General features: G+C 41.8%; 1 protein-coding gene and 2 non-coding genes across 10 annotated transcripts; all 3 read left to right on the top strand.

The window, feature by feature from the left end:
* Positions 1-28759: 28759 nt before the first annotated feature.
* TRNAS-AGA (transfer RNA serine (anticodon AGA)) lies at positions 28760-28836 on the top strand. The gene has a single exon. It is a non-coding gene; the product is annotated as a tRNA-Ser (tRNA).
* A 15098-nt stretch (positions 28837-43934) lies between these two features.
* TRNAA-CGC (transfer RNA alanine (anticodon CGC)) lies at positions 43935-44007 on the top strand. Its single transcript has one exon. It is a non-coding gene; the product is annotated as a tRNA-Ala (tRNA).
* Positions 44008-62039: 18032 nt separating this feature from the next.
* KIT (KIT proto-oncogene, receptor tyrosine kinase) lies at positions 62040-139425 on the top strand. 8 transcript variants are annotated; one of them, XM_031434462.2, is made up of 21 exons: positions 62040-62190; positions 94195-94464; positions 97588-97869; positions 99117-99253; positions 103320-103488; positions 107671-107860; positions 109860-109975; positions 121784-121898; positions 123919-124100; positions 125285-125391; positions 125486-125612; positions 125893-125997; positions 126082-126192; positions 127419-127569; positions 129443-129534; positions 130041-130168; positions 131234-131356; positions 135304-135415; positions 135526-135625; positions 135967-136072; positions 137168-139425. In XM_031434462.2, the coding sequence occupies exons 1-21, from the start codon at positions 62124-62126 to the stop codon at positions 137294-137296; spliced, it is 2919 nt and encodes a 972-aa protein (XP_031290322.2). In that variant the 5' UTR covers positions 62040-62123; the 3' UTR covers positions 137297-139425. The 8 variants fall into 8 exon arrangements, with proteins under 8 accessions (XP_031290322.2, XP_031290323.2, XP_064342594.1 ...); XM_031434463.2 differs by having other exon boundaries at positions 62069-62190; positions 129446-129534; XM_064486524.1 differs by having other exon boundaries at positions 62069-62190; positions 123919-124112; positions 129446-129534.
* The last annotated feature ends 4754 nt before the right edge of the window (positions 139426-144179 follow it).

Below are 144179 nucleotides of genomic sequence, written 5' to 3'. Positions count from 1 at the left end.
TTCAAGATGCTATAACTGGTTCTAGATTACTCAGAATTTAAATGGACCAAAACTGTCCTCTGTTTGCTATTAGTATTTAAAAAGCAAATCATGATAAAGAGCATACGAAGAATTTAGTTTTAATTAACTCATCATGAACAGAGTGAATTTTACAACAGGGTAGATTATAGCTCAATAAACTTGACTTAAAAAAATAAAATAAATTTTAAAACCTCCAACAAAAAATTTCTGTCCCTTAGGTTTCCGTTTAAGTACACAGTAACAGCCTCAGTTTCGCTGTCTCTCAGTTCTGCCATCCTTAGAACGTTTGGCTCAGCCTCTGGAGCTGAGGACAGACCTGTACTCCCCAAAGCAAGGGAAATGGAACAAACCAAGGCTCTGCTAGCTACGGTGAAGGGAGCAGGGAGGAATGGCTTTTACATAGTCATGCGAGGGTGTCTACCACAGTCAATCTTGAGTTTATTGTGCATTCATTCCAAGAAGTCTTCTCTGTTTACATCTCCAGGAACATTGAATATAATTATATCAGGACTATCATTGCCATCAGGCAAAAATCTCAAAACACATATTAGAAATTCAGGAAGTAAGGCACTTAAAAATGTAATGGTTTAAAATCATAGACTCTCAGAAAATCACATCGACTTGTTACATATCAAAGAGGTAACACGTATCAATCTTAGCGTCACCTAAAATCCTGTGGTCTTTTTAAATGAAAGTTACTATTAATTTCATGACTCCTTTCAAATCTTTGTTTAACCATTTCAAAGGTCCAACCTTCTTTTGATGAGATTGATTAGTAAATCAATTAATTAGCATTTGTAACCCCCTAAAATACCCAGAGCATAGGCAAAATCTTATTTATTTAACTAACACGACTTTGAAAATCAACTACACTTCAATAAAAAATCTTATTTATTTAGATTAGTTATATAAATTAAGATTAAACCTGCAAAAAACATGGTCAAATCTGAAAAATGTGATGCTGAATGAAAGAAGTCTGACAAAAGAGAGTAGATTCTATATGAATCCAATCTTTGAAGTTCAAGAACAGACAAAATTAATTTATGAGGATAGTAATCAGAACAGTAGAGGGGCAGGGGAGACTGACTGCAGAGGGACAAAGGAGCTTTCTGTGAAGATGCAAATATTCTGTGTTTTATCTTAGGTAGTGGTTAATGGGTATAAATGATCATCAGAAGTCTTCCAAACTGAACACTGAAGATCTCTGCATTTTAATTGATGTTAATTATATTTCAATTAAAAATTAAAAATAAATGTACATACTCAGGAACTACCTAAATAGCCATCAAGAGGTGACACAAATTATAGCACATACAGACACTGAAATAATATACAGCTTTACTACTATATATAAAATAGGTAAATAACAAGTTTTTCTTCTCTAGCACAGGCAACTATACTGAATATCTTGTAGTAACCTATAATGAGAAAGAATATAAAAATGAGTATCTGTGTGTATACATAGGACTGAAATATTACACTGTACACCAAAAATTGACACAACTTTGTAAACTGACTATACTACAATTTAAAAAAGGATGCAAGAAAAAAATAATATGCAGCTTTAAAAAGAATGAGGTAGAGGGGGAGGGTATAGCTTAGTGGTAGAGTGCATGCCTAGCATGTAAGATGTCCTGGGTTCAATCTCCAGTACCTCCACTAAATAAATAAATAAATTGAATTACCTCCCCGACCAAACAAAAACAAAAACAGAAAACAAACAAACAAAAAGAGTGAAGTAAATCTAGTGAAATATGATGATCTCCAAGATAAATCTTCAAGTGAGCGAAAGATCTGGACTCGTATGTAGACTCTGTCATTTGTGTATGTTTGTACATACATAGAACTAACTCTGGAGGGACACATAAGGCACCAGTAACAGTGGTTGTCTCTAGGGAGAGAAGCAGTCTGGTGAAAGCGGGTACGTGCAGTGAAAGAGGGCAGGGGGTGGCCAATTTTCACTGTATATATATTTTTGGATGGAGAAATCAACATGAATGTATTATTTGAGGGGTGCAGTTTAGTTATAATTACAGGGGTTTGAATTACTGATACTTACCACTGTTGGATGTCATAATAATCCTTGGGTAGCGGCAGCCAGATGTAAGACAGATATGCTGGAATTGTCTGTTGAGTTGTGCTCCTGTCAGCCCTGCCACCGGATTTGATTACTACCATGTCCAGGGCTGAAGGAAGTTTTTCTTCACTATTTGCCGGGTGGTATAAATATTATTTCAGATAAGTTACTGGCCTCCTGGTAACCCCTCCTGGTTCATTTTCTGGAGTGAACAGCTGACTTTGTTGCTGCTGGATCAGGGTATGTCTTCACAAGGACTCACTTCACTGTATATTTTCAAACTATTAAAATATGTTACCACGTAACTATATATTGCCCACTTAAATAAATCAATTGCGTGAAAAAGACTAAAGATACAGAGCGAGAGTTAAGAAGATGCCAAAGCTACTTACAGTAATTGAGATGATCCAGACACTAGTGTGGAGTGAACCTTATCCACTTGGCCTGCCAATCAGCCTTCCTCAAAACTGACACACCACCTGTCCATCTACATCCCTCAACTGGTACCTACTGTATCATCCTTGAGGTTTTTATTCACTTTCTCTATACATATGGTTTATCTTCATGGTTAGATTGTAAGTAACCTTGAGAGTCAGTACCTTGTCTTACACTTTTAGGGGGGACCTACCCAGTCCTTACAAATGGCTGGCAGCTAAATCAATATTCAATCATTAAAGTAAGTAAGTAATTACTAAGTGTGACGGTTCTGTTTATCTCAATACCTGAAGTCATTGTTAATCATCATGAGACAATGATGACCCCAAAGGGGTTCCAACCAGTTGAGATACTTTTTGATTTTTGCTTTCATATTTCAGTATTACATTGATGTGACTCATTTAAAACAAAATGCACTGTCTCCAAAATTTGTAAGTAAAATATGTGTAAATCAAATTCTACTTTAAATGTTCCAGGAGCTCATTATTTTAAATCATTTACCTTGCTGGAGTTTTTAAAATAGATATAATACTCCCATCAGTAACATTGCAATATTTTTGTGATATGAATAATCACAGTATAATTAACCTGTTTCCTAAATTCAAAAGTCTAGGTCATATATTTCCCAAGGCAACCCTCAGCTGTGCTTGGATTAACACCAAAATGACTTTTTTTTTCTTGAGTCCTATGCTTAAAACCTAACTTACTCTCCCTTTTTACTTTTATTATTGAAGGAGGGTGAATGCAATTATTAAAAGGGAAAGGCGACAGGATAATAAAAGACAAAGGCATAATCCTAGAATATTGGGGAAATGGAGGCCCGGGAGCCTCGGATAACAATGAGGAGAAGAGAAAGACCATCCCTGGGAGCAAAGAGGTCACTTACCAGCAAGCAGTGGAGGCAGGTGGGCTGGGTAGGCTGGGGACGGGAGGCAAGGAAAGATGTGAAACTAAACAAGCTCTTGAATCTAAGGAGGGTTGAAATAAGGGGCAAATAGATGTTTCAGAGTCAGGCTGGCTCAGAGCTGAGCTAATTGTTTACTTCTGAACATTGAAAGGGAATCTTGAACTGGAAGTTTTTCTCAAATAGGACACCTCTTTAGGTAAAACACCACACTGGTCCCATGGAAGTGGAGTGCCCACGTGCACTGTCTCTGCTCAGAACACATATAACACATAGGAGGTGGCTCTTCAGTGACTCTGTTTTTGTTTGTTTCTTGTTTGTTTACTGCTCGTGGACATTGGAGAACTGTTCTGAAGCACCGGGACCCCTGCGACTGCTTCTAAGAAAGTAGCCTCCCCAGGATGGCGCCCGCCTCTACCTCACAAGGCCGGTCCACCTCCATCTTGCTCTCTGGTACTGACGCAGGATCAGGGGAGACGGAGAGGAAGGCTTGACGGCATTTTTTTAGTTTGTTCGTTGTCTTCGCTCGCTGGAACGTCAGCTCCGTGTGGGCAGAACTGCTGCTTTACACACTACTGCATATGTCCCCAGCACCTAACACAGTGCCTGGCACAGAGTGGGCACTCTGAATAGTTGTCAAATAAATGAATGAATTGGCTGCAGGCCTACCTTTTTGCTTTCTGGTAGGAATGGCAGGTTTCAGGGAATGAAAAGAGTATCAATTACCGAGCTGGGTTCTTTACATAAGACCTCTCAGTGTTGGGGGTTGACCTATGCCAATTTGGTCAGTCAACAGTCAGTGGTTATTCTGGTAAGAATTAGTCTCCTCTGGCCTCCGAGGCGGATAAAAGCTGTCAATTCCCTCTCCTCCGATCTCCCCCAACAGACTACTTAGTAAGACAGTATGTTTCAATGAAAGTATATCCTAGACCAGCCTCTTGGTAAAGTATAAACACTGATTGGCCACCAGGCACAAAAACAGCCACACAGCCTATTCTGATGAGTGCAGAGAACCCCACTCCTTGTCCTCAGGCCTTCTGACTGCACCTTGTGTGGGAAGCTCACTTGTAGTCTTTCTGTAGGATTCTGACCGATGGATTAACCAACCTTCCAAATGCATCTCAGGGCAGAGCCCTCTGTGAACAGAGAAAACAAACATTAGACCAAGCAGAGTTCAGGATGGAGATGCAGCTCTGAAAACACCAGGACTCTTCCTCTTCCTTCAGGTAAGGACAGCGGGTCCTGCGAAACTTTCTAGCCAAACCCATATCCTAACACTCGGTAGAGCCAATGGAAGAAAGAAAAGCTGTGGTACAACCTTATACCAGTTTCTGAGCCTTCTGGTGTGTAGATTCTTAATGATACTTGAAATGCTTAACAACCACTTCCGAAGCGTGGGCTCTGGATTAGTTTCTTTAAAACGCTAAATAACCACCCCCCTCCCCATTCCCTCGCTCCCCCCTGTGCACACACATTTACACATACACATGGGTTTATTCCGCGGTACTGTACTACATAAACCATTCAATTCCCAAAACCTTTCTGGAGGGAAAGTAAGAAGAACATGTAGTGCTTATTACATGCTCAGCCATGTTCAAGGAGCCGTACACGTTTAACCTTCACAACAACACCACTACTATTACCCTGATTTTACAGATGAGGAAGCTGAAGCCCAAAGAAGGGATGCGTCCAAGCTCATGCTGCTGATAAGCGGTCAGGGCCAAGTTCAAACTTGCTGCAGAGTTTCAGAGCCCTCACTCTTAACCACTATATTCTGCTGCAATTCCTTCTGACAATAAGAATTATTGGATTACAGGTGTTCCGAGTCACCAACATTTCCTTATCCTTTTTATGCTTTGAAGGCAAATATTCAGGGAGGCAAAGGTGTTAGTTGACAATCACTGTGGAAGTTTCAGGCTGTGAGCTGCAGTTGGAGCAAATTCATGCGTGCAAGGTGCACGGATGCTGAGTCCAGAATTATAAAAATATCCTATAGATCACGTTATCTTTTTCCTCCCCAATGGCAGTTTGATTTTTGAGCCTCCAAGGAAGAGATAATATTCTTACAATTCCTTTACCACATTTTAAAATAAAACATAACCATGAAAACCTCAGATCTGCTAAATTTAGTGGCTAAAATGTTAATATTTGTTATATTTGGAAAGTAACAACTCTAAGGCAGCTTTCTAACTCTTTCAGGCTGAAATTAGCTACCAGAAAACATCACTAAGACTGTTCCAGTGACTCGTGACTGCTGAGGAGATAAGAACGTGGGCTCTGGATTCAGCCAGACTGGCTTGGAAGCCCATCACTAAATGTATGTCTTAGGGCTACTTCACCGCTAAGCCTCAGCGCCTCGTTTATAAAATGGGAGTAATGGGTATATGTGTACCTAGCCCCTAACAGAATGATCATTATTCTGGGGGATTGGGATTTAGTTGAGGCTCCTAAGGACAAACAGCCTCCAAGTCACAAAAGAAAGAAGCATTGTTCTGACTTTCCAAATTGCTCTTCCTGGAAAGCCACTCATCTTGCTTACAGTCTATATATTTTGAGAACTCTGGTTATTGGTATATAATCACTCAACTTGGCTGGGTTGGAGGCCGGTGTATGCCCCCAAGCAAGTCCTGTGTCACCTGTTTTCTGTAATCAAATGAGACAAGCCAACCTTAGGTTGTTCTCTTTGGTTGACCCTTCCATCTCATGTGAAGATGTCATGTTAAATAGCTAAAGGGTTGCTTCGTGGATATACAAGGTAGATTTCCAGTTCCGGAGGCAGAACTAGGACCAAAGGTGGGAATTTTCCAGGTACAGATATGCACTCAATGGAATAGTAAGTAGTGATCTCCCTGTCACTGGAAGCATTCAAGAAAGCTTAGTCATTATAGGCCAAGACTGGCGGAGAGAATATTCTTGCTTTATGTAGAACATGGGACTGGATAATAATGATACAAAGAGTAATAAAAATCATGGCTTTCGTGTATTGAAGTGCTACATGCTTCACATATTTTCGTTTATTTAATCCTCATAGAAATCTTTCCAATTTTATAGTAGTATCCCTTTCGCACATTACAAAACCAAAGCTCAGAGAAGTTAAATTATTTACCAACTCTCATACAGATGGAATAATTAACACTGGGATTTGAATCCAGACATATGCTATTATTTTACAATTTCAGATATGTAATATCTGCTCATTATAAAGTCACCCAATGAGAACAATGAGGCTGTTTAATGACAATAGAAAAATGACATCTGAAGTGGTGAGCGACAGACATCATCTAATACCTGCCTTGGCACTCAGGTTATATTTCTATTTTGTTTTCAGTGTGTATTATTGTAAATGGTGTGGTGTTTTCACTGTCCTTTTTGATATCTCCAGATACTCTTCAGTTGGACTAATTCAGAAGCTGGAAAGAAGATCAGGACGTTTTGTTTGAAGTCTCAATCATTAACAGTATCTAACAACCACACGCCTGCCTTATCATAACACAGAAGTCAGACGAGAAGTACACAAAGCTCACAGAAACTGCTACAACAATCTATGATACGATATAATCACCACATGGCAGTTACTCACTCAACAAATTCCGAGAGGTGGTGGAACACACTCATTAGGAACTTAGGCTTTGACGCGAAGTAGCTCAGCGCCACCAGCACTAACTACAAAACTGACCCCAAGCACAATTCTTAAGCAATTTCAGCCTCAGCTTTACAAACGAGAATCATCAAGAACCAGCCAAGCCAATCTGGTTGTTTACAGTTACCGAGTTCTTTTGAGAAGACAGAGGAAACCTCCAACAGGGAGAAGCAGATTTCTCCCACGGCACCCTGGACATAGAAAGTACGTTACGGCACCAAGTTCTGCAACATACAAGCACTTACCATATAGCCATTTGGTCTTATTTTACGAAAGGTCAGGGAAGTGCTAACTCTCTGTCCTTTCAGACACTTTGAAAGCAGCTTGCCTGCAAGTTTCACTACAGGCAGGTGCAGAAATATCCTGACAGCTTCACTCAGCTAACCGTCTGGTCAGTTGGGTGACGTAAACCTCCACTAAATGCTACACTCAGAGCAAATCAGAATCCTAATATTATTTAAACGGTGTAGGCTATTGGGCTAGCTTGATTCTTTCCTCTTCATTCAAGGGCAGGGGTGTCTATTCATTACTTCTAGTCAGTTCACTCATCCTTGAACACTATTCATTTCTCCAATGAAATGTCATTTCTAACATCCATTATGCTAATTAGAAACCTTCCGGTGTTGATCAGGGATAATGATAGTGGAGCCTCAGTTTTGGAGTAGAGTCTTTAAAATGCTAACTCCCTGGATTGTATATTTACATTTAGGGAACTACAGATGTTAACTAACGCCCCGAGGATAGAGATTAAAGTTAATACGCACTACGTTGAAGAATTTTAAAGCAAATTACAGATAATATAACAGTGGTAAAAATCCCTCCACAGGAATGTTTGTGAGAATTCATAATAGTTAATATATATGGAATGCTTACTCTGTGCCAAGTACTGGGCTCAATAGTTTATGTGCATCTTCTCATTTAATCATCATAGAAACACTGTGAGAAAGACATTAAATGACTTATGAAGAAATAATCAAATAAATAGTCAAATATTTATTTATCTGTTAGTTAAATAGTTATTAGTCAATTGGCTATTAGTTAGCATTATTCCTAGTACAGCATATGCATATAATAAGTGGTAACTATTCTTATGCTGCAGGTCTGATTATTGTGTTAACCTACAGCACACATTATTTCATCAATGGTCTCTAATGTGTTAAATTTGGTGTATCAAATATTTGGAGTTATGTGTAATTTTTTTAAAGTCACAGCTTTTCAGCTTTTTAAATGTTTACTAATATTTTTAAAATGAAGCTTAACTCAAACCTTCATGGCGTCCCTGAAGCATTTCCCTCTCTCAGACCCTGGTTTGATAGCGTTGGTCTAAGTGACGAGCCACCTTCCAGGGTTCAGCCCTCTATTAAGAATCCGTGATTCTATTATCACTAAGGGAAAAAATCTAAGATCTACTGAAGCTCAACTTTCAACCCAGAAACAAACTTCAGCTACTCTTTATTTCAAATTCCAACCCACATAAAGACCATGATGAATAGGTGGAATCCTTATGGTTGTCACTCACATTTTCCTTCTTATTGAATAAACAAGATTATTTGCAGTCTGCTAGTCATCCCTCTCTTTCATTCTGTCTTTCTTTCTATGCTTTGTGGGTTCCAGGCTTTAAACATTAGAGCAATTTCATGAAGTTGCTTGACCTATACTTTTCAGGCAGTCATGTGCTCCTGACTCACAAGGCGAGCCAAAGCAGCAGGATGAGAAGGACACCCCTTGCCACAGGGCTTCTCATTACAGATCAGAAGCTTCCAGACTTGAGGCCAGTGCTCTGAGTAGCCTCCTGATGGTCTGTGTTGTCTTCTCTTCATTCTTTTCCTGGAACAGGAAGTCGTAACTCTTCCCTTCTCGAATCAGAGTGAGCCACTAAAGAAACAGGAATGAGTGAAGCCAGTAGAAGTAACTTCCTTCAGGGGACTGTAGACATCAGTGTAAAAAGGAAAAAAAAAATAATAACTTCAAAAAAGCCCCAGAATGTGCACTTTCCTGAAAGTAGAAACATGTGACACAATTTTTAAAAGGTCTTGGCTTTATGGCTGGGTCTCTGGAGGGAATTAAAAGCTAAAAGGCATGGACATCATGACAAATTGTGACTGGATACAGAAGACACAGAGACAGAAAAACGCTGAAGGCAACTAGCGCATCCAAAAAGAAAAGCTAATTCAAAACCAGAGATATAATTACCTAGATTAAAGAGCAAGCGCCCTTCTTAAATTTTCAGAGGAAGGTTATAAAAATCACTTCCTTTAAAATTAAATGTACCTTCTGATGTGAAAATATACAAGCCCTGAAGCCAAAAAAGTAAGATAATTAATTTTAGATCAGATTTTGAATGAAGGGGAATATGTTTCATCTGCTTGTCAAAGTTGCAAACATTAACAAGAGATTAATGACCCCTAAACCCAATAAAGTCATTACCAAACTAATAAAGACAATAGCCAAGATCCACAGTTAGTCACCCCAAAGATGGAAAAGACTATATTAGCTAAATGAAGTCAGATGATAGATTAAAAAGCAAAAACAAAAAAACAAAAAACCAAAAACCAAAAAAATCACTCTCATTAATGGAGAAGTTAAGAAAACTGCTACCAACATCTGCCATTTTCTGTCACCTCAGGCCATCTCTGATCCCCCTCTTGTCTATTGATTGCCTTACTTCGATTACAAGGCACTGAGGCAGGACATGTCTTGTGTCTCCACTCCGTGTTGAGCATTTCCTTAGCATTAAATGGAGTATAGTCTGTGGTTCATTAGTTCATTCATCTTGCAAATGATTACTAAATGCATATTGAGAGCAAAGCATTGATTTGAGTTTGCTAGTTATACAAAGATTAAAAGCTAGGCCCCCCTGCCCTTGGAAGAGTTAACAGTCCAGGGAGGGACACACACATAACAGTAATTACAATGTAATATACATACATACATAAAAATAATTGCAATGCAGAGGGCCTTTGAAAAGGTGTAATGGGAGTCAAGGGAAGCGGGCTGAAGTCTGCCCAGGGAGGAGGTGGAGCTTCAGCTGAGCGTTAATGGTTGACAAGAGGTTTGCTGTGAGGACAGCGGTGAACTGCCCCAAGTCCATTGGGTTATAGGTAAACTTGCGATTCAATTTGCTGAAAAATTTCTGCTGAAAAATTTGAGGCTTTATTTACTTCCACAGTCTTACTACTACTATGAAAGCAAGCCTTAAAAAAAAATCTGCCAAACACACAACATTTCTAAATAAATACTCCTTAAGGAAGCACAAAGCAGTTCCTGTTGGTCGGGTGAATGAAGTGGCAGCTCTCTATCCTTTTAGGTGCTTTGTGGGCTCTGACCACCACGTGCAAGAGAATTTCAGCTCAGCCAGAATGGCAGAACTACATTCCAAAGGCAGTATGCCATTAGCCGTAGAGTTGGCATCAGACAACCGTAAGTCTTCCTAAACCAATGGCTGGACTTGGGACCATTTAGGAATTCAACTTCAAGTGCCATCCTTGCAAATGCAAGCTATAGGCCTCCTAATTCTTACACCCTGTGCACACTAGAGTGGAAAGTGTCTCAAAAGTATTGTAGCTGCTCCATGTTTCTTTAACATCTTTCATTTCACCCATGAAAGTCCATTTTAAATATTCATCTTGCTGTTTAAGAGGCCATCAGTTTCCCCAAGGGAAAAAAAATGCTGGACATTCATGATGCTAATTTGCACAACCTCAAGTATTGATCAAGATCTCGCTAACAGGAGCACTTGTGGTAAACTCTTGAGGGCTGCGCTATCCAATATGGTAGCCAGGAGCCACGTGTGGCTGTGGAGTGCTTCAGCTAGGCCAAAGTGAGGTGCTCTGTAAGCGTAAGATACACTAGAGCTGAAAGACAGTGCTCCCCACCAAAAGGAACAGACCCCAGTCCTTGTCTTACCCGAAAGACAAGATTACAGATAGGAGATGGAGTGCATTATGTATCAAAAGATTTTGAAGGATTTATTTAGGAAAAGAAAAGTGCACTTCCAGAAACGGGAGGCGGGCTGATCCAAGGAAGGGAAAGCGGTGGTCTTTCTTTGCCCTTTCTCTTATGCCGTACCGGCGCTTGGAGGTGGTCTTTGGATTGATTGACGGCTCTTGCCCCTGGAATGCTTGTTTCCTTTGCGCACGTCCTTACCCATGCTGTACACAGAAAAACCCGTGGGGGGGGGGGGGGCAAAACTGCAATGTTAATTATATTACAACGAGTACTATGTCCTGTCGGGTCAAGTTCTTCTCTCTGCCGAGCAGTTGCTGCTGTTGGTTCTAACCCATTTTTTTGCTGACACTCATTTAGAAGAAGTGAAGTCCCTTTGTGCTGGAGGCGGGCATAACGCCATCTTCTGGACCATCCTCCCTCATCTGCCCAGTCCCCTACTTCTATAATTACCTAATATTAGTACAACCCCCACAAAAAAATTAAATAAAATATCTCATTAATAATTTTATATGTCAAAATAATATCATATATATTGGGTTAAATAAAACATTCCAAAAATTCATTTCAGCTTCTTTCTTAGCATTTAAAAAGTGGCTGTTAGCAAAGTTAATGCTAAGTATGTGGCTTACATTACATTTCTGTCGGACAGAACTGCTGTAGGGTACAGAAGATGGAATTCCAAATGAGAATACTTGCTGGTTTTCCCAGGACTGTGCATTTCTGGTGAAAATGCCAACAGCCTGAGGTACAGTTGTATGTAACTTAACGGAAGGGGCATGTCCCTAAAATCAAACTGTATATGCTAAAGTGTTTTAAAGTAGATCTATTCACTTGCTTATTGATTGCCTAATGAGAAAGATGAAGTCTGTACTGATATGGGGATTCATATTCTCTCTGGAGTAGTCAGAAAGGGAAGAAATAAATAACAAACAAACAAAAACAACAACAAAAACCCCAGAAAACCAGAAGGGCTTGTGGAGAGAGTTAAAATGGTGTGAAGTAAAGAGTGAGTGGACGGCTACTTTAAATTGGATACTCAGAGAAGACCTCTCTGAGGAGATGCCATTTAAAGTCATACCTGAATGGCACAGAGGGTCCAGACCTGCAAAGGTGGGGATAGGCAGAGTTGGGGGAGGGGGTTCAGGCCGAGGAAACAGCTAATTGGCCTCAGTGACACCACGCTTTCTCAGTTTTTTTGTTGAAATTCCCTGATTCTTCTCCCTTTTTGTGGCTGTCTCCTTCTCCACTCAAATGTGGGGTGAGCTTGGCCTGAGGAGACAGCAAATAAAGCATATAGATAGTATTAGGACCATGGCATACAGTGCAATACCCTGGGGAGAGGACACAGGTGGAGGGACCCAGCCTCCAGCCCTGGAGAGCTCCTACATTTAGAGGCTGAGTGAAGAAGCAGACAGCCACAAAAGGGGGGATGAATCAGGGAATTCCAACAAAAAACTGAGAGTGTGGTGTCACTGAGGCCAAGAGCTGAGGCTGTTTCAAGAGGAGCAAGTAGTTGTGCAGAAAGTATATTCCTGAAAGGTCAGGTGACTTCTGAACGCTACCACTTGGAGGCCATCGGGCATTTTACAAAAGCAGCCTCTGCTGGGTCCTGGGGGTGGAATCCATCAAGAATAGGTTGAGGAGAGAATGGAGGCAATAAGTGGAGATGAAAAGTCTAGTCAGCCCTTTTAAGCAGTTTTTCTGTGACGGGAGAGAGCCATGCTGGTCTGAGGAACAGTAGAGATGGCTGGATGCAGGTAGCAGTGGGCGTGCCACTGCTGACAAAAGGAAGGAGCAAAAGTGGATGGACTAGGTCACAAGGCAGAGGGCATCTTCTGCATGATGGAGTGGAGGGAGACTACCGAGGATATTGAGCAGAGGGGCATAGCGATCAGATATGGGTAGAAAGGGGAGAAGGAGGAAACACAGTAGGGGGTTTGGATTATGAGAGGCAGGGGTCTTCCATGTACATTCCCCCCATCATTGGGTTTGACAGATCTCATGGAACATTCTCAAGGAAAGTTGTAAGGAGAGTTAGCGGCTCAAACATCCTTAGTAGATACAAGCCAATTCATCAAAAACCAGTTTACATTGAAGTCAATTCACCAAAATTCCACTGGCCAAATGGAATTCACCTAATTTGCCAAATTTTTCAGTTAATCAAAAAGTGTTCATGGAATCCACAGAAAGCTAATCCACTGACAGTCAAACTGCTAAAATTAGACTACCCAATGGCCAGCTCACCAAATTATCAATTCATCAACAACTCTACGTTATAAAGTTTACAGCATATGTGGAAAAATGGGCAAAGCATGCGGATAGGCAGTTCATAGAAGGAAAAGCCCTACTGACCACAGAGCATGCCAAGAGATGTACAGCCTCACTGATAATCAAAGCAATGCAAATTTTGAAAAACACTGAGATTCTATTTTACATACATCAGGATGACAAATGCTGTACAGGAAGAGAATACCAAATATTAGCAAGTGACACAAGTTGGAATCTTCAATAGCAAACTCCCAGCTTAAGCTTAGCAAGCAAGACATTTACTGGGAAGGACCTGTGGAGGAGGGCGGGGGGGAGACAGGTGACATCAGCTGTGTCGCTGTCACAAAGAAAGACTCAGCCGGCCCCACAGGGAGCACTGAGGCTGGGGTCACCCCTCATTGCTGACCCAGCAGAGGTAAAGGAATGAGTCATTTCTATGCCCTCAACTGGATGACCACTCACGGTGGTTTTTTCCAGCTGAGAACATTCCTGAAGGGGCTGAAGGCCAAGGAATGTCTTCCAGCACTATTCTCAGTAGCTGGAGGACTCCGTTCCTCATCCCTGAGGTGGGATCTGAGAGTTAGGCAAGTGTAGCATTGGTTGTTTTCTTTATTTTTAGATATTAAAATTTGGTTCATCATGGATTTTTTGCATTAACTTAGCTCGTTAAAAATATTGCATCAAAATTTTATGTTAAATAGTGCTGCTGTGAACATTGGGGTGCGGGTATCTTTTCGAATCAGAGTTTTTGTCTTTTCCGGATATATGCCCAGGAGTAGGGTTGCTGGATCATATTTTAGCTCTATTTCTAGTTTTTTAAGGAACCTCCTTACTGTTTCCCATAGTGGCTGCACTAATTTGTATTCCCACCAACAGTGTAGGAGGGTTTCATTTTCGCCACACCTTCTCCAGCATTTATTATTTGTAGACTTTTTGATAATAGCCATTCTGACCAGTGTGAGGTGATATTTCCTTACGGTTTTGACTTGCATTTCTCCATAATTAGTGACGTTGAGTAGCTTTCCATGTGCCTCTTGGCCATCTGTATGTCTTCTTTGGAGAAACTACATTAGCGAAGACATGGAAACAATCCAAATGCCTATACGTAGAGAGAGAGAGAGAGAATATTACTCAGCCATAAAAAAAATTTTCCATTTGTAGCAACATGGATGGACCTAGAGGAGATTATACTTAGTGGAGTAAGTCTGAAAGAGAAGGACAGATATTATATGGTACCACTTACATATGGAATCTAAAAAATAATACAAATGAATCTGTAAACAAAACAACCATATTCACAGACATAGAAAAACAAACTTATGGTTACCAAAGGGGAAAAGGATGAGGAGAGATAAATTAGGAGTTTAGGATTAACATATACAAACTGCTATTCATGAAACAGATAAGCAACAAAGATTTACTGTATAACATAGTAACACAGGGAACTGTATTTAATATCTTGTAATAATCTATAATGGAAAATAACTTGGAAAATATGTATAATTATAATAATTATATATAGTTATAAATATAATAATTGTATATATAATTATATATAATTTTAATTATGTATATATTATATACATATATAACTGAATCACTTTGCTGCACACCTAAAACAAACACAATATTGTAAATTAACTATATTTCAATAAAAAATATTATGTTATTACTAAGTTTGTTGGCATTCCCTTAAATTTTGCCTCCATCTCCCTGCCCTGCCTCCAATGGTTGTTTAAACCGGTTAGTAATTCAGGGAAACAAGCTGGCAGTACTTAGTGACATTACATGTCCATATGCTCTGTGATATAGCGATCAGCCTCCTACATGTGCACTCCACAAAACTCATCTCATTCCTCAGTAAGGAGACGTGTGTAAGGACCTGCATCAGGAAATTTTTTATGGTAGCGGACAGCTGGAGACAACCTATACCTAGAGTATGAGTAGTAAAATGGCCCAGGGAGGAGGGTGTAGCTCAGTGGTAGAACGCAAGCCAAGCATGCACGAGGTCCTGGGTTCAATCCCCAGTACCTCCATTTAAAAATAAATAAATAAATAGACCTAATTACCTCCCCCTCAAAAAAAAAAAAAAACCCAAAAAATAAAATAAAATGGACTGAATGCATCCTATGGAATACAAAGCAGCTGTTGGAGGCAATGAACTGAGTATACAAAGATCAACATGGATAGATCTTTAAAACAGAGTAAGAAATAGAAGGATATTTATAGCACCATTCTATGTGTGTAGACTAAAAGCAAACATACAAAACACTAGTTAGGATCCACGTGTTTAAATAAATTTTGTTTGTTTGTTTGTTTTTTAAATGGAGGTACAGGGGATTGAACCCAGGAACTGGTGATGCTAAGTGTGTGCTCTACCACTGAGCTATTACCCTCCCTTCTCCACACATTTTAAGGACATAGAACAAACACATTACAGCAAGTCCTCATGGAGGCAGGGAATGAGAGTGGAGATTGGAGATGAAGGGGGAATATATAAAACACAATAAAACCTGAGAAGGACCTTGTATGGGTCAATGATGACAATATTCTATGAAGGAGAATGATTAACTCACTCTACTATGCTGTAAGGGCCAAAATTTAAAAATATATGATTAACTTTTAAATTTTACTGGCAAATTATGGTATGTGAAATGGTTTCAAATGCCTTTAAGGATTGTCAGCTTGTAGTTAGAGCTGCAGCGCGGACTTGGTTTTCAGTGTGCCACAGCTTGTTCACCCCAACTGTTTTGCAACAGATTTGTCAATCCAACTCAAAATGAATTTCAATTTTGTGTGTGACTCACATTTCAGACACTAATCCCTTCTCAAGTGCTTGAAATACAGGCAAAATATTTATCTGAACTAGCTGGTTTACAAATCTGTGAATTAAGAGACATACAAAAGGCAATGAACTGAAAGACAAGGTATCGGAATAGAGAAACCTGTTCTACCATTCATGAAACTCTTGTCATCCAAAATACATGAAATCTAATTTGAAATACCAATGAAATTCTCATTCCCCATAGTCATTGACCCAAAATGGAGAAAAATCTGGAATACACTGAACTTTGGTCACAGATGTACAGTGAGACTAAACCAAGTTAAAAAGTAAACCAAGGTAAAACTTCAAATTCATCAACTGATATTTCATGAAAATCTTTTAAACCTGTTAACAATAATTCCATCCAAAAAATTCATGTACACTTCATGAACAAGTAAAAGAAATAGGTACATTGATAAACAAGGCAAATTTATTTGAAAATCTGGCTCATCATGTGGAGATTTGCTCTTCAGTGAACTGACCTGGAATACAAGGGACTAATGAATCATTTCCTCTTCCCTCTTCAAGTCTGCTTTTGACATTCATCAGAACTGTGGGTGCCAGGATTGAAATGCTGGGGGGCGGGATCAGGGGAGGGGCTGTGAGATTGGCCCCAGATCAGTACATCTTCAAGGACGGCCCCAACCACCAAGTGCCAGAATTTCAATACATCCCCATTTCCCCGAACCTGATTGCAGGAAGCCGAGTGGAAAAAATTAACCTTGGGCAGAATCCAGTCCGCCTGCAGCTGCAGCCCAAGTGGCCTTTTTAAAAGCACACATTTAATCATGCCACTCCCCAGCATAAACCATTTCAAGGACTCAGGATCAAGTTCAATGGCATCTCAGGACTTAAAAGTTCCCTCAGGTGGGCCTGACTCCAGCCTCAGCTGAAGCCCCTTCCTCCGCCCCCTTCTCTTCCTTCTGCTCTGGCTGTACTTGGCTCTTAGCATTTCCTGGGCACTCCATGGCTACTAGGCTTTTCTTTAGCTGTGCTGTTCCCTCCGCTGGGTACATTCTCTTCCTACTCCTCCCACCAGAGACCCCTCCTGCCTGCTTACCTAACCTTCCATCCCCAAGTGCCTGCTAGCTAACTTTTATGGCTCCCATTAGACATGACTTCCTTCAGGAAGACTTAAGTTAAGAAAACTGCAACCAATACTACAGTATTGGGATATAATTACATTTAAGTGCATCTTGCAGGGAGAGGCACTCGTCGCCCTTTATTCTAGGCTGCTTGTCAGGAATGTTTGTACAGCACACAGCCTCGGAGGACAGAGACAGTGACTCCCTCCAAAGTGAAGAGCAGGTACACTTATTGCCCATTATAAAACCTTTGTGTCCCCTAAGCTCTGGGCTCCTCTCTCATGAGGCAACCCACAACGTGTGCTTGCAATGAGGTGGGCCTAGCCACATTGCCCCTGTGGGATCTGGAGGCAAGAACTGACACAAACATGTTGCTCATACTGCTTGCTGTGCAATGAGTAACCAATCCTTTGTCTCTGACCCAGCGGTCTTCTGACTTCTGCTAGCATCCGTAAAACTGCGACAGGCTAACTTGCTGACTTGCAAGGAGAGTAAAAACAAATCCCTGCTTAGTTCTTGACAGTAATATATGAGTATTAATATCCTGACTTATGTGGCTGTACTGTCATTTAATAAGATTATGTCATTTTTTATAAGAAATACACACTACAGTATTTAAGGATGCTGGGGCACCATGTGGGAAAGTTACTAATAAGGAACAAAATAAAAGGTTTTTGTACTGTACTTGTGACTTCTGTATGTTTGAGATTGTTTCAGCTTTTTTTAAAATATTGATCAGTGGATTCAGGTGATATTAGCCTGACCCATTCAATAAAAAGCTCCCCATCAACTTTTTTTTTTAACTTGACTTTATTTTTTAGAGAAGTTTTAAGTTCACAGCAAAATTGAGCAGAAGGTACAGATTTCCCATACAGTGCCTGCCCCCACATGAACACAGCCTCTCCCTCTATCAGCATACTGCACCAGAGTGGTACAGTCAACTAGCCTCCATTGACACATCATTTCATCCAAAGCCCATGGTTTACATTAGAGTTCACTCTTGGTGTTCTGTGGATTTGGACAAATTTATAATGACATGTATCCACCATTATAGTGTCATACAGAATAGTTTCACTGCCCTAAAAATCCTCTGTGTTCTGCTTGTTCATCCCTCCCTTCCCCATAACCTTTGGCAACCACTGATCCTTTTATTCTCTCCATAGTTTTGTGTTTTCCAGAATGTCCTGTTGAAATCATACAGTATGTAGCCTTTTCAGATTGGCCTCTTTCACTTAGTAGTGTGCATTTAAGCTTCTTCCATGTCTTTTCATAGCTTGACAGCTCATTTCTTTTTACTTCTAAATAATATTCCATTGTCTGGATGTACCACAGTTTATCTATTCACCTACTAAAGGATATTTTCATTGCCTCAAGTTTTGGCAGTTGTAAGTAAAGCTGCAAGAAACATCTATGTGCAGGCTTTTGTGTAGACATAAATTTTCAATTCACTTGAATAAATACAAAGGAGTGCAATTGTTGGATTATATGGTAAGAGTATATTTAGTTATGGCCACTGTCTTTGAAAGTGATTGTACCATTTTTCATTCCCAGTGGCAATGAATGAGGATTCCTGTTTCTCCACATTCTTGCCAGCAGTTGATTTGGATTTTGGTCATTCTAACAGTACATACTGGTATCTCATTGTTTTAATTTGCAGTTCCCTGATGATATACAATGTTGAGCATCTTTTGTATGCTTGCTTTACATCTGTACATCTTCTTTGATGAGGTATCTGTTCAGGTCTTTCGCCCGTTTTTCAACTGAATTGTTCATTTCCTTATTGTTGAGTTTTAAAAGTTCTTTCTATTTTGGGTAATGGTCCTTTATTAGGCACATCATTTACAAATATTTTCTCCTGGTCTGTGGCATATATTCTTATTTTCTTGACCATTAACTTTTTACTTAATGGTTTTGTCATCCATGGAAGATTCTTTTTAACTAGACTCATTTTTTCCTGAACTGATGATTTTCTAATTCAGTTATTCCTTTTGAATTTATTAGCTGTAATTTTTACATAAGGAAGAACTTTTACTCATAAGGTATTTTGTTGCTCTAAAATGAAATTTATACAGGAAAAGCAGAAAAATGTTTGACTTTGTCTCTTTATTTTCAAAGTTCTGATTTGTTTGTTGCCTTGGGGAATGACCAAAGAAATTTGGTTTTGATTGTTTGTTGGCTTCAGATGAGCTCATTATTTTTATGCATTTAATATTTTCAATCCACTGCAGTCATTTTTCCTTTTGATGTTCAAATTTCCCATTTCAGACCAGTGAAAGCTCCTTCAAGATTGATCAAGTGTCTTTTTGTCATGATTTTATTAGTTTTTGATTGCTTCCTTGCTTTAGGCACAGTAAGATATTACAAGTTCAACTTGGGCATTTCTTGCCCAGATCTGAAATCAGCCATTTCTCTAAGGAGCACTGACACCTCTGAGTAGGGAACTGGTATTTAGAGGTGGCACTCAAAGAGCTACAGGTGTTTGTTGCTGCTAAGTTGTCATTAATTCTTACCTTCTCAATGGGTAGAGCTAAGACATGGGCTCTAAATCATGAGTTCATGCTGATATTTACAAGGTTTATATAACTTCTTTGATTTTATCATTTTTCCTACATACTGAAAACCTTTGTTCCTAACAATCTTAACACAATTGTTTATTTATGTTATACTACACAATACTATATTTATAATATACCACAAGTATGCTATAATGGTTTCAGAATAACAATATTTTGTAAAGCACTGAGTCTACAGAATGCAGGTAAATATTTCTCTGTGGTTCCTGTGTGTCCTTAGAATAGATTTAACTAGGGATGTACTGTCAGAATACTGGATTTTATGATCAGATGTTAGGGGCATCAGTTGTCTTGTTTTGCCTAGTACTGAGGGGTTTCCCCAGACCAGGTGTGCCGGTCACCCTACTCGAAGGAATTCTCCACTGTGTGTCATTAGCCACCACATTGACACAGAATTAAGTTCATTTGCTTCAGATTGTTTTCAATTTCTGAGGAATTATTTTTAAAATACATTTTCTAATATACAACATTTACATTGTTTCAAAGCCAAAAGCACACAATGAAGCACATTCAGAGAAGTGTAGTTTCCATCTTAATCATCTGGATTGTATTCTCTCCCTTTAGAGGTGTCATTTTCATTAGTCTTTTTGTTTATTCTACCATTATTTCTTTTTTGAAAATATAAGCAGGTATGTACACATAGTGATATCTCCCTATCTTACACAAAAGTTAACATTCTAAAAACATTATTTTCATATGCTGATTTTTTAAAGTTTTCCCAGATTGGCATTTAATGCAGAACTGCAAAGCCATATACTTGAAAGATTACACTTGTCATCCTCAGAATGATCTTAAACCTGATTCCAGAACTGGGGAAGAACATCTAACCAGCCAGGAGCTGAATGATATGAACAAGGCAGGTTATGCGGGATAGAAAATTCCAAATGTTCTCTCAGCACCAGACTCCTAGTATTACCTACTTAACCCCAAATAGCTTTGAAAAATTATTGCTGAGCTCAGACCCCGGGTATGTAGGAATGTAATATATAATGATGAGTCTGAGATGGTGAGAGGAACTGCTTTCCGCTCCCAGCTGCTGAGGATGGGAAATGCGTGATGAGAGGGCAGCCGGAAGGGCCCTCTCGTGTGGTCCAGTGTCGTGGTGCCAGTGCACAGAGTGAAAGGCACGTGGGCTGCTCCGCCTCCTGGTGCGACAGGGCATGTGGAAGCAGCCAGGATCTTGTGTGAGCTGCCTGCCTGGCTGTGTGAGGGTCCATGCTGGAGCTCTTTGTATGGTGTATGCAGAGTCTCATCATGAGGGAAAGTTTTTAGGGGCTGAAAGAGGAGTCATTTATGAGATCCAATGATTTCCTGGGGTATAAGAGAACAAGCTCCTTTTTTTGTTTTCTTTTTTTTTTTTTTTTTTTACTTATGAGGAATCATGCTCACCTCTTGGCAAATGGGCCCTGCAGCCTGCAGACTGAACACAAGCCATCTGTGGCTGCAGAGTGTTCCAGACAAGGCTGCCATGATTTACATGCCTAACTGGTGGTGTCTACCTGGTGTGACTCAAGGACAGCCCCAAGCTCCCCGGCCCTCCCATTCGTCCTTCCTACCAGGGCCTGCTACCCTCCCCCTCCTTCCATTTGGAAAGGACATGCTCTTCTGAGCTCTTTCTAACAACCAAAGGAAGATATCATTTCTTGAAGGTCACTCTTGAAATGTATTTTCTCCAGGAAGAAGGAGATAGGGAAGCCCTTGCCAAATCCAGCGGAAAATTCAGATTCATGTGTGGAAAAGGAAAAGTGAAATGGTTAGAGCAAGGTCCCTGGAGACTGACCGCACGGGTTTGAATCCTGGCTCTACTATCCTCTCTAGGAACCTTGGGCATCTTACTCTTTTGTTTTTGTTTTTGTTTTTTCTGTGCCTTGGTTTCTCACTTGCAAAATACAGAAAACGAGGCCTTTTCTTAACTCACAAAGTTTCTAGGCACCATGTCTCCCAAAAGACATGTCCATTTAAACCTCAGAATTTGGCCTTATTTGCAGTAAGGGTCTTTGAAGATGCAATTAAGTTAAGGATCTAGAGATGAGATCATCCTGGATCTAGGGTGGGTCCTAAATACACCGACTAGTGTCCTTATAAGAGAAAGGAGAGGGAGATTAGAAACACAGAGACACAAAGAGAAAGCCCTGTGAAGACAGAGTTAGAGACTGAGGTGATGATCTACAAGCCAAGGAATGCTGAGAATTGCCAGCAACCATCAGAAGCAAAGAGAGAAGCGTGGAACAGAACCTCCCTCTGAGGCTTCAGAAAAAAACAGCCCTGCTGACACCTTGATTATTGGCCTCCAGAACTATGAGACAATACATTTCTATCACTTCAAGCCAAGTCAATGGTAATGCATTACAGAGGCCCCAGGAGCAGCAAAGCCTGGAAAGCCATTCACACAGCAAGAGCTCGATAAACACTAGCAGGGGTTACTTAACTCAATTGAAACAAAGCAAAATTGGCTAAGAGGATATGTCAGTGGGATGATGGCAGTGGGAACAAAGCAAGGACCAGGCGGGGAAGAGAAGCCTGGATCATCCGTCATCAACTATTGCTCAGGTAGGCAAAGGAGAATGAGAGCTGATGCTTGACTTCAAGGAGCTTGTCATCTGATGGGCAAAAAGCACCTCTCACTAAGGTGTGGCTTTCATGGATGTGCTGGTGACTCTCTGATGTTCATCTCGAGGGTAGACTTGCTGATTGATCAACTCCCGAGTTGAGGGATCACGTGAAGCTGGGTTGGATTCTCCCATCCTTTGCAGCTGGAGAACTTGGGTAAATCAGTCAACATCCATGAATCCCAGTCTCCCTGGGTGTAAAATAGGCTGAAGAATATCTGTTTCTCAGGTTTTTAAAAAAGAACACATATTTAAGGCACCCAGCTTCACACTTGACACGAGGAAGAGCTCAGAAGCTTTCGCTCCTATGACTCCCCCTCCCCAGATTCTTAACGGGGGGTGGGGGGGTGGGGGTGCCCAACAAGAGCTTCAAACTTAGTGTGGCCCAAAGTGACCTCCTTCAAGCCCTTCTGCCTTCAAAAACTGCCCCTTCCCTTAATTTCCTGATCGAAGTAATGGCATCATCATCCTACTCAGTCTTCCAAGTCCAAACTTAGAAATTCTCCTCTCCTCTCCTCTCTTTTCTTAGCCCTAGCTTCCGGATAATCACAAGATCCTGCTGATTTACCTTCCAACCAGCTCTCAGATCTATCACTTTCTTGCCAGTTCTGCCACTGCTTTCATGTGAGTATTTCTCAGTATCCTTCCAGGGGGTCTCCCTGCTCTTTCCTAACAACCATGCTCCCAGCTACTAGGCCTTCCTCTGCTTTACCACTGGCACTATAGTCTTCAAATCTGATCTGGTTATTTCTGCTGTTTTCAATCTTCCCATTGTTCCTGTTCACCCAGATGATGCAGAGGTCAGGACCAGCATGCACACTGAGAACATGGGAAACCCGGAAGCATTAAAAGCTGATGTGTTAAATCCCAAACACTCAGATGCTCAATGAGACAGGATAGAAGGGACAAAAGGTAAAACAGGGCAGCCAGACTCAGACAGACTCCCTGTCATACCTGTCTTCTGCCTACGGGGCTGAGTCTTGAATTAACTGTCAGGAACGGTGCTGCAGGAGAGTTCAAGCAAGATTATCCCCTGCTTTCTGAATCCAGGACTGAGAACCACAGAGATGGGCTTAAATAAAATGAGCAGGGGGATTTTCCAAAATTAGAAAGCTGCTATGATTTTCCGGATTTGCTGAAGCCTTAGGTTAGGAGGTGTCAGCTGCAACAGCTGTACGTGCAGTGAGAAGTAAGAAACTACTTTCCTGCCATTCTCCCACCTCCCCTGAGTGGGACACTCCAGCCACAATTCTTTCCAAACATACCACACTGTTTTATGCCTCGGGGCCTTTGCACATGCTATTCTATATTTATTTCTTTATTTGGGATTGTCTTTCCCCATTAGAATGTAAGCTCCAATGAGAGCAGGCCTAGAATAGTGCCTGGCGGATAGCAGGTGCTCAGTAAACAGGGAGTGAAAGAACAATGGCCTACATGGCCTAGGATGAACCTCCCTGATCCTGCCTCCCTCCCCCTCTCCTAACTCACTCCCTATTGTGGACCCTTTGGGTTTCATCAGTGTTCCTCTAGGATGGCTCTTGTCCTGCAATCTACAAGCCTGTCTCCTCTAGGAGACCATGAGCCACAGAAGGTCGGGGTGGGGGGTAAGTCATGCTGACGGAGGGCCCCAGTTCCCAGCCCAGGGACAGCCATTAAGCACCATTCACCATGAATGTTTGGGAAAACATAAAGGGGAGCCCCCAGCTCTGCCTGAAGGGTATGGGGAGGTGAAGTCAGAGAAGAATTGCCAGGAAAGGGAAGGTTGGCAGAAGAGAGATGGGAGGTGAGTCTTCCAGGGGTACAAAGGGACAGTCTACAAAAGAAGATGACATCCCAAGATCTACTCTAGGTCTTTTGAGAAAAGTGCTACCAAGGACCAACAAACTGTCCAACTTGAGTCCAAAAAGAAAGGGGGATTTAGTGGGTGACAGCACTGCCTAAGAAGCAGCATTCTTGTTCGCCCCCTGAGTCAGCAGCCTCTCCAGGATCCCCTGTTCAAAGCCTGGGTCAGAATGTGGAACGAGGACATGCAAATTGCTGTTCCAGCAGCCGTTTTGCCTGCAAGCAATCTTGGAGCCCATACAATAGAAGTTTTCAAATAGATGGCTTCAAGTAGCCACAGTGTAATGAGATCAAAATTCTAGGATTGCCAACATGCAGCACGACAGGAAAAATATCATTTACGGCCCGCTCATGAATCCTATTTGCATAAAACTTATGAACCTGAAACACACATTCCCTACGAAGGGAAAATCAAGATCTCTCCCAGTTTTTATTTTCTCTACATGGTGGCAGCCTATCAGGTGAATAAGCCTTCTTGATGAGAGATTTCTCCAAAGCCAAACAAGGCTACTCATAATGGATTCCTTAGTACACAAGTGCATTCATTCAGACACTTCCTTTATAGCTACATTGTAAGAAATAAAGCCTTTCCCCTTAAACTGCTTTACAACCTTAAATCTCTGCCCACGCCCCACCTCCACATCCTCCCACCCACCTGGGGAACAGAGCACTATACACACCTATACCCAGGGGATCCAGAGTGTGTGCACATTTACAGAGGCTGACCAGGGTGCTGAAAATTTTCTATAAGCCCTCACTCTCCTGAACTGATCTGGGCACAACCCTTCAGTCCTTTTAGAGGAAAAACACCCCTAGAAGACTCAGGTGAACTTTTTTCTAGGTAATTTGAGAGAGTTGAATTATATGATGTTTGAAGTTCTTTCTAACATTTTAGAATTCTCCATTCCCTTCTATCCCCTCCCTCCACATTTCTCAACCTCACAACACAGCAAACAAGTTAGGAAAGAGTATGTGTAGTGCTTACTCTGAAAAGACTTTCCTGTGCCTTGAGTGGGTACCAGCTTTTCAGCTGGAGCCTCAAAACCTTGGATTTTTTTTTTTCTGAAGTGTAGTTGATTTACAATGTTGTGTTAGTTTCTGGTGTACAGCATAGTGATTCAGCTATACATGAAAATATATACATATTCTTTTTTATATTCTTTTCCATTATGGTTTATCACAAGGTATTGAATATAGTTCCCCATGCTACACAATAGGTCCTTGTTTATCTATAAACTGTGGTTTTCTTTGGTGCCAGTTGCTACTGCACTCAAAGAGTTGAACCCTTATAAGATGCATTGAACCCCTATTCTGGACACTTAAGACAATGAGCCCTTTATGAGTGTTTCTAGAGGCAATGTGTCTTCACAGCCCCTTGGTTTGACTGGCTAACAGGGAGTACTAGAGGGGTCCCGTGTCAAGGTAGGGCAACATTTCTGGACTTCAGAGGTGGTCAGGGCCACAGAAAACTGAATGGCTCTGGAGGGTGGATGGACTGGGACTTGCAGAAGGCAACAGGGCCTGCAGAGAGCCGAGGGAGGACCTGGGAGGTGGTGTTAGAGCAGAGAGGAGTGCGAGGACCCAAACATGGGCTCCTCCTGTGTCGGGGTTGCAAATCCTCTTGCCCTCAAAGAGCAGCTTGTTCTAAAAATCCCTAGCCTAGTAAGGACCAGAGCAGAGGTTGTGGATTCAAAAGCCTACCAAGGACAGTGGCATAATTGTGTGAGACCTTGTTCCTCAGTGTGGGGAACGGAGCAGGGAGCAAGGGGGCTGTGTAGGGAGCAGGCACATGGGTCCAGCCAATTGTTGATTTTAATGCACAGGGACTCAGCATGGGAAGGTCTGTTGTTTTATGTGAAATTTGCCCATTTCAAATATTAGCAGGAAGAGGATAATAGATCACTGGTAGAATGCATGCTTAGCATGCACGAGGTCTTGGGTTCAATCCCCAGTAGCTCCATTAAAAAAACCCCCACATATTAGCAACTAAAACAAATTTAGAATATTGTGTGTTCCAAACAAAATGCTTTGGTGGGCCAGATTTGGAACTCCAGTGGGATTTGTGCCCAAGGCCAGAGTAATCAAAGATGTTTCACCAGGGAAAGAACATGAGGACCTGGCCTAGGGAAAGGATGTAGGGACCCTCAGATAATCCATGAAAAGAAAACAGGTCAGCAAGCTCAAAAAAACCCTCAAAGTGAGGAAGACTAAGAATATGGGGAGTAATGGAAGAGCTTAGCTTCTTCAGGAAAATTGTATGGTCAGGGTCCGGGGACACATGACGTACCAGGATAGGAATGCCTGTGGTCAATACTGGTACGCCAGGAGCCACTCAGGGGGAGAACTTTCACTCCTTCAGGAATACATAAAGCTTAAAGGAAATTGCTTCAAGTTTCTACTTCTGAGGGAAGTAAGGTCAGAAAAAGATGAGAATAAATCAAAATCCTCTATTATAGAAAGAGCTACACCCCCCTGTTTCAGGATTGCAGGAAAATGAGCAATGCTTTTGGGAGGCCAGACTGAAAAATACAAACCTCTTTAGCTATGACTTGATTACAGGCAATTCATGTCTTAAGACTCCCCTCTCACTGTAGTTCAAATTTGCATCCTTTAAATGGTGGGCTGGAGATGCTGTATTACCATGTATTCAGAATGGAAATTACAAATGAAGTAGGGTTGGGGAATCAATCTTTTTTTTTTTTTTGAGCATCTACTCTGTGCCAAGCCCTGTGTGGGTGTTTCACATGCGACAACTGCTTTTGCCACTCATATAAGGATCTCCAGCATCCTTATGAGATTGATTATTCTGATCATCCTCATTTTACAAATGGGGAAACTGAGGCACAGAGTGGGAACATGACTTACCTAATGTCAGGGAGCTAATAATAAGTGGAAGAACTGAAATTTAAGCCAATCCACTATAACCATAAAAGCAGCTAACACTTCTCTTCTCGCAGGGATCTTTGTGCCACTTCTGAGCTGTGACCTTCCATTATTAACTCCAGCCTGTCTTCAGAGGGTTGTGAAGAGGAAATGAGATGGCACGTATAAGCGCTTAACACACTGACCTGCCCAATAAATGGTATTAATAGTTGTCATTATTACTAGGAGTAACCAGATCTGGCGTTCAGAAGGCCCTGATGACTCTAAGGGCGAGAGACGGGGGAACAGGGACAGATAACGAGGGACTGAGAAGTGACTAGAGATGAAAAAGAGGAGGCAGCAGGTGTAGATGACTCTACGGAAGGTTTGGTGTTTGAAGTTTGTTTCTGAGAAAGTTGATTTACCACTGCTGCTCTGGACTGGATTGTGTCCCCCTCCAAATTTATTTGTCGAAGCCCTAACCCTCAATGTGAGGATATTTGGAGATGTGGCCTCTGGGAGGTGATTAAGGCACGAGGGTGGAGCCCCCATGATGGGACAAGACCTCGCTCTCTGTTCATGACCAGAGGACACAGCAAGAAGACGGCTGCCTGCAAGGCAGGAATCTGCTGGCACCTTGGCCTTGGACTTCTCAGCTTCCAGATCTGTGACAAATAAACATCTGCTGTTTCACCTACTGAGGCTCTGGTATTTTGTGATAACAGCCCGAGGTGATTCAGACAAGGACTATAAGTAGAAGAGGAGAGGCCGTTGGTAGGAGGGAAAGGGGAGCTGGAGGAACAGCCCCAGGGCCTGGAGGGGAGACCTTCAGGAGCCCAGATGAGGCCAGCCCTGGAAAGGGGCAAGGATGCGTCTTCCCCTGAAATGGGAAAGAAGAGAGTGAGTGGAAGACATTGAAGGAAGAAAATTGAGGTACTAAAGTTTGACCTAATCCAACGACAGTGGAGAAAATGTCATGGCTGACAGTGAGGAGAGAAGGTAATTTCTGGGCATCGAGGAGTTGGGAAAAGGCTGTGTGACTTTGGTGAGGAACTAGAACCATGACAAGCACACAGCCCATGGTTCCCGGCACAGCTCTGATTTCAGAGTCTCCCCCATTCTCATAGGTAAGTACATTCATACGGAAATGCATACTTGTCAGAGCTTATGCCCAATTTGGGATTCAAAAAAATAGTTCTACCAACAAATGGTGAATAAAGGAAAGAATGAGCTGAGATTAGATGGAGCAAAGGTGCCCTGGATTCTACCAGTCGGCTGGGGGACTCTAACTCCACAGAACAATCCAGAGAACCAGAAGTAGAGAAGGCTTCCCAAGGGGGCCATGGTGGAAACCCAAATGGGAGAGTTCCAGGGCAAAACTGAGAAGGCAGGCATTGGGATAGAAGCACCTCTTTTCCTGTCCTGACCCAAAGCAAAGAGAGCTTAACTGATACCCAAGATTTCTCAAAATGTATTCCCTGTGGTCAAATAAATTTAGGAAACACTGTGTATTATATTCCCCACAGTTATATTACAAGTCACCATATTAAAGGCTCTGAGAAGTCCTGCAGTAAAGAAACTTTGGGTCAAATAATGAAAATATGCATTTTAATGTAACTGCTCTCTGGGAAAACACTACAGGGACGTGGAAGGACTATAATATCCTACTAAGGGGGTAGGTTATAGCTCAGTGGTAGAGTACATGCTTAGAATGCACGAGGTCCTGGGTTCAATTCCCAGTACCTCTGTTAAAAATAAATCATAAGTAAGTAAATAAATAGGCCAAATTACTTCCCCCACCCAAAAAAGTCAAATAAAAATAATTTTAAAAAATAATTTACTAAGGATTTGGGGTAGCAATGAGTCAGTAAGTGCCCTGCTTAAGAAAAAACAGAGCTGGGCCAGTTAACTGTAGTTTTCTTTTACTGAATGCAATTTGCAGGTTGGGGGCCAAAACAAAAAAGCTGGATTTGAATGAAGAAAGGATAGAGAAGACTTCCACGTGGGTCAGGAAAAGGAGATCTTGGAAAAGAGGTAACTCTACTGAGAATATTTAAGACAGCCTTTTATGGATATGGGGGACAAACCTTTATTTTTCCCAAGAAAACTTCAGCAAAGGCTGAAAAAAAAAATCACAAAATGGCTGCATGTAATAGAGATTCCTTGTGGAAAATGGTAAAGGAGCTGAATGCCACTGGGCATGGACTTGAGATGCGTCAGCACACGGAGATGGGGGGTGGATGTCCGTCCAACTGGGTTCTATCTGTTCAACACAGTATTTCTTTTCTTCCAACACCTATTAACATCTCAGAACTGGCACTCCGCAGATTCAAATTTGGGAACACTCTGGTCTTATTCATTCCCCTTTCACATCATCTGACTAAAGAACGGAGCTTGAGAAAGTTCTCAATTTGACTTCTGGCAGAAATAACCAAGGGTAATATTTAAAATGTCTAACGCATGAGTTCCGGTGAATGAGTGGATAACTGTCAACCCAGGGCATTCAAGCTGAATATCAGCCCTACAAAATCCCACTCTCTTCTCAGGCTACCTTTAATTCTTGTGCTGGAATTTAGACTCCTCTCTCTTTTCTTAAATTAATTAATTTTTAAATTGAAGTATATAGTCAGTTACAATGTGTCAGTTTCTGGTGTATAGCATGATGTCACAGTCATGCATATATATACAAATATATTCATTTTCATATTCTTTTTCATTAAAAGTTATTACAATATATTGAATATAGTTCCCTGTGCTAGACAGAAATTTGTTTTTTAATATATTTTTATATACAGTAGTTAATATTTGCAAATCTTGATCTCCCAAGTTTATCCCTTCCCACCCCCTTTCCCCCAGTAACTATAAGATTGTTTACTATGGGAGTCTGTTTCAGTTTTGTAGATGAGTTCATTAGTTAGATTCATTGCTTAATAGAACTGGAGAGGCCTTGGACACCTTATTCTTCAACCACCTCCTTGGATGGAAGGGAAGAGAAATGGCTGGTTCGTGGCACAATTGGGGCTAAAACCCCAGCCCACTAATTATGGGGCACACCAGCAGTTACTCCTTGAAATGCAGTGAATAACTCGCTGCTAGATAGCCAAGACAAAAATCACCAAATGCTATCATCTTCCTCCTCACACCCTCCCCACATATTATCTGTTTTGGGTCTACAGTTGTGCGGAAACCCTGTACTTATGAATAAGACCACAGCAGCTGGGCTTTGCCTGGATGTGGAAGAAGGAACTTTTTGGACCTGTATTAGGATAGGATAGGCTGCAGTAATAAATAGACCCATACAAGCTGGAGCTAAGCACAACAGAAGCTTATTTCCTGCTCACAAGATAGTCCAGAATGGTTCCCATTCTGGGGGGTTAGGGGATGGAGGTGGGAACTCTTCAGTTACTCAGGAACCCAGGCTGATGGAAGTTCTGCCACCTTCAGCATACAGCATCTGAGGCGGCTCAGGGCTCTCCATCTCAGTCAGCAGGACGGAGAAGGACACTTGGAAGCTTGTGAACTGGATTGGAAGCAGCACATATCACTTCTGTTCCACTCCCATTGGCTAGACTCCAGTTACATGGCCAGAGAAGACAGGAAATGACGTTCAGCTGTGAACCAAGGAAAGAGCAGAAAGACATTTTGGTGCGTAGATACTTTGACTTTCATTTTCCCATGAACTTATGAAGCATGAGCATTTATGACATCAGCCTCCCCATCTCTAACTGTGTGAATAAAATAAAAAGAAATGACAACTGGGTTCAATTGTGACTTTTTCGTGTTTTTCACTTTCTAATGTTTCTGGTAGCCTGGTTTGTGTTTAGGAACAAAATTGACAATTGTTGGTAGTCAATGTAGAGTTCTGCTCCAAATCCTTATGGGTGCTTGTAGCCCCCCTCCTTTCCCTCCTTTCTATGAATGAAAGAGAAGTGCTGGATACATGAAAGCCTATTAATCCAACAGACAGAAGATTTCGGTTCAAACTCTTCCACTCCCTAGCTGTCTGACCTAGGGCAAGTCAATTAACCTTTTAGAGCCCCAGTGTCCTTTGATTAAAAATTAAAAATGCACATAGCAGCTCCGGCAAGACATCGGGGCTCAGAAAGTATAAGAGTTTCCTCCATCATTTCCCATACACTCTCAGATCCTTCTTGGAGGATTCATTTCAGGAGTGCATTGGCATTGTTCACGTAGGTTCTGTTTTGGGCTGGGGGTGGGGGTGGGGCCAGGAAGGAAGGCTTACCTAAACATGACATCGAAATGTCACACTTAAATCGGGACATTTTAGTGAGCCATCTATTTCTCCTTGAAAGCTAAGAGAAAGACCAATTTTTCCATAAACTTGGTGTTGTTGGTGGGTTTTGGTTTGGGTTTTTTTGCCATTTCCAAGCCAAGAATAAATTTACAGTCATTTCGTGTCTGAGTCAGTCCTTAAATAAAGGTACAATGCAGAATATAGACTTGGTGAACTGCATTATGCACAGAAAAAAATCAGTGAAACTTGTAATGCATCATGAACTTGGAGCATAGTTTTATTTCCCAAGATACATCAAACTTCAGGATTAATTTTTCTTTTTTGCACTTACAGTATCAGTGATGATGATGATGATTTTTGCATTAAGGACATAGCATCAATTTAAAAGGAATACAAGTAAATACTTTAAATATTATTTCTACATCCTCAAACATCCTCGTGAGGATTGAGAGGAAAGAGTATGGTGAAGTTACTATACTACTATAGCTCTTTTCTCCCAAGAAATTCTAAGAACTGTACTAATAATTCCATTTTTCCTGGATGAATTGAAGCAATACACAAAATACCTCAGCTTAATAAATGGAAAAACTGAGGCCAGAAAAGGTACATTCACCGCTTGTCAAATATTATGTACAGAAAAGCCACAATGTAGACTCAGGTTTTCTGACTTCCATCCTGTAATTTCTGATTCATTTATTCATTCACATACTCCTTCATTCACTTACTCTTTCATTCATTCAGCAGATACTAAGGACACAGCAGTAATAAGGGCTGTGAAGGACACCAAAGAGATGGGAGACAATTCTTGGAGTCAAAGATTACAGTCTAGTTGAAGAGACAAAACTAACACGACAAAAGAAAAAAGCAACAAAACAGAGTCCAAATGAGTAAGTGCCTGGTACTCTGGTCAGAGAAGGGCTTAAAGAGCTCAAAGAGCATCCACGAAACTGGCATTGCATGTTGTAAAGATGAACGATAAAACGCCTGCTAGTAAATTTTTAACTTTCTCTTTCTGAGAAAGACATTAAATAGCAAATAAAAAAACACCAGAAGTAGAGAGAGAGACTGCAGAAGAAAGGGAAAAGCTTTTTCTTTTTGTAACTTTAGCAGCATTTTTTCCTTCTTTTTGAACAAAAGGCCCCGCATTTTCATTTTTTGCTGGCCCCCACATATTACAGAGCAGACCCTATCCATCAGTTTGCCTCCCTCTTGTGAGATCTGGAAGCAAAATCACATGGACACCATCTTCTGTCATCCCCATCACTTTCGTCCACATAATTGCCTCTGGCTGAGACCAGCCGTGGCTCGTGGCTTCTGTCACTTTCATCACAAGGTGGAAACAATAGGAATCCTAGAGGAAGGTTTAAATCAGGTAGACTTCCTTACCTATTTCAAAGATAATTCAGGGTTTTAAGTCTAATATTATTTTTTAATTAATTTTAATTTTTATTGAGGTCATGCTTTTGTATAATTTATTTCAAATAGCATGTGATTTTTAAAATTAATTTGCATACCATAAATTTCACCGTTTCAAAGAGTACCATTCCATAGTTTGTAGTATATTCACAAGGTTGTGCAACCACCACCACTAACTGATTCCAGAGTATTTTCATCACCCCAAAAAGAAACCCTGTACCTCTTGGCAGGCACTCATTTCTCCCTTCCTAAATCCCCTGGCAATCACGAATCTACTTTCTGCCTCTGTGGATTTGCCTGTTCCGGATAGTTCATATAAATGGAATCATACAATATGATCTTTGGGGCTTGACTTCTTTCACTGGGCGGAATGTGTTCAAGGCTTATCTTGGTGTCAGCAGGTATCAGTACCCCATTCCTTTTTGTGGATGAACGATATTCCATTACATGGTATGCCACATTTTGATTACCTATTTGATTATCACTGCGGTATAAAGTTTGAATGAAAAGAATAATCCCAGGCTCTTTTCTATCCTTCTCCACACTCTTACTCCCCAAAGGAACCACTTCGTACTCTAGTTATTTCTCCTGGTAGGTACCTCCCTGTTTCCATAAAGCATCTTTATACTGCTATTGATTTATAATTTTGTGATATTGATATAGTCCTACTTTGGAAGATGATCACATGTCACTTTGATACCTCCACACAGACCTAGTCCTCCTTCTTTCTTTCGGGACAATTTTTAGTTAAATCAGTATTTAGTGGTCAGATTACTGTGACCATATAAAATACTGTTTTACCACTGCTGAGGCAAGAATTAGATCGTTATTACTTCCGCTTTTCTGAACCAGGAGAATCAGCTCTCTTCCTGATCTCCCCATGCTGGAGAACCATGGGCCCAGGCCCTGGACCACTTCTTTTCTTTGTTTATGCTCACTCCCTAGCCATCCCCATGGCTTTAAATATTATCCAAATGCTTCTAACTCCCAAATTTATTTTGCCAGTCTCATCTTCATTTGAATTCCAGACTTATGTGGTCCCCTGCTGACTTGACATTTCCACTCAGATGTCCCACAGGCACCATAGACCTAACTGGCTGAAAGCAGATCCCCTCCTCTGGAACCACAACCTTCCTCTCCTCGGGAAATGGCATGTCCGTTCTTCCAGTTGGTTAAGCCCCAAAACTTGGAATTGTCCCTGTCTCTTTTTTTCCCTTTGCATACCCTATATCCAATCCATAGAAAATTCAGTCAACTCTACATCAAGATACATCAAAAATCCAACCCCTTCTCACCACTCCCTGCTCCTACCATCTCAAGTCCAGGACACTATCATCTACCACCTACACTATGACAATAACCTCCTGACTGGGCTCCCTACTGCCATCCTGGCCTCTCCATAGCTACTTGTCCACACACACAGCTAGAATCATCCTTTTAAAACATGAATCTTATCACATCATTTCCTTGTTCAAATCTTTCCACTGGTTTTCTTTCTTTCTTTCTTTTTTAATGGAGGTACCAGGGATGAACCCAGGACCTCACGCATGCTAAGTGTGCCCTCTACCACTGAGCTATTTCCCTCCCCCTTTGCCAATGGTTTTCTCTTACACAGATAAAAGGTGCTATAAGATCTGGCTTTGCTGTGTCTTTGACCGCATCTTTTCCCACTCTCCCTAAACTTACTTTGTTCCATCAGCATTGGCTTCCTTGCCACCACACATAGAACTCTTTAAGTTCATTCCAACCTCAGGGCCTTTGCACGTGCTGTTCCCACTCCCAGAATGCTTTTCTCCCATATAGCAACATGGTTGGCTCCCTTGCTTCTCTAATGTCTTACCTGCTCAAATGCCACTATATTAGGGTGCTATTCCTGATTAGCCTGTATAAATGAACACCCTACTATGCCTCTCTCTATAAGCCTTACCTTGCTTAATTTTTCTCACAGTATTATCCTCACCTGAAACATTATATATTTATCTGTTTATTGTCTGCTCTCTTCCCCTGGAGGGCAGGCATTGTCTGTTGTATGTCCTACCATATTTCCAGTGTCTCAGATGTGCCTGGAATAGAGTGGGTACTCAATATTTGATGACTGAATTAATTAATTTAAAAATGTCAATAAACACATGTATTCAATCAATCCACGGGTTGCATTCGGAAGCAGAATTTCATATTTTGCATTAAAAAGTCTATGTGGCTTCCCCTCATAAATGCCTCCCTAGTTAGTAGGATTCTCTGTTTAAGACTCATTCTCTTCCACTAGCCTGAAGCTCCTCAGATGAATTCACAGTGCCTGGCAGAGAGGAGACCCTCAAAAGTCTGTGGGACTGTAACATCTCAGGGATTTAAGGAACTAATGGGTATGACTGCTCATCAAGGTCACATGTACTCATCCCTCAGATTCATTTAAGGAGTGAATCCAATACGTCAGATTCTACAACATCATTCATCCATTCATTCATATAACATTCAAGCATTCAATCTGATCTGTGTTGAACACCTTCTCTGTGAAAGTCTCTAGTTCCTAAATACTTTCTATTGTATCTAAGTGACCTGCCCTCCCCTTTACTGGTCTAAAGTGTTATTTCTTGTTCTGACCTCAGTTTAGCTGGGGAACAGCTGGGTACCAGCATCTGTCTAATCACCCTTCATCCCTTGGTAACTATTAAGACATGCCAGGATGCTCTTTGCTGATGCCTCTCAAATTTAAAATGGGGACACTGGGTATTCAAAACAGAGGACCTTGACATTCGAATACCCGCCCCTCACTTTTCCTGCCTGGTTGTTGACTTTCAGGGTTGGGCATAGGCAGCTCATCCTTCCGTAGGGCTGGTATTTGGTTTGGTGGATTGACTTCATAGACAATGGGCACATTTTCATAAGTCATCACACCAGGAGGAACCCACGTACTTGGAAGCAATGTGTGACAGCATGATGAAAAGTGAGGTCACATTTTACGTATGGAATTTGAATTCTGTTCAGCTGGTATGGAGCAATTCAAAACTGTGGGGAAAGAGATGAGGCCAAATTGAAATCCCCCATCCCTCCATCCTCCTACCCGCGCCAAGAATTACAGGAGTGCTGTTTTGTAGTCAGGTCTTTAGAATTTCTCTACAAAGTCACTGGGCTGGCTGTATATCCTTCCAAACTCCTGGCTTTAGTTGGAATGAAAAAGTGTCCTTGGAGTGAGTTTCCTGAAACTCTGCTGTGTTATGTAAATAAACCTATTTTATAATAAAGTCCACAGGAGACCTTTTACTGTATGTAGGGCCTTGTTTTTAGGTCAGAAGTCAAGAAAGGAGGGTATTGACAAATCAGTGTTATTGTTTTGCAACAATTATTCACTGTTTTTACTACCTTTTAAAAGGAGAACATTTTCAGGGTAAAGGTATGTTTTACTTTCAGAAACAAGAGGCAAAAATTCATTCTTTTTTAAAAAAAAAAGGTGAACCTAATTCTTTCATTTCAAGAGGGGATTCCTTGGAGCAGCAAGCTCTCCTATTTTATTTTATTTTATTTGATGGGGGAGGTAATTCGGTTTATTTAGTTAGTTTTGAATGGAGGAACTGGGGATTGAACCTAGGACCTCCTGCAAGCTAAACACACACTCTACCACTGAGATACACCCTCCCCCATTGTCTCCTATTGTATTTTAAATGGTTCAGTTTGCACATACAGCTATGCATATGCATACAATTTGATTCACAACCAGCTTTTTGTTTTCTGGGTTTTGCTGCCAGGTTCAGAGCTATTGTGTAAAAGACTATCCATTTGCACGTGGGACATTAGTAGGGGAAATGGGCTCATCTGCCCGGAAAGGTGAGCAGGGAGTTCAGGATATAAAACTAACTCCTGATTCCTATCAGGTGCATTTGCCTGTGAAGGGACCTATTGGGCTGTAAGGAGGTGGAGTTACAGCCCCAGGCCAGACTGTTGGGAGGTGTCCTTAGACCCGCAGGTGGGTTGGGGGTGGGGCTGGTTACTGGTGCTGCTCCTGGGTTAGACTCCTTTTGTTTTCCTCTGAAAGGTTGGCTCCAGCCTCCAGAAACCTGCTTGTGGCTGGTTCTCCTGCCAGGTGCTTCTGTCCTTGGGAAGGTATGTGAACACAGGAACAGCTCAGGACACATGGTTTATAATTTGATACAGCAATTCTCCGGATATGCACAGCCATTTTTCAAAATCATTCTTTCCCCTTGATCTCATCCCTAGAAGTTATTTTCTGTTGCTCTCTTTAGGACATTTTCAGAATCCTGTGTTCCTTAGCCTAACTTCCCAGCTTTTACCTGTAAGTCCCAGACAAGAGCTTTTCACCCACCTCCCACCCTCAGTCTCCACGGGAGCCATGTTTTCTCTTAGCAAGGATGTAAGCAGATTTAGAAGTCTTCTGGATGGAGTTCCTCAAAGCACCTGTGCAGTCAAGTCGCCCATTGATACCCAGCTAACCAAACACTCTGTTTTGATAGGAGATAGATTATCAGAATAGGTAGAAAAGAAGCAAGTTTCAGCGAGTAAGTAATAGGCAGACAAATTGCAGATTTCTTTGTTAATTCTTCCGTCAACTCTCTGTATGACCTTGAGTTTCTAAGACTTACCATAAATACAGAGAACCTCAGATAACTTCCCAGGGCTATTTTGAGCAATGCACATTAATTGGTCAAGTAATGCAGTGATTACAAATGATTTTGTAAATGCAAAGCTTTATAAATACTAAGTAATTCTTCTGCATGACTTACTAATGTCTAGACTAAAAGCTACAGAAGGAAGTCCACATTGCTTGTACAGTAATGTATAAACACATATAATAAGATATATAATAATATTACATATAATAATAAGAGCTAACAAGTATGAAGCCTTTATGTCTCAGGAGCTGAGCTTAGATTACCTTGTTTAATTTCCCCAAAAAAACTTACTGGGCAATACTTTCATTTTCCTCATTTTAGAGATGAGGACACTGAGGCACAAAGAAGTTAAATAATTTCCCAAAGTCTTGAAGCCAAGAAGGGCCAGAACCTCGACAATTCATTTTCATAATGGCTCTTCCCTACCCTGCTGTAACACCCACTTATATCTGGAAGTCTCTGAACCACTGCAGAAAAGTTTAGTAATTCTGTTTCATTAAAACCTTCAGTCCATTAGATGAGATAATGAATCCTTGTTGAACAATCACTGGGGACAATCACACATATTAGATCATTTAATTCTCACATCAACCCTAAGAAGTTGGTACTGATTCCTGGCTTATACATTAAGCACAGAGATGTTAAGAAACTTGTCCATGGTCACAGTTAACAAGTGGCAGAGGCTGGCTTTGAACCTTCGGCGGTCTGGATCCAGAGTCTGTGCACTTTATCAATAAGTAACCCCACCAATGACTGCAAGTGTAGAGCAGCGTGTAGAACCCTGTTATTGACTCAAGGAGTAGACGTGACCACTAAACTAACTGTCTGATCTTGGGCCTCTGTTTCTTCATCTGTAAAATGGGCATCCTCCAAAGTATCTGCCAGCCCAGTAATTCTGTACTTTAACAAGTCTGCATTTTCTTAAATAGGAGTCTGGAGAACAAACACTCACTATAGCTTCAGGACAAGTGGGTCGCAAACATCGCAGTTTCAGGAATTTGAGAATAGGAGATCTACACAAGGCTGGTGCTTCATGCAGGAGCCCGAGGTGCTAGTGAGACTTTCAGGAGGTAAAACCCCTTGTCAGGAGAACAGTGTTGTGATCCGGGGGAAGTGAGAGCTGATGTGGGCTGTAGAGACATGGGACAGAGAGGCCGTGGAGGACTCATCCAGAGTAGAAGGTAGGAAAATGGTTTAAAAAAAACAACAAGTAAAAGTGGCACTGCATTTTGTGGCTATGGATGTGATATTGGGAAAGAAAGAGAAGCTGCAATTGTTTCATTCTTAAAATGCAAATCTTACAGGAAGGGCAGCACATAAAGAAGGAGCGTAAGGGCTTTGGAACAGGACACACGGGGGCTTGATGCCTCTTCTGCCACTTTGTAGCTTGTGATCCTGATTAAGGGCCTTTGTTTTTCTCCTTGATAGGACAGGAATCACACTAACACTGAGCGAAGACTCAATAAAGGCTCTTTTCTGTTCCAACCAGCCAGGACTGCCTCTATCCCCAGCCTACCCCAAACCCCAACCTAAGAAATCAAAACCCAATTAACTCTTAGCAGTTATGAAACGCTTTGATCTTAAAGGAGGAATGAAGATGTCATATTTGCCCCTGTTTTTCCTTTCAAGTTCCTCTAGACTTCTCAAAGAGCTTTGCTCTGATCTCAGAGACAAGGGATGGGAAGACTGGGAGAAGCAGCAATGAAGCAACCCGAAGTTAAAGGAGACCGGCTTGTCCCCAAAGGGTAAACACAGTAGGGTTCCACTAAAAGAAGTCATAATAGGAGTTTCCCCTTCCTCAGTCCTGCGTCCCCACCTCCACCCTGGGGAGGGCTGACGTGCAGACACCACCAGCGTCTGGCCAACAGCGACCAGCCCCACTGAAGAGAAGACTGTCAGAGGAGCGGCCTCCATCATCCCTCTTCTCATGTCCCCACAACGGAAGAAAGAGCAGGCTTAATGTCACTCCAGGGGAAGAGTGGGACGGCACGAGAGCAAAACATACATGCAAAAGGGCAAGTTGGTGACAGGGGGAAAAACCGAAATGTATTAGTTTCCTATCACTGCTGTAACAAGTCACCACAAATGGTGGTTTAAAACAACACAGATCAACCTCACTGTTATAGAGGTCAGAAATCCAAAATGGCTTGGAAGGCCAGCCTTCCTTCTAGAGACTCTAAGGGAGAACTCATTTCTTTGCCTTTTCCAGCTTCTAGAAGCTACCCAGATTTTTTGACTCCTGGTTTTAGATTCTCTGTTTCTATCATTACCTTTCCCTCTTAGACTCTGACCCTCCTGCCTGCCTCTCTTAAGGACCCTTGTGATGACGTTGGGCTCACATGGACAATCCTGGCTCTCACCTCGTCTCAAGAGCCTTAATTGGATCACATCTGCAGAGTCCCTCTTGTTGTGGAAGGTATCATAAGCACAGGATCCAGGGATGGGACAGCTTTGGAGCAGACCATCATTCAGCCTACCGTACTTTCTAAGCTTTGGTAACCAGAAATCTGATTTCTCTCCTCGTTAACTTTGTGATCACAAAACAACTCACTTCACTCTAAGCCTTGCTGTCTACGTCTATAAAAAGGAAGTAGTATTTTACTTGATTCCTTTTGGGCTTGTAGGTCATCTGCATAGGATGTCCACTACGGTGCCTTGCGTGGTGTAAGAACACAGTCAACTTCAGTTGCCCTCCCCCTTCTCTAGCACATGATGGGTAGGCATTATGGGATTTTGGAGTTAGGGGTTGGGAGGGAGCACAGGGACTCTTGGCAGGGAAAATTGACTTTGAGATTTGTAGTCATTATATGTGTGTTGCCCTGGGAAGGGGCATGATGTTGGCCAAGGTGGCTCTCTCCCACCAAGGCTGTCCCTGGAGAGCACTCAGCAGCAGCCAATGCTTCCAGCAGCTGGGGGAGTGCATGTCCTTGCAGCAGGGACCTGGGAAGTCTACCATGGTTTCCACTACAGCAGCGAACCGTCTTGTCTTCTTGGCTAAAGACCAGAGAGGAAACAGATGGTAAGAGTCCTGACAGGCTGCATAGCTCGCGGGCTCAGAGGCTTACAGCTCATACTCCCAAGCAGGTAAGCCTGACTTCAAATCTCAGTTCTATTTCTTCCTGTTGTGTGATTTGGGGATGTCACCGAACTTCTCTGTGTCTCAGCTCCCTCACCTCTAGATTAGACGCTGATAGTTAATTTATCTCTTAGAATTGTTGTAAGTCTTAAATGTGGATTTCTCAGCACCGTGCCTGACATCTGGTCCCCTACATGTTAGATTTTGTGATCAATACTATTCTCACCACCCCTTTTCTACTTTATCCTTTCTACCTAAACCCAAATGTTTAACAGGTGAGCTGGAAAGGAGAGGGAAGAATCCTACAAGAATACCCATCGGGACTTAAGACACATATCAGTAAAGCAGGGAGCGGGTAGGGGGGTAGAGGGCAGGGATAAGGGCTTAGAGGGTGGGAGGAGGGATGTTAAGAGCCAGGCTGCGTAAGTAAGTGAGGTTCCATGCCACTCACTCACTAGCTGGGTGACCTTGGCGGGTCATTGTGGGAATTAAATGACATAAAACAAGTAAAGCTCTTAGGACACTACCTGACACTTGGTAGGCACCATGTATGTTTGCCATAATCATTCTTAGGCTACAACCTGTCCACAAAGGCAACACTTAGGACAAAGCCCTTGATTTAGACCTTGCAAGTTTCCCAAGAATTTTAAAACACTTGGACATCCAGACTGAATTCCTGAGTTGGCCACAAACCCTCTGTTTCATCTGCTACTAGAATAACCCTCCACTAGCACTGATTCCCTGGATTAAGCGTTTAATCATTTACAACTGTAAGCAGGTTGTCAACACGGCTGATGCTAGCGTTTGTCTGAGTTAGGATTGGATGGAGAAAAGGGATTTAGGGAAAATGATTCCAGAGATGAGCTAAAGGAATTGTGTTCTTTGAAAATCCTGGGCATCCCTTCAACACAAAATCAGGGGTAGTAAGATAGACTAAACTCTTCACGCATTTTATGACTTTTTCTTAATTCCTTTTTTCCTTGGAATGTTAACAGTTGAGGATCTTCAAATACGGCAACCCTGGTATATCTGCCTCTTTCTCTTGCATAGATGTTCTCCAATTTTGCTTCTCCCTAGTCCAAACCCATGCTGGGAAGGGTCACAGAAGACATGAAATGATCAGAATCAAGCTGGAACTGCACTACTTGAATTGGGAGACGGAATAAAGGGGTTTAAGAGAACATCTCCTTCAGAGGGCCCAGACTCTAGGCTGAGAGCTCCTGCCCCATCTTCTACTCTCCTCTCCTTGCTCATCTCTTTGGAGCAAAAACATCAGATATTTACTTTGATTTTCCTCTTCAAACGTGCTTGATTTTCAAGCCACGCTTGTTGCAAACACTGCCGCACTGGGCCCAGGCTGGCTTCCCTGAGTTCTTACTACACAGGGGCAGAAGTAAACCACAGGAATCTCAAGTCACGGAGCTAGTCAGTGTGTTGGACTCAATCTCTCTCCGCAACTAACTCATTAGTTTTATTTGGTTAAGAGTCACAGTAAAGTTTCTCCTGCAACTATGGTGTCAGATTTTTTTTTCTAAAGCAAGTAAGTAATAAAACAAACATGCAAAGTATTTTGATAAGAGGGGCAATTACGCTGTCTATCTTTCAGAATCCAAAGAAAGAACTCCTAGTGACCCAAGTTTTTGGCATTAAGAGAGATACTTAGCAGACAGGATCATGCCCCTGATTTTTATCTTTGTGGATTTAAACTCAATGAAAGTCAGTTCACAGAGTTATTATTACCAGGCTGGAAAGGACTGTCCATTTCCTGCACTGACTTTTCATCTCAGAAGCCACAGTTGACTTTAAATCTTGTGATTTTTTATTTCCCAAGAAAAGAATGAGAAGACTAGGCAAACAGAGAGAGTCATGGGACCTGGGGGGAAACCCCCTAATCAAAATGTGAAACTTTTGCCCTTCTTTCTGTCTCCAGTGCCACTCTCCTAGGGCAATCAACCACCAGCTCTACCTGATTCGATTGCTTACAGCCGCCTCCTAATTTACCTCCCTGTGTTAATGCTTGCCTGACTCCTGTGTGTTTTTTCCACACACAATGGCCAGGGTGATTTTCAAAAAGTATAATCAAATTATATCACTCCCCTGACTAAAACTCTGTAGTCATTTCCTTTGCTTTTAGGGCAAACTCAAAGTTCTTACTGCGGATTCATGGCCTTGATTGTCCCTGCAGACTCAGCCCACGATTTTCTAGCCCCATGAGACATCAATTCCTTACGTAAGATCTTTCAGGCCTCAGGACGTTTGCACATGCTGTTTCCACTGTTTAGAAATCTTTCCTCCATCCTATTCCCTTCTTTCAAGTGACTCCCTCTTCTTATTTGTTAGACCTCACCTTAAATGTCACTTCCTCAGGCAGAACTTTCCGGACCATCCTATTTAAACTAGGATTCTCATTTGGATCATTAGTCTCTATATTAGTCTTTACACAGTATTTATCATGATTTGTCATTATTATTATTTATTTATATTTTTTTCTGATTTATTTTCTGCTTCTTGCTCTTGAATGTAGATGGCTAAAATCATGTTTTTCTTGTTCACCATTGTATTCTGTCTAGCAAGGCACTTGGCACAAAGTAGTAACTCAACAAATATCTGTTATATCAAGAAACAACTTTATTCTGATAGGAGGTTGGAAACGTGGCTGCATTTTCCAAGAAGTAGCCTGCTTCTGAAGTTTTAATTTTATTAAACTCCATATGACATATTGAAATGTCTGTTAAAATCATCTAGTTCTAAATTTCATTGAGATTGTTTTCATCCCCCAGTTCCTCATGTTTTCTTGTCTCATCCTTTGTGAATTTTATAGATATGAATACCTGCTAGAATGTAAGCATCACTTTGTTTAGTTCACTGCTGCATCTCCAATATCTAGAACAGTGCTTGGCACATAGTAGGCATTATTTATATACCTCTGTTACATAAAAGCTATTCAGGATGAAAGCTCTAAACTGATTTAGTGTTAAGACTATAAACCCGCAGAGCAATGGTTCTTACAACATAGAGTTTGCACGCTGGCAGTGTATCAGCTAGAAGTGTCCCACAGAAGTGTCTTGTTTAACCTGCATAGTATTTTAAATTGTTTTAAATCAGTTTAAACATTGAGACCTCATATAAAAATTGCAATGCCAACTTCTCTTAAAAAGCTAGATCTAGCCACACGGGGACCACTGTCCCATGATGCAGCAGGCTGAGGCTGGGTGGTACCTGACCCTTTTGGAGGCCCACGTCCTCTCCATTTGCTTTTTCTAACACTTTGTGTTGACCCAAGGGTCCTGCCCCGTTGCAATTATCCTGAAAATAAGTGTGGGATTTTTAAACTCGGTAAATACAGAATTTCACTATAATAACCAGAAAACTAATCAGGAATGAAGAATCAACTCAGGAAATATCTGTGCAAGATTAAGATAGTGTTAGACCTGATTGGTGCTTCAGAGATTTGTTCAAAGCTCTCTGCTGGGAGGAAGGTATAGCTCAGTGGTAGAGCTAGTGTTTCGCATGCATGAGGTCCTGGGCTCAATCCCCAGTACCTCCATTAAATAAATAAATAAACAAATAAATCTAATTACCCCCACCAAAAAAACTAAAAAAAAAAAGAAAAAAAAAACTATCTGCAAGTAGTGTAGTAGGCAGTGGGTGGAATAGAACAACTATTGCTATTCTTGAGGTTTTCCATTGTATTTATGTTTTTTTAAATTTCTCCTTTTTTGTTTTCAATTATTTTTTTAAATGGGAGGTAATTTTAGGTTTATTTGTCAATTTTTTTAAGGAGAGTTATTGGGAATTGAACCCAGGACTTTGTGCATACTAGGTGTGTACTGTACCACTGAGCTATACCCACCCCCATCCCACCTTGAGATTTTCTATGTTTTTAAATTCTGGGCATGGTATAAGAAGCTAAACTGATTTCTTCCTCTTAGGACCAGGCTAACTCAGCTTATAAAAATTACTCAAGGGCACCATGTTCCCAAAGAAAGGAGGAAACACGTATAGGCATTTTTTAAATCTGTTACTGGGCCATATGCCTTGACAGCTGGCAAACAGCCAGTGCCTGGACAAGACAAGTCAGAGTGCTTACTGTACTGACGGATGATGACTTAGCAGCAGCATCGTCATCATCACCACCACCACCACCAATGAAATTTGAGTTTTAATCTGGGCACTTGAAGACAAGTGAAGCCCCCACACCATGTAAGCAAATCATTTGAACTTCATATAAAAAGACTCGATCAGGAAATATTGTGGCCCTGTCTGCAATCAGGGTCAAAATAACAAGTGATTTACGAGACCTAGAAATGAGTTATTGGCCTAAGCAAATCTGGGCTGATTTCAAAATGAGAGTTAGGTTTATGATAAGAATTTTGCTTTTAGAATTTTTTTTTTACCTCTATTCCCTTATTATTTTGGTCACTGTGGGAAAAAATAGGACTGATGAGGGTAAAAACATCCAAGTACTGCAGAGTTTGATTTAGCCTAGCAATTAGGTACATTTTTTACAAGTGCTACTAATTGTCCCCTAAAATGAACTGGAATGCTATGAAAATGGATGTCACAGTCTAAAATTACTCATCTATTTTGAAATCTAATTCATAGCTTCTCCTTAAATGTTTACAGATTATAGTGTAAAAAAGGACTATTAAAATTATAAAATGTGTAAGTATAATTTATGAGGAATTTATCATCCATGATTTAATTAAGTAGTTCATTGCAGCTGTTCAGTTGCATTCCCGAATAAAAATATCCCACACCCAGCAGTACTATTGAAAACCAAAAGTGTTACCACAACAGAGTTAGCTTTTCTTTCTTCTTTTTTTCGCCTAAAAATTTGAAAAAAACAAGAATCTAGGAAACTGGAAAAGAACACTTTTCTCAGTGTGGAAAAAACTTAACATGTAGTCTCTCCCCGGAAGAGCTGCTCAGCTCCATGGTCAAGGACCAGAGCCTGGAAATTGGCTTCATCTGGAATTCCTGGTCTGGCCCGTGTTGGCTCCCCAGCCTAGAGCTCTAGAATCACTGAGAATCACTGGTGGGGCTTGTTACAAATATACATGTACCTGGAGCCTCAGATTGCTTAGTTCGAGGTTGGGACCTGGAAATCTGTAATTTGCAAGGCTCCTCAGGTGCATCTGGTGATCTGCCATATTAAGGAAGCACTGGTCCAGGCAGTTTCAGAGACACTAGAGAGATTTGAAATGGATCTTTCCTCCCGTTTCCATCAAACTCAAGCAAGCCTGGAACCCATGTTGTGAAGCAGGCAAGAGCCCTCCAGGCTGGTTCAGTCCTTACATTCCAATGTGTCAGATCCAAGGTGGGTGAGATGGGGATTGGCAGTCAGAGAGCTTTAGTTCTAGTCATCTTTTTGTTTCCAACCAGCTGTGTACAATCAATCTCACCTGCAGCATAACTGTCTGTAAAATGAAGGAGTAGGGCTAAATGGTCTCAAGACAAGATTTGACGAGAATTGTAAACCATTGGCCTCGGGCCACATCCAGACTACAGATTGATTTTTCTAGGACCTACATGATGTTTGAAAATGAATTTCAATTAGTTTCCCAATAGGGAGATTCCCCCCTCACCCCAGATCTAAATTTTCAACTTCTCTTGGAAAATTGGAAATTTTGGGCAACAACGCACTGTTCATTCTTACCCAACAACTGTCGCCTGGTAGAGTATGTCATTTTAAAAGAACCATGAGCTCTTGTATTCCAATGGTAACCACACTTCCCACCCACCAGCCTGTTCATACATTTATGATTCTGCTTGGTACCTGGGATGGTGGCCCTCCTGACTCTTGTCCCAAGGTCATTGACATGTCTTGTCTCTAGGCTGTTTCTAGAGGGCGGGCCCTGTGATCTTAGCTGTTGCTCATTCCTCCTTAATTTTTGAGTCAGGAAAGCAATTTCTACTATTCCTTTTTCAGGGCCTAGGGAGTCTTTAAGGAAGAAGCAAGAGTAGGAGCCTGAAGGAATGTGGTGTCCGCTTGTTCAGAAAGGATCCAAAGAGCTAAAATTTTTATGTTTACAAATCTCTCAGTACAATATACCCAAGTGGGCTTTGTTGAGGCCAAATGTTTGTATCACTGGTTATGTGCCATTCCACCACGAGTAAAGACATTGCTAAATTGCCAGGTTTTTGCAAATTATAATGAAAATTGTACGGCACTGAATCCAAAATCTGTGTGCCAATATAATAATTACTGCATGACTGGAATTACTGAAAGGAAGTAGCCTTTCTGGGAAAACAAAAGTGGGAAAATTTCTTTTCTGCTTTTTCAGAACCATCTACAGTTTAAAGGTGGGACAGATAGTTGGGGTTGAGGGATGTGGGAAATGCTATTGACCTGATATACACCTGACTGTGAATTAATCAGTCCTCACAGTTATCGGAGGGATTGACCTATTCAGGGTATATTTTTCACACTGCTTCTGCCTAAACACCTTCAAAATACTCCACACGTAAAGAGTGGCCAGTGTAGCTATGATTCTCAGCTTCCCAAGGCAAATTAGTGCCAAAGGCACACTCCCTAGGTTCACATCACTCAAATCAAACATTTCTTTGTCCCCAGTTATGGGCATGAGTCTATAAGACAGATAAAATCTGAGCCCAGAAGCTAGTGTATGTTACAAGCATCTATGCAAGTGACAAAAATATCCATTGGCTGTTTTAAAGGAGTCTAGTGTTGAGAAATGAACAACATGCTAAGGAAACAGGAGGAAGGTACCATTTAGGATGGGCCTGGTAGAATGGGCTGTGTTGGGTGGTGAAATGATGGGGAGCATTTAGGCAAAGGGCCTGACAATAGCACTCGTGTTTTATGAACCCTGAAAGTTCCTGCTATGCCTGGAATGAAAGCTTCTAGGGTGATGAGAGAAATAAAAAGGAGAATTGGCAAGAAATAAGGCTAGAAAGCTAAATTACAGCCAAATCGAGAAGGTTTGGAATGCCATGTAAATGCATTGGAGCATTATTTTTAGGTAATAGTGATAGTCACTGAAGGTTTTTGAGATGGACCTTGAAATTAGCATATTTTTATTTTAGCAAAATAACTCTCCCTGTAGTGTGCAGTATGGATCGGAGGGGTGGAGGGGTGGAGTGGCGGTGGGAGGGAGAGACAAAGTTATTTTGAGGTTTTTAACTTAGATTTGTTATCATTTTCTCCCTGAAATCTGAAAGGTCAAATATCTTAATTTTAATATATGAATTTATATCTTGTTTAATGATGTGGTTTAATGTTAATTTTAGGTTTGAGTAAGAGGCCACCCAGTAAATTGAATTATTTTGTTAAAGTAATACACTCTTTTGTATTGAAGCATAGTTGATTTACAATACTATATGAGTTTCAGGGGCACAGCATAGTGAGTCAATATTTTTACAGATTATATTCCATAAAAAGTATTATAAGATAATGGTTATAATTCCCCATGCTATACAATACATCCTTATTACTTATCTATTTTATACATAGTAGTTTGTATCTCTTAATCTCATACCCCTAATTTGGCCCTCCCCTCTTCCCTCTCCTCTTTGGTAACCCCTAGTTTGTTTTCCATGTCTGTGAGTCTGTTTCTGTTTTGCATATATATTCATTTGTATAATTTTTAAAAATTCTACATATAAGTGATACCATACAATATTTGTCTTTCTCTGCCTGACTTATTTCATTAAGCATAATAATCTCCAGATCCATCCACAGTGCTGTAAATGGCAGAATTTCCTTCTTTTTTATGGTTAATATTCTATTTTTTTATGGTATAATATGCACATACTACATCTTGTTTATCCACTCATCTGTTGATGGACACTTAGGTTACTTCCATATCTTGGCTACTATAAACAGTGCTCCAAAGAACACTAGGGTGCATGTATCTTTTGAAATTTGTGTTTTCACTTTTTTCTGGATATATACCCAGGAGTGAGATCGCTGGATCACACGGTAGTCCTATCTTTAGTTTTTTTGAGGAATCTCCATGCTGTTTCCCGTAGCGGCTACATCAATTTACATATTCTAATGTACTCTTCATTAAAAAGTAGTATAGCTAAAAAAACAACCACAGTTCAGTTATTTAAGGATTTCCTTCTCCTCTTTATGAATTTCCTATGGTCTTTTCCTCTTCCTCCTCATTTTCCTTTCACTGAGTCTAAGCAGTTTGCAGTGACTTTGGAGCAGTTGTATAAAGCCTGGGCACTGAAGCAGGGATGGTAATGTTTCAGACACAGTTTGGGGGACTGAATGACCCTCAAGATCCCTGTTCTCTTTTGCTACAGATAGCTGACAGTGTCATAAGACGTATGGGATGGAAACTATCAAGTCAAATGTGATAATAAGCCAATAAACCAAAAATCTGATCATGACAAGAAGCAGGAATGCAAAAGAAGAGTAACCCACTGAGAAGGGGGAAAAACAGAACACACATGCTAATATTTCTGGTATGTTTTACATTGGTCCATTAACTACGGAACCTGTTTCAGCCTCATGGAAAATGGATGATTTTCGGTAGAGTCTACCAATGACAGACTGGGGAATTTTGAAGGGAGCCCTGACATATAAAATACAATTACAACCACGTAAAATGTCTTATTGCTGAGTGTGTTACTATTGCACTGCACTGAGACATACTTAAAAGTTCAATTCTTGTGAAATACGGAAAATGACAGCTGATAAGGACTATAAAGTTGTTTCATGAATTTCACATGACTTGGGATACATTCTGCCCACTGAGATGCAAGGCTGAAGAAAAATCCCACAGAATGAGGGAAGGCTGAACTTAATATTTCATTATTTTGCTAATACTCTTATTATTTTGGAGAACTATTCACAAGCTGCTTTATAAGTATTTTCATTAACTAGAGCTATTGCTAATTATGAGTCAATATTATCTTCATAAAAATTATACAATTTCAGACCGTTTTAGTTGGAAAGATGGCAAAGAGCAGTGAGTATACTCACAGAGTTCACATTATGAGCAAAGAGGAGTCACCTGCCTCCAAGTTCCTAGAGGTACCAGTGATGAACACTAGGGCCCTATGACAGCAATTCTCTGTTATGTAATCAGAAAAATCCACAGCTGATACAAGACTATCTGTTCCTTTCCTACCAATCCACCAAGGTTAGGGCCTCCCGAGTCAGACAGTCTTGGACTGGAAAGCTGCTCTGTTGCTTACTAGCTGTGTGGTTTAGAGCAAGCCTCTAAACTTGCCATGCCTCAGTTTCCAAATCTGTAAAATGGAGACAATAATATCCCAGGGTGGTTTTGAGTGTTAATTGAGACAATTCATCTAAAGCAGGGTTTACCAACCTTGTCATTTGGGGCTGGATAATTCTTTGTGGTGGGCGAGTAGTCCTGTGCACTGTACCATGTTTAGCCACATCCCTGGCCTCCATCCACTAAATGCCAGTACCCTCCCTGTGCTCTCTTCTCCCCTGGACAAAACAATTAAAATATCTCCAGGCATTGCCAAATGTCCCCTGGTGGGCACAACCACTCCCCTCTCCTCAACCAATGACTTTAATAAGGTACTTGGCACATAGTAAATGCTCAAAATACATTAGCTATTATTATCATTTTGTATTGTCATCAAGGAATGGTAACTGTGCACACAAAATCTCTTTGTTTCTCTCCTTGGTCTTGGTGAGGATGCGCAGACAAATGGTCAAATGCACAGAGCAGGAAAGGATGAGCCACAATCTGTATCATCAGCTCCTGACAGTTTTATTCAACATAGTGATTTTCTTTTTTGCCCCTGCCTCTAAGGAAAAGAAGGTGACCCAACCCTTGGATGCCTCCTGAGACTTTTAGATTTTACCAGGCTGTGTAGATGCCCGAGTGAAAGGAACATTGTCACATTACCAAGCCGGCTGGATGAGAAAAGGGAAAAAGAGAACATGGTTAAATCACTCACGTGCTCTTCTACAAGTTGCGTTCTGGTGAGCTAAGCCATCTGGAATGTAATTTCCATGTATTTCTTCACCTCTCACCTTCCACCGTCGCTATTACTTAACCTACTGACCCAGACAGCTGCTGATTAACATTTAATACATGTTGAAATGTTAGTGGGCTTTGAACCAAACATGAAGAAGTTTCTGACTTGCTTTTAGCTCTTTGCCCTTGAACCATTTCATGAGTAATTCTTTACAGCTCTGCTCTTCCATTGCTCTAAACATGGCACATATTTTTTTTTTAAGATAAAAATGAACAAATTATGAACAGAGTTGCCCTCCCCACCCCCATGCACGCCAGCTTTCATTCATTTACTGAATGTTGATGGAGAGTCAATGCTAAGGTCTCAATGAGCAGACATGGTGGTGGTTTCCCAGTTGCTGTGGTGGGAGAAGCCAGGGAGGCAGGACCTGGGAGACAGACAGGTAAATGGGTGATTATAATACAGAGTGAGAAGTGCTCTGACATGGACGGGGTGTCAGAAGTCACATCAACTGAAATGCATAGTGGGGCCCCTAACTCAGTCTTCGGGGGTTAGAAATGTGGCCTCCATGTAAAAACAAAAAGAAAATTATCCCCACTGCCCTCATAAATCAATAAAGTAGGAAAGTAAGTACATAGGTAAGTCATATTGATGATAAAAATACAAAACTCAAAACAAAATATCATATGATATCATTTATATGTGGAATCTAAAAGAAATATACAAATTCTATTTACAAACCCAAAACAGACTCATGGACATAGAAAATTAACCATGGTTACCAAGGGGAAGAGGGGGTGTGGGAGGGATAAATTAGGAGTTTGGGATTAACAGATACACATTACTGTATATAAAATAGATAAACAACAAGGATCTACTGGATAGCACAGGGAAATATATTCAGTATCTTGTAATAACATATAATGAAAAGAATCTGAATATATATGTAAGTATATGTACAACTGAATTGCTTTACTGGACATCTGAAACTAACTTTCTAAATTAACTACACTTTAATAAAAAATAAAATTAAAAAAAATGCAAAACTCAGTCAAGGAGGAACCTGGAAGTTGGTGACATCTGAAGCGTGTAGCCCTGGGATGTGCAAAATGCAGACGTATTCGAGGATGGGAATGTTTAATTTGACATTAAGTATTTATGAATTCCCAAGTTTTTTCTGGGAAATAGTTGATGCAGCTAAATTTGGCAGAGGGCCACTTATTTTTTTATTTTTTAAATTGTAAAAGTAATACATGAACATACTCGAATAAAAGTTCAAACAGTACAGAAAGAAAAAGTGGAAGAAGTGAACTCTCCTTCTTCCGTCCCCCCCCCCCACCCCTTCCCCAACCCTGCTGTCCCTGCCTAAGATGAACAGTTTACAGTTTGGTATGTATCACTTCAGAAATGTAGTTCTACGTTAGGTGGAACCAGGTAAAATTGCCATTTTCATTAGTCAGAAATGGTCAAATTATCAGTACCTTTGTATGAGTCCACGTAATATTTCACATGATTTGAGTCTTCTTCACATATTATTCTGGATGTCCCTTTTTCTTTAACAGCGTATCTTTACACTTCTATGTGAATAAGCAGAGCTCAACTTTATTTCTTCGGCATGTAATATCTCTAAAAGGACTGTTAAAAAAAATAATAATCCTGAGATGATAAATTAAGACTCTAGAGAAGAGGAGAGGCTGATGATGGCAGAGTTGCTGGAAATATTACTCATAATTTGCTACTATTTGAAAAATAAACTGCTTGCCTGAGGTCAGCCTGACTGGAAGGCCCAGTTCTTTCCAAGGGGCCCAGTGTCCATGGTTAAGAAGCTTTTCAGTTTGCAAACAAAAGAACGCCCCATCCCCTCCACTGTGCTGGGCTGGCTCTCGCTGCCTCGTGTAATTTACCTTTCAGCCGCCCTGCGTTCTGTGACTGCACTGTGCCGGGCTCCAGGCTGTCTGGGAGAGAGGCCGGCTGGCTCCAAGGCCCAGAGGCCGGAGTCTACGACTCAGACTAAGTTTTTCTGTTAACAACAAATATTAACTTGGTTTCTGATGACTGCCAGAGTCTGAGGATAGTACCTGATCCTCCTAGATTGGTGTCTAGTATAATTTTTCTTAATTGCTATTTTTCATAATCATGCCCTCAGAGGGCAATCTGAGGGGAAACAGCCTTGGATTTATGGTCAGAAAACTTGCCTTTAAATGTCTGCTCTATGGTTTATTAAAACGGATAGTCTTTGGCTGAATCACTGCTCCTCACTGAACCACAATTGGTTTTAATAGCTATAAAATTAAGACAGTAAAAAATATCTGTCATTTATTGGGTGCTTGCTGTATGACAGGTACAGCTTGTAGCACTTTACATATATCAATGCATGTAAGTGTCACCACAGCCCTATGAGGTGGTTGTGGTATTATTTTTATTCCAATTTACAGATGAGAAAACTGAGCTGCAGAGGTTAAATAACTTGCCCAATGTTACATAGCCAGGGAGTGAGAGGAATGAAAGCCAGCGATGCAATGCTTTGAGGAAGTTTAAAGAATATGTAGATAAACAACAAGGTCCTTCTGTGGAGCACAGGGAACTATATTCAATATCTTATAATGACCTATGCAGAAAAAGAATATATATATACATATATATTTACATGTAGAATTGAATCTCTATGCTGTACACCAGAAATGAACACAACATTGCAAATCAACTATACTTCAATTTTAAAAAGATATAAAAAAATAAATAAAATGAGGGGTTTTAGCATCTCTTCTTGGCCACCAGGACAAAGAGTTGGTGATTTTTTTTTTTTCCTTCAACTTTTGCCCCCAAATCAGAGAATCATTAGCATTTCGATGCTGAATGGAAACTTGGAGACGGTAAAGGGCAAACCTCTCATGTGAAGGGAGAAAGACACTGGGCCCAGAGCATGGAGCAACTTGGGCAAAGTTCAAGCTTGCTGATGATCCTTGGGGCCATGGATCTTGCTGCTCACTGCCCTCAGTCATGCCCATGGTTTTTCCCATTTGGTTAAATACTGTAAACAAATTAAAAAAACAAAACATACTGTTCATGGTTAAAAGTTAAATATCTACAATAGTATAATGGACCTCAGGAGTCTCACTACCCAGCTTCAACAATCGTCAGCCACTTGGCCAATCTGGCTTCATCTGTATTCCCACCCACTGCCGCCACCTCCTCCCCCAGTCCCCACTGGGTGATTCTGAAGGGAATCTCAAGCATCACACATTTCATCATAAATACTGTCCATATCTAAACTATATGGACTCTGTTTTTGATATGACCGCAATGCTATTACCACTCCTTAAAAATAACAGTATTGCTTAATGTCTTCAAACAGCCTGTCAGGGTTCAAGTTGCCCCATTTGCCACAGTTAATTTTATTTTTTCTTGGGGGGGGGCAGTAATTACATTTATGTATTTATTTATTTTTAATGGAGGTACTGGGGATTGAACCCCAGCACCTCGAGCATGCTAAGCATGCCCTCTACCTCTGAGCTGTATCTCCCTCTGCCATTTACTGTTTTAAGAGTTAGTTGGCAGCAAGCAAGTTTTGAACTTTTAACCAAATGCAAGACACTGTGGAGGACACAGGGATGGTGGAAAAACAATCCCAACCTTTGGTTCTGAACAGTCAAGTATGAAGTTGAAAACCCTTCTACCAAAGTGGAACAAACATCCACCCTGGCTTACTGGCACCAGCTCGCTGGCTGCCTGGGTTCCAGCCAATCTCCACCACTTACTGCCCAGGTGATCTTAAGGAAGTCACTTGACCTTTCAATGCTCTTCTCTCGTTATCTGTAAAATGAGGCTAATGACAGACCGATTTCTAAGGGTTGTTTGGAATAGAAACGTGTTACTACAGGCAAACACTTAGATCAGCATATGAAACACCATAATTACTTAATAAACATTATTATTATTACATTTTGAAACAGTTATGATCCATTAATAAGTCTTAAAGGCACTTTATAGTAGAAAGGTGGGCAGCTCTGGTTATTATGACATAAATAATAATAATACATAATAATAATTGTTATGTATAGTGATAATGATGATGATGATGATGATGATTTTGGCCAGGATTTATTTTTTTTAAGGTACAAGTTAGTTAAAATTAATTGACTCATTGTCAATCACAATTAATGGGCAAGTGATTTTGCACTCGTATTCTTTCTCTCTCTCTCATTTTTACTTGTATTCTCTCTCTGGGTTCACACCTCCCCCTAAGCTGAGGTCAGAATTCAATCCCTGCAGACGCATCTCCAAGGCATTTCTGTCTTAAAGGGCCCTGGGGATAGAAGAAATCTGATTCCTAATTGAAAAGAGGTAGCCACAGAGAGGTTGCTATAATCTTATTCTCAAGATAACCATTCATCCTAGATTGTTTGGTTTCTGGCTGTTGTCCCCTTTCACTCCCCAAAGTGTCTCAAGCCCCTTCCTTACCCCAGCCTCTCCCCATTTCCACAATCACGGTAACTACCAGAGGGCTACGGGCAAACCAAGACCAGAGCTACTTCCGACACTGGGAACGGTTTCTGCTACAGCACTGGTGTTACAAAAGCCTTGTTCATATTGCTATCCCTTCAAAAGTAAAAACAGTTTCTATCATTCAGGAATGTGGGATGCGTCCCTAATCTGAGATCATTTTATTGCAAATTTTAAGAACTGCAAGTGGATTAAACAATTCTATCCCCTCCCTCCCCAATCAGAAGACCTGATTTATATGTACTTTTTTCTGTGTGTTAAATACGCTTTTTCTCCTGGTATTTACTCAGTCATTGAATGCTTTTAATCATAAAACAAGTTTTTCTTTCTTCCTTCCTCCTGCAATGTGACTTTTTTATCAGATCCTAAGGAAAACGTCAAAAGGTAAAAAGGTCATGGCGTTCAGTATGAGATTAAGACAGATTTGGATTATACAAATTTATGACAACAATAATAATTTCAGCAAAAGAAGCTGGATTTCTTGGAGCCCCAATAAGCCCTGGCAAAATAAAAATTATGGTAAGAGGATGCATAATTTATCAGAAACTCCATTTTGCAGACACACAGTACCTACTGCGTGCATCGTGGCTTTGTTTTGGGCAAGCCCTTCAGTGAGACCCACAGTTGAATTACAGCACGGCTTCCTCAAAGATTGTGTTATTTAGTGGAAAGGCTATGACAAGGTTACAAATAATTCTAATATAAGGCAATGAAAGATAACATGACTTAAAAGATGTCTGAACCATGGGCTGTGGGGATTTATGGAACACAAATGTGACTCTGAAGTTTAGAAATATTCCTGATTCTGGGAAGTAACATGGATTTAGATAAGAGGCCCTATCAAGCTGTTATTTATTTATTCATATTTGTACAATGCTCCAGGCAGAGCAATGGCTGCTGATAAGTATGATAAAATAATCTTTCAGTGTCATATTTTAAGTACTAAAATGATATATATTTAAGTACTAAATATTAAGTACCAAAAGTATATAAATAAACAAAAAAGATTTTAAAATTCACACTGCCTCCCACAAATTTCCATGTTTTTCTCTGGATTTATCCCTTCCATTTTCTAATGTTCATTCCTCCATCTTGGCTTATTTATTTATTTATTTATTTATTTATTTATTTATTTATTTATTTATTATTTTTAGGGGGAGGTAATTAGGTTTTTGTTTATTTATTTGACGAAGGTACTGGTGATTGAATCCAGGACCTCGTGCATCTAAGCATTCGCTCTACCACTGAGCTATATCCTCCCCACACTGCCTTGGCTTTAGATTCTGTTTTCCTCTCCCCTTTTCAACCATCCTCCCCCACCAGCTGGATTTTCAAAATCTCCCTCTCTGGTGTTTTCACCTCAGCCTACCAGCTGCTCAAGGCTTCCCAGTCTCCCTTTGATCTCTTGTTCCAATGCCCTCCTTCCTTATACCATTCAATCTCTTGAAAATTTATCAAACAATAAATCCCTGGATCTACCTCTGTACCTCTACTGTATTGTTCAACCCACTGCAGCATGAATTCTGGCATCACAAACTGTGTGTCTGTGTCTGTGTGTGTGAATATGTGTTTAGTCACCAATGACCTCTAGGTTAACTAGAGAAGCAAATTATCACGGGAACGAAGCACAGGGGCTATGAAGTCGGCCTGCCAAGGATCCACATCTTGGAGCAAATTTAGTGCAAGTTACTTAAGTCCCCTGAGCCTCAGTTTCCTCATCTGTAAAGCGGGGGAGACCAGGACTACCTACCTGGTAGAGTTATTGTGAGGATGAAATGAGTGAGTTGATATAAAGAATTTGGGGGGTGGGAAGGGATAAACTGGGAGTTTGAGATTTGCAGATACTGACTAATGTATATAAAATAGATAAACAAGTTTATACTGTATTGCACAGGGAAATATATTCAATATCTTGTAGTACTAGTTCATGGTGAAAAAGAATATGAAAATGAATATACGTATATTCATGTATGACTGAAGCATTGTGCTGTAGAACAGAAATTGACACAGCATTGTGAAATGACTATACCTCAATAAAAAAAAAAGAGGAAAAAAAAAAGAATTTGGAATTGGCTAGGCGTTGTCAGTTCTTATTACAGGATTACCAATGCCAACTGATGCTTTTCTGCCCTTATCTTATTTGACCTCCCTAAGAGATAAGTGACACCTGAACACTCCCTGAAATCTCCTTGTGCCACAGCCCTCTCTGTTTTTGCCTTTCTGACCCTTCCTTATCTGAATTCTGGCCTTTGTGGGATCCTCTTTTTCTGCTTGTCCTTTAAATGTGTTTCCCTTAGTGCTGACATCAGCCCCTGTTTTTCCTGTGGGGTACACTCCATCTGGGGTGACCTCACCCAAACCCTTGGCTGCAGCCACCTCTCTATGGCCCGGCCCCATGCTGAGCTTCAGGTCCGCAGATCTGGCTGGCGAGAACCCGCCAGGCTCAACTCCACATCCTTCTCTTTCCATTACAAACCTGCTTCCATGTCTTGCTGCAGGGAAGCAGGTGGCAGCTGACACCAGACATCTGTCCCTCCCTCCACTCACCTACCACAATACTGTCAGTGATCACCATCTACTGGGTCTGCTAAGCGTCTCTCTCCTTCACCCCCCTCGCCATTCTCATCTCTGGGAACCTAATCCAGTTCACCATTCCTTCCGTGGTTCCCCACATTTAGCTCCTTACTATTTACTTCCTGCCTCAAGTTTTGGCTTCTTTCCATTCATCCTTCACTGAGCTTCCCCACTGTCTTTCCAAAATGGAAATCTTATCTCATCTGCCCCCGGAGTAAAGTCCTTTAGTGACTCTTCATAGCTTCATCCCTCCTCGGAGGGTGAAGTTCATGTTTCTTGGCACAAATGGTTCTTGTTTATCTCTGTGGTCTCAACTCTCCCCCTGACCCCCGACCCCCAGCCCAGATCCCACTTCCGTTAGCTGTGCCACGTTACTTATGGTTCATGTGCCTCACGAGGTTTCACGCCTCTAGCCCTTTGCATGTGTGCTTCCTACCCCTCCAACATTCTCCCCTGTTCCACCTTCCTCTCCTCCTGATGCCTCAGAATCTAACTGCCACCTATTTCGGGGTGTCTCATGAGGCCACCATACAATATGATGTATATGTTCAAACATCACCCTGGGCTTAGCTCTGTTACAGCACGTGTAATGATTTAATCTTTAACCCCCTTACGTGCCTCTCTTCTTTCTCTGTACATGTCAGAGGACACTTCGAGGACAGCATCTGGGTCTTGTCTAACTGCATTTCCAGCACCTAACACAGCACATCTGGTACATGGAAGGTGTTCAATAAATACTGAATGAAAGCTTGAACTGAGAGAGTACCATTATCTTTTTTCATCCTCACAAACTGGTAGGGTTATTGTTAGCATGGAGCCTACCAATAAGGATCATATATTCATTTGTCCCACTTGATGGACAGAAGACTTTCGAATGGTTACTAGAAAAACAAGGACCATTAAGTAGACAACTTGGCAAGGCTTGTTCCCTTGATGTAGTCATTCCACGTCTAGGAAGCTATTCTAAATAATCAGAGACAGGGAAGTTTTATCCACCAAGATCTTTACCACAAAGTAATTTATGATAGAAAAAAAAAGCTGGAAAATATAGAGAAATGATTAAACATCCAGAATTATGGTACATACATATGACTGACTGAACATTATATTACCATTATATGTTATGTTTCCAAAGGATTTTTAATGATCTGGGACAATGCTTATGTTATAATTAATGAAAAAGCTAGACAGACAACTAGCAAATATCATAAAAATCTTAAATCATATAATGGAAAAAAATGCTTAGAATAAGCAGAGAAAAAAGATTTGAAAGAAATACACCAAAATGAACCCTTCAGTAATTAGATCTTGGAGATTTTTGTTTTGTTTTGTTCATTACAATTTTGGGTATTTTTCTAAATTTTTTACAATAAACATCTTTACTTTCACAATCAGAAATATAAAAATAATTCAAATTATAGATTTGGGCTGTGTGAGACTATAGTGAACATTTTTAACTCGCTTTGTGCAACATCATTCCTCCTTCTGGTGAGAGGACCTCACTTTTTCTTTGGGGACGCAACCCTCTCCATTTTTAAGCCTCGTGATGTTGATGAAGTGGGCCCTTAACTCTGGCCTCAGGGGTGGGCATGTGACCCAGGCCTGGCCAATCCTCCTGTTCCATCTGTCTGGCTTCAGTGACTGGTTCTGGATGGGCATGTGACTTCAGCCAAGTCTGTACATTTATTGGAGATGTTCCTGAAGGTGGAAAAGCTCTTCTCGCCTCAGTACTAATGAGCTGTAAGCCTAGAGCTGCACATGAGGTCAGAAAAGCAATACAGAAAAGTATTGCTGAAGGATGGAGATGGGGAAGAATGCATGTGTGCACGCGCACACACACACACATGCACACACACATACCTTCAAGTCCTGATGACTCTGAGCTCTTAGATCTAGGAAAGCCTGCAACATTATCATCCCTGGACTTTTCAGTTATATGAGTCAATACATTTTAGGTTTCTTTGTTTGCTTTTCAGTCTGAGCTGGGTTTCTACGAGTTGCAGTCAAGAGTTCTCACTAATACAGTTAGGAAAACAATAAAGACATATAAAGTATAATTCACGAATCGGTCCAGGGCTATCACAAAAGAGTGCAGAACTGGTCCCATACATCTCACCTGACATATAAAACGTTTCCATTATGGTAAATGCTTCTATTGGACATGGTCTAAAATCTAGTTCATTTCCAGGGCAGCTCACTCATAGCACCTTTTATATGCCTCCTTTTAGTACATAGCTGGCAGGGGGTGTTATTAAAAATAGCTAATAACCCTAAAGGCATAGGGACTGGAGGCTCTCTGCTGTGACCAGCATTAAACTTTTAATTACTAGATCTGGGAAGATTTGGGGTATCTCAAGGGAGAAGCTGGAGAGAGAGGACACTTAGGTGTTCAGGGAAGTAGCTTTTTTCCCAGTCAGTACAGAAAGATTTCAATATTCCACCAACAAATATGGCCAACTTGGTGTTACTGGCTGAACATGAGGCCTGGTAACTATTATAGTATCTTATTTGGGTATCTGTTATCCCTCCTGGACTGACTCCTCTAGGCAAAGGATCTGTCTTTTGATTTCTGTAGCTTATGCCTACTTCAGTGCTGATACGTGTTTATGAATGGTGGGCATGAATGACAGTCCAGCATTGTATAGTGCCCTATCCTTTTTTTTTTTCCCTGGTAGACGTTTCCTGCTTAGAATTAAATTGCAATATGGCCTTTTTTTTCACCCACTCTTCTGAAGACTTGTTATCCTCTCCAATATCAGCTGATTGAAGAAGAAAATTGTAAATTTTCTCTCTCAGGCATAATGTTGATATTTTAACACATAGTGATTTTTTCCCCCAGTACAGAATAACTTTGGAAATAAATCGAGATCTCAGAAACTTATGATTGCTTTGAGTGATAGCTTTTATCTCTGTCATTCTAAGAAAAAGAGGTGGTCTGATGGCCCAGAGCACAAACAGAGCCCTTTGAATTTCTGGTCTCCCACAGCTGTATGACTTGAACCATTTGCTAGGACATTGGGGTGTGGGTTCCCCCACTTGACCACAAAGATTGTGGCAAGGCCCCCAGCTGTCTATGAACAATAGTCCTCCCAGTGCCTAGCTCCTCCTCTTTGTTCACGGTGAACACTTAAATGCTTATTGAATGAATATAAAGAATACATTTAAAGAGACAATCATATACAGTGGTCGAGTAATGATCATTTTAAAGTGATTAGCTTTAAAAATCACTTTTCTTAAACCAATTTAGGTCCTATCAGCAACAAACAGGAGAGCTTTCAATATTAAATAAAGCAGGGGGAGAACTGGCTAATTATAAATTTTGGATGCTACCTTAGAGAAGAGTCCAGGTGTATCTAAATTATTCTGTAGCTCTTTCTGATGGGCACTTCCAATTTATTTTCCACTCTTCAGCTTTCTAGAGAGGTGTTTTACTGATTTATTAGAATGCAGAGAAAGCTCATTGCATCTTAAAATAATTGGGTCTCCCCTCTCTTAGCTGTGATCTTGGGTCACTTTTAGAAGCAAAATAATAAACATATCTACCTCACAAAGCTGTTATTGTGAGCATGAAATAACATTCACCCTAAGGAGGAACTATAAAACCCTATACAGATACTGTTGTTTCCTTGGGTAAAGCACTTCCTAGGCAGTGGAACTTGGCTTAAGAGGATCGTTTTACTATTGTTTTGCTCTTGGTGCAGGCTCGGGCAGCTAAGAGGAACACAAAAATCCCCACCCCGGTAACTGTCGTCTGATAGAGAGGGGAAAAAAAAAAAAGGCGCCAGGAGGGTTTAGCACAACGACGCGGGCACAAGTGGATTTAAAAACTCGGGTTCCCACAGCAAACTTCGCCAGGCACCACTCCCTACCCCAAAGCCGCAGTCTCCAGAAAGGTCTCAGCAGGGGCTTGTTGGGCAGAGGCCACGCCGACCAATAGTAAACAACTGTGTTCTTACAGATTAAGCAGCAGGTGAAGAAACAGCATTAAGAATTACCTACGCCCTGGCCCAGCCTTTTACTGCGGTGCCAGGCGCCACGCTTGGTCCTCCTCGAATAGCAGGAATAGAGCAGAATGTTGGGGCCTAGGTTCCCCCAATACCTGTCCCCCGGAGTACCTCCACTATCTTCGGCCCCCAGCTTCCTCCCTCGGGGGCGTGTTCGAGGGGAGGAGGCGGACCTTTATTGTCTAGGGAGCACCTGCCAGGTGGCTGCCCGTGCCCTGATGTGCGCGTGGTGCCCAGCTTCACAAAGCGCGCGGGCAGCACCACCCTCGTCCCGGAACCGCCTCCGGCGGCCGGACCACATCACAGGGGAGGAGAGGTGGAGAGATGAAGGGGCTCTGAAGTCGGGAGCGGGCGGAGAGGGCCGGCGTGCCCTCCCCCCTCCCTGCAGGCTCAGTCCCCCGGGATCAGCACGTCTAAAGAGCAGGGGTCAGACGCCGCCGCCAGGGAGCGAGACCCAGGCGGGAAGGAGGGAGGGGAGGCGAGGAGGGGCGCGGAGAAGGGGCGTGGCCGGCGCGCCGGAGGAGGGCGCTGGGAGGAGGGGCTGCTGCTCCGCGCTCGCGGCTCTGGGGGCTTGGCTTTGCCGCGCTCGGTGCACTTGGGCGAGAGCAGGAACGTGGAACAGAGCTCCGGTCCCAGCGCAGCCACCGCGATGAGAGGCGCTCGCGGCGCCTGGGATTTCCTCTTCGTCCTGCTTCTCCTGCTCCGCGTCCACACAGGTGGGAGGACGCCGCGGGCAGCCGGGCCGCGCCCCCCCCTCGCCCCCCCGCCAGCGCAGCCTGTGCCTCCCGAGGGCTCGAACACGTTGGGATGTGTTGGGAGAGGTGGCTGCCGGTCCTCCGGTGCCCGTGCGTTTCAGCCTCCCGGAAGATTCGCGGCGGCCCTGGGACCCTCCTGCATCCTGCCCTGCTCACCTGCGCCAGGAGCCCCCCGCCGCTTGTGTTGGGGCTCTGAGCTGGGGGTCTTCGTGGAACGGGGGCGGTGAGGGGGCTTAGGCGTGAGCAAGGTGCGGGTTGAGGGCAGCGGGCTGCGTGCGAGTTTGGGGCTGCTTTTGTGCGCAGGGCGAGCCGGGGCAGAGGCAGGCGGCTCGGGGGTTCGCACCCAGCGCGTTATCTCCGCCCGGAGAGGCGCGGCCGCTGCTTCCTTTTGTTAAAAGTTGTGCGTGTGTGAGCGGGGCACGGGAGAACCGGCTAGCAGGTTCTCCTCCGCGCCGAGGGCGAAGTTGGAGGAGAACCTTTGCTTTGCTGTGCGGCAGCTACCTTCCAAACCGCTGCGCTCTTTGTGCACCAGAGCCGGAGACCGTACCGGCTGCCTCGTCTGCTCGCGGCGCCACCCTGGACCCGAGTCGAAGGCTGCGGCGTCCCCGGGTCGCTTTTTGCACGGGGAGCGCGCCGCGTGCGGCTCTGGGGCCGCCAACCTGGAGGTGCGGTTCCGGGGACAACTTGAGCAGGGCGTGTGGAAAGCAGCCGCTAGGTTGCAGACTTTTTGCTTTTGTAGATCCCGTGCCCGAGGCTCGCCCCTTTCTGCCGCGGTGCCGTTTCTTTTCTGCAGCGCGCCTCAGAGCGGCGGGTGGATACGTTTGCTGCCTGCTCCTGAGGGAGGCAGGGACTGTGCGCCGGGACAGTGGTCCCTGACCCTGGCCACTGCCTATGTCCTGCAAGAGTGCCCGGCCAGGCTGGCGGGGCTCTGCAAACCCCTCGACTCAGTGTCTAAGACCTGTAATCGCAGGTCCATGTTTTTGAGGGGAGAATTTTAAGATTCGCAAGACCCCTTCCTATGTGATCTTTCTACTTAAGGGCTGCCTGTGGTAGAGGGTAGGAGATGGAGTGGAACTTTCTGCAAATCTTACTTGGATCTTAAAGCTGCTGTGAAAATCGCTTACATCTGCGCGGGAACTTGGGTCTTCAGGTGGAGAATGAGGAGAATTTGCAGGCTCCTGGAAGCCCTCAGATTCCTGCCCCTTCTCTTTTTTTTCTGGGTGTCGCTGGTGCGCGAGCGAGCTCAGGTCGCCCGGATAACCCCTGAAGCCTTGCTCTTTCCCAGGTCTTTTTTTTTTTTTTTTTTGAATTTTTAAGACTGATTTGTTAATGTAAGGATAGAAGGGGAATTAAAGGGCTCCAAAGGAAGCATCGTTGTTACTGGCTATATAGACTGCTGGTCAGTTTTCTTGTAAAGTCTTAAGATGCAGCCGCCCCTTCCCGGTCTTGTAAGGCATTGTAAGGGCTTTCCTGTAGGGGAAGAGAGTAGGAGGGATCATGAACTGAGTGTCCGGATTCCGGTGGCGGATTTGACCTCCTAAGCTTCAGACAAGCCGTTTGGTCATTACATCTTTGTGCCCTGACATTTTAATTTCAGTTAAGGTGTGTGCACCGGACCCGATGAGGGCACTGGAAAGACAGACCACACAGATGATTTCCTCTTTTTAAAATTAAATGAATCAATTGCTTCCTTATTCCTCATAATTAGCCTGCTCCATCCAACAGATTTTTGGCAAAGGGGATGTTAAGGTCTGGCTCCTGGGGGGCAGTATGGTGTAGTGACAAAGGCTTGTACTGCCTTCCTGGTTCTCCTTTTCTCAGCTTTTATTGACTGTGTGCCATTGTGCCAGTCCCTTAAATTTGGGGGAGTCCAGGGCCCTCGGCAGGACAGTGAGGCATCTGCACCATGAAGGATCCTCTGGGTCCCAGATTCTCCTCTTCCAGTGTTCTGAGTGGAGAATCTTCTCTTTTTCTGAACCCTTTCTTTGAATCCTTCCTGCCTCCTTGAAATTACTCTGCCTCTCTTGCTCACAGGGACCCCTTGGTGGTATCCTGCTCTTCTACCCCTGTTTAAAGCAGGGAGGTGTGGTTTATGTTACCCTCTCCCCAGTCCACACATGGTCACCTGCAGTTTTACTTTGAGGGCTAGAAGGTGCCAACTCTGCAGGACCCTCTGTCCCTGCCCCCCCACCCCACCCGACCACAGTGTTTACAGCTCCTGTGCCCAGCACATCATACTCTCCCCCTGTTCCTGCAGGTGTGAGGCTAGAGTCATCCCCAGCAGCTGGACACAGGACATTCTGGATTATTGTCCTGCTGGAAATAACATGATGGTCTTAGAAAGGGATCCCAGAAAATTCGGTTATCCCCATTCTGGTCTTCCCCACTCACCTACACATTTTTTTCTTAGGACTTTATAAATCATGCACGCTGTGCTCTTGCAAACACATTTTCTGATGTGCCTTAAATTTCACGTTAGTGCCAGACCCTGCGCTGGGGCCTTTACCTGACATTTCCTGTCCTCTCAATCCCTGGTAGGTACCATCCCTATCATATCACTGGAGAAACTGGCTGAGGATAAGCCAGTTCCCAAAATAATCAGTGCTGGAGCCTGAGGTTGGCCCCATATGCCCAGCTATAGATCCATTCACATGATTATCAGAATCAGTTGTACAGTGAGATTTATTTGAAACTGTTAAATATTCTGTGCCAGGCATCGTTGGAAGTTCTGGGAATACAGGATGGTCAAGATCATCACCTTCCCAATTTTGGTGAAAAAGACCTAGAATTGCCTGGCATAGGATGTCTGGGTTAGAGCATTTTCAATTGGAGGGAAGTATTCACTGAAGGGGAAGTCATTAAATTATAGCTGCCTGGGGTGGGCTAGGTAGGATTTGACCCTGGGTGTGAGGGCTTTAGGTGTTAGCTGTCCATTGCAGTTAGAGTCCCTCAGAAATGGAGATAAGCTGCCTCTAAAGTGTTGGTGCAAGTCAGTTGAAATTTTCCCATCCCCCACTCCAAAGAAAAGTGATCTGAGCATCCTATACTTGCGGCGTACTCGTGAGAAAGAAAACCCCCAGCGGTGGGGAATACCATTGGACGTTTACCCTGGATGAGCCGGATGAGATATAATGGCAGCTCACCACCCAGAGCCTTTCTTCTTCCAAACAGATTCTCATCAGAAACATGCCAAGTTATTTAGTGGGCTTCCCTTGGCGCATGTTTATGTACAGATGTTGTTGTGGTGATGGATTTTGCTGCTGTTGTTGACGGCCGCCAGAAGTGGCCCTTAGGATTTTGACTCATTTCCTCAAGTCTCCCCCAGCTGATTAAAGAAGGACACCAGGAAATGAGCGGCGATGTCCTGAGCGGAATTCTTGAAGCTGGACTGCAGTGCAGGGACCCCTCCAAGGCAGTGGTCAAGGATGGAGCAGCATTTTCTCCAGAATGAATTTAATTTCACAGCCCTCAGACAAGGGATGTGCTTAGTGTAGCTGCAACACGTGTGGTAGTAACCTTTTTAAAAAAGGGACTGTAAGACATTTGAAAAAATCATAGCATGCAAAATTTCACATGCAGTCTCTTTAACTAGATATTTTCATGGCTGCAAATCCAGGGTGAAGAAGGGCCTACAAGGGAGTTACCAGTGGTAAGAGTTTGAATCTAGGGTGTGTCTAGTGTAAATCTTTGTTGAATGTAGAGGGGACCTATGAGTAAGCATGGCCTAGCAGCTCTGGTTTCTGACATTTTATATGTGACAGCCCACCTTTTGACTTTAGGCACTTTTTTAAAAATTGAAATATAGTTGATTTACAATGCTGTGTTAGTTTCTGGTGTTCAACATATTCAGTTACACACATATATATTCTTTTTCATATTCCTTATCATTATAGGTTATTACAAGATGTTGAATATAATTCCCTATGCTAAATGATTGGACCTTGTTGTCTATCTATTTTGTAGTAGTTAGTATCTGCAAATCCCAATCTCATTTCTCCCTCTCCTTCCCCTCCCCTGTAACCATAAGTTTGTCCTCTGTGTCTGTGAGTTTGTTTCTGTTTTGTAAATAAATTCATTTGTGCCACATTTACATTCCACATATAAGTTATATATTTGTCTTTCTCTGTCTGACTTACTTCACTTAGTATGACAATCTCTAGGTCCTGACTTTGGACTCTTAGTTGCAAGCTGATAGCCCTTGCACTTGTTTTGTTTGGCCCACATTATGCTTTTTTAGAAAACGTTGGGGGCAATATTAAAAATCTGGAGAATTTGTATCAAGATCTAGATTTCTTTATTCTCTAGAAAACTCTGCCTCTTTAGATGGGACCTTTGCTGGTCTGGTTGCTGTAGGCAATACCGCTCTCTACTACACTTCCTTAGGTTTTTAGGCATTTAGCCTTGGGCCCCGGTGAGCACAGGTGGGATCACGCAGGTAACTAGTGGAAGGAGCACAGGCTTAAGGAATGGTGAGAGCCTTTTATCAGTGACAGCTTTGCAGCCTTGAAACAAGTTGCTTACTCTGGCTGAGCTTCACGTTTGCATCGTAGTTTTAGCTGTGTGACTTTGGGGAAATTACCTAACTTCTCTGTACCAGTAAATGTGTGACTACATATGTGTTTAGAATGATGCTACTTGGCACACTCATGGTCCAAACTCAATACATGTCAGCCATAATTATTATCTGTAAAATAGAAATTGTTATCCATAAAACGAGAATAATGCCTACTTTAATGTGATTGCTCTAAAGATTAGAAACCAATTCTTGTAAAGATACTTGGCACTGGGTTGGGGATGGGATAGGCACCTAACGAATGAGGAAACTCCATGGTTATGTGGAATTTGACTACTTTTCTTTATAATCCTTGCATGCAGATACCAATAGGTACTAACTTGAGAGCTTTTAAGAAGAAATAGGCTTTAACTTTTGTCTTGAGATTTATATAGCTTTCGACATAACAGTTGGGAATCACTAGTCTTAGAGACTGAACAGATCTTGGAAAATTTTTTTTCCCCAGGGGAAAAACCCCCGGACGATTTCTCCAATGAAGACTTTCATACCTGCTTAATTTCCCCATTCATCTTACTTTCTAGCCCTCGTGCTTACATTTTGATTATAACACACTTTTGTTAGATGCCTTCTGCTGCATACCTTTCTGATAGGTTTCCAAGGCTTTTGCAAACTTGAAAGTTTAAGCTAAATTGTTATTCAGGGCATGTGGCACCAGAGTCAAGGGCTTGGGCTCTGAAATTGACAAGCTGGGTTTTAATCCAGTCTCTTGCCAGCTCTGCGATCTGAGATAAGACCCTTCACCTCTACTTAAACTTCATTTCTTCGCCTGTAAAATGGGGTTGAAGGCACGGGGCTACTGGAAGGACGAAGTTAGATTATGGGGGAAACACACTTGGCGCAGTGTCCCTTACGGGGAAAGCTCAGGGACTCCACCATCAGGCTGATTTTATGTTCCCTCTTCAGCATTGTCTCTTAGAAAAGAAATTTGGAAATGGTCTAAAAACAGACTATATAGAGGTTATTTTTTGTTTGTTTGTTTGTTTTGTTTGTTTGTTTTTTAGTATTAAGATGGAGTTTATATATTGAATGTCTAGTTTTTTAAAAGGTTCACAGTTAGTGTTAATGTAGACTTTTCTCCCTGGTTCTTTGTTTAACCTTATAGCCTGCTTTCCACCAAAGGGGATAAAGATTTCTGGATAAACGTTTAGATGGGGAACTTTCTGTAAATGGCTAATTTCTCAAGGTGACAGGTGTAGGTCACAGAGGGTCCTTGAACCCTATTGCCTTGTAAAGTGGCATTGAAAGCACCTTGGGAGGGAGGAGCTTTTCTGACCTTCCCCAGGTGGGAGGGATCAAGCTGAGCTTGTCTGTTGCCCAGGGCTGGATACACAGTGGTGCTCAGTCAATACCCGTTTAACCTCTCTCCTATTTTCCAGCACTTGCATGGAGCTTTGAATGTAATAAATGCCCAGTCAACATCACAGATTCAGTTTAACAAAGGCTGATCAATCCCTATGCCTCAATCCTTGCAGGGACTCTAGGTATGGGCTCCGGGGGTTGGGGAGGAACGGAGTAAGACCAGAGCCACTAATTCAGAGTAGAATTTGGTGTCTTAAGAAGTGCCAGGCAAGATTTCAGAGGAGTTTACATCTTGGTGGGCAGGTGATAGAGACTGGGCGGAGATCAGTAAAAGTGTTCACGTGGGAGATAATATTTGACATTAATTTCTGCACCTTAAAAGAGGATCAGTTGCCTGTAGTTGAGGCTTAGATTGCAAAAAGCTCCTGAAACAAGGAGCAAAACATTCAGATCTTATTTGAGGATTGTCAAATCTTTCAATTGGTGTGATGGCTGAGGGCAGGGAATTGGAGGGGAAGAGGCTAGAAAGGCACTCTGGTTAGACTCAAGGAGCATTGGAGGGAGGATGTATTTAGCGTTGAGTTTGGTCCATATTCTGAAAAAGGCTTTGGAATCTAGGCTAAGGTGGCCTTGGCCCAGTAGAGGCCCTCCTGGCTTTGCTTACTAGTCCACGGCTGTTCGCTCCACCATTCTATCCAACCACACTGCCCAGCCCGCTCCAAACAATCGGAGTTTGCTGGGGGCAGCTGAAACTAAGGGAGGGGTGTGTGTTTAAATTTTGGCAAAATACACATAACATAAAATTTACTATCTTAACCATTTTTTTGGTGTACAGTCCAGTGGTATGACAATCACAATGTCGGGAGCCCATCTTCAGAACACTAAACTGAAACTCTGGACCCATGAAACACCCTGTCCCTCAGCCGTTTGCAACCAATATTCTACTTTCTATTTTTAAAAATATTTTATTTATTTATTTATTATTGTATTACCTTTTTTTTTTTTTTTGAGGGGGGAGAGAGGTAACTATGTTAAATTTTTTAGAGGAGATACTGGGGATTGAACCCAGGATCTTGAGCACGCTAAGCATGCGCTCTACCACTTGATCTATACCTTCCCCCCATTCTACTTTCTGTCTGTATAGGGACCTCATATAAGTGGAATCAATATTTGTCCTTGTGACTGGCTTACTTTATTTAGCATACTGTCCTCAAGGTTCATCTATGTTGTAGCATATGTCAGAGTTTCCTTCCTTTTTAATGTATATATTTACGTATGTATGTGTATGCATATGCCACATTTTGTTTTATCATCCATTAGTGTACTCTTGGGTAAATTCCCTCTTTTGGCTACTGTGAAGAATGCTGTTATGAACGTGGGTGTACAAATATCTGAGGGGGAGCCTCTTTTAGGTTGGTTAATCCAGTGGCTGAGAGCTATGTATTAGTGGGGAGCTGGGCAGAGGGAATCAGTCACTCTTTAGATGATTAGATGGTCTCTGGATGAAGGGGCGAGCACGTGAGTCTTGAGGTTCATGCTCTGGGAAGAAGGGGGAACACTTAAGAGACACAAGGAAGATAAAGGCAGCAACCTTAATTCTCTTGGCAAATTTCCAGGCATCTTGGATGTGTCAGGCACCAATGAGATTGTGGGGAAGGGGAGCAGGAGCTATTGTGGGTGTGCTAACTGGGAGAACTGGTGGTGCTGTGGAATTAACAGAAATAGAGCCAAGAGGAGGAGCAGCCTGTTTGAAAGAGGGCATGTGATACTTGACTCCACTGTATTTGTTCATTGATCATTTACAGGCTGCATTTACTCGAAACTCAGTTTTGCAGACACGGTGGTAGATATAAATGAAATTCTTCTTAGGGTCAGGTCCCTGTAAGAAACAAAACTAAACCCCAAAAGTCACAGAACATGGCTTTATACTATTATGGTAGGATTCGGAGATTAGAAAGAATTGTATATTTTGTACCAGTCATATGATGAAAAGTAAATTTTCATGAAAAGAGAGAGCAGGAAGATAATCCCTACATTTCTTCTCTGTATTAAACCATTTAAAAAGTATGTTTATTGGTTTTCTCAGAGAACAAAATGGATGTTTTGGGTGGAGAAGACCATGTAGAGTTGATTAAAGCTTTGGGAAATAGGCCTTCTGAAGGCAACTTCAAGAAATTGGATTTATTAAGCCTGGAGAAGATAAGGTGAAGGAAGGTTTAGTGAATGACAGCCTTCAAATATTTGTAGCCTGTGAATGAAGAAAGGGACAAGATGAGAATAGTTTAAACTGCCCCAGAAGGAAATTGGGATTTTTTTTTTTTTTTAGGGAAAATTCTTTGATTGGAACTTTTAAAAAAGACTTTGTTGTGTTACCAGAGCTAGTTATAGGGTCTTTGCTGCAGGTATGAGAAAAGTGAAGCTATTGTTCTTTTGAAATGGTTGGGTCCTGCCCTGCTTGGTTGGTTCAATGACCCTTTTTAAGAGCCAGCCTGAAATCTTTTATAAATAAAATAACCAGCTGTTTTCCTCCCTTCACTGCCTTGGCTCCGGGGTAGAGTGTGTCTTATAAATTCTGGGTAGACTCTCACAGGATTCACTACTCTCTTCACAACTTTTGGCTACATGGAAAATAGCCAGTAAAGAACCCACACCTAGAAATGGGTTATTGATCTATTGGAGGTGGTGGTGGTGGGGGGATCTAACCACAGAATGAATTGTGCAGTGTGAGAGCTTAAACTGAGTGCCAAAATTCTAGGGAAATCCATAATCGACCATAATTACCCCTAACCTAAGAATGTGCTCTGTGATCGCCCGGCCGACTGGTAATTTTGAGATACAGCCAGCTGTGCCGCACGTAGGCTGAGAAATCTGTCAGGATGAAGGAAGTCCTTTTCCCTTGATTACTCAGGGATGGACTGATCACTCTGAGGTTCACCCGGCACCCTGACTTCCTTTCCCACCTGCCCCTTCCCTTTGGTCATTTCATGGTCATGGCTCAGTGGCACATACCAGACTAGCCCGCGGTCCAGCAGGGGAAGGTGGTAGTAATAAAATAGCAATTCAGCAGCTTCTAGTTGATTGCATCATTTCACCTGTCATGTCGACATGCGTGATGATTTCTACAATGTGATCGCTGCCTTTCAGGAGCCCAGGATCTATGGGAACATAAGTGTGGGGTAGATGCTAATATAGTAAATCTGTAACAAGGTTTGAATAACAGTCCTGGTCCAGAAGCTGGGAAACATATTCATTTCCCTACTTTTTGAGTATAATGGCTAATTCAGTCAGATCTGGGACCTGAGTTAAATCTTGATGAGTGGGGACTGGCATTGGTCAAGGTGTGGACAGCAGAAGCAGAGGGTTAGTTAGCTGAAAGACTTCCATAGAAAAAAATCTCTGGAAGCTAGCAGAAGGAAAAGGGTAGTTTTTAGGGTGCCTGGATTTTTATTCTTCAGAAGTAACAGTATTTCCTGCAGTGCCATATGTGATGAGATTTTTCTAAGTGTAATCTGGTCAAGTAGTTGCTTACTCAGAGAAATAATTCTTAAAAATGGAAGTGTATAGATCTCACTTTTGCATGGTATTACGTATATTGCATGCACAATGCAGATCCAGACTAGGTCCACAGGATATGTACTTTGAGTTGCTTTTAGGTCCCTCTCCCACCTTCCTGCCTCTTCACCCTCAGGCAAGATCACAGATTTTTTAGGTTCAACATCTGGTAGTGGCAGGAGATGATCATTGAATCTTTGCTTACTACCAGATTTTAAATATTTAGTAAAATGGTAAGCCAGGTATGTAGCAGTCTGCATAAATTCATTCTTTAAAAAAACAAAACAAAACCCAGCAGCAAGCCAAAACCCCAAGTCTTGATAAGAGTCCTGAGTGGCTTAGGGCATCTTGAGATTTTGCCCTGAGTTCCCCAAACCTGCCTTAGAAGGTAACCAGAAGATCAGTAGGGGCGCTGGTTACTGCCCTCCCCAAAGCAGTGAGCCTGCGGGAGGAGGTGGCTATTTGTGGGATGCAGAAGTGTATCACATGAGGGAAAGGTGTAAGTGATGGTATTTTCCAAGGAATGCCTCGTTCTTGACCTAATGGATAAAAATAATAATGAAAATGAGAAGAGGAGAAACCTTTTTCCCCCTTATATCTCTGAGTTGTTTACCCTGTTTCAGTTAGGTTTACCCCAGGTGACTTAGGTTTATTTCAACAGTATTATTGTTATGAAATTCTTTAAAATGGTCCCGGGCTGCCAGTAATTTAAATATAATGGCCTATGCAGATTTGTTAGCAGAGGAATTGCTTTGCAGGGTTAGAACAAAGGAGGGAACATCACAAAGAACTGTGGAAATTACTTGGTGTCTCTTTTTATTGGAGGGAAGTATTTATAGAAGGGACCTAATGTAGGTTTGACTTCTGGGGAAAACGTTTCCTGGTGATTTCGTGTGGCATTTGGATATCTGTTATTCTACTTGGCCTAGTGCAAGGCTGTGTTTTAAAAAACGGAAACTTACTCTATTTGGAAAGACTGGGTCCTTTCAAAGTGATACAGTTTTTTAGTTTGTAAAGTGTTGGAAATAAGTCTCTATCCTAATTTTCGCAATGTAGATTTCTTTTTTAACAGCTGATGGAAGATTTTCATTTCAAAAAATGGCCCAGTAAAACAGCACGAATTGGCCTTTAGGCTTTTTGTCATTGTTAAATTAACCCAGGATTCTTACTCTGAAAATAATGTCATTAGAACAGCCACTTGAAAACAGTTAATTGGGATATTTAAATGTTTTTCTACTTATTTGGTATAGTCAGTATATTTACTATAGGGAAATAGTAGACAAGTTTCGAGCTCAACCGAAATGCATCACTTTCATGAAAAAGAACCACCCTCCTTTGCCTTTCCTGCTTTTTAAAATAAACTAGCATATGTAGAAGGGTTTATGAATTTTTTAAGAGATCTGAATGTGTAGCCTAATTTCCATTCTAGCATTTTCAAGAGCTATTGTTTAAAAGGAACTATCACCTTAGTTTCAGAATGAGTGCCTTCTAGGGAGAGGCTGGCCAAGGGAGCAGAAGTCCAAAGAGTTCACCAGGTGAAGATGGTCCCAGACAGGTGCAGACGGCCTCTTTTTCCATACGGGAAACTTGGAACAGAAGCTCTGGGCATAAAACTGTAGCACTTAAGATTTACAGCTTCATTCTGTTAATCCCTTCAGTATCTTTTAAACAGACCCTACACGTACCAGGAATTTATAAATTTGTTCACAAATAATTATTGATGCAAGTGGGAGGGCGGTGTTATAGCTGTGAACACACCAAGCCAAAATCCTTGTCCTCTTGGGGCTTCTGTCTAGTGAATTCTTTTTCTTTCATGAGCCTAGGTCCACAAAGAGCCCAGAAGGGGGGAAAAAAATCTTAGGTATCTCTTAGAAAGCAGCTTAATTTAGATTTATTTCAGTTGATTATTATGGTCAACTAAGGAAGAAAGCAAAGAAAGGCAAGGTTTCTCAGAGGGCCCGGTGGTGGCTGGTGCTGGGTTGACAAGGAAGGAGGGTGCAGAGGAGGCAAAGCAGAGAGAGATGGGGGGAGGGGGATGGGGACAGGGTAGGGGCTGACGCAGGAGGAGCTTTGAGAGATGTTTGTCACCTGAGTCCTGTCTGTCCCGGTGGTGCCCTTCGAAGGGCTGAGCACTGGGCAGTCTTCCAGCTTGTCACGGCTCCAGTCTTAACTTCAGCCTCTCCAGCAGGCATGAGGATGTACTGATGAAGGATGTACCAAAGGGGGTGGAAGAAGTGTCTGCAATGCCAGGGACACAGATAGGTGTCTTTACTTTTGAGACTTCATGGAGCCTTGAATGTGCCAAGTGCGTCGTCTGTCTGTAGGTTTGGAGCCATTTTTCTCAGAACGGACCAGAATGCTTTTTCACAGCTGAGAGAGATGCTCCAGGGGTCCACGCTGAGTGCCCTTCAAGGACTGAAAGTTCTGTACCTCCTTTTAAAATTCTTTCATCTTTTTCTTGTCAAAATCTGACCAGCTTCAGCTTTTAATAATACACATGTTTGACTGATAGCATGTTGAGTCCAACAAAGCACCATGAAGCCACTGTCAGGCAGGTGCTATTTCCTGTTGGTTTCCTATTGCGAGTAACATTTAAATTAGCTAGTAGCCTGTTCTTTCCCCTCCCTTTTCTCCCCGAGCTTGGGATTTGAAGTAATATCCTTTTACTCCTAGTTACTATGTATAAGGCAATCAACAAGCATATTCTACTTTACAGACGTTCCTCCCTCCTCTAATTGTTCTGATAGCTGTACCAAAATTGCTTTATCAGAAGATACAGCAATCACATGCTCTGCTTTGTTACCATTTAGTCTTAGTTCCACAGGGAAATAAGTGTTTAATGCTAGCCACTAGTCCTTATGTCCTGTCTTTCCTGACATTTTGTCTTTCTGAAGCTCATCTTCTAATAGACACCTCAGGAAGCACTCAAGGGAAGTATTTCCTGAATTATATGTTCACAGCAGCTTGTCTATAGCCTTTGCCTGTGTACTTAAAAGTCAGGTTGGCTGATACAAGTCCTTGGCCCATTTTTTTCTTTGCTCAAGGATCTTTAATTTTTAACTGTGTTGTATTTTGCTATGAAGTGTTGTCAAAGTCTGCTGGCAATCTGCTTTTTTCCCCCTCATGTTTAACTTGGTATGTTTGCCTAGATATCCAAAGGGCTTTTTTACCTTCATTTTTTTAAAGTCCAGTAGTTCTATAGCATTGGCTGCTCTGGGCTGGTTTTTTTAGGGATATGATGTGCCACTCTAATAGGTACAGTGTCCCTGGGTATCTGCAAGTGATTGGGTCTAGGACCCCTACAGCTCCCCAAATCTTGGATGCTCAAATTCCTTACATAAAACAGCACAGTACAGCTGGCACTCTGTATTGTGGATGTAGAACCTGCAGACACAGAGGGCCGACTATAATTTCTTGGCTTTTGGAACTCCCATTATGTGTATGTTAGATCTTCTTTGCCTACCTTCTGTTTCCATCACTTTCTCTCAGTCCTTTTCATATCTTCATCATTTGTTTGAATTTAAAATTTTTCTTCCTTTCCATCTTCTACCTCTTTTAAGGCATTATTCATTTTATTTGCTCCTGTGTTCTTTTTATTTACCCTTTATTTCTGATTTTTTTTCCTTTTCTTAGTTCTTTATCTCCATTTTCAAATCTTCCTTTTCTCTATTTAGCTCATTTCTGAATTTTAAAAGTTCTGATTTAGGCCATTCTTTCTAGCTTCTTTTATACATTTCTTTTAGCTCATTTTTGAAATATTAGGTTATAGTTCTCATTTGTTTTGTGTTTTTCTGGCATAATTTTATTGTCTGTATTAGGGATATCATTCAGTTCCTTACTTTTTCTTTAAATAAAATATTTGGAATTCACTGCAATTCTTTTCTGTTGTTCACTCTGAGTCTTCCTATACTCTTAGTAGGGCCATTATAGCCTTTCTAGCTTCATGGCTCTGTAGAGAGTACCCACTTACATTGTCTCCACGAAGTGGTAAAAAAAAAAAAAAATTGGACTCTTTTATTTTCTACATCTTAAGATCTTACTTTTTTTTTGGGTCCCTGTTCCCACCCCTTACCCATCTGAACCTTTCCTTTCTTTTGCCCCATCTTCCTCGTCATAGATTCATCCTCAGCAATTTCTCCTCAGTATGGGGCTATGACCTAGTTTGTTAGTTCACAGGGATCAGACCTCCCCCACCCCCAAACATACCAGGACATCAGAAATACATGGGTCCAAATCCCCTCTGCATTTCCTAGTAAAGTGGAACCTGCAGGGCCCTCTGCCAGCTTCTGTGGGTGTCCTCAGAGTGGCCCTTGAGCTTTCCAGTGTGTACCTAAGAACAGTTCTTCAAGCTGTTAGGAGTTTGTCCCCACCTCCTCATACACAGGGCTCACGGGGAAACCTTAGCACGTGGGCTTGCTGTAGATGTCATCTGTGGGCTTTTGGTTCTGTTCTGTTTGTCTGTTTTTATCATTGGGGTGGGTTGGGGAGATCTGATAATTATGTTGTCACCACCGTCTTGCCAGAATCTATATGCACTTTTTGACAAAATTTGTAGCTTTTGGGTCTACCAAATCAGGACCAAAGTAGCAAAGTCTTGAAACATTAAATCACTAGTAGCTGCCTTTAAAAAATAATTTTCTTCCAAAATAAGTTATTAAAAAGGTATTGTAGAGAGAAGTTAGTGGTTGTAACTATCTGAAAAATGGTCAATTTATGGCCCTAAGCCATATTCCAAGCTTATTGTTTATGACAACATGTAATGGTTGGAATCATCCAAGTACCAGGAAGCCCATATTCGAGCTGTTGTTTCTAAGGAAAATGTATAAAATGACAGACTTTGCCATTGTTTGTCTGGTGTGATATTCCTTGAGTTCTGAAGGAGATACTGCTATTTTATAGTTTTAAAAGTGTTAAACCACATTTACACTTTTAATACCATCTAATAAAGATAAAATCATTACTTAATTAGGTGCATTTTTCTCTTTCAGCTTTTTTCCCCCAGTGAAGAATTTGCATATCTCTAATTATAGTCATTTGAAAAAAAAATGCTGCCAGGACTTGACATAATATTAATTTAGATTTCCAAAAATACTAAATTTCCTTCCTCCAACTTGAGTTTCCTCCAATTGGCCATCGATTTAAATTATATACTAAAAGGTTGCAATTTTAGAATTGGCCCCTTTTCCCTCCTGCATTTAGGGATAGCCATTATTCCAAAGTCATATAAAGAAGTAAAACTTTCTCAGTAGGCATATTGGAAACTTTTTTTTTTAATTCTGGCGAATAGAGCAAGGTCGTTTTCAGACATTTCCTCTTATTTTCTATGAAGAGATTGAGGAAGAAATCATTTCAGAAACGGGTTTGGTCATTAAGAATTCTTTGCAAGCGGGTAGCAAGCTTAATGTATTGTTCTAAGTGAACGTCACCCAAGAAAAATTAAGGGAAAAGTCAACACTCATTAAGCAAATTGACCAGCCAAGTGTTTTGATGAATGTCGCAACAAATTTGAATAAACTAATTTTGTCCATTAGTGTGCTTTTAGACCAATGTGATTGTTTTGGTCTAATTATTTTTTATTTTGTTTATTCAGATGTAGAATGGCTGCAAAATTAACTATTACAGCAATTATCTGATTAGCAATTTAGAAAATTGGTGACTGGTATCTGACGACTCACCAGGAAGCGCCTGGCATTGGAATTGGGTAGGACTGTGTGTCCTGCACACAGTCTAAGGAGAAGCCTGTGCTCTTTTCCCTGTTTCTCACCCACTGCAAAGGGGAACCCAGGGTTAGCCTGGGCTGCGGACCTGGGCTCTGGGCACTCGGGTACTGTGCACCAGATTGAGGTCTCATGTGCTGCAGAAGTTGTGTTTGCCACCCAGTGTCACTATTCCGGAGTCCTGTAGCTGTGACTGGTGAATTCTGCCACATTTCCCACTTCTAAAGCTGGGGGATTCGAGAAATCTGTGCCCGAGTGGCTGCCAAGGCTTGTCAGGGGGACCCAGTGCGAGGCCGATTTCTAGGTGTAAAAGCCAGGCAGATCTGCTCACTCAAGAAAATCTGTTTTTGCAGGTTTGCTTTGAGTTCCAAGATACAGATTCTGGTAAAAAAAATTTTTTGCTGCATTAATGCCACGGGTTGCCCCTGGTAGCTGACTGTCTTGTGGGGGAGGGGATAACTGGTCCTCCAAGTGTGGTCCTGGACCTGCAGCTGCAGCATCGCCTGGGACTTGTCTGAAGGGCAGACTCTCCCTTCCCATCCCAGAACTGCTGAAATTGGAGCCTAGGAGCAGGGCCCTGCGGTCCCTTTTCCCAAGCCATCCGGGTGATTCTGGTACAGGCTCAAGTTTGAGAACGACTGGTCTAGGGTGTAAACATTACTGGGCTTGTTCACAGCATTGGGCTGTGGTCATTAAAAAGTTAAAGCTTGGGTGGCCTTTTGCATGTCAGATGAGGGTGCAGTTCTCAGTTCTCTTTCTGTTGCATTAAAAAGATAGAGGCTTTGGTTGGTCCAGACTGGAAAACAGACAATCGCAGTGCGTGGGACAGTGCCTCGGTAGAGGCTGCAAGGGCCATCGGAAAACATGCACATGGCGAGGGGTGGAGGATGGGGTGGAGAGGGGACAGGAAGGCCCCTCCAGGTGGTATTTAAAAGGACAAATATGATCAGGTACCTCTCTGATTAAAACCTTCTGGAGACTTCCCAGTGCTCTCGGAATAAAGTCTGTCCATGTAGAGCCCAGCTAAGGCCTCCAGGGGTCTCTTCTTGATCTCCATTTTGCACATGGTGACTGCCACATCCTTTGCTTTCTGTGCTTTCCTCACTCTTTCAAGGTGTCCTTGCTCCTTCAAGCTGCAGGAGCCACTCTGCCTGCTGCCGGGCACACTGTATTTCTCCCTGGTCTCAGTGCGTTCAGATCCCAGCTCGCATGTTTCCTTTGTAGTCCTTTTTGACCCCCCAGCGAAGGTCAGGCCAGCTCTCCCTGTACAGTGTACTTCTGCACACTCTTCACATTGTAATTATATAATTGTATAATTATTGGTTTATTGCTCACCGGTGGAGCTAAATACACATTCGAGGAGGGGGAGAGACCCTGCTTTGTTCACTGCTACCCCAGGGCCCAGCACCTGGCAAACATTCAAGAAAAAATTTTAGATAAATGAATGAATGGTGTGGGAGGAACCCCCCATCTTTGTTCCTAGGACACGTGGGCTGGATAATATATGCAGTTCCATGGAGGTGTCACCTGATGAGTTTTATTTTCAGGAGCGGTTGTCACCACCATCTAATCCTCCTGGAAAGGCGAGTCCCTTGCACCGCGGCAGCAGAATCTCATAATTTGGTTTTCGTTGGGGGTCTGACCTGTGGGACAGCCAAGAAAAATAATCTTGAGTATGATGCTTCCAGGGATTTGCGAAAGGAGAGAAATCCACTGACCTTGAAGATGTTCGTAATATACGGGCCAGAAACCAGCAGCCCGAGTGGTAGAGGTGGCACCTGGGAAGTTTCCAGGGAACTGACTGTTGTGGCTCGTCCCCTCAGGGCTTCTGGGAAGACGTGTCTGCTCTGTTCACAGTTAATGTTGGGGCACCCTCTTGCTCCCCACCCACTTTCAGATCTGTTTGATAGAACAGAGATGCAAAAATTTTGGTCAGTTTGTCTTGGCCTGGATAAAGCTAGGGGTTTTCATTCCTATTCTGGAAGGTGACAGCATGGGAATTACCTCCCAGAGGTGGCAGCTTCAAAGTGGGGGCATTTGCCTCAAATCAGAAGCTAAATCAGCCTTGCTGATAATTAGTGGAAGCGTTGGCAAATAGCACACATGGGTGTAATTTATAAAAATACGTATATTGAGAACTAGGGCTCAAATTCTTTTTAAGGATGGAGGTTTTAGGATCTAGAGTGGCTTGTGGCAATCTTTCTTGATAGAGGAACTGATCTGCTGACTGTTTGCCAGATGGATTGTTGTGTTTGTTTTACATTTGGGGCTCCGCATACTCTCTTACACCTATTGTAAACTCCTGATAGATTAAGTGAACGTAATCAATGCAGAAAGTTGTAGAACAAACGACATAAACACTATTTCTCACTTGTGACCATTTATTGAGTGCAAGGTAGGTATGGGATTTAGAGATAATGTAAGGATCCTGATGTATCTCACCCCCAATTTATAGATGTCAAAACTGAGGCTTGGAGAGGTCAGGGGACTCAGCTTGGAATCTCCAAAACCCACACCTTTTTCTATATTCTTGTTTTTTCCCTTGCTCATCCAAGCTCAGAGAAGCACCATCATCTACAGTCTCTGAGCTGGTTTCTAAACTTTGAAAGATTGCTGAATAATGTTACAAAAGTTGCAAGATTAATACAAAGAACTCCAGGATACCCTTCACCTAGACTCTCTGATTATTAACATTTTGCCACATTTACTTTGTCCATGTATATACATACTATTCTGACCTATTTGAGAAGTTGCTAACATGCCCCCGAAAAGCCACGTGAGTCTCAGCCTTGGGTTTGAGGAGAATATTGAGGCCACCCAGACTGAGTTCCTCCTTCTGCCCCCCACCCATGTGGTCTCCCCCACTGCCCCGTGCCTCTAGGGTGGGGCCTGGCTTCAGGAGGGACACGTGCTCACTTCTGCCCTCAGCCCTAGTCCCATTCCTTGAAATTCAACTTGGACCTTAAAACCCACCCCCTGCCTTCCTGGAACTTGGCTCTGTCTAGCACCTGACAAACAGAACCTCTTCCATGGCAAGATAATATAGCCAATATAAAGAGTCTCCCTGTATGTTTCTACCTGTTCGGTGAAAAAAAAGGGGAGGTTGGGGATTTGCCCCAATTTGTTATCCAGGGCTGCAGCTAAATTGTTTGGCCCCTGCTAATTCAAGTCTCTCTGCAAGACAGTCGACAATGCTGGTAACCTTTTTCTCTGGCAACTAATTCAGATAAAATTCATTTTTTAAAAAATGAATGCTTTTATTTTTACTTCCTTTGTTTTAAACCAGCCCTGTGGCTATAAAACTTCATTTTGAAAGTGGAAATAGAGGGAAAAACATTCTGCCCACTCTGGGTATGGGATAGAGGGGAAGGTGTGATTTCCCTTTTCTGACAGGTCTATTAAAAAATTCATAGTGTATAATCACTAGACAATGTATTGGTTTGCCCATTATGGTGAAAATTAGCTTAAATATCTATTTAAGCCAAGTATTATTCCGAGCATTTTTCAGAGCTAGTAAATCAGAGAAGCCTTTCAAAAATGCAGATCACATTTGAAGGCAGTGTTTAAAAAGTGCCTCAGGAAAACAACCCAAAGGTCAGGATAAATGGATGAAAGAAAATGTGATATATACATACAATGGAGTGTTATTTAGCCTTAAAAAGGAAATTCTGACACATGCTGCAACTTAGATGAACTTTGGAGACAGTATGCTGAGTTAAATAAATGAGACACAGAAGGACGCATATTGTGTGGTTCCACTTATGTGAGGTCCCTGGAGAAGTCAGATTCATAGAGGCAGAAAGTGGAGCAGTTGCTATCAGGGGTGCAGGTGGAATGGGGAGTTATTCCTGAGTAGGTGCGGAGTTTCACTTTGGGATGATGAAATGTTCTGGAGATGGACAGTGGTGACTGTTGCACAACATTGTGAATACTTATTGCCACTTAATTGTGAAACTGAAAATGCTTGAAATGGTAGATTTTGTGTTATGCCTATTTTACCACCAAAAAAAATGTTTCTTAAATGCCCTAGTTGGCATATATTTATGTTCGTGACTGTCGATGTTGCCAGACAATCCTTTACCTTTTTGTTTTGTTTTGTTTTTATTTGGGGGACGGTAATTATGTTTGTTTATTTTAATAGAGATACTGGGGATTGAACCCAGGATCTCGTGCTTGCTAAGCATGTGCTCTACCACTGAGCTCTACCCTCCCCTCCTCACCCTTGCTTAATGGTACCACACCTGATGTCATTAGAATGAGATATATAGAATTAGTACTGGAGCTTAAGGGTGTCACATCATTTTATTTCTTGAAGGTTTCATTTGCCAGTAACACCACCTTATGTCCCCTCCTGAGCCTAGGAATTGGCATTTTGCAGAATTCTCAGTTTCCTGCTTGGAGGAAATGGCATGGTGATGAGTCCAGTTGGAGCGCTCGTTGCCCACACTCCACCACATGTGTCCAGGACAATGCTAACCTGCAGGCAGTTTGCGCCCGACCAGCTCCTGCAGAATTTCTGTTGAGCCTTGCAGCCAGGAGGGCCTGCTTGGAGGTGAGACCCACCGAGGCTTCGAGCTCAGTAGGTCTGAGGTGAAGCTGGTCTTCGACGAGTGTGGCTGACCTTCTCCACGGTCTTCTTCCCCTGTTCCTTTTCACTTTATTCTTTAGTTGTTGTTTAAGTCAAGTAAGTTAATGTTGAAAGAAGTCAAGAGCTACCCCCTCCCCTACCCCCCAACCTCACCAACAGTGCAGATCTTGCCTGGGTGATAATTGGATTGAGACCCTCTGCTTGTTACCTGCTTCTTAGTAAGTGCTTTCCAGAACTCAAAACATGGAAATCAACATATTTACAACAGGAGTTGTGCTGGGCTTTGGGAAAAACCTACTGGAAATGAGGAAGTTCCTCTTTTCTGCTGCAGGGATGAATCCTAATACATTGTGCTGTCACATCCAGACCTTATCTGACTCCTCAAAGACCCACTTCATAATGGCCCTACATATCTTTGTCTGAGATCAAAAGGGGAAGTCCTGCTTCCTCAAACACTGGGTTGTATTTTTCTTAGGATGAGTGAGTAGGAAATGTATTAAGTAGCCCTAGGAAAGCCTTTGCTGCTTGGGGATGTATGCGTATCTAGAAGTTTTGCAGAATAATAAGCTGAAAAGGATCCTTCTTTCAGTGTTGAATAGGTGATACCTGCATCTTCACACTTGTTACTTACTCACTTTATAAGACGTAAGAGCCAGGGATCAGATTTTATGTTTAGGCCCTTAGTCTAATTCTGTTTTTAAATGGAAGTTTAAAAACAAAGTAAGTAACTACTGTATATAAAATAGATAAACAACAAGATCCTACTGTATAGCACAGGGAACTGTATTCAATATCTTGTAGTAACCTATAATGAAAAAGAATATGAAAAGGAATATATGTGTGTATATGTATGACTGAAACATGATGCTGTGCACCAGAAATCGACACAACAGTGTAAACTGACTATACAATTAAGAATATAAGAAATGAAGAAAAAGAATATAAGAAGTGAAAAATGAAAAAAAAGAAAAAAGTTATATCATAAGAGAATTAGTGCTATTCATTTTTGGCACAAAGAGTTGAGTACCTTTTATGTCCAGCCACTGGATCTTTATAAAGCGTTACTTATTTTGACCCTTTTATGGCCTAAGTACTTGATGACAGATTCTAGAACCTTAGAGCTTTTGATGGCTTCTTTTTACTTTTTCAGAAGAGGAAACAGGCCTAAAACCTAAGGGACTTGCTCAAGATGTAGAATACAGAATTTCTCTGTGTCCCCACCATTACATTTTTTCCTTTACATCCTTCACCAACTGCTTCAGAGCAAAAATATGCAGTTACACACTTTATCTAAAATGTACAAATAGTAAATATCTTAACAGACACCAAACAATAATTTTGCTCATTACCTCCAACCTGAGAAAAGCTTTGACAGATGTCCTTGCAAAGGCATTTATTGGAGACTTGGCTCCTTGCTGCTGAGTCCCCTTAGTAAGTTTCCTTAGAAGTCTGCAGAACATCTAACATCCCCTTGATCTTGGGTGTGCTTTTCAGAAAGCAAAAGCAGCCCGAGGGCATCTTCTCTTGCCACCAGATGGCATGCTTGTGAGTGAACTGATGGAAAGAGGGGAGTTGAGGGTTCAAGTGCAGGGAAGCTCCCAGTTGGGCAGTTTTGAAGGAATCTGCGTGGGATGCTCTTGCTTTATAGTGGAGGACGAAGCCTGCATGATTTGTCCGAGGATCACAATAACCGTCAGGAAAGTGGAAAATGCAAATGCTACAGGAAAGCTATGATCAACACACGTGATTTATTAGTGCTGGGTTTGGCCATGTGGTTAAGGCAGAAAGTAGAGGGGCTGACCTGGCCCCTGGGAGGAAACCGCTTTCAGGAGCTGAGGCAGGAAGGGCCCAAACCACAGGTGAATCCACCCAGGCTGGAAGCCCACAGAAGAGTGAGCTGATGAGGAGGTGAGAATGGGATGGCGTGGCCTGACCCTGCCTCCCCAGTGAAGGGCCACACCAGTTTGTGCTGGTACATCTCTTTCTAGCACCAGGGAGCTTCAGATACTTGTGGGACTGTGGGACCCACATGTGGTATCACAGCTCCTTTGTGCCATGGTTATTTTCCTAAAAAGAGCAGGTCCAAAGAAAGAGGGGCTTAAAAATAGGGTTTTCACCCTGCCTTTGGTGCCTTCTACCCCAGATGGGCTCATGCACCTGATGACCGCATTCATCAGCCCTTGAGGTCAGGCAGTGACAGCCTAGTGCCTCCAGCAGTGCTTAGTGGCCTTCTCTGCTAGTCACCCCTCTCTGTTCCTGCCTCCCACTCCTTCCTTCTTGTTCTCCCTGCCCGCCTGCTTCTGTGCATACTCACCCCCCAACTTTTCATGTGAGCCCTCTGGGAGCTTCCGTGTCTCTTCCACTTCACCCTTAGCCACTGCCTCCCCTGCTCACTGACTTCAAGAGTCCTCCCTTCTCCTCCTTTCCCTCTCCTCCCTACCCTTCTCCCCCTCGTCTTCCTCCCCTTGACTGGTCCTCAGGTCGCTGTCCCCCAACAGCACATGAAGTCAAAGCTCCTGTCCTCCCACATCCCACAACTGTGGTACTGCCAGAGATTCTGGTGGGACTAGTGAAGGGTCGGGCTGGGATGTCAGGGTTTCCAGCGTGCAGCCAGGGTGGCGAATGAGGGATGTAAGTTCCACGAGTCTCCATCCCTCTTCGCTGCCGTCAGTGACCAATCCTGTGTGCTGAAGTCTTTGGGACTGGTTCTCTGCCCTTTTCTGCTCCCTTGCCTGCTGCCATGTCCTCTGAGATCCTAGCATCCACCTAGAAGTCCCTCTGCACCATCTAATCTGTAATTTGCTGATTCTCCCTTAGCAGTCGAGTCATGGCCATCTCTGCCCTACTCCAGCCACCTTGGGCCTTGTCATTTCCTCCTCAGCCCCTGTATTCTTTGTAGTCTGCACTCCCTCCCTGGATGATTTCATGGACACCCCTGGCTACCACCCCGACAAACACCCCTTGTGTGCTGGTGAGTATGTCTGTGGCCCCGATCCACCTCCCTACCTCGATTTGCAAGAACTTTCAGCTGCCAGCTGCTGGTTCAAATGCCCCTAAATCAGTTTTCCCCCTTCCAGTCTGTTGGCACCCCATCTTCCCATCACCTCAGCCAAAAATAGTGGTGTTTTCACTCTTTTTTCTTGCTTCCTCACTGCCCAGATCCAACCCATTCCAAGGCCCTGTCCTCAGCTAGTAAACACCCATCCCTTCTGTCCATCCCCACACCTCTGTCTTATGCTCTTATCAGCTCTGGTCTGAATTTAGTTGTCTCCTACCTGTCCTGGTCACTAGTCCTTCACTGCTCCTGTTGGGGTTCCCCCCCCACCCCAGGAAACATACACCCATAACTCCCCATCAGGGCAGCCTCACCTCTTCACCCTGACAAAGGAAGCCCTACTGGGTCTCTAGCCTCACACCTCGATGCCGCGATGATTCTGATGGTACCACCTCTAAGCACGCGCCTTGCTATTTGTGTGACATTTGCTCTTGTGGTCCCCCACCTGCTAGATCTTCTCTGCCTGCAGCCTGGCCAGGTCACACACATCTTTTAATTTGAGCTCTGGGAATCCTTTCTGACCCCTACTCTTGCCCACCTGCTCTGTTGTCCTATTTGCCTGTGCCTGCTTCATTGTACGGTAATTATCTGTGTGAGTCCATCTTCCCCACTGGGCTGCTCTGGATTCCTGGTCCCCAGCCCCACCCAGGCCAAATGGTAGGAGCCCAATTACCATTTCATCAATGAAGACATGTTTCAGAAGTGCTTGCTTTGTTACTGAGCCGTCTCTCTTTGCCACTAATGACTAACACGCCCGCTTTTCTTCCTCTGTCCTTCAGTCCCTTCTGTCAATTAGTTCATAATCTTTAGACCAATGTTGAAATATACTTAAGGAGCTGCTGTAAAAAAAAAACAAAAAAAAAGCTGTGCTACAGGAAGTCTTTGTTATTTTGTGATTTTAAACTGACTTTCAAATGGCTGATCATTTTACGATGGTCTCTGGCTATTGCTTGAAACCATCTATTGTCTTGAATATTGAAACAGATTGTGTCTAATCACTAAATATCCTGGACCTAATGTAGTACAAAGACCTGGCATGCAGAGAGAAAATTTCGTTTATTTTTAAAAGCTAAGTACAAATTTGCATTGTGTCAAGGACTTACCTTTTCAGGCCTTGAACATAGGAGTATTGTGATGAGAGACTTAAAGGGTAGTGAGGAGATTGTCCCAATTACTTGTTATTTACCTCCTGTCAAACCCAAATGGATTTTAACAATGAGTTCTACCCATTTGAGTACTTTAAATCTATATATTACAAGATTAAAGATACAGCTGAGCTTTTCTTTTACCCAGAAAATCCTTCGGAAATAGATTTGTGAATTGAAATTCATGTGACCCATTTAAGACTGTTCTCAAACTTGTCCGTGGAGGTGCTTTTAAAAGTTGAAGGCAGTAGGGATTTGGATGGTGGTGTTTGGGAGTATGTAGTTGTGAGGCAGTTTAACTTCTTTGAAAACTCGTGGTTTTTTTTTCCCCTGAAAAATTTTCTTTCTTTCTATTTTATGATACGTAATATACTATAAAAGAATGTTTACACTTGTTTGCCACTGAGTGAAATTGACCTTCAAGGAGACAGTTAGCAAACATCCTAGATCAGAAAAGCACCGCTCTGTAGGATGATGTCCCAAATTGTCTTCCCCTGTCCTGCACCCCTGCATCTCCCGTATGTCGTCATTCCTTCTCCCAGCACATCGTGTATTCTTGGTGCCCTGCGATCCTTTGAGGCTAGAGATGGGTCCAGGCCTTGCTTTGGAGTCTGAGAGCTCACAGTTTGCTTGTGGGTGGGATGGGGTCCTCATAGGATGCACTTTTGCTCAAATACACTTACAAACAGAGACACATGCAAACACACACAGTCTTGACTCACCTCTTACGGCCCCTCCCCCTGGAGCTTTTCATCATCCTTTTGGGCAGAATAATAGCTGCCTCTTTTGAGTCTTGGGACATGCTTGTCCCCTTTCAGTACTTTTATTTCATGTACATTGGATTCGTCTCCTACACAGGGCTGAGTTCCCCGTCAGCACCTAGCTCACTACCATAGTCATAATTATGCAGCAGACGCATGTTGAAATAGAAGACTTCTTAATGGTTCTGCTGGCGTGTCCTCACTGCAGTGGAATGGGGGCCATGCTGGGACCCTCTGTGGCACGGCTTCCTTCGCAGTGGATTCACTCTCTCCCTGCTACTGGGCAAGAGCATTTTTTAGGACTCGTGTGGTTTTCACTGAGCTCATACCCCTCTCCCCCGGCTTTATTCTATTTCCAGTATCATCTACTTGTTTTTAAAGCCTCATGGGTGTTGGGGCCAATTACTAGGATCCTTCCGTTTTGATTTTTATCTAGTTTATTCCTATGGGAATGTAGAAGTATGTCAGAAACAGTAGGATGTACAAACCATTAGCTTTTTATTACAAATTGCGGTGGAAGAGTATGTGAACCAAAGAGTAGTTGAACAACAATGGAGCTTTGAGTTTTGCCTTAGTCACAGCTCCACTTCCCCAAAACCAGAGTAAGTCTCTCTGCGTGGGTTTTCTTCCCCACCATTTTGCCTGGTTCCTTATATCTGTTTCCAAAGAGGAGAAGGTTTTGAAATGACTCCTTACTTCTAACCCCAGCTATAAATCCAGTCTTTGCACCTTTAGACATTTGAGAAAGATGTAACAAGTTGAGGAGGACAGTTGAGACTCAAGATTGAAGTAACAGTTGACATGGTCCAACCATTACCAAAGGTGATTGGGGCACACTCCATGCTCAAGAAAGTCACCCCCATTTACACAGATCATTAAGAACCTTCTACTGTAGAAGCCCAGTCTAGACTCAGATCACAAAAAATACAGGTCTACCTTGAATGGTTTACTTTTGCTTAGAAGAAGAAAGGTGGATAGCTTTTTTTTTTTCTTTTGGATGGAGAAGCAGAATCTTTTTTCTTTGAGTTTGGGTTGACTGATGGGAGTTCTCAGGGAGTCTGAGCTGCTGCCCTCACCATAAACCACACCCACAACGCAAGGTCTGCAATTTTTAATTTCAGTTTCCTTAAACGTAGTGCTTCTGAGACAGTCGGATGCAGAATCCCCCTGTGTAAATGAATTGGAGGCCCTCCCCCAATCTTCCAGTGTTTAACCCACATTTAATTGGAAGTACCTATAGTCTTTTTTTTGGTTGAGCCACTAAGCTACACTTATGAAGTGGGTTGCTTGGTTATCGGAGAATTAACAGCTCTCCCCCAACACATACACACACTCACATTTCATCAATTTTCATAACTTGTACTTAATTTATCTATAATACAGTATCAAGTTCAACTTCCATAAACAGGTTTGAGAATAAAACCAAAGGACTCAGATAGTGTGAGAAGAAAAGCAAAGATGTGTGGGAGAAGAACTAGTAGCCTTGAGCATCGGGGTCTCTTGGCCAATAGTCAGTGTGGTTAAAACTTCTAGGTTATTCAGCCCAGAGGATTAAAAGAGCTTCTGTTATGAACGCCTACTTTGTATACTGTAATAGAGAGCTGGGAAGAAAGATGCTGTTGATGCCTGCAAGCACCACTATGTGGAACAAATAAAAATAATAACTGCTAATTTTTAAATGATGTAATTTAAGATAAACGTGAGGGGCTAACAGAAAGAGCTGAGGTGGCTGAAAACACCTGGGCCTTGAAGAATTGTTGATTTTTTTTTTAATTTTAGTTTTTTTTTAATTGTGGTAAAATATACACACTTTAAAATGTACCATTTTTAAGTGTCTAATTCAGTGCCATTAAGTACATTCACAATGTTGTGTAATCATCACCATATCCATTTCTAGGACTTTTTTTTTTTTAAATCATCCCAAGCAGAAACCCTGTACCCATTAGACAGTAACTCTCCATTTCCTCCTCTCCTTAGCCGTTGGTAACCTCTGCCTCTATCCTACTTTCTGTCTCCATGGATTTGCCTCTTCTTGGTACTTCATATATGTGGAACCATACAGTATTTATCCTTTTGTGTCTGGCTTATTTCACTTAGCTTAATGTTTTCAAAGTTCATCCATTTTATTGTAGCCTATGTCAGAATTTCATTCCTTTTTATGACTGAATAAAATTCTGTTGTATGTTTATTCCACATTTTGTTTATCCATTTATCTGTTGATGCACAGTTGGGTTATTTCCACCTTTTGCACCTTTTGGCTATTGCGAATAATGCAGCTATGAATGTTGGTGTACAAGTATCTGTTTCAACTGAGTATGGTTGAGTTTTATACCAGTTAAAGAGGTTACAGAGCATATGTTGGTATTTATCTTGAGCTCTTGTTAAAATCTTGCATTGTCAACTGTTCATAAGTTCCCCTTTCCTCTCTTGTTTATGCTCCTTGAGAGCAAGGAGTGTCTCCTGGGTTCAGCACTTAGCAAGATACATGGGAAATATTTGCTGAATAGGTCCTTGAGTTCCTAGCCCAGAGCAAGCCATCATTCACTATCACTTGGTCCCCAGAATGATGGGTTTTGCCTTTTATCATTTTGGTGGTGATGGGGTGCTCATTAATTAACATGTGTTCAGGAGACAGAAAATAACTTAGTATTTTTATTAGCCAAACATAATTAAGGGAAGTACATTTTCTAATGCAGAGGGTCCTGATATAGATAAAACCCAATTCAGCAAACATTTGTTGAGAACTTGCTATGTACCAGACGTATTTCAAAATGTGTGATCCCAGAGCAATTTCAAATCTCAGTTGGAATAACTTATTGGTCTTGATTTTTAACTATAATAAAGGTATATATACACATACACACATACACATAATACATCTTTTAACATGAATCTCTAGACTTCTTTTTATTGTGAGAACATTATAACAACATTCAAGAGAGTTTGGAAAAAAAGAATCATATCTACAGTCCCACTCTTGATATAAGCTCTATTTCATTTTGTAGTGTGAGTTTGAGGGTTGAACTTGTACATAGTTTATTTTGAAAATAGAACCCTGAACGCTTCTGGTGGCGATTATTTTAAAAAATGTATTATTTTTTAAAATTCTAGGAGTAAAGCTTAACTAGTGATCTCCAATTTGGAGGTGCCTTGTTTGGAGGTATCCATAGTAGTTTTAATGGATGAATTAAACCTTCCTTATTTTAGTGGAGCCACAGAGTGGACATTTGTCCTCTTTGGGGGATAGGTCAATGGACTATTGGCATCTCTTTCAGGGCTTGGGTGTTTAGGAAGCTGTCCTTCCTTCAATCTTTTATATGTTCAGGGATTGAAGGGAGTCTTTTGATGACTATGTGAGTACCATGATCCTTACTCTGAGGGTCCTAAGACCTTGCAGTAAGCAGGGGGGTAGGGTCTAGATGTAGACCAGCATGGTGCATCAGTAGAAGCCAAATGGGTGATGGGGCTGAGCATGTTGGAGGGATTTAGTGGGGACAGGTAATCATGACCTAGGGTGGTTAGGCAACGACATCCATGAGGACTGGGCTTTCCACGTGGCGACAAGATGTATTGGTGAAGTAGCTGTGTCCTGGGGACACGGGCAGAGAGATGGGCATAGTAAGGAGTGAAGAATATTTGCAGAATCCTTGACCTAAGGTTCTGTCTGATTGGAGAGGCTGGTTGGATCCAGAGGAGACAGCTGGAAAGTAATCCTGTGAATGTGCTTGGTAATGTACATGATGTCAGTAGGGTTTTTGAGGCTGGGAGTGGGATTGTTGAAAAGATGGTGCTTTTGAATGATGGATCTGAGGCTTATTAGGGAGGATGACTTGGGAGGGGCGTGTGCAGAGACTGGAGGCACGGAGATCTTTTAGAGAGGATGTTCTCTCTGTGACATTGTTAAATGGCTAGTCTAGGGTGGGGCGGCAGGAGTGGAAAGTCACACGAGGATGTGTGGCCAAGGCTCTGAGGAAAGATTGCTATGATTTGCTGCCAAGGAGGGAGAAGTCAGGCAGAAATCTGTTTGGGAAATGATGGAACCATTTGCATCCATAGGAAGTGAGTAACTCAGGACTGATTGGAGGGAAGATAAGAGATTCTGTTTTTAGAGTAATTGTGTCTTGTACTTACTGTGTTTACTGTGTGCTTGAGCACAGTTCTGAGTACTTGACATAACTGCCTTATGAAATAGGTGCTGTTACTGTCCCTACTTTACAGATGAGGAAACCGAGGCTGAGTTGGTTAGTAACTTGCCTAAGGGCTACACACTTAGTTAAGTGGCAGAGCTGGGATGCAGATCCAGACAGTCCTATCTCAAGAGCCACATTCTTATCTAAGATGCTTTACTGCTTAACTGTAATAGCTAGCTTTTATTATAAACTGCCCAGTCCTGTGTTAAGCTTCTTTCACGTATTTATCGCATTTGATTCCCATAAGAACTCTGTGAAATGAGTCATGGGGATCTATCATCATTTTCCAAATGTGGAAACTTGGGCACAGAGAGGTCAAGTGGCCTGCCTTAGGTCACACAGCTAGGCCTTGCCTACATTGGGGTGGCAGGTCTCTAGAAGTTAGTAATATTTATTCAACCAGATTGTAATTTATTTAACCAGATTGTAGTAGCTACATTGCCCTTAAGATCCACTCTTGAGAAGATTGAATTGATTGAAATATATTGCAATATAAATTCTTTGAGAATTTTTGGATAGAATTAACTATTAGCATCGCTCGTATTGACATGGAACAACTCCTTTTTTTTTTTAAAGCGGATAAGTTATTGAAATAATAGCATCTCCATTTACCACTGTGCCCAATTTCATTACTTAATACTTTGTATGCCTTTAAGAATGATCCCAGCCATGTTGTTTCCATGTTCTGGCTCCTCCTTTTAGAAGCTGGGCCTAGCGGGCACAGTCTCGTACGTAGCACTTCTCATGTTGTTGGTGCTTAGTAACATTTGACTATTATAACTGACCTCATTGTTAATCGTCTGTAAATCACGGCTGCTGAGCATCTTCTGATCTGGGGGTGGACTTGGCGTGACATCACGGAGCTACAATTGATACCATGGCTGAAAGGTGCCCAAATGAAATGTTTGTCTGGACAACAAACTGGACTTGAGACTGATCACTTATACACACCTTCAGGGGCAGGAACCCTTCTCGGAGCCCCTTTGGTCTGTACCTCTCCACGGATCTGTTTAACCTACCTTTAGATGTCAACAGGCCTCCTATTTTTTTTTTTTTTTTACTTTTAACCTTGTTTGACTACAGATCTATTTCTGTGCTGTCTCCTGCTGCAGCTCTCCAAGGAGAGGTCTACACTCGCAGCCTTTAACCTTGACGCCAACAGAAATTCCCACTCAACTGAAACTGGATTTCCTGTGGTGTCTCTCTAACCAAACCTGGGGACTTGTGTTCCTGCCCTTTGATCTTGCTCAGCATCTGCCCAGGGACCCATCCGCCTTGTCTTTGAAACCTTCTGCTGTGTTGCCTTCCTTACCTCTTAGCCTCTCCCCTTCCTTTCCGGTGGTTTCATTTTTAAAAAATCTCTCTTGACTCTTTGCTACACCTTCTCAGCTGGAAGAGCTCTCCAAGATCGATACTCATTGTGTTCCTCTTTTTTCCACAAACGCTTTCCTTTGATTATTTGATACTATCTTTTAACTTCACAGGTTAAAAGTGTCTCCTCTTCCACCACCTGAATTTCAAGTTGTCAGGTGAGAACCTGACAGGTAGCGCCTGGGAGCAGGTCTCTTGCCTCTCCCGTCCCAGTCCTGTTCTGACCATGCCTCTGTCTCCCCACCCCCGCCTTCCTGAACTTGAGAGGCTCCTGGTATGGCTTCTCCTGCTGCCTCTGCCTCCCACCACCCCTTCCCCCACCTGGCTTGGATGGCTTTTACTCCTCCTTCAGAACCCACGTCACTTCGTATCTCCCACTTTGTATGTGTGGAGGGGGCACAAGTCTCAGGTACATGAACCTTTCCCCTTATGATCCTGCAGAAGTGATTGAAAGCCCCCTCAGGAAGCTCTGTTATCCTGGTGCCCCAGCCCCCCTCACCCAGGTCATATGTGAGTCAACCTTGTGTGTTTTTCGTGGCCCTGTAACCTATAACCATGAAAGTGCCCTCTCTCTGACAGTACATCATGTCTTCCTCTGTAGTCTCAAATCCCTACTGTGGATTCTGTGGCTTCTGCTTACGTGGGGACCAGAGCTTTTCACTGATTGCCTTGAATCTAGCTGACCTCTGGTATCTCATTGTGCACGAGTGTGTTTATGGTCTATACCTATGTACGCGTCTGTCTTCTCTTTTGCCTTGTCTGATATTGTGAAGGTCCAGCCCACCTCTTACGTCTTCTTTAGCCTAAAGCTAAATCTTGTATCTATGTCTCCAAATTCTGACGTTGAACACTGTGTACTTACTCTAAGTGCTTTGGTGTGTAAGGACTGTGTGTCCCACTTACTTGGATTCTTCCCTAGCACCTACCACAATGCTTTTGCAGATCACAAGTGATGGATGAACAGATACTTGCCTTCGTGCAACAGATGCATGTGTGTATGCATGAATGAATGAACGAGCTGCAGTGAATTTTTCTAAGGCTCAGGTTTCATATTCAGAGTCTCAGGTTTGCATCTTTAAATTAGTTTCTTATGTAGGAAACCACTCTAGACACTAGGATGATTAGGCTGCAACCCAGTGTATGCTAGGGAATGTGGCCTGATCACTAAAATAAGATTTTCATTTTGTTGTTTGAAACTCATAGATCTCCTTTTGTTGAACATCACCATATAAGGAGGATTGCATAGACATAACTGAATTCACAGAGCTTTAAGAAAAAGCCAAGCTATGTCACGGTCATATATATTTTGCCAAAAGAGTGACGGGCCAGTCATCTTTTATAAGAGTGTGAGATTTTGTTTTTGTTATTTCTAAGCTGGGTGTCGGCATGTCAGTATCATCGCCATGGCCCATGTTCAGAGTGGAAACTTGACCCCAATGTGTGTTTAACCCAGAGAAGGCCGTGGCATCAGCACATCTTGGCCTGCATACCAAATGTGACCCTCAGGATTAATTGAGGGTTGCAGAAAATAACTTAATTTTCTTGATGAACATAAGAAACTTTAAACAGAACTCTTGTCACCATAAATAGCTGGGCAGCTTTGTCCTATTTTTATTGTCGAGGACACAGAAGATGGAAATCAATATTGGAAGAAAGGCTTTATTCCGCCAGAGAAAAAGATCATGTTCAACACGATTTTCGTTTTTCTTGGCAGGCTTGTCTCAACCATCTGTGAGTCCAGGGGAACTGTCTCCACCATCCATCCATCCAGCAAAATCAGAGTTAATCGTCAGTGCTGGCGACGAGATTAGGCTGTTATGCACCGACCCAGGATTTGTCAAATGGACTTTTGAGACCCTGGGTCAGCTGAGTGAGAACAGACGTGCGGAATGGATCATGGAGAAAGCAGAGGCCACAAATACGGGCAATTACACGTGCACCAACAAAGGCGGCTTAAGCACTTCCACCTATGTGTTTGTGAGAGGTAAATGCTTGGCTTTCTGTGATGATCTGCTTGGAGAACTTTCTGTCCTGTCCCTAATTATGGGTGACATATGAACATATGGCTGAATCATAGATAAAATGTTACTGGCGGGGCCTAGAGGGCGTCAAGCAAAATCTTTGTTAGTTTCCCCGATCTTTTGATACATAGCGACTTTGGGTACGACTCCAGCCGAAGGTCTGCAAGGCTGTGCGACTCTTCCTAATGAGATTACAGTATGGTTAGCCCATTTGTCCTGGTGCTGTGAGTAAACCCTGAGAATAAATTAGGCCCTCTGGGAAAGCGGCATTTTAATGCCTTCAGATTCCAGATACTCCCACTTAGTAAAAACACTTCAGGGAACTCAAGGCCTCTGAAGGCCTAAACAGACCAACACTTCAAAAGAATTGACCCACTTTTAGGGAGTAAATTCCAGAAAAAATAACTCAGTCAGCTAAGTACCCCATGTCCTTCCTGGGTTCTTAATAGAAGGCAGTTCATTCATTTAAAACATTGTGACCTCTTAGAAACAAAAGGAAAATTTGATCGTTGGATTTCTGTACCTCATTTCCTGTGAAGAATTCAGTGATTCATCGGTGTTTGTGCTGTTAATATCCTTGCCAGGAGGAGGTTTCCTGGCGAGTCAGGGGAGGGGTTGGGGAGGAGTATCTTTTTGTTGATGTAAAAAGTGAAGTACTCAGGGCTGAAGAGACATCCCCAGGTTATAGGAGGAGAAAGCGTTTCAGTTCCAGCCCTGGACTTGTACCTGGACTGGGGTCATCATTGCAGCCTCATCCATGGCATTGCAGAAGAAGACCAAATGCATTTATCCTAGATTGTTGGTCAGAGCGCCCTCAAGAGTCACAGTTCCTCACTGCAGCATTTGGACACGATCACCTGCTCTGTCTTCCTTATGTAATTGTTGTTAGGGAGACAGAATTGTGCAAATTCTGGCTCCATCAAGGTTAATCAAGGGTGAATAAAATTGATTGTCATATTTGCTATAAAGAAGGTTGAAATGGACTCGGCCTCTCTTTAGTTTATTGATTACTCTTCCCTGGGTGGGTCGCTGAAAAGAAATACAGGTTAATGAGCCACAACTAGCCTCTGGGTCTGGGTCCCTGATTGTCAAGCCAACTATGTTTGTTCTTTGACATTCAAGAAAGGTACTCTGTAATTTCCAGGTGGTAATGAAGTATCCTGCTTATTATTAATAGGATGGGCAGACATCTGGAAAAATGGGGAAACGATCGCATTAGCCAAGTCAGGATCACCAGAGCTCACAGATTTTCTTTATAGGGAAAGTCACCGTCAGTAACTCAGAACTCTACTTAATTATTACTGGATTACGATGTTTGGAGCATTCAGTAATTTATCTTACAGCAATGAAGGAAATCAGGGCTTTGTTGTCGGACCCAGACTCAACTGACTGAGAAAGAGTAGATGGAAAACTAACCAATTGTAGCCTCGAACCGTAGCTCAACCATTATGAGATAATTTATTTGCAGAATAAATTAGTGAGGCTGGGAGGTGCATAATTCATTTTGGAGAACTCTTTCAAAATTGGTCAGAATTAAACGAGAAGTATATTTTGATTATGACATTGATTTCTCTGGAACACCCAATTTCCATGGGTGTTGAAATGGACAATTAAAAAACATTTTATGTGTAATCTGTTGGCCCAATGATGTATCTGTATTATCTTTACACAGTAGAGGTGGCAGCATATTTTACCTATGGAATGAGGTTTGTATTTGCTTATGTGAGGTCCCAGTTGGCTTGAAACTCATAAGGTCCCCTTGTGTTACTGAATGCAAGTTTATGTGCCTGATGCACCATGAGGCCAAACAAACGGAGGCATCAGAGTTTGGAGCAGAGAAAGGTTTATTGTAGGGCCAAGCAAGGAGGATGGGGTGGCCCATGCCCAAGAAAACTCTGCCCAAGAAAACCCCAGACTCCCTGAAGGGTTTCAGCAAAGCATATGTAAAGGCCAGGTGAGGGAGGAGGGTCGCAGGTATGTGATCAGCTCGTGCACGATTCTCTGATGTGTTGATGTTGAGGTAACAGGGCGGTCAACACCATCAACCCCTGGTTGCTAGAAGTCTGGGGGCCACGTGCTCATGATCATCAAGTAGTTCGTTTCTTCCCTTTGATGGTGGTTTTTAACATCTGAAAAACTCAGGAAATATGTGGGAAATACTATTATATGAGTACTTCAGAGAGGAGCCACAGCAGAGGATATGGGGGAGGGACCTGCCCCGGGAAGGCCCCATAGGGTTCTGCTCACTTACACTTGTGCATAGGAATTTATTTGATTTCCAGAAGTTCTATTTAAACATCTTTCAAGGACTATGAATAGAGTGAGGCCCACACGTTATGTGTACTGGTTGGCCTCTTGATAGTTTTCTAGAATCTTCTCAGAAGCTGAATGATCCTGGGGACTGGGAACTCTGGAAAGCAGCCCACGCGGAGGGGTCAGAGGAGAACACCTCTCCCCAGCTGTGAGGTGTCACCAGGCTGGCCTGTTCTTCCTTGCCCACGTTCCTTGGAGTGTTACCTGTCTTAGAAAAAAAGGAACTATGATGATAAAATATTCTCGGAGTTTTAAGAGCTCAAATTGTGGTATCAATCAGACCCGGTTTTGGGGGAGGATATAGCGCAGTGGTAGAGTGCGTGCTTAGCATGTGCAAGGTCCTGGGGTCAATCCCCAGTACTTCCACTAAAAAATAAAAGTAAAAACATTAATCAGACCCGGTTTTGAGTTCCAGCCAGACATTTCTGGGCCATCTCACGTGAGGAGAGTTGCTGTTTTTGAGACCTTAGTTTCTTCACCTATAAAATGATGATGATGATAGTGTCCACCACACAGGGGTGTTTTGAGAATTAAATGAGGTCAAGTGTGTCACGGTCCAAGTTTAGTGCCTGACACCTGGCAAACGTTTCCTTAATGTTAGCTCTTACTTGTGAATATGAGTAGGGTAAATTCTACTTTTGCTCGCAAGGAATAAAGCCGGCAGCCACTGGGGTCACTAGGGATTGTTGTTAGGAGGGGCACTGCTTTAGATCTGTGTGTTTTCGGTGTCTGTGACCAGCCATTTCAACCACTCGTTGTTGGTTATGCTGTAGATCCCGAGAAGCTTTTCCTCGTCTTCCTGCCCTTGTACGGGAAAGAGGACAGTGACACGCTGGTCCGCTGTCCTCTGACGGACCCGGAGGTGACCCATTACTCCCTGACCGGGTGCGAGGGGAAACCTCTTCCCAAGGACCTGACGTTTGTCGCTGACCCCAAGGCTGGCATCACCATCAGAAACGTGAAGCGCGAGTATCACCGGCTTTGTCTGCACTGCTCCGCGAACCAAGGGGGCAAGTCCGTGCTGTCGCAGAAATTCACCCTCAAAGTCCGGGCAGGTATGGGCCCGTGCCTCCTTTCCTCCGGGAGTCGGAGCATCCTTTGATCTAAAAGAAGTCTTCTTTCTTGTCAGTGGTCCATCTTAGTATGTTGATCACGCAGCTGCTCTGAGTAGTTCCCCTAGCTTCAAAATAACGCCAGCTGCTTATGAATTCTTTATTTCACAGTCTCAGTCCCACGTGACTGGTCCATGACCACCTTCGGCTGCGTGTGTCTACCATGGATGAGTATTTAGACTGTCCTGCAGTCAGTCGTCAAACCTACTGACATCAGGACATCCCGAAGTTTTATAATTGCTTCCAGGAGAAACTCTTTGGAAAGCCTTAGTTACACTGTTTAAAAAGATGAGCGTACAGATTTTCACTCCTTGATTTACTATTGATCTATGAATTGACTGCCTCTTCAGCTATTTAATTTTAATGCCTTGTCAAACTATTCATAATCTAAGGAGGAAAGTACCAGCTGACGATGGACGTTGTTACTAATGCAGCATTATGTAGAATATTTTGGTAGCTGGAAGATACCTAGATTTTTTTGTATTTCAGAGATCATCTAATTCAATACCAGTCGGCATTTAGTGATTGAGTGATTAAGGATTTTGAAAAAGGATGCTCACTGGAATTAAGGAAAGTTTGATGATTTAAAACCTGTGATTTTAAGAAACGAGTAAGATACTATTTTTTTACAGTGCCTGGGGAAAATGCCTGTTTGGCTAAAAGAATATAATTAGTTGTAGGTCACTTCCTCAGGAAACCATCAAGGTCATGTGAGGTGAAGATGAAGGCTGCCTCACTATGCCAGGGCTTCTGTCTGTTTCAAAACAGCATTGTTCAGGGGCGTTGTAATCTCAGAGCAACATTGCTATCTTTGTCACTCGATGGGAGTGAGTTTACTTGAGGGATGCATAATTTAATTGCTGATTCCTTCAGATATTCATGTAATACAGATCGGTTAGTACCCTACCTTATGTCTTATTTAAAAGACCACTAAGTGAGCTGTGGACAGCTGAGGAAAAATGGTAAGTTAAAATGTCATGCTAGGGGAGAGGGGAGAGCTCAGGGGTAGAGTGCGTGCTTAGCATGTTCGAGGTGCTGGGTTCAATCCCTAGTACCTCCACTAAATAAATAAACAAACCTAATTAATTATCCCAAGCCGCCAATGTAATAAAGTAAAAAAAAATTTTTTAGATGTCATGCTATCGTACAACCAGTTATTTGAGGGCTGTGTTTTGTGTGTTTTCTTTTAGCCATCAGAGCTGTACCACTTGTGTCTGTGTCCAAAGCAAGCTTTCTTCTCAGGGAAGGGGAGGAATTCACAGTGACGTGCTTGATAAAAGATGTGTCTAGTTCTGTGGACTCCATGTGGATAAGGGAAAACAGCCAGGTGAGTGAATGGCTTCTTCCATTTTTCTCAACATACCATTCTCTGTAGGTGGGAGCTTTGAAGGTTTCTCTTTAAAAGAGACTATTAATTGTCTGGGGATGGCTCAGCTGGTGTGTCTGTCAGAGGTGGAACCGTCTGGGAGTGTGTTGAGATGCATTATTTCCCCCTTTCCTAGCACCATATGTAGATGTGTACATCCATTATTAGTAACAAAGAAATGTCATTTTGTAAATTTCTTTTGAGAAAATGAGAAACTTCAGACTCATTATTACTTTATGCTGTTTCTCTGAATGATTTTTTTTTAAACTAATGGTTAACTGTATAAATATCTTGATTTTTAAAGCTATTCAGGCTAGATTATTTAAAATATTGGGAACAGTTGCCGATTTTTTTCCTTCCATCTATAAAAACAAATGGTCTCAGATATTAACCAGGATGCTCTTCCCTCCCCCACAAAGTGGCCTATCCACTTCAGAGATGGATTTCTTTTTGTATGGATCTGATTTCCTCCTTTGCGCCTGGTTACCTGAGATCAGGTTGCTAATGGTTTTCTATTTGTTTTAGTCGCTATTAATAAAATGGTAATCTTTAACCTGAAACATTTGGACATGTTTTGGTTATCATTCTTTTGACAAATGCATATTGAATGTCTGCTATATGTCAGATACCATGTTAGGCATATCTTAAATAAATTTTAGCCAGTTACATTTGAAGTTTCTCCTCTCCCCTGAATACTCATATTAGTAACAAGCCTTTAAAATGTCCAGTTTCCCTAATATTTTGCTTTAAGATTCTTATTGACGGAGTTTTCAATAAATTTTTGTTTGAATAATCTTGGCCATCTCATTAATTTGTTCTCATGGTAGTTTTTCTTTTGTACACATATGTGTTACGTTGGAAATATACTATCTTTTTCTTCTCCTCTTCATCTTCTTCCTCTTCATGCTCCGTATTCAACATTGGCATTTTCATGCCTATTTAGAGAATCCTTGGCTAAACAAGTAACCATGGTGATTAGCATAAAGCAAAGCATTACGATGGAATTGGTGCAGACCTGTGATGGATGATAACCTTGCTCAGTGAAGCCTGCCATTGGCTAGGAGAATGGAACCAGTGGCTCAGAGAAACAAGTTCTAGTTTTGCATCATATAACTTAATAAAAACCATAGCTTATATATGGAATTTTGACTATCCTGATAGAACACAATCCCATGTTAATTGCCTTTCTATGATCCTTGATTTCAGATGAGAGAACAATTTAAACTGTGTGTGTGTATCTGAGTCTCCGTGTAACTTGAAAATCAGCCTTTTTGAGCCAAGGAATTAAATTGCCCCAGGCAGTTTTGTTCTGAATCATTTTCCCAGGAGCCCTGCGTGCCATTCCCAATTAATCCACTGGCGCTGGTAGATAAGGCTTTAGTGTTGGGAGCTCTGGGGAAATCCCAGCGTGCACCTCCAAGGGTTAAGGAAAACCAAATCACGGGCAAACAATATGTAACGTGTGACTTGCAGATGGGGCTCATGGCTGCATGCCAGGGTTCATCCATAAATCTTTTATTGGTATCCTTTGGCTTAATTTGGAATACGTAGCACTGTGATAGCACTATGAAATTATTTTAAAAATCCGTAGCATTTGATTTGGATCATTTAGAATAAGTTTAACTCACAGTGAAGTTTAGGGTAAAATGACTATTGTAGAATTTTTGCAATTGTTTGTTTTAAAACATTAAAGAGAGTCTTGGAGTTTATTCAATACTGTGAATCTTGGTTAGCTTTTCTAATACTTCTAAGAAAACCCTCATGTTTTTACTTGCTTTTAATTATGATCTTTGACAGGATCTTAAATTATGGCCTTTGGGTTTAGGTGTTGATATTGTATCAATTATGACCAAACTATTCCTCTGGGCACCGAAGTGTTCATTGTCCTCTTTAACTCCTTAAACAGGGCCTCCTGGGCTCGTGCAGGGACTACAAGGAAGAGACTGTGAATCTAGAACACAGTTATGTGGCCTGTCCATTGTCACTGCCTTTGCAGAGGAGAAGTCTGTGACGTGGTGGACTGGAAGAAGCCAGAGAAAAATGTCTCTTTGCCCTTCTCTTCTTCCTAACAATTGCTCTTAGGCAGCAAAATGTCAGATTTCTTCCAATTATTAGGAGACTTTCTTAGAAGGGAATGTCTTTAAGTCGACATAGTGCTCCAAACTCCAAAGGCCTTTAACGACCTTTGTTCTCTCATTCCCTTTTGGAAACAGAAGCTGAGACAAGTGGCATCTTTGACTTGGCCAAGATCTCACAGTCAGTTAACAAAGCAGGTTTCTCTTCTTTTTATTTCAAAACATTCAACTTTGGCATTTTATGTGTGCTTATTTTAGTGTAAAAACTTTTCCAAAAATATAATAACATGAGAAAAACAGAATAGATAAAAATCCCACCGTTGTACATAGCAGCAACTGTGCAATAGAAATATAATGTGAGCCTCCTATGTAATTTAAAGTTTTCTAGTAGATACATGACAGAGTAGCAAAAAAGTAAAATTGATTTTAATGTCTTTTATGAAATCCAGTATATCCAAAATATTTTATCTTGTAACTAACATAAAATTATTAATGGGATATTTATACTTTTTTTTTCCATGTGAAGTGTTCAAAATCTGGAACATATTGTATATTTACAACACAACTCAATTTGTACTTACTGCAAATTACTTTCAAGTTCTCAGTAGTCATGTGTTTCGTCTTGTAAGTGCTGGATTGCCCATTTTTTTTTCATATTTCTTTTCTCTCTGTCTTCATGCATTTGTATTATCACCTGGTTGTAGTTTTAAGGTATACTCATTTTGTGCTTTTTGCATAAAATAAGCATTTTTCTTATTTTCATAGATTCATAGTATTGATACCTGGTATATATTTAGGTGATCTCCAATTTTTCACTGCAGTAAATATCTTGGAGCTTTTGTTTTCTGCTGAGTTATTTCCTTGAGATAAATGTGCTAGAGTTGATCCGGGGTATGAACATGCCTCCAAGTTGCTTTCTAGAAGGATTGCTCTGATTTACAGTACTGTCAGAACGGTCTGATGCTAATAGCTTCACCAAAGCCTGGCCAGTGAATCACCCTTGATCTTGGTCCATGTCAGTATCAACTCCTGTTTACTTTCTTTTTTCAGTTGCTTTTTTTTTTTCAATTGTAGTAGGAATTTATTCATGTTACAGAAAATTTGGAAGATGCAGAACACTCTCCGCTACTCCCTTCAATCTCTTCACAGGGTGGTTATAGTTTATACTATGGTTTTTCCCCATGATGTTTTCCATACAAGGAATCTCTCCATGCTTTATCTACAGATAAATATTACCAGGGGGATGGTGAGATCACAAGAGTAAATTTACAACCATTTTTCTTATGCTTAAAATTTTAAGCTTATGCTTAATATTGGGCTTTGGTCTCATGTCTCACATACTTTGAAACTTCCTTTAATAGTTGCCAGAGTCCTGCTGGGTAAGAACTATAGGGTGAATTCTCAAGTTAGACTTAAACATTGTAATTCTATTTTCATTCATGAAAATAATATAAATGCTAATAAAATAGCACGATTGTTATTAGTGATATGTTTTCTTTCAAGCACTGGGATATAGCATAGAAAAATATATATATAATAGGAAGTATTAATGTGCTGTACGAAGATAAGGATATATTTAGTATGCTGATTTGTAAAATATCAGTATTCTGTAATATTTCCTATGTAGGAACTTCTAAAGTTTGTTACCGTTAAAAAATATTTAGCACTGCAGAGAATTTGGAATTATGTATGCTATGGTTATGAAGAAATGAATTTTCATGTTTTTTTCCAATCATTAATAATGACTATCTTTCAATATAATCCTGTAATATGAAGTGTTCCAAAGACAGACTTGTCATGATGTTTTATTATTCTTTCTTAAGTGGTGTATAATGAATGCTAATATGGAAAAGTTAATTGCTGCTATTTTTAATTTATCTGGGAAAGATCCTGAATATAAATTTTATGGTAATCTTTGATTTTTTTTTTTCCTTCCCTTCTGAAACCCACAGACTAAAGCACAGGTGAAGCGGAATAGCTGGCATCAGGGTGACTTCAATTTTCTACGTCAGGAAAGACTGACTGTCAGCTCAGCGAGAGTTAACGATTCTGGAGTGTTCATGTGTTATGCCAATAATACTTTTGGATCAGCAAATGTCACAACAACCTTAGAAGTAGTAGGTAAATATCTCTGGGAATGTATAAATTACTGGCAGTAGTGAATGAAGAAATTACTAGATAGTTTCCTTTCTCTGTTAATGGAATGTTGAACAGATTCTTAGATATTTTATTATCACTGAATGAATAAATGAATGAGTGAACACATGAAAGAAAATGATTGTTGTAGCCTCTTCTGGCGAGAGCACAAAGGCAGATTCTGCCAGTTTCACGGAGGGAAGTGGAAAGCTGTAACTGAAGTTGTTTGAACGTGTCATTTGCTGCTTCCCCGATTCCCCCCCAACAATTGAAATGTAGGTTGAGCTTTCCCCAAAATTTTAGTCCTTGCTGAATGGCTTGAGTTTGGAAATGGATGCAGATGCTCCCTTTGGAGGAGTGCATATGCTTAGAGCTGAAAGTATTTCCCCGAGTCATTTCATGAGGCTCCTCAGCCTTTTGGTTTATCATTTTACCGCTCGTGGGTGCTAGTGCCTTTGTAGTAGAAAGGGCTGAATTGGGCTTTTCCTCCTCAGAACACCCCTGACCTCACCCTGTCCTCCAACCTTATGGGCTTGTAGCATAAATCTTCAGGAAGGCAGCCCACTGAGCACAGGTCATTGGTTCTACAGAGCATAAATGGAAACCTGGTAACCTGTGCCCTAACTCCGTCCATCATCTCTGGCATACACGCTGGGTTTAGTCTTCCCTGCTCCAGAAATCTCTACCTAATCTCTACTAAATATCTACCTAATGAGAGCAGACTATAGTGAAGTACATGATGTTTTTGATTTACTGAAAATAACAATAATTTAAAAATTACTTCATTTATCCTCTTGTCTTTTGAATATTGTTGGCATTTAATCTATTTTCTTGTCTTTTTAATGCAACCAAATTCTCAGCTCTTGACTTTTAAGTACTTGTTAGGGTGGTGAAATTCTTCATCATGAGCAATGATAAAATGAAATGATATTTGTGTTCAGTTCTCTCCTTTCCCCCGTATTTCTTCAATAATTTATGCAGCAATGTTAGAGGTCTGTGATTTCTCCCACAGTAATCGCCTATGATTTTGGCATTTCTGCCCATGTTGTAATGGAAAGTATCTCACCAGACTGAATGTGGAAGAGACACTTCACTTGCAATTATAAAGCCAGCCCAGAGAAAGAGTATTGCTCTGTCCCTAAGCATGGTTGTGAACCATTTATTAATTTGAATAAAAGGCTATGCTTTTAAAATATTAAACTTCATAAGTGCTAATTTGCTAAGTTGATTAGGGAGCATGTTGATATATCAGCTTCAGCTCCAGAAAGCAATTAGTAAGGATGTTTTGAGCATATTGTTGTATGTAATCAGATTTTTAAAATCCATTCATCAATTTCCAACAATATAACTGTATAACTGGAAAGACTTGGGACTGTGAAACCTGAATCTGGTTTTATGCTGTTTCGGGAGCGCGTTGGAGTGGAACAAGGACAGGAAGAGACAAAGAGAAAACTAATTTCTTTAGGGGCTGGAAATAGGATTTGGACATGAGATGGAGTGGTGCAGAGCACGGGGCTTCGGGATGGCCCCGACCTGGTTTTGAGCTGGGGCTCTGCCACTTAGCTTTTTTTTTTTTAAATTTTTTATTGAAGTGTAGTCAATTTACAATGTTGTGGTAGTTTCCGGTATACAGTGTGGTGATTCAGTTTTATATCTATATACACACACACACATATAGATACTTTTTCACTATAGGTTATTATAAGGTATTGAATCTAGTTCCCTGTACTATATATAGCAGGGCCTTGTTGTTTATGTATTTTATATATCGTAGTTTGCATGCTGTTTAACTTTTGAATGCATCTCACTTTAATTTTCTCTTCTGAGAAGCACAGCCTCTAACTCCCAAAGCTGCAGAAAGGAGAAAGGCAATGGCTTTTATAGATGTGCCTGGCATAGTGTTAGCACTTGATTAAATGTTAATGTATCACCAATTTCTTAATGCACACTTACTTGAAGAAATCATTTTTTATGTTATAACAACTCGGGTGGGGCTCTTTGATTCTAGTAATTCTTATACTTCATGAATTTGAGACTGTGTTCTATTATAGGACATAAAACTATGTTGAGCAAACTAGACTACAGATAAACTCTGGAGGAACTTAAGTATTTTTTACATATACGTGATTGTGAGAGAACTGAGTGCAAATGTTGTTGCCTGTAATATTTGAATATTTTGCATTCTGTAGTATCTTTGACTTTATGACCTTGAGTACCTGAACATTTAATGTAGCATTCAGACAAAATATTTATTTCCTCGAAATTAACCTAAATTAGCTTAAAGAATGGCGGAGGAGGGGGTACCATTTATGATTCAGATATTAGAAAAGGGGGTGATTTCCATCCTTGATTTCATTTGGATGATGTTTTATTTTCACCTGAAAAATATTTCTTCCATCGATACAAAGGGCAGTTGGACTCCATTTTTTATTCTGAATCTGTAGGAAACTAAAGGACAGTAAATAGTCTAATGAGAACCTCATGTGGGATATAATTATATTTAGCCAAGTAGTGCCAAAGATAAGGGCAATTTAAAATTTTATAATTAACTTTCAAATTTTGAAGAATAAATAGAAGAATAAGATTAAAACTCTTCCATAATTCTGCTGACTTGATATAACCATTTTTAGGTTTTGGCATATTGTTTATATTTTTACATGCAACAGGGGTTTAATTATACATATAATTTCATTTTCTCTCTCTTTCTTACTTAAAGTGTATGGAGACTCCAGGTGTGCTGCAGGGAGAAGAGGCCAGCCTTGGGTAGCCAGCTATATGGCTTTCCAGGACTTGATTTTTTTCATCTATAAATTATGGGTCACAAGCGGTTTCTTTCCGTATTGTTGTAACAGTGAATATTTGCTATAATTATTAAATAAAATGTATGTTAAAGTACTCAGGGCAGTTCTTGGCACATAGCAGGCATTCCATAAATGGAGACTATAAATGTAATATTGACAATTATTTTATTATAGTCTTTTCCAAGCTTTTATTTTATTTTTATTATTATTTTTATTATTATTATTATTATTATGATTATTATGATTATGATTATTATTATTATTATTATATAACGTTTCTCAGGGCTGCTTTATTTATTTAACCAGTTCCCTATTTTCTCATTTTAAAAATTGTTATAACTAGTGCAAATAGTGGTTCTTTCTGCATGTAGCTATCTCACTAAGAGTTCTCCAAATTAAATTGAAAAATAGATCATTTTTAAAAATTCTTTATTGCTAAATGCTTTCTAAAAGAGTTGTGCCAATTTGCAGAGTGTGACCGGTGTGCTTCTTTTACTACACTTGCAAAATTATTCAGTTTATTTCAAATTCGTTTTGCTATTTTCCCATAGAATGGATATACATTATTTTTTAACAGCTTTATTGAAGTTTTGCTGTTTTTAATATGTGAAAGGGATGCTTTATTTAAGTTACTAGTTTATTTTTCCTTCTATATTTTCATGTCCTCTTTTTTCTATTACCTTAATTCGTTTTACCATATAGACATCTTAAAATGTCCATGTATTCAGATTTATCTTTTATATGATTTCTTTTTTTTTTCTGCTGTTGCTTCTTAAAGGCCTAGAAAACTATCCCCTTTGTAGAAGTTTGATAGAAGTCAGTTCAGTCGTTTAGGTAAAAGAATGGTTTGATTGTTAAAATGCTGTCCTTGGTTCATCTGTGGTATATGATGCAATAAGAAGACCTAAGTTTGTTTTTTTTCAAATACTAAATGACATTCTTTCAACATGTTTATGGAACATTGGGGGCAGTCTTCTGGATTTATGACATCTCCTTATCACATGTACAACTACACTGGGTCTGAGTATGGGCTAGAAACTATTTAGTTCAGATACTGTTTAACCTAATAAACATCATGACTGGTAGTTCCAGAAGACTTATAAGATGATGAGAGATCTTTAACAGAGTTGCTTAAGAGACAGAGATGGGAGAATAAACATCTCCAGTTTGCGTCCTTTCTCACTTTATGACCACGAGACTCCAAGAGCAAAACAAAATGTAAAATGGCTACTTAAAATTCTTATTTGTCATTGCCAATGAATACTGGACATCAGTGAGTTACGTTTATAATCCAAAGATGAAGTTGTGTTGTGTGCCGGGATTTTGTGGGTAACAGTTTCTTTGTATTTCATTCTGCTGTGACTAGATAAAGGATTCATTAATATCTTCCCTACGATGAACACAACCGTATTTGTCAACGATGGAGAGAATGTGGATCTAGTTGTTGAGTACGAGGCATATCCCAAGCCTGAACACCGACAGTGGGTGTATATGAACAGAACCTTCACGGATAAGTGGGAAGATTATCCCAAGTCTGAGAACGAAAGTAACATCAGGTGAGAAGAGGGCTTAGCGCTGGGGCTTACACGCTTCCGCCCGCCCCCCTGACTCTCCGGATCCTGTTTCTGTGACCCATCAGTGTGTGAGAGGACAGCTGGGACAGAAGGAAGTGTGCGGCTACTTTCTGAGCCTTCTTCATTTCATTCTCTTGTGTGTTTGGAGCGCACAGAGAAGCCCATGCCTCAGTGTTCTCATTTGTAAACTGGAGGATAAAGTTCTCTCCTAGAATGTTTAAAGCAGTGACTGGCATAGACGGGGGGACACGTTAAATAATTCTCTTCAGAGAAAGAGGAATGTTCGTGCCTTTAATCATTTTTTTAAAACTGTAGGGAAACTAAGCCTCATCAAGTACCTTTGGGCCGGGCAGTGAACCCAAGTTGCTCTTACATCAAACCTCTCATTTGATCCCCAGAACATGTATAATGGAAACAGCAGTAGTGACACCTCATGGAAGCTGTCTGTGCCTTTTCCTGTTCTAAGTCCCTTCCATGTATTAACTCAACAATTTTAGTCTCCACAAACCCTATGAGGAGGCACTCTGACTTTCCTCATTTCTCAGAAGAGGAATCGGAGACTCAGATGAGTAATTTGTCCAAGAGCCAAAGGCTAGTGAGCGGTGTGTGCCTAGGTAGAGCTGGCATTTTCTTCTAGTCAGGAGCTCTTGGCTGTTGTCAGAATGTGGGTGACAGAGGATGCTGTCCTGGGCCAAGGTCTAAGGGCTGGTGGAAGAGAATGGATTGGGAGGTGTCCAGACTTCCTTCTTAAAAGACTTGGTGATTGAAGGGGTGGGGGAGAGGCAGGAGGAGTGGAAGATGCTCTCAGGAGTCTGGTTATGGCAGGCACACTGGATGGTGAGAGGCGATACTAGCTGAGTGGGGAGGGGCCAAGACAATGGACTCAGCTTGGGGTTTGTTGAATCTGGGGTTGACTGTGGGATCCTGAGTAGAGATATTCATGTAGGACAGACCCTAAGTCAGGTTCCCTAGAAGCAGAGCCTGAGAGACAGGGTCCCAGGCAAGGGCTTCATTAAAGGAGCGAGAGACCTGGCAGGGAGTGGAGGAGCTGGCTGGGGAGGGGAAAAGAGGAAAGAAAGGATGTGGGTGAACGTGGTCTGGTCCCAGGGGCACCCTGCACTGAGGGGCATGAAAATAGCTCTGTAGAGCAAGGACACATAGGTCAGACAGGGCTGGACTAGAGGGCAGGTTGTGAAAGTTGTGAGTGGACAGCCAGTAGTTCAAGGGAGCGTGGATTGCCCAGGGAGCGTGTGCAGTGTGAGAGGGGAGGCCGGACAAGCCACCGTGTGAGTCAAGTCTGTTGTGTGGGCCGAGAGCTGGCCAGGGTGCTCCCTCCACACTGGAGCCCACGTCGGTAACTCCCCCGATGGTTGGACTGTGTGCTCAGTCTACGCTGCTGTCTCTGGTGGCCCTGGTGTCAAACAGAAGCTTGAATAGCAAATGTTGCAAAGGATACTTGGAAGAAGTACCGGGGTAGGAGGAAAACCAGGAGATGGTGGTGTTGCAAGAAGGAAGGTGAGGGCAGTGGTATTGACCTTGCTGTGTGGCCCTGAAGTGTCTGTGTGGAGACACCTACATGTAGACGATGGGCAGTCTGGGGTTTTGCCAGGCGAGTGCCAGTAAAGCAGGGCAGGTGAGTTCAGGACACTGGTGAGAGGGAGGTTGAACAGAGGACCAGGGCGGGGAAGGATGCGGCCGTGGGGACAGCACAGGAAGAGGGAGAGGCTGCCGTGTCCGTGAGGTTGCCTTTATGCTGAGAAACCTTGCTTCACTCTATTCTCACACGCTAGGCGCTGGTCGCCAGTGAAATATGTGTGTATGTGTGTGTGTTTGCATTTTTTAACGTGGTTCTTGCAATTACTGAGTTAAGTGGGGCATATTTTTCCAAAACAGGCATGTGTTTCCAGGTAGAAACTGACAAAGACACACCCTCCAAGGCAGGCCGTCCCCAGGTGACTGATGAGGTGTCCTTTCTTTGCAGATACGTAAGTGAACTTCATCTCACCAGATTAAAAGGGACCGAAGGAGGCACCTACACGTTTCTCGTGTCCAATTCTGATGTCAGTTCTTCCATGACGTTTAGTGTTTACGTGAACAGTGAGTAGACCAAATGCCCTCTTATCTTTTTATTTTTTTATTCTTTTAAGTTGTGGCTCGTGTTTGTAACAGCTGCCGCACCGGGTTCATTGTGTACTGGGTAAATAATGTTTCATGATAATTTTGACCTTAACAAAGACCTCGTGGTTTGGTGGTTGGAAGAATGTGTACGGAAACCAGTTCCTTGTCCTACATTTCGCTGACCACATGACCTGGTAGCTGACTCTCAGATTCTGGGTGCTGCCTTTGAAGTCAACAGAGGAGCCATAGAAGTGAAAAATAATAGTTCGAGGGAGAGTGTATTGCTATTGATTGTTGAAATGGGGAGCCAGAGGTTGAATAGGAGCTGGATTATAGTATTAGGTGGGAAAGAGATGCTTTCAAGCCCTGACATGATTTCTTTGTTATGTTGCTTTCTCTTTCGGGGTTGGGGTATTATTTGAGTTTAGATTGTTCTCCCACTGACATGAATGTAGTATTGGTCTGGGTGGGTCGCCACTGCGTCCCATGCAGGGATGTGGGGGAAGGGAGCAGGTGGTTTAGGGTGGGAGGATGGCGGTGGACGTGAGAACCTGAACACCTTAGCCCTGCGTGGCCAGCACCCCACAGTGTCTTGGGGCAGTGTCTCTGCACAGAGGCTGAGGCCCAGGGAGAGTGTTCACCAGCTGGGGCTTTTGCCAGGGGTAGGGTCTGCTCCTGGCTCTACTCCGGGGCTGTCTGCATTTCCCAGGAAGGGCAGCAGGTTCCTGGCACACACACCACACCAGGGAAAGGACCAGAGACGGGAGGCTTCCAAAGACAAAGAATCCCCAGGGACTGGCCCAGAAAATGACCACTGAAATTAGCCATCCTGGGCATGGGGGGAGCAGGTGAGGTGATGACCTGGACCACTCCCTAGAGAGCAGCTTTGCATGTGTTGGGCAGCAGGATGGGACAGGTCCCTGTCCTCGAGGAGCTAATTATTTGCCATATGGAGTGGTTTTCCATCACCACCTCACTGATGCTGTGCTCACCAGCACGGTGAGGGGGGTGCATGACCCCTTTACAAATGAAGACAAGAAACAGCTAGCGAGTGGCATTCAAGACAGGTTTTTGATTGCTAATCTGGAGTCTTTTGTCTATTTCAACATTTCCCAAATTGTGTTTCCTGAACAAGGTGTTAACATGTAGTTAAATAAGTGTCGCATCGACATAAACACTTTTCTGACCTGCGGGCCTGCCCCGCATCCTTAATACGCTAACGTGTATTACACCTTCCCAGGGGGAGGCGTGGGATTGAGCATACATCTCCGATGTGTATGACCACAGAACTCAAGGGAAACATGTTAATTAACATCTCAGTTCTTTGGAAAGTTTTGATTACATGGTATCTCACTGGCCCGCAATTCAAGTATCTCTAGATTAACTCAGATGTTAATCAGAGGAGCTTAGTGTATCACACATGGGCAAAATTACCTGCTTCTGAAAAATCTTAATGTTCAAGTAATTGAAGAGATGATTGCAGGTAAATCAATATCCTTGCAAGCATCATCTGCATCCTGTCCATACAAAACTTTATTTTGGGTGTTCTAGCGCAGTGCTTCATCCCTGGTAAAGGACCCTTTGTTTTCCTAGTTTCCAGTTCATTCTGGATCAGTACTTACACAGTGAGAACCAGTCACTAGAAAAGTGAGATGGAAAAGAACAAAGATACATAAAAATCTAAGAATGGATTTTTTTTATTATTAGATTCAGCAGATATAATAATTAAATTAAACTGTTCCTTCTAAATGCTTATCTCAGCTTCTGTACTTACCTCCTGTGGACCACTACCAACAGATCATGGACAAGGCCTGGCTTTGAGAAGCTTAGTAGTTGGGAATTTTATACGGTTGGGTTGCTTGCATTTTTCCCCTGGCTTCAAAGGATGCATTAAGGTCTGTCTCTTTTCCCCTTTTTCATGCTCCCATTTGCCAGCATATGGTCTGCCAGTTGGTCATGAGTCATCAACCTTAGAAGGACATCTCTGAAGTCACCCTTACTTTCCTCTGGGTGACGGAAGTGCTACCATTTTACTTACCAGCCTAATTTACCACTGGACGGGATCCGTTTTAATCACCTCTGCTGGTGAACACATGCTTGTTTGAAACTAGACAGGAACTATGGTCTTAACCTTCCCAAATGATCCTTTCTTGGATTCCTTGTTAGTGCAGGAGGCCTCTGCTCCTGGGGTCTGGGTGCGTAGAGCACCCAGCATGTACTGAGCTCCTGCTTTGTGGCACTGAGCACGCAGGTGAAGGTGTGTCGTTTCTGCCCTCTTGGGTGAATCTCTTCAGGTAGTCTCTTCATCGGTGTCAGTTTATTCCAAACACTAAGCTGATAAAAGCTGTTTATTTCACTTACCTAACCCCTTGGATTTCTTGATCTCCAGAGGCTTTGACAGAGGTAGCATTTTTGTATGAAACTTTGATCTGTTTGCTATGAAATATGTCCCAGCTGATCTTCACAGATATAGTTAGCTAGTTTCTTTGTTGATTTTTATTTCTGGGGCTTGGAAATTCTAATTAATGCTCTCATGATGCCAAGTTTTGTTTTGTTTTGTTTTGTTTAATGTTATATGTTAAAATCAGAAGCTCAAAATAGTTTAAAACTTGGAACAATTGTGTCCATTTGACATACCGTGGTTTTAGCTGAGCCAAGTACACATGTAGATCTACTGCATGGTTTAGTCTGTAAATAAACTGAGCCCCAGGAATTTTTGCACTCTGCAAAAATTAGAATGAATAAAAATCAGAATAATAATTGCAAACTATTAGTGTAGGAAATTCAGGCTACTTTTACTCAGTGACAGGGACCCATAATTGCTTAATAGATTCAACTGTGAGAAATGCTCAGGAAAATCCTTGATTTTAAATAGTTAAATGTTGGTGGCTGAAAAATCCATTTGTTTTGAAAATTCCGCATGTAGATCTGAAGATATTGTGTGTGTTTGTGTTTTAGTCACTTATGTGGGAGACTTTGAGAGAAAAATATGTACTTGTTAAGCTTGAAAATGTTTTAATATGTTTTTAACATCTCTAACAAGCCATAATTTACATGGGTCTGTTAAGTTGACTCAGTGACATTAAACGTGGTTTATAATGGCCAAAAAATGAAACAAAAAAATCAGTGATTCTTTACATTGAAGTTGCATTACTATATTTACTCTTGAATTGCTTATTGGAGACATATATGGAAATCAGATTCTTAGTTCTAAAAAGAAGTTTGATGTCTTCAATGAAAATGACTGTTTCCCATTCAGATCAAAATTGGGAGGAAAATAGAGGTCTAAGAACTATAAAGCTACCCAAATGTGTTTTCTTTTTTTTTTTCTTTTCCAAATGTGTTTTCTTAATAGGCTTTAACTACTCTTTCCAAACTTCCTGCAGATGTTGGAAAAAAGTGGCATCATCAAGATCCTGTAGGTAGCCTGTGACGCTCGATTAGAAACCTCTGATCTCTTCGGTTACAACAAATGTCACATAATAAAAAGGCCAAACATGTATTTTAACCCTAATTATCCACTTGTCTCCTCTTTATCCGTCTTTCTCATACACACCCCCCACATTTTCCTTATCCATTCATCCATTGAAGGAAATTTGTTTATTTCCATACCTAGGCTATTGTGAATATTACTGCAGTGAACATGGTAGTTCTGTTTTTCATTCCTTGAGGAAACTTCATACTGTTTCCATAATGGCTATACCAGTTCACCTTCCCACAAACAGTGTACAAGAGTTCGCTTTCCTCCACATCCTCACCAACACCTGTTTTCTCCTGTCTTTTTGATAATAGCTATGCTGACAGGTGTGAGACGATATCTCACTGTGGTTTTGATTTGCCAGTAAACTAAAATGACACTTCAAAATGCTATCTGGTTGCATTTCCAGATCAGTATTATGAATTTAAGATTTGTGGCAAATGATATCTAGGGGCCATACATAGATCCCTCTCCCATCTTGAAGATCTCTCCTTTAATGACAGACCTACCGGCTGAGTGAGAGGCCAGTGTACTCAGGTGGTGGTACAGGAAGGCAGGTAGGACAGGTAAGGTCTAGGGAACGAAGGGGCTCACCTTTCATCTTCTGGCTTACGAGGAACACAGGTAATGTTAGGCTCGATTGGATATCCTAATGACTGCTGAACTCTACCAGACTGACTCTCAAAATCACCCAGTTTCCCTCTGTTTATGGCAGAGTGTTAACAGGGGGTTGGACCAATTTAAGGAGAAGCTAAATAATGTATTATTTCTAAACCACTGCATCATATAATTGACATCCTGTCTGGTGTGAGCAATTATGTATAGATCCTACGGTATACCCAAATCAGTCAAGGTAGTAAATCACCCAGGATGAGGCCTCGTGATGGGAATACTTCCCTTTGACTGCATTTGCAGAATCTGGGCTGCCTTTTATGTAATTTTGGTCATAGTTAAATACAGTTACAAATGGCTGAACTGTCCTTCCAGGGAGAAGCCACCTTAAGTGCCACACCCTGCAAATAAAGCACAGAGCAGCCCACCATTTGCTAAAGGTGTGGGTAGACCTGTGAGGACAGCCGTGCAGACAGATGGCTTCAGATGGCCTCCCAGCCATCCATCTGGGTCACCCGCTTGGCTGGAAGTCTCAGGGCCTTTATATAGGCTGAAATAATACCCACGGTGGGCTTGCCTGCAAGGACTGCTCAGTTTGGGGGTTTGGGACACCTTTCGAGATCCTCATGAGTCAAAGTTACTAGGACTTTGCCTTTTTGGAAGGTGGAAATGTTTTCCTACCTCATAACCTGTTAGCCTTTCTATTTCCATTTTTTAAAGATGATATAGGACCTTCCAAACGTTTGGGTGTCCAAACCATACATGGGTTAGAGGCTAAAATTTTTAGACTTACTAGTAACACACTAACCAAGTTTTGCTTGAGAAGCTTTGCTTTTTAGTGTTTTTCTGTGTTTTTTTTCCTCTCTTTTTCCTATTAGATGGGTTCTATTAGACCTACTCCTGGGTTAAATTATTGGAATGCTGAAACATTAAATGAAGCTAGTGCTAAATAGAACTCCGTCTTTTTTTTAGAAAACTTGTTTTTGGTTTTTTTGTTTGTTTGTTTTGGATTTTTTTGTTAGTGGAAGTACTGGGGAATGAACCCAGGGCCTCATGCATGCTAAGCAGCGCTCTACCACTGAGCTATACCCTCCCCCAAGAACTCCTTTCTGATTTATTTACTTGCTTTTGAGAGTTTGCTGTAAGGTTTGTGCAAACATTTGTATGCGTGTGTTTTTAGATGAAAGTAATTTTTTCTTCTTATAAAAAAGTTATGTGAAGAATAGAATAGCTAGAAAATATAAATAAGCAAAAATAAGAATCAAACAAGTTTTAATTGTGCCTTTTAAAGTTTATTTGCATTTTATGGATTACGAGTGCTAAGATGTCTCTTCATGTGTATTTTTACAGGCCATTTTTTTAAACTGTTTTTTTTGGGGGAGGGACACAAATGAGCTTCTTTTGCTCACCTTGTTTTGGTGTGGAACAGTGAATGCATTGTAAGCAACTTTCCATGCCATAAAATTTCTTCTACGATATCACTTTGGCATCTCACTGCGTGGATGTTTTGTAATTTCTTGAACCCATATCTGATGCCATTTGAGACATTGTGGTATACGAGGTGGGGCTCTGAAATGATGTGACTGAGTTTTTAAAGAAACCATCAAACGATTACTTAAAGTTTACAATTATCTTGTTTAATCTGAAGTGAGTGACCTCGCCTGAGTGCCTGGAAGTCAATGAGGTTATCATCTGTCATTATCTTTCCTGCTCCTGTGTCTTGAACATATGTCATGGGAGATGTGCTGTGCTGGCTCTCAGGACAGTTCCAAATGAAGGAATAATTTTCAGATCTTAGTATGGGTAGCTAATCTATGTAAAAATAGTTGCTTGTCTTTCTACATTAATCTTTTCATAGATAATTTGAGATACTTGACAGTGTCTGAACTCTGGTTTTATTTTCTCTTCCTGAACTTGAGATGAGTTTTTGTTCTCAAATTGCTTGGGAGTTATGAGTGTTGTTTTTTGATGTGACACTTTAATATCTCCTCCTTATGCAGAGGATCTTTCTGGATGCAAGAATTGCTATAGACATTTAAATTGAAAGAAAAAAGGGATATCATGGCAACCTACTTCCAGAGTAGGATTTGATTCTCTTATATTCTGAAAAGATTTTAGGAAATGTGTTGGCATCATTTTTTCTTCATGTCTCATAAGAGGTCTGGTGGGGTCTGTTGCTAATTGGGGGATCTATTTAAATGCTGACCATTTGGAGGGCAGGGTAACCTGTCTGGATCCTTAGGCCCTTTGTTGGTGTGGTCTGGCCATTATTTCATGTCTGTGGTGGAAAAGCAGGAGGAAAAAACCTAGGTATATAACCATGTAAATCTTTGGCGAGTCTTGACCCTGGACCTGGGACATACTTTTCTAAAAATAGCATGAGTAGTAACTTTCACATTAGTGGAACTTCTACTCTGTGGAAATCTCCTTTCCAATTGAGCCACATGTGTTTTTACATCAAATTAGCCCCCTTCGTTTGCAAATGTATACAGTGTCACCTATAATTTAGTGGAAATTTAAATTCATCCAAGAGTAGGTACATAATTTTTCCATGGACATTGTGTCAGTAACTCTTCTCTATTTCTGAATTATGAGGCAAAATGAATTCACTACTTTGACAGAGTAGAAAAATATACCATTTTATCACATGCCTGATCCCTTGGCAGCAAGCAGAGTTGCATTGTGATGTGTGTGCGTATTCCCCCTTCCCTGTCTGGATCGCCCGACAAGGGTACTCGTATAAATTGAGCACCGTGATTCTGGCTGAGGAAGCCTTTCTCCAGGTACTTTCGTCATTTTAAAAAAAATGACTTTAAGGATTAGAAGATCTTTTTGATAGTTGTTTAGAACAGAGATTGGCAAACCGTAACCCTTTGGCCAGATTTGACAGGTATCCTATTTTTGAATGGTCCATAAACTAAGAATTAATTCCTTTTTCCTTTTCCCTTTCTTTTCCTTTCTTTCAGAGGTGGGAGAAAATGGTTGAAAAAAATCAGATTTTGTGAGAAGTGAATATAAAAGCCAAGTTTCAGTGTCCATAAATAAAGTTTTATTGGAACACAGCTACGCACATTTGCTCACACATCTATGGCTATGTTTGTGGTGTAATGGCAGGATCGAGTATTTATAAGAGAGACTCTTATTTACTGTCTCATTCTTTACATTGCAAGTTTGCTTACCCCTCATTTAGAACATCACTTCATTTTTACAATGATAGACACTCTGCTAAACATAGGCAGATGCAGGAGACTGTAGTTGAAGTTTTGTTGTGTTTGTTAACCAAATTTCTATGAAAGTGCCCATATGCCAGTTTCTGGGTATCTTTAAGAATGTATAAACCAAAATGCATTTCCTGTAATATCTATTCTGAGGATTTTTGAAAAGTACGATATTCCTTTTATAAGTAAAAGTTAACTTGAGTTTTTTTTTTTTACTTCTGTTTTAGTTGATTTTAATTCCTTTATTATAATGATACTATGGCAGGAATGTGGATTTGACTCAGACCCAAAAAAGGATAGTGACGAATTGCTACTAAGTATTGCTGTATTGCCATTGAATCTCATCAGATCTACAATCATAAAAACACATTTATCCTTATGATCCCCCTTCATTTAGTCTTCTGTTATATGCAGACTTACGTCTGTGTTCTTTGCTGATTATATAGTGTGGTCAAATGTGCATTTGTAGCAGGAGTTGGTAGAGGTGGTTAGGGTGAGTAAACAATTGTACACAGAGCTTCCCCCGTTACTTGGGTACCTCCTCCCACCACGCACTCCCAGCTCCTATTATCTGTACTGTGTTCTTTAAAATCTGATTTGTTCTTGCCTTCCTTATGGACCTGATGGTGGTGAAATAATTTTTTTTTTAAGATCATATATCTGTGGGGGTAAATCAGCAAATGGTTGGGATTTTTAATTGCATGAGCAATAAATTCTCAGAAGGGTTATAATTATAAGTACTCTGAAATCTGCCACAGGCTGATCCGTGTTGTTGGAGACACCAGAATGACTCAGGTCCACGGCACGTTGAAAGGAGACAAGGCTGTTTTTTATCTCCACAGGAAATACATAACTTATACACCTCTTAGGCTTATCTAAACCTCCAACTTGGGAGGAATTAGGGAATGTGTCATTTGGTGTACTGCTGATTGCAGAATATCTAAGAAAACACAGCTCAGATTTAACCTGGAGAATTGCAGGGAGTTAGGAATCTTTAAAAGCAAAATGTATATTTAATGACTTAGACGGTGCATTGAGGCACTTAGAAAATGCAGATGAGCCCAGATTTTCATTTTTAGGAATCAGAATTAAACCTAGCTCATTCTTTATGCATTAAACATTTTCCTAGTGCAACTTGCCACGTACAGCCCAAACTGTACTCGTGTAATTTATCCTTTTCAGAATGAGGTCCTTGTCACCAGTGTTAGGGACAGGGCTGGAATTAGGATGAGGCAAGAGAGTTGCCTAGGGTGTAAAATTCAAGGAGGGGCTCAATCACGGTGCTAGCCTATATTTGCAATACCTAGAAGGTGGGTGGGTGCCTTCTTCAATTCCTCACCCTAGATGCTTTTCTTTGCCTCACCTTAGTGAGGTAAGGCTCTGATAGGGTCCCTTGAAGATTCTCTAAAAAAGCCCATTGCTGGCTAAGATCCTCAGCTTACTAAATCTCCAGGGGCTGTGGGGGGGAGGTGGCAGGAATGTGCATTTTAACCTCTTCTCTTAGTGCTTCAAATGCTCATCGAAGTTTGAGGGACCTTCTGCCAGCCTAAGATTCACCAGGACAAGAGCTACTCCTCAGGTAACGGTTGCGATAGTGGCTTAAAAATCTGCCTAATTAGCCAGCAGGCAGAAACAAGTAGGCCAGCCGGACCCCACCCCTTGCCAGCCCTGGCCGTTGTATAACTGCCACCAGGTGTCACGCTGGAAGGCTTGGCTCTGAGAGCAGTTGTACCCAAAGCTAAATGTAATTGATTATGTAATTTTTAGCTGTTCCAATTTTTTTTAAGTTGAAAAATGTTTTATAGGGTCATTATTAGCTATGTGTTCATTGTAAGAAAAAAATGAGAAAATAAGTCAAAAGAATGAAATAGAATCTATCCTCAACCCGTTACTACCAGAGATGACCACTGTGAACATCTTAAGGCATCCTTTCAGCCCTTTTTTTCCTACTGGGTTAAAACTGAATTCCACTGAAAATCCATTATGTAGCATTAGGAAGAATGAGGGACAGAAGAAAGGTTAGTATAAGGACATGGATATCAGGAAGTTAATTCCCCCTTGAGTCCTACCCAGTTATCTTTACTCTCCATTCATAGACCCTCCCCTCATCATTAATCTCAGTATGGAAGAAAATTCACACAGCCAGGGATATGTGTGGATTTCTCATCTCATGCCCACCACTGCAAAAATAATGTAAATTGTGCCCCTACACGGGAAAGTCACCATTAGGCTTTTCTTCCAGGTCCCTTCTTGTGACTCTAACAGAATTATTTTGGGATCTGAGGGCCTTGTTCCTTTGGGGGAGACTTAATCACCGAACAGCTCTTATCGTGTGCCTGCCATCGGTCAGACTCTGCTAGGAGTCAGAGGTGCAGTCAGTAAGGCGCTGTTCTTGCCCTTGAGAATGTACGGTCTAATGGTAGAGGCAGACCACGATGTGGCAGAAGAGCATCAGGTATCCACAAGTGCTTCCAGAACAGGGAGGCGAGACTAACCCACGTGGCTTTGGAGAGTGAGGATGGCTTGGAGAAGGAGATGACACTTGACTTGAGTCCAGAGACACCCGCCGTATGGCGCCTGCAGTCTTCAGCATATAGCATTCTCCCAAAGTTCCACTGTTTTCTGTGTTATGTCCTACTTTTCAGCCCAATCACACAGTTGCCTACGATAATTAAATGAAACTTGCCAGATGGATGCTTTCGCAAGACGATGGCTTGTCTTCTTGCTCTATTTGTGAAAGCTGGCATTGGATCCAGACTCTCAAGGATGCCCCTACCTTGAGATTGCTTTTGGAGTGTTGCTCTTTTGTGGGTCTTAGCCAAATGGCCTGCCCGTCAGCAGGGCCAGGTTGAATGACAGGTGGGTGTGCCACGCATGTGGACACTGATCTCTGCCAAGCCATTTTGCCACCAGGAGGTGAGGTGCTGAGAGGTTGTTCCACAAAGATGTCATTTACCAATGTTACCTTCCTTTGAGGAGATAAACTTCCGATCTGTCAGTCTTTTCCTTTGACCATGTATATTTTTCCTATCAGTTGCAAGATAATTGATGTCAAATTCCCAACGCATCAGGTTAAAACACATGCACATTCTCATGCTATCTTAATCAATTTTCAGATCACTGAGGAGAATATTTAGTGACAAGTACAGTTAACTTAATTGGTAGCAGACTTGATTAACGGAGGAGGGTAGGTACTCTGAATAAAAAAGCGTAACTGGACCATTAATAAACTAGTCATTAATAAATTCGTAATCAGTACATTTATTGTTTCATTTCTGTGCATCATTCTTGGTTCTTTGTGTGCTCCATCTCATTTAATTGTCACAACATCCCTATGAAATGGGTACTATTATTCCCATTGGACATACGAGGAGACTTGGTGAAGGGCAGAGCAGCTCTGGGTGTCGGGGCTGGTGTGCAGGTCTGCCTGCCACACGCACGGCCGCCCGTCGCTCTGTACTCAGACTTGGTGGCAGCAGATGCTGCACCATGGATACAGAGTGAGCACATCACCGTTCCTGTCACCAGATGCTTTCAGTGTAGCCGGCTCATTCTCAAAGGGTTAGAATCCTTCAGATATGTGACCAGTAGAACAACTGAACGTAAGTTCATCTTCCGTTCACTTTAGAAATAACCTCAAGAATTTTCAGGGCTTTACGGCACCCTTGATTGAATATCAGTTGATTATTATAGTTACACAGAAATGTCAAATTAGAGCATTCCTGCTGATACAGTTTACTTTTTCAGTGATTGTACTCAGGTTTAGATAGATGTATGAATAAAACTCTTGGGCTGGTTAAATTTTCTGTTCATATTTTGCATTTGAAATAAAAATTTGGAGTTAAAAGCCCGTATTCTTTCACTCTTATGTTTTGGCTTCTCTGTAAAAGGGCAGTTCAGATCTTTATCCGCACCACCCCCTCCAGACGCCTGCCTCTCAAACAAGGAAATTACTCGAGGGCGACCTGGGGGGCTTCTCTTTTCCTGTAACTCCTCCTAGTTTGATCTATTCCACTTCCTGCAATAACTTGAAATTCCTGTGGCAGTTCAGTCATTTGAAATCCTGATGGCTGGCATCCTTTAAACTGGATTTCCACCTTTAAAACAGTTGGGAATCCTGGAGTCCTAAATAAAATCCATCTTTCAGAGTTCCCCCTCCCTGGAACAGAAACCTGTCAGGTGGTCCTGCGACCCCAGCCAGGCAGATCTCGGAGAGCCTCGCAGTTACAGGATGGACAATGTGCTGGGTGGAGCGGGGGCTGGGCAGCGCTGCAGAGGTGGGGGGTTCTTTCTTGGTCAGACCCTCACATCCACCTCCCTGCCTTCCACTCATTGGTTCAGATTTCCCCCTTTGAACAACATGTTCCCTCAGGGTCTTCTTTAGCCTCGAGAAAGTTTTTAAGGAATCGGAAAGAGTGGAGTGAGTCTTGGTGAGGTTTTCCAGCAGTCTGACATCTGGCCATTTCTCTTTTCCTGCAGCAAAACCAGAAATCCTGACTCATGACAGGCTTGCAAATGGCATGCTACAATGTGTGGCAGCAGGATTTCCAGAACCCACCATTGATTGGTATTTTTGTCCAGGAACCGAGCAGAGGTGAGGTGATTATTTTGGGTACCTCTTAGCATGCATAAAGAAATGACTGCCATTCCGTTTTTTTTTTTTTAAAAAAAAGCTTTGTTTTGATTAATTTTTTTCTATTCATGTGGCTTTTTTAGAGGGCCTAATTGCTATATTTTTCTTGGTAGACATTAATTTTGTTTGCTGAAAAATGATTACTGAATGACTTCTCTATTTTGGTGGTTATCTTTTGGATTTATCATGTAATTTCCAGCCTGCAGGTAGATAAAGCAATTTTCCAGGACAGAGTAATTAGATTTCCAATCTATCCACGGAAAGTAACGTGTGTGGGAAATGTGGCTGTAGTTATCATGAAAAAAAGTGCCTCAAAAGTTAATTGCCAAGTTACCAAAAAGTAATGATCGTACAATTACCACATACACACGGCCCTGGGAAGCTGTGTTTTAAAAAGGTTTTCTCCTTGATTAGGTGCTCAGCTCCTGAGCAGAGCACATCTGGCCTTGTACCTGCTCTCCCTCACCATCCACACTTAAGCCTTAAATTGTCCTTTCACATTACCTGAAGATGAAAACGGGGTCAGCATTGCTGTTTTTATCCATCAAATGCTATTCTACGCTCAGGCTTTAAAGCCCAGTGTAACATCACAATTGAACAGTCAGGATGATGATAGAAATTTCACTTTTCACAGAATAGACCTTTTTTTTTAATCAACAACAAGTTGGAAGAGGTTAATAAGATTGTTGTTTTCGTCTGAGTTTGAGTGGAGTATTTTCTTTGGGGAGCAATAGAGGGGTTTGAGACCCCTGGAAAGTCTGCCCACAGGGGAATCAACCCCAGTAGTTACAGACATCCACTGAGCAAATATTCATGGAGTGCCAACTGTATGCCCGACGTGGGTCTAGTGAGCACAGCACATCTGAGTCCATTTGTGAGTTTATATTCTAGTGCATTGAGGTGGGCAGCAGGCGAGTTAGATAACTACCACATGCAAGTGTTAAGTGTTAAGGGAAAAAGTAAAGCAAGGCAAGGGAATAGAAAATTGCTATGCATATGGGGGGGTAATTTAAAATAGGGTCGTGTGAGTCTAGCTTCTGATGGTTTTCCATCTGGGCTACAAGCCAGCGGCACAACCTCTGTCTCCCTGCACGGAGCCTGGAGCCGCAGGGTCCTTGCTTCTGGGGCTTGGGGGTTGTCCTGTTTTCGTCCTTGTAGACTTAATTTTTTTTCTTTTTCTTTTATTTTGTATCTATAGGAGATGATAGATGTCCACTAAATGTATTATGTTAATGCTTTCATGACATATGTAAGTCAAACCATTATGCTGTGTACCTTAAACGTCTTACAGTGCCGTATGGCAGTTCTATCTCAATAAAACTAGAATGAAAGTAAATTTTAATTTTTTTTTAAAACTGAAAGGAAATGAGGATAATTGGGAATGAATATCTCTTAGTGAATCCACAGGGACTCTGTTTATGATGTTGGTTTTCCTTTAAAGTATTATTTTAACTACTTTTCAGAAGCCACTGCTTTCATCATTTGATTTAAATTTTTTTTTTAGAATTTCTTTTTTTCACTTTCCTCCTCCACGCTCCTCCTTTTTAACCTTTCAGACATCCTTCCACAATTTTTTACTTTATTTATAAAGGTCCTTTGTTTATAAAGGATCTGAGCCCGCCCTCTTATTTCATTCCTTTCAATAGCCCTCCAAGGTGGATATTGCCATCCCTGTTTCACGGCTGTGGGAACTGAGTCTTGGAGAGTTTTAGCACTAGTCAGAAGTCAACAGAACAGGTGTTTGAGTCAGGATTTCAAAGGCACATCTCACACCAAAACCGCTTCTCCTCTTTCTCGTCTTCCAAGTGCTTCTCTGCCCACCGTGCCACAGACGTGCCCATTCATCATCACACACTGTCCGTTGTAAAAGGAAATGTCAGGTCACGAACCTCCGACTTGGTTTTAGAAGTATGCCAAATCCAATGTGTTTGATTGATTACTTTTCCTAGAGTAAGTCTGGGCTGCTCTTTTTTCCCCCTAGATGTTCCGTTCCCATCGGGCCAGTGGATGTGCAGATACAAAACTCCTCTGTATCCCCGTTTGGGAAACTGGTGATTCACAGCTCCATCGATTACAGTGCGTTCAAGCACAATGGCACAGTGGAATGTAGGGCTCACAACGATGTGGGCAAGAGTTCTGCCTTTTTTAACTTTGCATTTAAAGGTAACAGCAAAGGTATATTTCTTTTTAATCCAATTTAAGGGGATGTTTAGGCTCTGCCTGCCATGTCAATCATGATTTTAAGTCCATTCCATCATGGGCCATGTCATTTCTGGTAATACCAACATTGCACATTTGACTGTCACCAAACTCACCAAGTTTCATTCTGTACTAGTTACTAAAATGTCTGTGGTAATTTTAACCATGTACTCTCTGTACTTTGTGTATTCATGTATGTATGTATGCATGCACGTGTGTGTGTGTGTGTGTGTGTGTGTGTGTGTATATATAAAATTGGGTATTTCCAGCTGTTTCTATTAGGAAGGGGTAGAGAAAGAAGATGGGGGAAATAGACTTACCTTATACCAAACAGAAACAGAAATAGGGCAATTGAAATTTTTAAATTCATTTAAACATTATTTAAATTGTTATTTAAAATCAATTATTTTAACACATTGTCAGACTGTTTCAGAAAGTTAACACTACCTTCTAGGAAATAATCTCCGTGAGCTAATTCATTAATGTCTGTAAAATTTGATTCATGAGTGACCAGCTCTCCTAACATAAGTTAAATGGTCCTTGTGACGAATTGATGAATTGGTGTGAAGTCAGGAGACAAAGAAACTGGGCACGAACATCCACAAGACTGGTTTTTTGTTTTCTTGAGTTGGCAAAGGCGAGTGCCAACAGTGGGGTATGTTCAGTTTTTTTGAGTAATGAGGGGAAGAATCTCACATTGTTCTTCATCATAGGTTTTTTTTCAGACAGGGCAGTGAAAAGAACACTTTCCAAATGTTTTTCTCGGTTGTGAAAGAAATTCATGCTCAATGTAGAAAATCTGAAAAATAGAGGAAAGCATAAAGAAGAAACTGTAAACCATCCATAGAGGAGACGTGTTAAAGTTCAGGGCAGGCATTTCAAGTACAAAGTTTGTCCAGGTGTCGCTTTTCATTGACAAATGGCATAACGTTATTCTTGCACTGTGGAAATCTCAGCTTCTTTTCCACACTTGTCTGGTTTAAAGCTGTTATTTTAAAAGATTCCTTTGAATAACAAGAGTAAGATGATAAGGCAAGGAGCTCAGATACACCTGGTTCGATGGCTGCCCTGAGGGGCTTACTGGTGGGAGGTGGTGAAGATCTGACCCTGCTCACAGGTTGTGATTCCGGGCTCCTCTTTCATTTTAGAACAAATCCAAGCCCATACCCTGTTCACGCCTTTGCTGATTGGTTTTGTGATCGCAGCTGGTATAATGTGTATCATCGTGATGATTCTTACATACAAATATTTACAGGTAACAGTTTATTTGTTCTCTGCCCTGAACGCGGTAATGACTGAACCATGAACTATTAAAAGATGATGTCTCTTTCCCTTTCTCCCCCCACCAGAAACCCATGTATGAAGTACAGTGGAAGGTTGTTGAGGAGATAAATGGAAACAATTATGTTTACATAGACCCAACGCAACTTCCTTATGATCACAAATGGGAGTTTCCCAGAAACAGGCTGAGTTTTGGTCAGTATGAAACAGGGACTTTCCATGTAACCTTTTTGTGTACACATAACAATGGCTTTAGGGAAACCTAATAACTTCCTTTGTTTTATTCCACCTGAAACAGTAAGTGTCTTTTGTGCAATTTCACCACCTTTGATAGGTTTGGCATCAAGCATACTTCAGAGGAAGTGTATCTAGACAAATGTGTCCCTAATTCCTTGATTGGTTTTGAAATGACACAAATGATCCTTCAGTCCCACCACAACCACTACCACTGACTGCCTCGTCTTCCTTTCTATAGGGAAAACCTTGGGTGCTGGCGCCTTCGGGAAGGTCGTTGAGGCCACCGCATACGGCTTAATTAAGTCGGATGCGGCCATGACCGTTGCTGTGAAGATGCTAAAACGTAAGTTCCTGCAGGCCTCTGTGCGTGCTCCACACCTGTGTGCCAGGTTTGGTTTTGGCTAAAATAAGATGTTTCTAATTTTAGCAAGCGCCCATTTGACGGAACGAGAAGCCCTAATGTCTGAACTCAAAGTCTTAAGCTACCTTGGTAATCATATGAATATCGTGAATCTTCTCGGCGCGTGCACCATTGGAGGTAAGACCATGGCCAACTGGCTCTTGTGATCGGTCAAATAATCAAAAGAGGGGATATTTTGATGGTTTTGACAATGCTTGATTATAAACTTCTTGCGAGATTTTTACCCAGGTGGTCAGCATCTTGCTAGATTCGTACCCTGTGGGCTGTGGTTCTTAAGAATGTAAATTTTGGCTTTATCATCCTGAGATGGGACAGCCTAGGACATATCCTCATCACTGTCACGTATGTCCCATTGACATTGGCCTCTTGACTATCTCAAGAATGTCTCATCTCACCCAGAAGGCTTTTCTTTTATCTTACAAGCTTTTATGTTTTGTCGGACCATATTTAGTCACAAAAGGGTTAATGCTCATTTGCATACCATAATTAAAAATAGGCCTCTAAGCCCACCAGCTCTCAAAAAGACACCAAATGAGCCAACACTTCACTTCTATAAAAAACAAATGTCCAATTCGGAAGCTTTCATTAGCCAAGCCTCCCATCAAGGCTTCTATGATGTTTCCAGAAAGCATTTTGGTTGAAAAGAACAAAGATGGGTAAGATGAGCCATTCCTCAAGATCTGGAAAGATCCATGGTGAAGTTGACAGCTTTATATGTCTTAAAACAGCCTCCATAAATGTTGCTTCACCACATCATGAATTGTTCATGAGAGATTTCTGCCTGAGTTAATTAGTTGCCTGTTAACTTCTGAGCTGCAGTTTTCAGGCATTCCTGGCACCAAAGAAAAAAATTTGACTGATGGGGTCCTGCACACAGGTGATGCCCATTATTCCAGGGTGTCCCCCACCTTCCAGTCTCAGCTGGCTGTTCTGATGGCTGGTTTTCCTATTATGCCGCAGTTTGTGCTTGTGCTGAGCATCATTTCCATAATAACGTTACCAAGAAGGCGTGAAGCCCCCACTGTAAACACAAGTGAATCACAGAATTCATGTAGGAAGCTTGATAATAATAAAATGGTGAAAGCCATAACTCCTGTCTGAAACCAGCAGTCATGCCTGGCCCCTAATCACTCAGAAATTCAGGTAAAAAGATTTTTTAGTTTTACTCCACAGAACGCTGCTTTTTGCTAAGCAGTCTTAATAGATAGGGTTGTACTGGTCCTGAGTAGGCTGAGCATTGAACCTGAATGTGAGTGGCCGTGATCACCCTTGGGTCTTTTTATGGGAGGCTCCATGGTCTGTTTATCTCACCTCTTTCTAACCTTTTCTTTAAATGCTCATAGGGCCCACCCTGGTCATTACAGAATATTGTTGCTATGGTGATCTTCTGAATTTTTTGAGAAGAAAACGAGATTCATTTATTTGCTCAAAGCAGGAAGATCACACAGAAGCGGCGCTTTATAAGAACCTTCTGCATTCAAAGGAGTCTTCCTGGTAAGGCTGATTTACATAAATAGCTGTTGACAGGCAGTTCATGGGGTCATAAGGGTTTGCAATCAAGGATGATTCTTTAAAAAAGTGAGCTGAGGTACTTTGAGGTGCAAAATCAGAATTATTAAATCATTTGAATGTGATTAACGGTTCAGAAAGTTCAAATTGAGTTTTTAAAGATTCAAATAGCGTTGAACTTGAATTTTTGTTGATTTTTTAAAAATGCGTCTTTAGTGCTTTTCTTAGCTTTAGTTCTGTTCAACTGAATGCATTCTGTGCCTGTTTCTATTATCGTGTTCTATTCTCCCATGTCATTCTCTTTTCACTGTTGAGCTGGGTACTGTATGCATCTTTACAGGGAGACATTGTTTATGGGGAAAATGGGAAGGCCTGCCAGGTTGTCACAGTAAATTCCTGTAAAACCTGTAACAGAATGGCAGAGAACTCCAACAGCTCTCTGCACGTAGGTTTCTGGCCATCTATCTCTGAATCATTTCTGTATACCTTGTCTTTTTTCCTTAACTCATCATGCTATAAAAAGGCACAGCTACTCTAGCACATTTTAAAAAATTCGGCACCTTATTTTCATCTCTTTCATTACTGGTACCATTCTGAATTTGAAGGATGTGTCAAGGGCTTCAAGTTTCTTTAAGGAGAGTTGGTGTGGTTTACAGCCAGAATAGAATCCTCTGCCGTGTCTCGCCTCTTCTTTCCAAGTGTTGTTAAGACTTCCCGGATTCACCCAGCCCAGCAGGAATCATACTCATCATGCCCAGTCCCTTCTACTTTATATTTCTGCAGTTGTTTCTTTCCTTTTTATTCACTACATCCCCTACATTTTGAGAAGTCAAGACTGTGTCTCCCAAGCTTAACTCTGGGCCTTCAAGGAGACCTCGGTAAATACTATTATTCACGGGCAGTTATGTCTCTTAAAGTGCTTTTCTATACCTCTGGCTGAAGTTTTAAACCCCAGGTGAGGCTTTTTAATTTCTTTTTTAATCCTGTAAACTTTGAGTAGCCTCAAGTGGCAGTAAAGTGCAGTACAAACTACCTCTTGTTGGTTCCTCTAGAGCATATGCCCCTTTATGTGAAAAAAAAAAAAAAATGAGCCACTTTGCCTGATTTCTAAAACCTTGGCCCCATACATATATTTTTTAACTTCCTGAAATAATGGCCTAAATTGTTCAATCCTATGTAGTGTTCTTTGTGCTTTGGGATCCCATATGGGGTTGGAACCACCAGCACACTCTGAAGGAGATTGTTGTCATGGTGTTTCTATGCTAATCAGAAGCAGGAAGTACTAGAAATCTTGAAGACTCTCCAGCCAAATGTTGCAGACTCAAGAGGTCCAGATGGTTCAGAAAATCGTCCAAATTATTGGTGTTTATCTGAACCAAACCTGGTTTTTTTAAACCTCCTTCCATCAGTTGCTGTATGTTAACGATCTCTGTCTCTCCCTCCCCCCACCCCCCCATAACACATCTCAGAAGCTCTGGTTCTTTGTCTCTTGTCTCTTTCATCTTGCCTCTCTCGAGGCTAATTTAGAGAGTTTGAAGTAATATGGGATAATGGTTTGGTTCTCTGTTTCCCATTTATCCCTGGTGCCAAGAGATGGGAAATTTATAACCTGAGTCCTGTCTATGACTGAACACAAAAAAGACCATCTAATTCCTGGGGATTGGATTCTAATGTTGAGTTTTAAAAACTCTTATCTCCCTGAACAAGATTTTCTTCATTCAAACTTGGCAATGCTTTCTTCAGATAAAGTCAGCCAATTTTGTAAAAAAGGGAGTGAGGAGATAGAGCTGCCCCATGGGTGCTCCCCCACTTCCCATTTTACTTAATCTTGATTTGATGGATGTTTCATCTCTCGCAGCAGTGATAGTACTAATGAGTACATGGATATGAAGCCCGGAGTTTCTTACGTTGTACCAACCAAGGCAGACAAGAGGAGGCCTGCCAGGATAGGTGGGTACTTCCCAAGCAATAAAAGCAACTTCATTGGCAGGGTTTCTCATACCACTGTGGAATAAACACAACAGCATTCCTGGTAGTGGGGCTCTCCTTTACAGTAGGATGCAGGGGCAGTGCCGGTGGTCAGTGGCGGTGAGGGGTTGCAAGTTGGTATTGGGGGTCAGAGCTTGTGTTGTTGTGTCTGACTGCATCCATGATAACATACATATCAAAATATATCAAATACATATTTGGCATATGAAAAATAAGATACTTTTGTATTCATCCACCCTTCTTCTTCCCTAAAGATTTTTTAATTTAGCCCATGACTGGGGATATTAGCTTTGTGATTCAGCACCTACCTGTCCTTAACACTAGGGAGGTGATTTTACCTGCAAATTCCCATCAGTTCGCTTATTACCAGCCCTCGGTGGTGGTGGTGGTGGTGGTGGTGTCACTGTCTTTGACTTTCCTTGTCTTTAAGGTTTTAACTGCTAAGATAATCCTCCTCCCCCTAACAGGCTCATACATAGAAAGAGATGTGACTCCTGCCATCATGGAAGACGACGAGCTGGCCCTCGACCTGGAAGACTTGCTGAGCTTTTCTTACCAGGTGGCAAAGGGCATGGCGTTCCTCGCTTCGAAGAATGTAAGTAGGGGTGGTTCTGCCCGCCCCCACCGCCCCCAAGGAGCATTTTAGAGCTATAGTGAGAATGTGGAGTGTCATATGAAGTGTGGTTAACCAGAAACAGAGGAAATAGAGTTTATTCATGTTCCAACTGCTGTCTCTTTGGAATTCCTATTCTCGTGTATAAGCTTTAAAGTGCAAGCCTGTCTCAATGAGCTTTCTATGAATCTATTTTTTATATGCAATGAATTCATTTAAAACTTGGGTCTTAGGATATAGGAGCCACTCTTAGAAAATAGGGAGAGAATTATTTTATCAGCCAAAGGAGAGGGTCCTTCATGTAGCTGCAATGCTTGATGAAGCATATACTTGGGTTTTATTGAAGTGAGACCTCAACTATTGCATGGTTCATGAAGTACTGGGGTGAGGCGTGGAGTAAGGGATCAAGAGAGAGTAATAAACACTTGATGAGACGATGGGGATGGGAAGAGACTGTAGAACCAAAACAAGGAACATGGTCTCTGGTCAGTGAGAGGAATTCCTTAGGAACTGGGACTTGCAGAATAGAATGAGGTTAGAGATCTTACCCTTAAATGTCACTGGTGACATTTCCAAGCAATTACCAAACTAAAAGAGGATGTGGATGGCTGAAATAAAGAGCCTCTTTCCTGTGTCCTTGGGGGTATCCAATGGAAAGTTGCAGGCATTTTAGAAACTCTTTAAAAGAACATTCAAAGAGAACCATGCAAAATGAGTTTTCAGTTTTAAAAAATGATCCAACTATTTATAATGTATTTTCCTATGAATGAAAGCAGTTCGCAGAAGAAAAAAAGCATTTATTCGAGTTGGTTTTGCAAGTGATTATAGTAATTAAGGTCCTAACGACGTGAAACACAAATGTGAACATCATTCAAAGCGTAATTTGGATATTTATTTTTGGTGCGCCGAATAGTTTAAAATGTAAAACTAAAGTATTGGCACTGTATAACATAAGCAGCGTTCTAGCATTAAACATAGTTTTCACTCTTTGAAAGTTTAAAATAAGTTTAAATGGTTTTTCTCTTTTGTCTCCCACTCTCCTAATAGTGTATTCACAGAGACTTGGCAGCCAGAAATATCCTCCTTACTCATGGTCGGATCACAAAGATTTGTGATTTTGGTCTAGCCCGAGACATCAAGAATGATTCTAATTATGTGGTCAAAGGAAACGTGAGTACCCACTCTGCCTTGACAGTCCAGTCCAGTGAAGGCTTTTAGTTTCAAGTTTTCTTAAGTATTTTTTATGATTTTTATAATGCAAGTCCTACCTTTGAGATAGCACGCATTTTTAGCAGTCGGATGAAGAGTACTTCAGCAAAATTCTGATAGCGGAATTCCTAATTCTAATTGTGTAATTATGGGGCATGTGAAGGGAACAGAAATAGCCTTAATTTTCATTAGAGCCTGAGAATAGCAATGAACTCGATTTTGTTCAAGTGAAACAAATGTGGACCTGAAGGTCACAGCAGGAGAATTTTATTTTGAGATTGACATGCTAGGTGAAAAAGACTAAAATCTAAGGTAATGCTCAGAATTAGGTGTATAGAATGTTGGATCTTATAAACAAGAGAGCTTATTAAGTATGTTCATAAGTAATAATTGGCCTATGGGAACATAGTGATTTTACTTCAAAGTGCTTTATTTCATTGCCAATTTTCATGTTCTCATCAGAACAGCCCCTTGGCTTTAGGATGCAGTATCTTCACCTTTTAAGAGCTGGAGAAACTAAAAGCACAGTGTATTTTAGCAATGTTTGTCTGAGATGACACAGGTCAGTAGAGGCTGCAACCAGAGCCTATGATTTCTAGAACAATATCCTGTTAGTATGGAAGCCAGTAGTCCTGAACACATATTCTTCTCCATCTATTTTCCCAGACCCACATCTTACTGTCCAGAGTTATTCCTGGAGGTAGCTGTCTGTGTGCCTTGTGTTAATGTAGTGTTTTCTCTTCCATCACTATGGCATCTCTGTGGGTGGGCTCTCCTAGACTTGGTTTTGTGGCAATGGTGCTGCATTTACTTCTAGCATGCATTTCTAACAACTCTCTGAAGGCTAGGAGTGTTAAGAACACCAAGTCCTTTCCATCTTGGTGCACAATTAGAAGTAAGGATGAACGATGGTTCCTTACCCAGGCCTTTGAATAAAAGGTGGTGTGTTCTGGACCCAGTCTTCCTGAGTTCAAATCTGGTTCTATTATTTAGTGGCTGCGTAATATTTGAAAAGAATTACCCCAACACCTCTGAACTTTGGTTTTTCTCCTTTTGGTCATAATCCTGTCCCCTGCCTCATAAAGTTGTTGTGAGGATTAAATGAGTTAATATGCGTAAAGTGCTTAGAACAGTACCTGGCACATTGTAGCTAATACTTATGTGGCACTTAATATTCTGGCTCTTCTTGATAAAGGTCTTATTTGGAAAGCGAGTAATCATGGCAGTGGATATGCTGCAGCTTCCTTTTTTTTTTAACTTATCTAAAGTTCTTTTTCTTTTTTCTTTTTTTTTTTTTTTTTTTTTGGTGGTGGGGGAGGTAATTAGATCTATTTATTTATTACTGGAGGCACTGGGAGTTGAACCCAGGACCTCCTCCATGCTAAGCACGTGCTCTACCACTGATCTATACCCTTCCCCCTGCTGCAGCTTCTTAATAGCTCATTATTGGCTAGGGACCTTAGTTGGAATGAACAGGGTTAGGTTAGGTCCCACCAGGCTTCAGACTGTGGACTCCAGCTAAGCCTGTGGAACTAGCCAATCACAGGTATCACTCCCCACCAAGCTACTGGGTACGGGACAAGTTCAAAGCAAGGAAACTCACACTGCATGTTACTGTGCCCAATTTTATGTCACAGTCATTTGAGACCTTCTCATTATGTCGGTTCCTCTGAAAGTTCTTCCATTTCACACAGGTTCTTAGTCATTTTTGTGCTGTGGCTCCTTTCATAGTCTGGTGACCCTGTGCGTCCCTTGCTAGAATGCTGTTTTAAATGCGTAAAATAAAGTACATAGGATTACGGAAACAGCAATTAGATTGAAATGCAGTTATCAAACTATTAAAAAGTACCTCTGTGCTATTCATTACACGTGCTTCTTTGTTACACAGAATAACGTGTTCTAGCTGTGGGTCCAACAACTCCTATAATTTCAAAGTGATGCATGGAAAACTGTAATACATTGAAGATATCCATGTTACTATTGGTGACAAAGGTCGCAGGCTGAGACCACGGTGCTTTATTATGTTCATCCGTCATTTAAGGAAATGTTCAACTTCATTCAGAAGTTAGTAAAAACAAGAATGTAACGTTTCCCCTTCCAAGTTCACAGGCCCCTGAATTCAAGACACCTTTAGATCTCAGGTTAAGGGCCCCTATAATAGCTTTAGCACAAAATCTGGGGGGGGAATACGGGAAAGCTTTTTTTTCCCCTGCTGACTAAAATAACTAAGACTAGGAAAAAAATTGTCTTCCTGGTTTTCAATCCTAAATGGATTAAGAGAAGGATGGATTTAGCTTTTAATGGTAAATTAAGATCCGGGAATCCAGAAATGTCTCTAAGAGGAATTGTCATGGAAAGTTTGGCTCGATTTTAGCAGGATGAGTTCAGGATGTGAAGATCAGCTGCTGAATTTAAACCTCGAATCTGCCACTCACCACTTTGGAATCGTAATCAGCATAAGCCACTACTCTGTACTGAGTATAATGCAGGGCAGTTTTTCAGATCCGAGTGAGTCAGCAGTACTGGGATAAACACTGGAACCACATTATCTCATTTAACCCACAAGACAAGTCGTGGAATTTGAAGTAGTGTTTTTCTTTACAGAAGAATATTTCGAGGCTTACTTATAGACACATAAGTGACTTTCCCATTAATAAGGGATATTAATAAGGGAAAATTTTGGTTGCATATTACAGGAAACCCCAAAGAAAAGAGGTACGGGAGTCACCGACCAGGGCTGAAATAGAGGTTTCATCAAGTACTCAGGGAACAGATCCCTTTACCTCTCTGTTTTTTACTATCCCTGGTGAATCCCTCATCTTCATGGTCCAAGATGGCTAGGAGATAGCCAGCCAGCCATTCCAGAAGGCAGGATGGAGGAAGAGTCAAGAGGGGAAGGCCACAGAGCACATGCCAGCTTCATTTTAAGGAGGTTTTCTAAAGCTACCATACCACACTTATACCTCAGTGGCCAAAACGGAGCCACAGGGCTGCACCCAGCTGCAAAGGAGGTGGGCAAGGGAGTCCCTACTGTGGGGTCTGCTGCCCAGAACTGAAATGCTTTTGAAATCTCCTAGGTGTGGAAATATATTTTCGAACCTGAAAATGCAGCTATCCAAATTTCAATGGAAGTATAATTCATGTAAAATATATTTTAGTTAGTATTTTGTAAAACGCACTTTGTGTGTCAACCTTGGTTTCTCAGATCTGTTATTACAGTGTTTACAAGGGAGGGGAGGCCTTCCCTCACCTCCCTTTTGACAGAGATGAGAAGTCCTTTTTTAAGGAAAAAAAAATTGAGAAATTGTATTGATTTAGAAAAGGGGACAGGAACCATGGGAAGTCATGTTTCTATTAAGGGGAAAAGGGGAAACATACTCAGGGTAAGTAAACAAACCTCTGTGTTACTTGAGGCCAGTGGCAGAGCCCGGATTAGAACCCACGTATCTGTCTCTGACATCTGTGCTCCTCATCACCACACTGTACAGACTCCACCTTGGACATGGGGATAGAATCCAGTTGACCCTGGAATAAACGCAGGGGTTGATCTGGGTATAATTCTTAGCCAGCCCTCCATACCCGTGGTTTCTCCGCATCTGTGGATTCAACCGACCACAGGCCGTATAGTACGGTAGTTTTGACTATTGAAAAATACCCATGTGTAAGTGGACCCACACAGTTCAAACCCTCGTTGTTCAAGTTGTACTCGTGATCCACCTATTTCAGAGGCAGGTGGGGTCGTCTGAGGTCTTATGGGTCGAAGGCCTTTGTGAGATGGCCATCAGGTTCTCCCGGCCACCTCTCAGCAGGAGCAACACCTACAGGAATACTTACTATTTCTGTTTTGTTTTGTTTTGTTTTTGAGCTTCTTAATGAGCGTTGCTGAATCTGCTGTGCTTCCGTTTCAGGCTCGGCTACCTGTGAAGTGGATGGCACCTGAGAGCATTTTCAACTGTGTGTACACGTTTGAAAGTGATGTCTGGTCCTACGGGATTTTTCTCTGGGAGCTGTTCTCTTTAGGTAAAATGAGCCTTGCCAAAGGCACCTTGATGAGACCCAGGGCATCTTCTTTGTTATCAGTGTCCTGCTTGCTTATTATTACCCTGATTTGCAAACCATTTGTGCCTCAGGAAGCAGCCCCTACCCTGGAATGCCAGTCGATTCTAAATTCTACAAGATGATCAAGGAAGGTTTCCGAATGCTCAGCCCCGAGCACGCACCTGCCGAAATGTAAGGGCCCTTCAGACAATGTTTCCCCCTTTTATTTTCCTTTTTAAAGACAGAAACCCAGATGTTGAGGGTTTTCACTAGCATGGTTTGAAATGTCACTTTGTTCCTTTTTATGACACCCTGGTCGGTTGTCATTTCTGTCGCTTATTTTAGTCATTCTTGTCACCTAATGTACAGAAAGTTCTGGCAGCATGGCATGCACCCAGGGTTTTATTGTATATGCTTGTCAGTCAGTATGTCCAGTTGCGTGGCCCTGGGATAATTTTTGGGATTGCTGCACGGCACACCCCTGAGGACGGGTCAAGGGCACTGAGGAGTGGTAAATGGCCCTCATTTTTCAGGTACGACATAATGAAGACTTGCTGGGACGCCGATCCCCTGAAAAGGCCAACATTCAAGCAGATCGTGCAGCTGATTGAGAAGCAGATTTCAGAGAGCACCAACCACGTAAGTAAGCTTTAGCCAGATTCCGAACTTCCCTTCTCTGGGTGCCAGGCGCGGCCTCCTCCTCAGGCTCTGGGATGAGGACCAAGCTCCCCTCCCTCCTCTCCTTGACTTAGGCTGTAAATTGGGCTCTGGGTAGGAGAGTAAAGCAATGGAAACGAGTTATTTTTTTGCCCGATCTCCGCATGCTGGGCCAAAGAATGTGAAATGAGGAGGGGAAAGAGTAGAGGGTTTGGCGCTTAGAAGTGTGGAAATAGAAGCTTCCAGAAGGATTTGCCACATTTCCTCCCGCACCCCAAATGCTGGTCATGGGGTCAGCATGTTCTCTGCTCTCTCATACGGCAGGCCATTCAGGGTTGGAGGTGATGTGAACAAGAATAAAAGCATAGACAAGACAGCTTGTTACTGCAGAAAAATAAGCCTTCTGCTCAAGAACATGAGAGAGTGGTCCTGCCCATAGCCCTATAGAGTGAGTGGCTATTTGAAGTTGGGAGATCCTGCCTGGTAATTTGGGGAGGGGAGGAAATTCAAAGCGCACATCCATTATTTCTTCTGCTTTTAAGGAAGAATGAGTGATCTTACCTGGACTCAGGTTTTTTTAAGCTGCTTTTTTTCCTGGTTTGTGTGTACTTGGAGCTATCTTTTCTGAGAGTTTACCACCAATACTTTTGGGTTGAGGCTTGCTTTTCTGGGCGTCAAAGCACATTTCAAATTAAACAGCATTTCCCACCCAAGTGCCTGGTTCTCACTGGAAGACCCCTGCAAGGATCACCAGTTTCTTAACGAATGATGTCAGCCGTTGGATTGTAGTTGGCTGTAGTGATTTTTCAACCTTTTTTTTGTTTTAAGTTAGATAGTTCTCCTTCCCAGATATGTCCCAGCAGAAGAGCGCATTTTGGACCATCACTTCTTATGTCATCAGACCTTGGGGAGAATGAGGGATGAAACAAAGCTGGTCTTGGGTCAATCTGGTTTGGTTCTTGGCTGTTGGGTCTCATTAACCTCCTGGCTCTAAGAGTCTTTGCAAGTTAACGAGCCCCTTCGTTGCTGTGTTCATTGTGGTGACTGATGTATTGACTGTGGACTTGTTTTCCTCAGATTTATTCCAATTTAGCGAACGGCAGCCCCCACCGGGAGAACCCAGTGCTGGACCATTCCGTGCGGATCAATTCCGTTGGCAGCAGCGCATCTTCCACACAGCCTCTGCTTGTCCACGAAGACGTCTGAGGCCGAATGAGCATCTGGGGGGCTCCCCAGCAAGAACAACCCCCTGTTCTTTTGGTTTTCATGATGGTTATTTTGTTTTCCTTTGACTCGCCTCCTTCTCCAGGGTAGTGGACATCCCGCTGTAATCCTTTCTTTACAAGCACACTTGAGTGGCCGATGTTTGTCCCCACCTACTGTCAAGCTGCATCTATTCCCAATAGCAAGCTAGCCCACCCCCGTTAACCAAAAAAAACCAGACTTGGAGAAGGGGAGGGTGGACCGTGCTGGACACACCCGGAGTCCTTTCCAAGGCTTTTCTCCGATTTCTGTTTGAAAAGTGTAGTTGGCAGTTTATTTGAATACATGGCAGTCGTCACCTTCGGTCCTGATAATCATCCACAATGAGGTGATGCAGCAGCAGGATTAGAAGCTGAAACCCTAACCCCGTGATGTGGAAAATAGAATGTTATTCAAACAAAGGGCAGAAGCCTATGAATATCAGGGCTCAAGAAATCTAGTAGTTCATGCTGGGAATGAGACGCCGTGGAAAAGTGCTCTCCAAGCATAAATACAGCCTGCCGGGCATGAGCCTTTGTCCTCCCGACCTGGTTTCTAAATAGACTTTGCTGTTAGGGAGCTGAACTGGAGAGACGGCCTCCTCCCCAGCCCCCATTTTGTATATACTCATCTGTCAGTCATACGTGTTCACACACTGGAGGGAGGAACCCCCAAGGTGTAGTTTCTGGCTCAAGTTTGCTGCGTGTAGGCATAGATAGAGCCAGACAAGTTTGAAATCAACAGTTAGTGCTTTGCTTTTTTTTTTTTTTAAAGGAAAAAACATAATTGCCAAGCACAATCTTAACAAAAATCTCCTTTTGTCACCGATGAACTTGCTCGATACAGATAGTCCAGAACAAACTGACCCGCTTCAGAATGGCATTGTGTTCAATAGATTTGATGCCATTTGAAAAAAAAAAAAAAAAAAAGTGACTGATTTACTGCATGGCTCCAGCAGGAGTGACAAAACACTGCTGTCTTAGTTTGGATTCTTCTGTAGCAGGAAATAAAATTTAGATTCCACCTCCATTGCAGGCATGTCCTGGATGCCGGGCCAGTATCTATATAAGTGTGTATGTGCACGCGCGTGTGTATGCTTGTAGACAAATACTTTGGGAGTATGCTTGCCTTGAGCCCAAGAGGGCCCTTCAGTACCCAGGAAGCAGCCTGGCTTTCATCCGCAGCGCAGCTCCTGTTTCTCTTCACCTGGCTGTCTAGAGAAGCTTACCAGCAGTTACACAGAGGCGAATAGGAAGCGGAGTGCGTAAGTACCTATTTATTTGCAACCCACCTGCACTTAAGGCACTCTGTTATTTATACTCAACATACTGTACCTGTTCCGTAGACATTATTAATGCTACTCTTCCCACCGAAACATATTTAAATTTTACCCTTTAGGCTGTAGCCTGGATACTATTCCTAGAGTTCACCTTTTTTTTTTTTTTTTCCTCGCCCAGTTATAAGAGGTCCATGGGTACATGGCAAGGTTTGTGTGTTGTCTTGCGAGATTCAGGTAGGCTACCCCCCCAGTTTTCCCCTCCTAGTTCCCTGAGACTACATTTAGAGAACTGTAGCCATTTATCTGGAAGTAACCATTTGCACTGGAGTTCTATGCTCTCGCACCTTTCCAAAGGTAACAGGTTTTGTTGTCATGTAAGAGCTTGTCGCTGTTTGCCATACTTTGTCTGAAAGTTTCCTTTGCATTTCTATTGACTTTGATTCTAGTAAGGAAAGTGGTTGTTCATTGTAGACGTCTAGGTACTTCAGGGGCACTTCACTGAGTTTTGTCTTGGATATTCTCGAAAGTTTATATTTTTATAATTTTTTTTTTACATCAGATGTTTCTTTGCAGTGGCTTAATGTTTGAAATTATTTTGTGGCTTTGTTTTGTAAATATTGAAATGTAGCAATAATGTCTTTTGAATATTCCCAAGCCCATGAGTCCTTGAAAATATTTTTTATATATACGGTAACGTGTAAATACGTAAGCGGTGCAAGTTTAAAGAGTGTTGATGTTTCCATGTTTTTTTTCCTGATATGTTGTCCAATTGTTGACAGTTCTGAAGATTCTAATAAAAGTGTAAATATATAAATCAAGTGGAATTATTTTGATTCTTTCAAGCATAGTGAAATTAAACTTTAAAGTGTCACCAGTGCATTCACCCTGACATTAGAATGTTTTGTACCCAGTGTGCATAAGATACACACAAGGATGTCAGATCACTAGGATTTATATACTTGAAGATTCAGCAGACATTTATTAAGAATTTGTATGCGCTGTATTTTCTCATTTTATTTTTACAACCCAAGGTCTCCATTTAAATTGAAAAATAAATAGAGAAAGCATTTTGAGGATACTGCACCTTGCTACAATGATTATTAGGTTGATTCATGTGGAATGACCGTTGTGATGGGTGAAATAATGGTCAAATAGCAGCAATTTCATGTAATTCAATCTAATATAACTGGCATGCTTCCTCCTGAAAGAGATTGTCTAAAAATTAAACATGAACAGTAAGGCAATTCACAAGGGTGACATGAGGAATCTCAAGAAAGTAGTTTGTATTCTTGTTGGCTTGGATTTTGAAGATAGGTTGTTCCCTCCCAAGATGTTCACTCCACCCTTCGATCTTCATTCTCACTCACTTCTGGGACAAGGTAAAGTTCCGTCACTGCCTTGGAGGGACGTGACTCGTGCCTTTTAGCTCAGTACTGTCTTGTGGCTGAAGCATCCTTTGTCATCAGGAGGGACTGTCCAGACCAGTGGAACCTGCATGGAGCCTAAGAGTTACTCCAGCTTAAAACAAAGAATCACCCTGAACCATGAAATCCTATTAAAAATGAGTTCAGCACACAAAACACCATCCGATTTTATTTTCTTTATTGACATGGCATCTACATGTGCAGAAATAACTCTTGAAAGGAGAGGGAAGAGGGGTGAGGGCTGACCTGTAATGAAGAAGAATCCTTTTAAAATCAGGAGGGAACTGTGTGGCCAAGGACGCATCAATAATCAATAAAAAGCAGACCCACACTTCAGTCAAGCGTTTTCCATTATTTTATTACAGACGGGAATGAATGCTAATTGACCACCACACAAAGAAGTCCTTTCTTGATGAATGTATTCCAGTATCATTTTGACTTCTTCGTGTGTGGGAAATCTCAAGTTAGAAGCCATCCATGGCCCCTATATTATTAGTTTAGCTATTCCCCTCACTGGCCTAGCTTTTAATCAGCAAGTAGGTGCTTGGTGTCCAGGCTCCGACTGGGTTCAGAGGTGCCAACCTTGTCTCTACCCCTTACTGCTCTGTGACGTTGGGCAGATTAGCTCTTGAAATCTCATTTTCCATAACAGTGGTATCTGCCTCTATGTACTAATCTGAAGCTGTCAGACCACCTGGTCCATATACCTACTACTTAAATAATGATCAAAAATGGTAACTTTGGTCATGGCTGTTAGGCTTACTGAGAAGAAAGAAGATACTCCTGTACCAGCAGAACCCAGCTGTTACCCCGTATAGAACTCAACTGGCAGGAATGTGTTTCTAGTTGTGCTCTTTCTCTTAAATGCAAACAATATTGTACTGGTTTGCTGTGAAACTTTGCTATAGAGATTTCTGTGTTTTATTAAAATTCCAACTTTTTAGCCATGAATTCAAGGATTTTTTTTTTTTTTAATGGAGGTACTGGGGATTGAACCCAGGACCTCACACATGCTAAGCACATGCTCTACCACTGAGCGATTCCCACTCCACCCAAGGCTATTCTTGCTACAGATTTCCTTCCATGATTCTGTCACATCATAAACATGCCCCACTTTTCTTATTCTTCCATCCATTCTGACGTCGTATTGTCGCTTCTTTCCAAGCCAGCCCCCACCTTCAAGACCAGGGAAATAATTTCAGTTGGAAGATGCCTCTTGAGTTCCCATGACATTTGGTACCTGTGCCTCCTATTGGTCTTATAATCTATTCTGCCTTGTACTGTAATTACTTCAATTCTTGTCTTAGCTCCTCCCTACCCCCACCCCCATATTCAATCTTCAATTAACATAAAATACCTATATATGGGCTAGGTTCACTGGTTACCACTCACTTGTTAAAATATTTAATTGTCTAGACATTCAGAAGTTAAGTTGCTCAAGAAGTTGCAAGAGGTTAAGACTTGCCCAAGTTCACTTAGTCATGTTCGTGGAGTCGAGATTTGAATTTTGATCTGAGTTTCTGCACCTCAGTGGTGGCAAGTGCCTGGTCTTCCCACGCTCCATCTCCCCTCCATGTCTGTGCAGACATCGCTCATCTACCACAGCAGTCTACCGTGGAGACAAGGTGCCTTAGAAATCTAAGGCACAGCCTTTTCCAGGAAGCCCATACAAGTCAGTTGGAGTTAGCCTAAGGAGAGACTTACCTGTCACCCTTAGATGATCACCATGTTTCAGGTTTCTTGAGGCACAGGTGTTCTCTCTAAGATGCGCCTGAGGTTTCTAGCATAGTGTTTCATGAGTGATTAATTAATATTTTTTGAATGAATAATTAAACATTCCATCAGCATGAGCAAGGGAGAGCCATCTGGGAGGAAATGGGTCCAGGAAAGACAGGAAACATACAATGTTTACCGAGAATGGGACCTTGGAAGTCAGCCTCATGTCACACTAGGGGGTGAGGCTTTGTGGGGAACAGAGAAGGGGAACTAGGAAAGTGCCTTTGGGCAGCCTTACCGAGGCCTGCACAGCTGCTTTGTGGGAACCAGGAGACAAGAAGTAAAGAGGGCTTGGGTGGCTGCGGAGGGTGGGGAGAAAGGGAAAGTGGCAGAAGTTCTCTTCCTTATTCAGAAGTGAGGAGAGCCGAGGAAGCTACCAAGATGGCCCTGGGCTGGAGGTACAGAAACAAGACAGGAGACCTGCACCCCAGGCTTAGCCTTGGGACGGTCCTGCAGAGCCAGCATGTCCAAGGAGAAACATCTCCCGGTAGGGGTCTTGGGACCACCTTGGCTATCAGGAAGTACCAGCTGGACAGGCTTCGAGTGAATATTTGTGAAGGAAAGTGTATGAGTCTGCTGGAGCTGCTGTAACACAGTACCACAAACTGGGGGGCTGAAACAACTGTTACCTATTGCCTCACAACTCTGGAGGCTGTAAGTCCAAGATCAAGGCATTGGCAGAAGTCCTTCTGAGGGCTGTCAGAGAGCATCGGTCCCTCGCCTCTCTCTTAACTTCTAGGGGTTTGCTGGTGATCCTCGGCATCCCCTGGCTTGTAGATCTCGGCCCTCCTCCCATGGTGTTCTCCCTCTGTGTGTCTGTGTCCAAATTCCTTTTTATAAGGACGGATTAAGGGCCCACCCCACTCCAGTGTGACCTCATCTTAACTAATTACATCTGCAATGGACTCATTTCCAAACAAGGTCAATTCTGAGGTACCGGATGTTACCGTTACGACTTCAGCATATGAACTTGGTAGGACACAACTCAATCCATGACAGAAGAGTCTCAGGTGACCTGTTCCTCATTAGAGTCCTGAAATTGGCCCTCTAAAAACTAAAAGTGATCTCCAAAGTGCTTACTTCAGAGCACTCTTTTCAATTATTGTATTAGTTAGAACAGTGTCTAGAACACTGCCTGGTCTGTAGCCGACACTCAGTACTTGCTGAATGATGCTTTCTGCTCCTCCTTGGAACTTGCCTCCTGGCCTGCCCTCCCTGGTCCTCCTCTTGTTTTTCTCTATCACCCTTCCAAAGGTCACAATTGCACAGGGTCTGGTCCTTAATGTCTTCTTCCTGTCTGACATGCTCCCACCAAACACTGGTCTATCTCATCTCATCCCCAGGATGTGGCTGTCACCTACAAGCAGATTTCCAACTCTGTCTCTGACATTTCTAGCCTTGGCTAGACTAGGGTTGCCAGATAAAACATCCAGTTAAATGTCCCATGCAACACTGGGGACATAGATACTAAAAATGTATTTATTGTTTATCTGAAATTCAGACTTAACTGGTGTCCTATATTTTAATAACCCTTGTGTAGATTTGGGGAATATTCAAGGTCCAGTATGTGGATGAAATGTAGTTTCACTGTTTGTAAAAAACAGAGCAGGAACTTTATTTTAGTGAAGGTCTGTAGGTGGCAAATCTTCTTAGTTTTTGCTGTCTAAATTACCTCAAAAATATTTTCATTGGATATAAAACTCAAGGATAGCAATTATATTTTCAGCTTGCTTATTTCCACTCTCTTCTGGTCTCCATTGTTGCTATTGGGAAGTCAGATCAATCTATTCTTTTGAAGATAGTTATCTGTCTTTTTTTTTTTTTTCTTTATTCTTCTAACATTCTCTTTGTCTTTGGTTTCATTGTGATATGTCTAAGCTTGAATTTTTTTATATTTATCTGATTGGGGATTCTCTGGACTCTTTGAATCTATGGATTGGTGTTTTTCATCGATACCGGGAAATTCTCAGCCCTTTTTAAATTGCCTCTGCCCATCCTGTTTCTCTTCTCCGTCTGGGATTCCAATTCATTGCATCTCAGAACCTCTCACTCTGTCCTCCATGTCTCTTAATCTGGCTTTCATATGTTCCTTCTTTTTGTCTTTCTGGGCTGCCTGCAAGGTAGTTTCTATTCTTCCTGTTATCTGAATCCCCCTTCAGCTCCTGCCCACAGAGAATATTTTTAGCACCTTTATTGAGGTATAATTAACATACCATAACACTCACTCATTGTAAGTGTATAATTCAGTGATTTTATTAAAATTTTAGAGTTATGCAACCATCCCCACGGTTTTAGAACATGATCCCCCAAATTTCTCTCATGTTTGTTTGCAGCTGATGAGTATTCAAATTATTTGAACGAATTAAAT

Source organism: Camelus dromedarius, chromosome 1, assembly GCF_036321535.1.
Source record: "Camelus dromedarius isolate mCamDro1 chromosome 1, mCamDro1.pat, whole genome shotgun sequence".
Lineage (NCBI taxonomy): Eukaryota > Metazoa > Chordata > Mammalia > Artiodactyla > Camelidae > Camelus > Camelus dromedarius.
The sequence above is the reverse complement of the archived record's forward strand: the minus strand, read 5'-3'. Positions and strand labels throughout refer to the sequence as shown.

Excerpts from the sequence above, each read along its gene's own strand:
- KIT (XM_031434458.2), top strand. The coding sequence starts at position 94,113 with ATGGAAATCAATATTGGAAGAAAGGCTTTATTCCGCCAGAGAAAAAGA. Across the intron at positions 103,489-107,670 it reads AACAACCTTAGAAGTAGTAG|ATAAAGGATTCATTAATATC; the intron begins GTAAATATCTCT and ends TGCTGTGACTAG. Across the intron at positions 125,392-125,485 it reads TTACATACAAATATTTACAG|AAACCCATGTATGAAGTACA; the intron begins GTAACAGTTTAT and ends TCCCCCCACCAG.